Source organism: Electrophorus electricus, chromosome 6 (assembly GCF_041902795.1).
Source record: "Electrophorus electricus isolate QZ-2024a chromosome 6, ASM4190279v1, whole genome shotgun sequence".
Taxonomy (NCBI): domain Eukaryota; kingdom Metazoa; phylum Chordata; class Actinopteri; order Gymnotiformes; family Gymnotidae; genus Electrophorus; species Electrophorus electricus.
Window position 1 is genome coordinate 7,239,813 of NC_137502.1, and position 144,179 is coordinate 7,383,991.

Here is a 144,179-nt window from a genome sequence, read left to right on the forward strand (position 1 = left end):
TTTGTCACATCTCCCCCCTTTTCCACTGTGGTTACCATGACATTTTGTTTGTTTGTTTTTTTTTGTTTTTTTTGGTATAGTTCCTGCTCACTTTATGTATATCCCCAAGATATATATATATATATATATATATATATATAATTTGCAATTTACTTACACTACCTAGCCTCTATGGTTCTCTGTGTCTTGACTTCACAATGTGTCATGTCCTTATGTTGTCTGGTATTGTTTCATGTCTCCCGGCTACCAGACATCGGATTATGATTTCCGCAATTGCATCATGCCTTTCCTTTTTTTAAATCTCTTTGAACAGTACGTTCACTAATATCTATCTCACAAGTAGCATCTTACCTTCTCCACCTCTTGTCAGGACAAGGCAAGTTTTACATGCCATCGTTTTGTTGTTACATTTTGTGTACATTTTGAGTGTGCCCAATTCAAATGAGTTCTGACACGTCTAGGTCAGGAAATGGACCTTAACCAAACAGAGGTAAGAGAAACTTTCGAAATACTTGTCACAAAATGTAGTGTAAGTGACACACACACACACACTATATATATATATATATATATATATATATATATATATATATATATATATATATATATATAGAGGATATATATATATATCCTCTATTTTTTTTACATTTTCTTGTTCAGGACCACGATTGAGAGAAAAAGAACTGAAAGCAGAAAAGGGTGGATGGACTATCATCTTTTGTGTTTGTTTTTGTGCAGCCTATGGAAGAGCACATTCTGTCATTGATGATTGGGTTATCATTGTCAGAGAACTGCTATGGGGAAAACAAGCTGTACCACAAGCCTCTTTCTGTCCTTTTTTATATTTTACATATTTCAAATTTGCAGCATGATCATCTATAGCAATGTCAAACCTTCTAAAAAGTCCAGCAAACAAAAGAGATTAACATTTCATTTGAAGAAAAATGTTTGTTTCAAATCTGTCAAATAGCCTCAGATAGTATTACAGTCATTTAGATCCTGTCCATCCATTGTTTTAAATGTCCATTGGTTTAGATGCATGTTAATGCAGGCTTTGTTTCTTAAGATTTTAAGAAGCATCACAAGCATCTTAAAAACAGGAAGCATTTTTGAGCTTCAAAGGTTTCCCATTATTTATTGTTTCCTAATGTGCATCACCAAACCAGCTTCAGCATTTATATCATGTATAATTCTGTCTGAGAGGCAATTGCTGACCAAGTGTTAAGTGATCTTTGCCTAAGTGAATTACCAACAAAACCCAACTTAAAGGTCCTCAGAGAGAAGCGCAAACAGTTCACAGTTTTCTTTGCAAACACAGTTTGAAACCGAGTACCATTTAATCATTTTTGGTCTGAAAAATCAAATGTCGTGGATTTCATTTTGCTTTGTTATTTATTTTAGATTACTTGATCATTTAGCCAGTGTGCATTTCACAGGCACTGCCACAACAGATATTTACTTGGAATGAACCACTCATATTTTGTAAGTTCTACTATGTACAGTGCTGATTTCCTCTTCTTGCTGACCACAGTTAGGTGGCCCGTGGCTCAGTCAGAATGACTGTCTTGAGATTTGATTGAGACAGATTAGAGCAGACTGAAGAGAATACTCAGTGCACTACCTCAGTGCCATGGGCCAGAAAAGCTTTCCATCCAAGCCCCTCCCTGAAGTGGCAATGTGTAGAATAGTTAGTTTTAAAATGAGATGCAAAAGGCAATGAGTCACAAGGGCATATGTGCAGAGGGGAGAATACAGAGACAATAGACTGCACACTCTGTTAGTGGCCTAATAAAAGGAATGTATCATGCTTTTATTACATGACCTCCATTTCACATGCAGTCTTCTACCATTTCTGCTGCTCTGATCATACAATACTCAGAAATGGACATCTGTCCATGCCCCAAGGCAGCATTACCACTATATCTGTTATTCTCTTTGTAGACAAAAAAAAACAAAAAACGGAAAAGATTTTGTTGACACTAAGTTTGTTTTTAATGCCCTAAGGAAAAAAAGAGACTGGGGAAGAGGGAAGAGTAACCATAACAACAGAAAAATGAATAACAATGCATAAGCTTTCAGAGACCCACTAACAAAGAGAAAATCGCTCTGTTATAAATTTGCAGACAGATGTCATGGCATAATCAAATGGAAATAACTCTCGATGAAGAGATATGGTGTTGTGTGAAAATGCTTTTTTGTATGGATATGTGTGTCCCAGTTCAATCAAGAGTAATTTGATACATTTTGCTTGTTCTCATATTCAGTACATTATTTTACTGTGCTTAAAGCTATTTGCGCTGCAGTATTATTATATAGATATATTTTTTTCTGCAATTAAACCAATTTGAATCTTAAAATGACCAAAAGAACTCCAAACAACGTTTGCCTTTCAAAGAAGGGATTTCTGGACCGGCTATTAGGGACAAGATAAAAATAAAGTGAGGGAAATTGATGACTATTAAATGTATCATTGTCTACTTATACACCTAATCCCACAATATGAGTAAGAGAACTAAGAAATGTCATATCAATTACTCTTATTGGCAACAGAAAATAACATGTCAAACTAATGAACCTTCCATCAGAGCATAATCGCCTGGGAGATTGATTCATTTAGTGTTTGCGGAGTGACCCTGTGTGGTTGGTGCCCAGATAATCGCCCTGCCCTCTCTCGGGGCTGGCGGTAATGTTGCAGACAGATTGATATCATGGGGAATTGCATCACCAGGGATTCATCTCACTATAAGAGAAAGAAAAAGCACGAGAGCCACTGGCTGAATTGGCGCTGACATCACTTCGCAACCTCAAATCATCCTCCGATCTTCCTCCCAGATCCTCGCCCCCACCTGTCCCTAACCATTAATAAATCTGTCCGTGTTTATTTAAAGCCAAACAGCCTTCGTCTCACACTCTCAGTCACACACACACACAGCTCACAGCTGCAACTGACCGCCACGGCGTGTGCGCCCGAGTTACCGCGCGTGTGCGCAAGGGAAAGTGTGCGAGCGAGCAAAGGATAAGGAGACAGAAGGAGGGAGAGGAAAGCGAGCGATCGAGAAACGAGAAAGAGACGCGGAGTGCAAGACAAAGCTATGAAATTCATCGGAGCGGTTTACGTCCTACTTCTCCTCCCTGCTTTATGCTTCAACAGCGGGTAAGCGCAAAATCAAAGCGAAAACGTTCATCTTTACCACCTTTAGTTGTTTTTTTATTTATTTATTTATTTATTTATTTTATATCGGTCACGCAATGGCCAGCGCAACATATTCGTATGTGATAGCAAAAAGCTCTATTAGACTAGGCATAGCTCAGACTGTGTGCTACCGGATTGTAATCCGGTTTGGGGAGAGACAGAAGAGACAGGGAGGAATAGGGGAAAGGCGGGTTATCGGCTCAACTTTTCTCCACGAAAACACGAAAGAGATGTTCTTTTTTCATCCAGCGCTGAGACTGATTGAAATGTAGCTGTGGCGTTTGGCTCGGGTGAAACTGCACCAAGTCGTGGAAGTGAGCAAGTTTTGTCTCAACTGGAGCACTGGCATGTCAGTGTGTTGCAGCGGTTCCTTTCTCTCTCTCTCTCTCTCTCTCTCTCTCTCTCTCTCTCTCTCTCTCTCTCTCTCTCCGTGTGTGTGTGTGTGTGTGTGTGTGCGCGTGCGTGTGTGCGCGCGTGCGTATGTGTACGTGCGCATACAATAATGCAGCACAGACGACTCAGAGGAAAGAGGATAAGGTGTATGGAATAACGAGTCTTGCAAAATAAAGGTATTTTAATGGATTAGTGGTTATTTAAGAGGATAAAATCATGCTTTCTTTTCATCTTTTATACCAGCGTCGTCTTACTTCAAGAGTTTGGCGCGAAGAAAAAGTCAATTATTAGGTAGTTGAAAAGAGTTTATCATTGTCTTCTTTGTTATCTTCAGGAATATTCTAGCCTAATGTACCAGGTCAAAAGAGTGAAATTCTGTTCAGTACATTAGTCCAAGAAGTAGGATATCTATTTTTTTAATGCAAACATTTACACACACGCACACACACACACACACACACACACACACACACACACACAGAGCGAGAGAGAGAATGAGTTTCATATCTTGTTCTTTACTATTCTTAAGATGAAAAAACTTAATTCTAATAATTTACAATGCAAGTAATCTTTGAAGCAATTCAAAATGTAATTAGCAAAGACAGTAACTACAGTAAACAAGAACTAAGGAAGAGTAAATTCCTCTTTCTAACACAGAATAGCTAATAACTGGATCATTTACCTTTATACCTTCATTAAATCTGTCTGTATGGTGGCAGTTATTGTTTTGGTTTACAGTTCATGTAATAATAATGTATACACACTGAAGGTCACCCACTGGGTATGAGATATAAGATTCCTGGGAGTAACTAATTCAAGTTGTAGAGGTAGTCAACATTTCAGTGTCATACACAAGGGGGTCTAAAGAAACATAACGTTTGGGACAGAGGTCCTTCATCAACTCTTCAAACAAAGTTCTTAAAATTTTTACTACCTCTCTCTCTCTCCCACCTCTCTCTCTCTCTCTGCTAGATCCCTATAAATATATTAGTAAAACCTAATTAAGACCATGCCTCTATGGAACATTTTATTCTTAGTATTCTAAGGGGTATGGTGAAGCATGCTGATTACTGAGAATAATGCACTTCCTACCTCAGAACCCCTACCTCACTATGCAGGGGGTGGCTTGAATAAGGCTTAGCGAACATTTGACTGTGCTAGTTAATGCGTGATAGCTAGCTTTGATGGTAATGGGGCACTCCAGTTGAAAAGCAATCAATGACCACATGCAGTCTTAAAGCATGGCATGAAATCTCATTGACCATTTTACAGGTAACTGCTGGCTGAAACCTACTGTTTCTCTGGAAACCTTGTGTACTTCACTGCAATTATGAATATTTTTCTCTATCGATCTCTCTCTCTCTCTCTCTCTCTATATATATATATATCTATATATATATATATATATATATATATATATATATATATATATATATATATATATATATATATATATAGATATATATAGCTATATATATAGATAGATAGATAGAGAGAGAGAGAGAGAGAGAGAGAGAGAGAGAGAGAGAGAGAGAGAGACCGTTACCATCAATTACTTATCAAAGAAATGAGTACAACTAAGTGCCCTTAAAACTAGCCCCTTTATGTATGCTGACCTGCCTAGAGTATAAACTGGCAATTTACAACCAGAAGATTTTGGGTTCAGCTTTGAGACTGACCTTTAGTTGAACATGGATTCAGCTGTCAAGCCTTTACATTTCCACATGCATGCTTGCAGCATCTCTCTCCTGAGATCCAAAACTTCTCTCTGACTACAGCTTTGATTCAGGGAACTCGAGGCAGCCTCCTGCCTTCACATGATCAGAAAAGAACCTGAAGTGAAATAGGTATACAAGTCTTAAAAGTAGAGATTATGAGATGCTGCTGCATAGTAATACATATCAGGTGTATGTTGGAAAAAAATATCAAGATGAATCAAGCATTGGGACATCATACTGCTTAATTTCTCTACATAATACAATATGTTATTGCTAATCCACTATATTCTGGTGATAATAATATTGTATTAGAAATTGACAGACATGGCACTCATTGCTGCAGTGACGGATGCCACTATGGTCAACTGAGCAGGTGTTTTAAGACCTTAGCTATTAATAGTAAATCTTAATATCCTTGACAACGACAGTAATACTTACCTGCTGTGCAACCTCTGCAATGTGATGGGATTCTGTTCTGCCTTTGGATAAATAATGACCTTGGATTGATGCTTTATCGTTGTTATGGCAACTGAATTTATTTAGTTGTTTAGAATGATGATTACTGTCAGTGATACTACTTTTGTAATGTTTCAGTTATCCTGCAGGCATATTTTGAGCTTTATATATAATTTATATTATAATTATAATTTAAATTCTAATTTAAAAACTGGCTATGACTCCTTTGAGGCATTTCGAACACTAAGCCTTTTGAAGATGAATTTAAGTTTATTTTGGATGTTTTTTTTACAATGTATGGAACCCCACTGTAATAGTTTTCTGTACTTTTTTCCACTGAAAGTTTATATAGTTGGACCTTATTCCCCATTTTATTAGTTAGACAAGTAAACAACTCAGACTGGCCAGGTGAAAGTACTGTAGTGATTGAAACAATTGGGCTGAGACAAATTGATTCCATACTTTAAAGGATGCTTGTTTTCTTAGATTTTCAAGCACAACTTTTTGTGCCCATGTCCTGAACCCTGGTTGTGAAGGAGGGGGTTACTGTAGCAGTATATGACTCACAGGCACAGGTATAACAGAGAAATGACTTGTATTTCTCGCCAACTTATTTTTTTTTTTTTAAAGTTAGAACCTTTATGTGCTACACCATTGTACAATGTTTTAAACGAAAAAAAAAGAAAGGAAAGGAAAGGAAGAAATAATTCCTACATCCCATCAGATTTAAATAGTAATTATACAATGACCTTTGGTGAGAGCTTGTTTATGTCTAATGACTGTTTAGTACATTTTTATATGGAGTTAGTTGGAGAATTACTAACTGCATAATTTATTAAACACATCACATATGATACAATATTCAAAAGGGATGCACTAAATTTGCAACAGGATTTGAGACTTGCTGTTGAATTCCATTATATCTTTCAAGGCAGCAGGTCAGGTTTTTGGTTTTCACAGTACTTACAACTCTGTTCATCTGTCATATTTTGCAGTGGAGAGCCAGTGGTATCTACCATGCTCTTTGTTGCACTTGGCCATGAGGTCAGTCTTGCTATCATGAAAAGGAAAGTATTTCTTGAATCAAGTCAGTAAAAATAGCGATGGGATGACAAAACATTTTTTAAACCATTTTGTGTGATGTTTAAATAAATTCAGTACAAAACAAGTTTTATATTTTGATGGGGGAAATCTTACTACTGAACAAGGCTACCAAAAGCTTTTCTCGTATAAGAAGCTTCAACCTAAGGGTCTAAGCCTGGTCTTCTGAAGCTCTTCATGTGACTTCAGTGGGGTCATATCTGCTCATGACATGGGCTGAGTTATAGTACAGCCATTGTTTGTTGATTTTTATGTGCACCATTGTTTTTGTTTGTTTGTTTGTTTGTTTTTGCCAATCTTTAGCTTAATGTATTTTGAACTTAAAGGTAATTCCCGTATTTAACGAAACAGTTTTGTTGCTACCAGACAACCTTAGTGCTGGATGATCACTGAAATACATTATTGGAATATGGATATACCTTATCATTTGTTTTAGCTGTGTGTTTTAAATTAGACTAAGTAAAATAACATAAAAAACAATGTAGAGTCTGATGCCAACAAAAGGTTAGGCCTTTCATGTAGTTTGCAACAGTGAGTGTTCATAACAACAAAAAAGGAAGGCTTTTGGAACACTACTTTGGTAAAGGGGTCAAAGGTAAAGGGGTCCTGTCAATGGTAAAGGGATCTTGCTTTTGAAAGTGAGTAGCATAAAGACTAGCTATTAGCCAATTCTTAATGTAGTCAGTTCCGCCCCGATTGCATAGAAATGCCAAGGGAATTTGTAGTCTGCCTATGCTCATGTTTATGAAGCCTGCTGCCACTACAACACAAGTCATACCACACTGTGGAGTGCACCAGTGTATTTGAAAAGAGAGTCTAATCACTCTGTTCTGTTACATCACCATGCAGATGACTGATTGGCTTGCGCTTTGCTTAGCAATGATAGACAGAGCAAATCTGCCACCCTTCCTTCCCAACAGCTCTGTCAAGGACAGCGTATGACCGTATGTCCCAGCCATACGACTAATCCCTGCACTACTAAAGCCAGGTGTCAGTTCATGATAACACAGATAAATATTATAGAAGCATATTTTTAATACTGCTGTGACAGGTGCAGGAGGTAAATTTTTTTCACCCCATAAATTCAGGCTCAGCTACATCGTACGGGTTAAACCTCTGAAATCTTAAACTGCCCTAAAATGTCTTCCTTGTTATAATCTTTTCTGACCAGCAGCTTCACACATCTTGTTGTGAACAGACCCAGAGTCTGTGAAGCTGGTTATATCTCACCTCTGGATGTGAGGCTGTGCAGAGCTCCACACACAGAGGGGTTGGAGCTGAGCCAGAGTCGGAGGAAGAAGTGGCCAAGCATGGACTCACACACAATGCCTGGCATGGGCATCATCTTCTTTTTATTTGTTTTTCTCCCACTTTGTTTTGGTTTACCATTGCAAGTTTATAATAGTATTTGATCATACATAAGAATTTAGTAGGTTAATTAATGTATTAAAAAGCAAAGTGGGATGCATTTTCCATTAACATCCATCATATTTCAAGCGGTATTTAGTATTTTGATGTATTTAAATTTGCTGGAAATATTTTCTGATAAGTGGAGAAAAAAAAAGAATTAATTGGCCTACATATAAAACAATAAATAAAATAAATAAAAACATACTATATGAAATAGACTATAGCATGTTAAAGTTCAGACTGTCATGTTTAGAAGAAAGCACAAATGCTTTGATTAAAACAATGTAATGATCATAATAGAATACATTCCTAGTTTGATGAGCTTCCTGTAAGAATATGAGTGCAAGAGGTTAGGTTGGACTTAAACTAGGTGGAAGACTGTGATTTCCTCTTCACATGGGCTGTGAGTGTTAATTGAAATTCGAAGGGCACACTGTAATTAGAAAACCGTGGCAACACCTTTGACCACCGCACAGTCACATAGTGAATTAAAAACAAACAAAACCTTGGGTTGTCATGACAAATTTGAAACTAATTAAAGGGTTTGAAGGTCCATGATGACAATAATAGCCTAGGTTCTGCTAATGTAGTGTCATCTTTTGTAAATGTCAATATTTCCACTGGTTCTTTTAATTAATTAAACTTTTAACTCTGCATTCTCATTGGTTATTGCAATTAACATTTGTCAGGCACTCTGAAATGGAGTGCAATTCACACACTCAGCTATCCTCTTTTTTGTCACTTGGCCCACATTGATGATGTTGACATGCGTGCCAGTATGTTGAAATATGAATGAGCACTATGTAGAATCTCCAGTCATATTTATTGCAGGAGCCATAAAGCCAGATCAATATACATTATAGTGTGGGATTGTGTTCTCGTTGCTGCTCTGTATAATAAAGACTCTAATAGGATTTCAAGGAAAATAGAAATAAATAGCCCACAGGGACTGAGAGAGGAGGGACATGGGGATTTGTGGGGGAAGGAGATTCGTCTTCCTGGCTTTGTAAGTTTGGAGCTCTGCATTAAACAAGCTTCTATTGAAAGAGCCAGAGAGCGACCTCAGAGCGGGGACTTTGCCTAAAGTTAATACCATTGAGCAGCAAGCAGTGTGAAGTAGAGAAATCAGGAGGTATGCAGTGTTTATGTTACTTAGACATCAAGCCATGGTGGTTAAATGTGCTTTACGATGCTGCGGTCCTGTCAACCCCTGCAAATAAATTGAACTGGCAAAGAAATTCTTGACACAAAAACCTCTGGAACTCTGTGACTCTCTCCAAAAAAACTGAAATAGGAGCCAATATTCTGGTTGTTGAAATCTGCCACAAAATTATGGGGCTGGGGCTTTGTATATATGGGGCTTATACATCATTATCGAACCTTTTTCTGGCTAATGATGATACTTTGCCTCTGTACTTTTTAGCACCCTGTAAAATTGCCCTACTCTGGATGCTGGACTACTGATTTACCATTCAATCTGAGCTCTAAAGAAAAACCTTTAAGAGTCTTTTATAGCTAGATATTATCTCAGATAATACTCAGATATTTAAAAATTACAGAGGATTTAAGAAAGATACAATGAAAACAACCCCCCCCCCCCAAAAAAAACCCCCAAAAAACAAAAACAAAACATAACTATAACAAAATAATTTATGTTTTTTGAAACCTTTGTGGGACATTTCAGATAATTTCAGAATCTTTTTCACTGACATGAAAAAGAAACCACTTTGTGGCAACACTTGAACTGAAAGCACACAAAATGGTGCACAGGGTGTTGTACTTATACTTGAGTATGGTTTAAAAGGTTGTTTTGTCACTTTTACAGTAACCCTTGATCTGTCTGACATTGGGCTTTTATTGAGGTGAAATGTGAAATGACTCCATCAGTACATACAGCAAAATGCTATGGCTGTATCTGACAGTGTATTACTATATATTGAATCAGATTTAGCAGGTTTTTGACTAAATTCCAACAAAACATTTGATGTTATGATTACAAGGATTTGTAGGAACTTCTTGAACAGCATATACAACTTGCTGTACTGATTCAGTTTTTCAAACTACTCCATAAGAGAACCAAACAAAGTTTTATGCATTTGATTCTTCAGCCAAAGTTGGTATACTCTGCAAGCAGGCTACTCCTGCAGTATCTCACATGTATGGTTTCACATCACTTTGTCCATGTAACAGCTACTTTGTATGACTAAGATAGAAGTTATATTTAAACAAAAGGCCTTATAGGAGTCTAGCTTTTACATTCACAATTGACTTTAATTGATAATGCATATGATATAACCTCAATATTTTGCCAGTCAATGCCATACAGGCCAATTGTAATAACAGTGAAAAAAACACAATAAATAACAGACACTCTTGCCATTCCAAATAGCCGCAAACATTCACAAAATGGCTGCTTACAATGCCATGGCTTTTGGGAGTCACATTTGTTTACAGACTACACGAATGTCACGAGTATGATTGAGTTCGAAGAACTACTGGGTGGTGAATGAAAGAATCATTAGTGAATGAGAATCATGAAAATAGGGAGTCGGAGGGCGGGGCAGAATTTGCGCAGACACACTGCATCTACCTGCTAAATGAGATCAGCACACGTAGCAGAGTTGAGCTGTGATGGGGAAACCAAAAACAGCCGGGGCACGGCTGTGATGGAATTGCAGGTGATGGAAACATTAAGATTCAAATATTAATATACAGCCTTAACAGCATTTGAAGTGCCTCACACACACACACACACACACACACACACACACACACACACACACACACACACATATATATATATATATTGCTTATAGCTTACCAAGTTTGTTTTTGTGCATAGATGAAAATATTTTTTTATTTGTTCATGCTGGAAAATCAGTTCAATCTTCAATCTCAATCTCACTTAAGAGCTGCTCAGAAAAGAGAATAATTCGCCTCACACATCACTAGCGGGTATAGAATATTTCAGAGAAAAAGAAAAGTAACCTTGAATCTCCTTAGAGAGAAAAGTAACTGTCACTCAGATCTGTGTCTCCCTGCAGTCTTTGGAAGCTGACGTTTGGAAGGACAAGGCCATAAGTGAGTGTGTGTGTGAGTGTTTATGTTTGGTGACTTAGGGGGATGAGAGGCTTGCAGCTACGTGCTCTGGTCGTTAGTTATTTTTACTCCAACATCAATCATGTCATCAACCTTGATGGAGACTGAGAGTGCAGAAGAGCCTTTTTTGGTGAATTGAGGATGACACCTAATGACATTCACACTGACAAGAGAGTTGTTTGGAAAGATGCTTCTTGGTTTTCCTCTGAGAAGTGCACTTCCTTTCAAACCTATGCACATACACACATGTGCACGCACACACACACACGCACGCACACACACACATGCACACTAGCACACACACACACACACACACACACACACACACACACACACAGAGTGTCAGATTGACAGTGACTAACAATTACTTCAGATAAAAGGGTTTCACTTCAAAATGTCAGGCAATGTCCAAATATTTTCAAGTATTTGTTTATAATGCATCAGAAGAGGTCTGAAAACCTAAGCTCACACAGACAAATGGCAGAACAACTATTACTCTCAAGATATCTGGTCCTGTTTAGCTGTCTTGTTTTTGTTAAGACGTTTCTTTCGCATGCCTTCCAGGCTTAAATGACAAAGTTACTACTCACATATAGACCAGTAGATATGATCTACTCGTTCATAAATACTTTCCTATTTAGCTACTGATTCAGGCGTGCTGTTCTTATAGTCAGCTCTCCTTACAGTGATCTGAAGTATGCACAAAGCTAACATGGTTAGTGGAATCCTGTACTAACAATAGAGCAATACCTACTATGAAGTTGGTAGAGATGATTATACTTTTGAACCCACCTTTTTCTGCACTGAACTACCACAAAGAGCACTAGTCATCTTGCATCACTTCCTTCCTCTCCCACTCTGAGTGTTGCTGCCAGTTCTGAATGCCTAAATAATAGAGGAGCAGAGAGATGGTGGGAGCAGTACTGAGCAGTGCAGCGGCGTATCTTGGGAGCCACCGTCTTGTCCGCTGACGCTCCAAATCACAGTCGAGTCTCTCCTGGCCCTGGCTGGTCTATGTCTTCCTCTTCTTCTAATGGTCTGTAATTGTTCCCCCATGGAACAGTGGGCAAAGCATGGTGGGGTGCAACTCGCAGGTAATTAGGGAGATTAAAGACCACAGAAAGTGACTGGGTGGGATGGGCCTGGCCAAAGGAAGAGAGCAGAAATCATGCTTGCTGTGACTTGCCACCTGGAGGCAGGGGTAAGGCAAGTCTCCTCAGCTGCTGCATTTCAAATTTAGGTTCAGATTCAAAACTTTCCATTTGGTATGTGGGTAGGGATGGGGCCCCCTGTGCCCTGGAGGAGCACAGGCACATCGCTGGTCAGGATGGGGTCAGCTTTAGCCGCAGGGGGTGTGGATGCCTTGTGTTTCACATCTCTTATCGATAAATGAAGTTCATACACTGGTCAAGGTAGAGCATGCATGTCAAAAGGTGTATTTCAGTCCTGTGACTGTGGCAGTCTTCACTTTTTGTGTACAATTTTACTAGCAATTTCATAAAGTTTCATTGATAAGTTTGATATTATCTTTAACATAATAATGTTAGAATGTCTATTTTAAAATTTGCACATTCAGACTCAGTGTGGTGTTTGGTGAATTGTACACCCAGGTATAAGTTCCATATATATGGCAGGGCTATTTCCATGGTAGAGATAGCTTTCAGGGAATGCAATCTTGTATATCTGCTATGTGTTGAGTGACAAAGACCGAAAAGTGTAGTGACAGGGAAAATTGATTTAGGTGTCATCTATTGTCATGGGCCCCTGCTGTCGTCCCACTAGCTGGCTTGTTTTGGGGCTTATGTTAACCCCTAAATGCCTCAAGCTCAGAGTTTACCTTCTCTTTCATTGTATTTCATTTGAGAAATGTCATATCTGTTCCCTCTTCCACTCGCCTACGTGAATCTGAATCCGTTATCAGAGTACCTGCACACAGCACATGGACTGGGCATGGTATTTTTATCTAATCTTCCTCTCTGAGCATATTCTGAGTCTGCCTCCATCTTCGCTGACAAGAGAGCGGTTTACATTAGCGCTGTATCTTGCTGCCAGTTTGCAGTGTTTTGCCCTTACACATCTTTCTGATAACTCCCCCCTTCCTGGTGAATGTGTGTGCGTGTGTGTGTGTGTGTATTGGCCAAGAGGGAGCATTTTGTGGCCAATGCTTCTTGAACAAAAGTTTATTAAAAAAATATCAACCAATAATACTTCAGTAGTAGATTGTCTTTAGGGCCAATATTTAATTTCTTCAGGCTTTCTCATTTTCCCCTGTTACACCAGATCTGAGGAGTTCCCAGCTCTTTTTTCACCTGCCACTCTAATCTCTGAATTCACTTCAAAGTGGCCTCCTTCGTTTATTCTCTGTAAACAAAAAACACACAGCATAGATGTGCCAAACAGCAGCAAGATCAACTTGCTCTAAATCTGTTGTTCATAACGGAAGCACAGACTTCAATGTGCTGGAAGAGAGCAGCTTCCTGCTCCAGGAGCGAATGTGGTATTTGTGTTGCTGTGCGGAAGCAAGCTCCTCAGGTTGGCCTGGAGCATCATGGGAGGAAGGAGCAGGACAAGCCACTGGCTTCATGCTCGCTGCATCTGTTCCGCAGCTCACACACGCATAATGGGTTTGGAGAGCAAAACAGGTTAGAGTCCTTAGAGTGAACAAGACCTTTGAGGTACTGTTTCTTTGTCTCTCTTTCTCTGTCACTCTTCATTCCTGTCTATCTTAAACTCTCTGTCTCACGTCGCATCTCTGCCTCTCTGCCTGCTTGCTTTGTCTGTTACCTGTGGTACCTGTGTGATGTCCCATACTGTGCTCCTATATACCAATGAGTGGGTTCTATTTATTTATTTATTTATTTATTTATTTATTTGCATTTTGAGATGAGAGGTAGAAGAGGAACATGTCAGGTGTTAATAGAAATGCATTCAGGCATGTCTACTTTTTGTAATGGTCTTATCTTAGGGATTATTTTCACCATGTAGAGTGTGGCCAGAAAACTGCCTGCAAGTAGTAGCAAAATGTAAATATGAAAGTCATCCACACTCCATATACACAAGTGTGTGTCCATGATGGTTATGAGTGTGTGTGTACATGGGTACAAATTATGAGTATATACCTGTGTGTTTTTGTGTTTGTCTCATTCATATTTCTTCCGTAAAGTCATTTATTACAAAGCCATATGTGCCTCTGATTCCTATCCCGCGTATGTGTGTTTATGCATACACGTTTATAACAGTGTGTGCACCAAGGCCAGCAGGGGCTCAGGGTTTCTAAAGGGCACGTCATGGTGCTGTTGTGTTAGTGTGCGTGTATGAGTAAAGTGGCGGGAGGCTGTTGCTGTGCTGAAGTCCACAGCTCCCATTTGCCTGGCCTGTCTCTCTGCCATTGCGCTTGGCTGATCTCACTGGCTGTGACGGCACTGACAGGATGACAGCGGGGTGCACCAGACCGAATGGCAATGTGGGAGAGTGCAGGTTCAGGAGGAACCTGCTGCACACACACACACACACACACACACACACACACACACACACACACACATGTGCGTGCACACACACAAAGATACTCAAACATGTCTGTAGGAGCCCCTTAGCTGCATAGAACCATGCTCCCATTTGCATCTTCATATACTTCCCATCTTCAGAAGTAGGGCTTGTTCTGTCTTTTTGTGTAAGGCACAACAGGAAATAGTAAAGAACTGCAAAGATTTTTTCAGTATTTGTGAAAAAGTTATTATTTGTTATTATATTGTTATTAAAATCATTAGAATTATAATTAGTATTATTATATCTGTTATCACATTCTGTTCCTGGTGGCTTAGCACTAAAAGCTGGCACGTAACCTGTGATGCTGACTATTTTTCAATGGACAAAACCTTGCAAAGTATGTAAATGGGGATATTATTATTATTATTATTATTATTATAATTATTATACATATTTCACATGTTGGGAAAGCTTACCCATGTCCACAACTGTATATCCAAACAGAAGTCAATTTAGAATATATCACACCAGTTGTGGTTGTTACTTGCAGAATGTGGGTGACATTTAATGGTCAGTTTAACTATACCTAGCTAGCATTGTGAATTCCTACCAGTGCTCATCTGCAGGGTATGTGAGGTGTTGCTAAAGCAGTATTGTGCCAAAATAAGCTATAGCATTTTTACAAGTAATTGATAGACAGCCATGTAGATATGGCCCAGACTGTGGCAGTGGCCTTGTTAGGCTGTCAGAAGACTGCCTGGAGGTGTGAAGAGAGAGTGAGAGTGCGTGTTTCAGGTGCGCTCCGCTGTCTGGGCCCCAAGCGCCATGGGACCTAATATCCCAAGCTTGGGCCAATGCATTTCATAGTACGCTTAAGTAGCTGTGACCAATACATGCTTCAGTACCATGAACACACTCCCACTTGCCACATGTATGCGTAAGCATGCATGCACATGTGCAAATACACAAATATACACGTTTACATATTAATGTTCTTTCTGTTTCTTTACATTTCTGTATCTTTTCTGCACCTTTGTATATTGCAGCAGTGAAAATGCACACGTCCTCTTGTTCACCACATGGCTGAACTAGTATGTCACCCACCCTTGTGCGTTTGTGCACATCCTTGTGCTTTACTGGGCTGTGATGTTTGCATCTCATTACAGTTTGTGCCAGTCTGGGCAGAGGGCTATTTGCTGTGCATGTGTGCATGCGCCCAGTCACACATATCGCTTTCCATCTTTTTCTCTTCCTCTCTGTTTCTCCCCCTTCTCTCTCTCGCTCTCTCTCCCTCCTACTCTCACCTTTGCTGTCTTGCGTGCAGTACAGAGGCTTGCTCTACATTGGTTCATTTCAATGTCTAGTCCCCAAGTACAGTCTGTGGCTGCAGCGGGTACCCTGAAGGCCACAGAGGCTGGATAATGCTCCCAAACATGACAGCCATGACCCTGCCTGTATGGTATGGTAAAAGATGGGATCTTTGGCCACATAACATGTTTTTTTTCATACATTCCTGCTTGTCTGCTTAGGGCCACCAAGGTGCAAGCTTTTGTGATATAGTGGCTCATAAAGAGAAAGTTAACCCATCCAAGACACCATAATAAATTTTAGATCCTTATTACGCCATGGATACCTGGAGTGGTGTGTGTAGGATGGTGAGAGTAAAGTGTTAACATCTTAATGAACCATGACAGAAGTGCAATTTACATGCACAGGAGCATAACGCCAGATGTTCGAGTGCTTGTTTCAGCCTTAAGAACCGGAGAGTGAAAAGATGGTTTAAATTTAAATAGAAGACACTTGTTAATTTATTTATCTATGTATCGAGCACACTTATTAAGAGGTGAGCCTAAGCAACCATTCTGTGTTTTGTCTGCAAAGCATATGTGTTCAGTTTTCTCTGTTTATACTTATCCTCATGGATGGAACAACATTCTTTATTTGACTTGCCATTAACCCTTGTTTAAGTTAATGTAATCACTTTAAAACTGGCCTAAAATGAAATCAGTTTGTGAAATGTTTATTGAATGTTGGCACAATTTCAAACTTCAGGAACATCGGAGATTTCAACACATTGTACACATCCAAAACTGAGCACCATTTAAACCATGTAAAAAAAAAAGGTCGGCTTCAAAACAATTTTTAGTTCATTCTAGTTCCACTGCTTAAATGTAGCCATTTGCATTAGGTGGATTTACCCTTCCCCAGCAAGCCCACTGTGCCCACTAGAGAACATAATGATGCCTAGACAGAGCCTGTAGCTGGCTGCTTTGTGTTTTTTCAGTAAGATTATAAAAGGTAAATGGAAATGGGAACCATTTAGTGTATCATACCTATCGTGTACCTATAGTATTTCTGAATAAAACAGTATTCAGTGATGAAACTGAGCACCATATTGACTCATGCTGAAGCTGACCCTGATCATCTGCCCAGACCTCTGGTGCATGCAGGGGCTGAGCAAAGTTGCTATAAATCAGAGGGTGTGTGACAGGCGTAGCCCTAAGAAACTCTACAACAGCTTTAATCTTAACAATTGTTGTTGTTAATCCCTGTTGCAGTTTATAGGCTACCTTCTTTCCTTATAGCCACTGGATATACCACATTGCCAGCATATGTAAGTTCTCTAGGATTGCTGTAGATATTTTCAAAACTAGCAAACTTAATTTCAAACTTTTTAAATAATCACCATGAAAGCAATTACATATAATCTAGTTGCATAGCTAAAGGTGTAATAGGTAATTGCAAGGTAATTCTGCAATTTATGCACATTAAGGGCTTCTTAAGACTTATCCACATGGGATCATTACTGGAGTTAGTTTATTGTCAGTACTTTGTGAATGTATATAACTCAGTAATTGATGTCCTAGGTAAATTTTGCTGAGGACAATTAGGTCACTCTTTTAATTACGCTGACATTCCAGTCCTGAGTGAATACATCCTCTATAACTTCTGATGATATATGATGCTTATACATTCTAAATGATGCACATCATGTTCCCAGAATGAATGTTATGCTACATTAACAGACAGCTGCAACAGCACTAGGATTTTGGAGTCTTTCAAATCCACTAAATTTTACCAAGACAGTAATCTCATCTGAATAGAGCAGCAATGCTGGTAATAATTACCCATGTCTGTAATAATTTCAGAGGACCCCAGTAATTGCAGGCAAATAAGACTTTGCTTTTTAAGGCTAAGTATCAAGGTACTTAACACATCTAAGCCCAAAATAGACCATATTGAAAACACCCTCAAATTATATGATAAAAAGGATCTAAAAATAGCTATTGAGCCTTGTGCCTCAGTTGCCACAAACTGAAATATAAAAAACAAGCTTTAATTTGAACTTAAAAAAAAAAAAAAAACATAATAAAGTCTACATTAAGAAAGAGCTGATTTTGATTTGTTTTTTTATCACCAAATGTTCAAATCAATGTAAACCAATCAAGAGTTTTGTGAATTTCCAGAGAACAAGTTGTGGGAAGAAACCAGCAGTCATGATCAAGACATCACAAATACATCAACAACAATGTGCTGCATGACCTGTTTAGAAAGTGAGTTCACTTAGAGAAGAGGATAAATTGGAGAAAGCTGCTGTCTGTAAAGTTTAAAGCCAGCGAGCTTTTACACTGTTCCAGTTATTCAGTTGCAGCCAGATTAGCTATATGTGAACTTATTTATCCAGAAAACACACTTAGATTTGGATAAACAATGTGCAATCAGCTTTCTTGGCAATACACCTTTTTCATGCCCCAGGCTGACCTCTTCATGCTATGTTTAGTCCCTGTGGATCTGTAGGCTCATGTTGTGTAAAATATTTACTCTGTATTGACCCACAAGATATGTGAAATCCTGTAGCATTGCTTTGTTTGCTCTGTGTGAGCATGAGAAGTTCCAGGATATTTATCTCTAAGCAGCTCTGCACAGTCATTTGAACAGGCAATCATAAAAAAGCAATAGGCTGGTGAAACAAAGGCTGGAGGCCTTGGGAGGCTCTACACCTGTATAAAAAAATGAAATGCAATGACGTTCCTTCATGTAAACTGAATATAGCATGCTTCCCTAGAGCATGCCCAAACTGTCAGTGTCCCTGTTTTAATGGTCTTTTCTAGTTTCTAGCCATAATTAGATTGGTAGTGGTGGTGAGGGTGAAACGCTATACTGAGCTTTTCCCAGTTGAGTTGTATCTTACTTGCATTTTTAGGGACATTGTCTTTTTTTATCAATGAAAATATTTAATGCAAACATTTTTTTCATTGAGTCCAGTATAGTTTGAAAGCTTTCAAAGTAAAGCAGTAATATTAACACTTGTTTGTGATAACTGTATTCTCCAGCTGCAGTGGGAACTTATCATTTGAAGAGATAAATACACCAGGACCTTTGTTAAGAACACCTTGGTGATACGCAGTTAGAGTCTATTGCCCATCTGTTGCCATCATTTCATTATGGTCTGTTTTATGTTTTTGTGTAATGGAACACTCTCAACCTAGCAATTACATATGTGACCAACACCCCAATACCTGACACAGCATATCAGAACAACACCCACTTCTGTGTTGGAAATTGTAATATCCTGTCAGCAATGGTCCTGTGGTCTGATACTAATTAGTGATTATGATGAGGGACAAATTCTCCATGGCAATACTCTGTGATTGTACAATTGTACAATTGCATAATTTATAAGATGGTGTGCCTAAAGTGTGACCAATGAATGTAGGTAAAAGGTAGGTCTGATAAAGGATCTAGTGAATAAAAATTTCACATTATGGGGAGAGATGCTCATTTTTGAACCAAGTATGGTAATTAAACATTTTTAAGTATAAGGTTTAGCCTTTGTTTATATCTACATGCCCCGAGGACTACTGTGGGGATAGGGCAAAAACACTTTCATGTAGTTGACAGCACATTGAGGGATCAGGGGAGGGAAGATCCATCCAATACACCCAGAGAGCAAGAACAAAGATTCTCTATGGACTCCTGTTGAGGGATGGCTCTGGCATTACAAGGGATCAAACCAACCCAATGATAGCCCAATGATAGGGCTAGCAATTAGACTACTGAGCCACTCAGGAGCTCACTTTTTAAAATCTGAGCAAAATTTGAGCAAGAAAGATTATCTCTCTACATTGGTTAGTGTTGAACAAGGACCTTTGCACTCTTGCTACAAATGTGAAAGGTAGCCACAGCCTTGCTGGACTTATTGAATATGTGTGTACAATCAGACAAGCAATCCATCGTAAAAAGTCACTGGTTACAACAAAATCTTCACAGGGGAAAACCTAAGAGCCTCTGCACTTAAAATATGTAAATAAAATAATACTAATAATAATAAAAAAAACAACAACATTTGCATAGAGTAATTAATTTGGTCACAAGTTCTATCATTGAAACGAGGGCAAAAAGTTTGGGGCAGTAACTAGAAAGTTTGTCTAAAGATTTTTTTCCTCATTAGTATTCAAGACATAAATAAAACGCATCAAACAAGCACAGCATGGAGGCTTTGGCAGTGTCTATCATTTCACTGGTACAAGGTTAGAGCTCCATTTTTTTGTAGATCTTCTCTTTGTATATGGAGAGAGATGACACATACCACCCACATAACCAACTCTGGCTTTTAAACCAATGAATGACAAGTGACAAAGCAAGAAGAAAATATTTAATGCTTTCATGTCAGCTCAAGTGGCAAAATCCCAGAGCTGCAGAAGAAGTATTCTAAAAGAAAAGCTAAACTTGCTTGCTACCTAAACATCTCTGCAAATCCTATTTGCTATATACTACTTCCACCTCTGCCTTTGTGAGTTATTTCTGGCATCTCACTCTTCTTAATATGGCTTAACTGGCTTGTCGAGGTAAAACTACATTACATTTTAATTTTTACATTTTTTAAATATACAAAAACATCTAGCAAACACAAACATATTCAATATTGTGTCTGTGATTGTTAATAGCTCCTTGGACACATTTAAAAGAGCAGAATTTTGTGTGTCTTGGGACAAAACAGCTTTCCACTACATTAAAGTTGGCATAATTTCTCCCCATTGCTTGTGACAAGAAACAAAAAATGGATAAAGGAGGTAATTAAAATGAGACAGAAGCAAAGAAATTTAAAAGCTTTCAAAATCAGATTACAATTTGGAATGGCTGACGATAGAGCAAAGAAGAGAAGAATGACTATTTGTGTTGCCACTCCTGCATTATATAAAGGCGTAAGGGATGGCAACATGCCATTATATAATCTCACCATCCCACAAAATGAGATTCTATTGAATCAGACAATCGGGCTTCCTGATTAAAACTGAAAGATACCTCTGTCAGACAGGAATGTAATAAAATTAAATTTAGCATCACATAAAGTGTTATCTCGTGAAGTGCCACTTTTCATTGTTGCAGCTCTGAAAGGATCTTTCAATGATTTGCAGCAGAGAGTTGCAGAAGGGCTTGATGCGAACGTGACTCTGAGCTGGGACAGAAGTTACTGTGGGGGGCACGAGGGTGTTCCCCTAGTACTTTCTGAAAAGGGCAATTCAGTCTAAAGGACTGTTTAAAAGTTATCTTTTAAGTCTAGAGGTCTGAATATAGGGTAATAGGTATAGAAATGTATAGTAATTGTGCACCTAAAAGGTGTTTTTCCTTTGTAAACATGGCCATTTATTTCACATTTGTGACCACTGTCATTGTTTCACCAGCACAGGTACATGTTACAAGTTTGTTCCAAGCCTACCAAAAATTGTACAAATACACAGACACCACACAAACATTTAGCTTTTTTGTCACAGTATCTCATTTCAATTAATCAAATATCATGCCTAACCTTAAATGAGGTAATTTAGAAATTTGTTTTCATTTTGGTTAATTAAATCAAGTTTCATAGCGTTGCAGTGGGTGTCTATATCAAGAAGTAGTTATTTCATTAAGTGACAGAGAACCCGTGTAATGCATAATACAACCTACATCGCCTCCAGTACTTTTGAGGGAAAACATTAGATTTCTAGTATAGAGCCTGCCAACAGTGTGAATCCCATTAACCTAATGGACAGCTTTAATAATAAAGCATTACCTCCTTGTAGACCTGATTACCAATGATTGCACATTTGCAGGGAACTGCCTGTCCAAGGTACCACCATGCACAGCAAAACTCCTTGAACAACTTTATTTTCTCACCACCCATTGTAGGACTGGAGGAGACATTAAGCACATCAGTAAAGATTAAAAGGAAACAACATGTTCCAGAGTCTGGATGGGGTATAAACAGGCAGACATATGTGTTCCTTGGTAGGGACGCAGAAAGGTTGATTCACACCAGTTTCTGGCTCAGCAGGTGGGCGAACTTCACAGGTACTGCCTGCAGAAAGAAGGGCACCACAGCAAACGCCACACCACCAGCGGCCAATGGGAGAGTAATCTGGAAACAGTGGGAGCTGCAGTCAGTTCTGATGTGTGCTGCACTCTGTACAGGTTGCTATCCTCTTAGTGCTACTAGCATAGCTGGCATATGTCTGCTTCCAATAGAGGTCAAATTCATTTATGTTTTCATATCAAAAAATTAAACTGATCTTAATCAAAGAAGTAATGAAAACCTTTGATGTAATTAGTATTATGTCAAATGTCAATGTGCCCTTTCATGAAGATGGTATAATGTGGATGACATATATTTTGTTCTGCCGTTTACAATTCTCTTTCACTCTTGCCTGAATTGTTCTAAAATTTGTGGTTTGTTTGTTGCTCATAATGATTGACAAGGACCAGAGGATGAATTCATGTCCCTTCGAGGCTGCATTTGAGGCAAGTCAACCTGAGCTCCTTTTCTTTTCTTTTCTTTTCTTTTTTCTTTTTGCATCCTGTTGCCAGATTTAATGTGACAGTAGGCTCCCAGGGGCCCATCGATTCAATCAACACTGAAGGGGCTTGAATTACATATTTATATTTTAAGAAAATGCACCCCCTCAGATGCTGTCATGGAAGATGGGCTGATCAAGAAGCCCTGTATCCTCTGGGCAGAAGTTGTCCTATGCATCTCACCTGAGGTTTGGGATTTTTGGTGACAAACACAAAATGTCAGTTCTGCTCAGCTTTCCGTGCTGTTTTTGGCCACAGGCAGAGCTTAGTCTTGGATTCAGTTATGCAGTTGGTGGAGATATGCTCAATGTTTAAAATGTGTTCTGAAAATCCCTCTCGAGGTTTGACACAAAACAGTGACTACATCTTTCAGTACAATTTGGACCATATTTTAAAAACCTGTTGTCTTCTTCAAATGGCCAGTTAAGGGAAGGCAAAGCAAGCTATCATGTCTTTATACTTGTCAAAATAAGATCAGTTCTTTCCCAATATTCTGGTTTTACTATGTGGTCCTTGATGTTTTTCTTTCCTTTTCCTGCAGTACATATTTTTCATCCACCTCTCAGGGAGCAGATTATCCACCTTGATACCTGCCCATCTGTGGGTATCCACAGGTAGCTGTAGGCCTGCCAATGGAAACTCTACCTCAGGTGCCAGCTTTCAGGTGCACTGCTATGAGTTAAGCTGTTTTAAGGTTATTCAAAGCTTGTTTTCAAAGCCTGGCCAGATTTCAGTTTGATTACATGGAGTGATCCAAGGTAGGATGTACTGAAAGATGGGAAAATATGATGAATTTCAGAATTTCAGATGAATTTCAGATTAAAATTCCTATGTCACAGACTTTGGTAAGGTTCTGGTGCAGTCTTAATATAAGACGATCTTTGTCTTTTTTGAGATATTAATGTACAGTGATATGAGTCTGATGAATTTGTGATACTAGATGGCAAAAGGGACAGAAAGCTATTCATCTGATATATAAAGTATTTAGATACAGAACCAGTACTTCTGATTCTCTGCATTTTTACTGGACCTGCACAATGTTATGACCTGTGTCAATGTTGTAAAGGGTTGTGTGCATTTTGTTAAGAGGCCATGATACCATTCGTATGTGTATTGAATGTAGTCAGCAAAACTGTACCCACACATCAGAAACAAGGTGAAGAAACTCTGCCCTTTGTGATACAATTGTCCCAAAGCTATAGTGCTGATGATGCACACTGACCCAGAAAATGGACAGGGTTAGACGGCAGCTTTAGCCTCAGAATCTCCAACAGTCAAGGGACCAATTTTGACAACAATATTTCTGTTGTCCCTTCAGCTTTCCTCTGGGGTTTCTTTAAAGGAATACAGTTCTGCAGCTCAAACAGAAAAAAAAGATGCTATCGCAGATAATATAACAAAGCATCTTCATCTATCTCCTGAAACACTGCACTGCTGACCTCTGCTTTAATGCTGAACCTTACGGCTGGACCTCCAGTAGATTTGTCATGCATGGCATGAAGCAAAGCTACATAGATTTCGTGTGCTGCTGCCTGTGAAAGGCATTTTGGAGGGCTTACTGTGAGAAACAGCAAAAATACATGAGTGCGAATGAATATTTCTGGTTGTATTGTGTGACAGTCAACATGTTGAAAAACTATTTTTCTAATACAGTCTATGTATTACAACAAGAACAAGCAGAATAATAACAATGGCCCAGTATTAAACTGTGGGCTTTGCCTTGATAGCAAGGGATTGTGAGAGCCAATTGAGTCACACTTGATAACAGAAAGGAGAAAGGCACACTTAGGACAGCTAACTACATTTACCCAGCATTTTGCCAGGGTAATTTCTCCATACTGACCTAAATAGTCTTTGCTAGCTCATTCATTCGTTTGTTTGATTAATTTATTCATGCATTTAACATTTTGTGTATGGAAGTTTAAAAAATGGACACGCACACACACACACACACACACACACACACACACATATATATATATATATATATATATATACACACACATACACAGAGGTCCTTCTTCAGCTATGCAAACAAAGTGCTTCTAGCATATATATATATATATATATATATATATATGTGTGTGTGTGTGTGTGTGTGTGTGTGTGTGTGTGTGTGTGTGTGTAATTCCATTATTCTATAATTCCTTAAGTTATTATATCAAATGTCATTTCTATGACACATGGCAATTGATCGCTCAGAAAAGGTAAATAATGTGCATTATGAACCTTGCTTTTATAGGTGGTATAGAATAGCAGCTAGTTCAATGATGAGCATCCAGTACCATTCTCTACAATAAATACTACCTGCAGTGTTACACAGATTGCAGCAATAACTAATGAAGAGCTCACGTAAAGTCTGTCTGCAAAATACCCTTGCTCCTTTACCGGATGACCCTGCAGCTCCATCTCAGACATAAATGTCAGTCAGCAGAGGTGACTCTTAGCCTAGAGCTAGAAACTAGCACAGCTCCTGAGCCCTGATTGACTGCAGAGGAGCCAGAAGAAGGCTGTAAATGACCCATTACAGACAGTGCCCAGACACACTGATACTGGGTCTAAGTGGAGATAATTATGGCTGGAGATGCTTGGCAGAGTTAGAGAAAAGAGGCGATGATCTGACAGGAATGTAGCTTGACTAAATGAGAAGGATGAAATATATGCAATAAGTGAATTTCAGAAAAGCCAAAATGATCTTTGTAAGGATTTGCGCTCTGTAATACTAGCTCAGTGCATTCACAGTTTTTTTTTTTTTACTTTGTTGATGCTAATTGTTCTATGATATAAAGTAAAGATGCTGGTGATGATTTACACAGCATTTTTAAAGGAAAGCTTTAAGAATAGTGTTGCCGAATCTATGGAGAGCTGAAACATACTGTAGTTATGTGGACATATACAACTGCAGCTCCACTTATATTTCAGAGAAAGACATAGCTTGGCATTCATGGATATCTATAAGGACAGCTGCCAAAAGTGTCATCCACTGTGGTGAGGATGAGTGGTAATCCGAATGACAGAGGATGGGCAGGTGGTTTCCTTCTCAGTTATAATGAATTGTGCAGCTGAGATCAAATAAAACACAGCAGAGTACTACCATGCTAACTAAACATTATATATAATTTGCACTGAACTAGTGCTGAGAAAGTTGTTTTTATATGATTCTGTTGTCTTTCCCTCCTTTCTTCTTTAATGTTTATTATTCATTGTTTTCCATCTTTTTCAATGTGTGGAGATATATTAGCTTGCTGTCTGGTATGGATGCTTCAGTCTTCGCTGTATTACAGGCTGGGGCCTGGCAGTTCAAGCCATTGGCCAAATGTTATTCAGTGAATAAGTAAGATCTATTACATCAGCCCTGTGTGATACAAAGTTAAGTCTCTGAAATCACAATCTGCTCCTTACATTAGGATTATTGTAGAATTATGGAAAAAGCAATGTCCATCTATGCCTCTAAAGAATGGACTGAATGAAGTGAAACATTTGGTGGGTGAATTCATTGGTTGCATAAATGTTATTTTTTAATGAGCAGACTTCTGAGGTCACAGAAAGCAAAACTAGGACAGAGCAGTGCAAAACACCGTCGGTCCTTTACCCAGCAGAAAGAAAACTTGAATTTTTGAATTGAACTCTATTCAGAGTCAGTTACAGAGAATTTTTCCCATTGTGTATCATAATTGGTTTTAATTTGTGTATTGTAAATCACAATAATCCATCAGTCAAGAATTGTCATTTTTCAAACAGAACACTATTGTAGAATTACTGTGACATTTAAGTCATACTTTTAAGTCATACTTAAATGTAACTATGAAGTATATCAACAGTGGTAAATTCAGAGTAAGATTCAAATTTTCTGCATATGAATTCATTCTATGCTGATGATTTTGTGTATTACATCACAGATGTAGATATTGTGGAGTTTTACTTTTCATGCTTAAATAAAAGGAATATTTTCAGTGATAATTTCAGATACCACTTTAAAACCAGCACAGAGGCTATATTTTTAGACATTTCATAATATGAACTCATGAATCTTACCTTTTATGTTGAAATGTAGCAAGGCCTATATAAACAGCTACTATATTCTTTGCTTTGAAACAGAACCTATATTGCCTATAGCCATTAATCTAGTTAATTAGAGGCAAGTTGCTTTAGTCTCTAGTTAATTAGAGGTGAGCTGCAAGAGAAGAAAGGTAAAATGCCACAGAAAAGATGCTGTAATAATTTGAGTTTTACATTTGGCTTTATGTGGTAGAGATTTTTTGAGCATATTTATGAGCACTAAATCAATATTATGACATCCTCAGTAATAAAACATCAAAATCCAAAGGGTTGCATCAATAAATATCTCAAGAGCAAATGTATGGTTGAAGAATTCAAAATGGGTGACTCTATATATTCTTTCATTCCATTGGCCTTTGGCTGTATAATATTTATTCTGACCTGTCCTCTGAGTTTTTTTGCCCATCATACAGGTTTATTTGGCCATCTCCTTGCTTTTCTTGATCTTGTGTGGTGGGATGCATACTGTGTCTTAGTCTGTTTGTGTGCAGCTTCCAGCACTGTACTTGCCCTGTTCATGTGTGTTCTCCCAGGGTTTTGCCTCCTTAATTGGGAAGCTGAGTTAATTACTCTCCTGCTTACTGTTGGCAGGGTAACTGCAATCTGTCTGGAGATGGAATAAGGTCTGGTGTGCTGTCTCGAGAACCCATCAAGGGGGAAAAATGAGAGGAAATATACTCGCATTTGCAAATTGTGTAGACTGAAAGAAAGTCGTTTATGCCATTGGTTATGCCTTGGTAAAGTTTTATGCCACCAATGCTGTGCATAAGTGAAGTTGGTTTACTTTTTTTTTCATGATCACACAGTTACAAATGTACATACCAGCATTTTCAAAAGCAGATTTCCAAATGGATAATTTGCTTGTATCGAGACACTGACTGGTGGCCAATAAAACATACTTTGATTTAGTTTTCATTTTTCAGACTAATAAATATAAATCTTGAGTGGGCACTTTAACCTAGGCTTCATGATTAATGTGTTCCTCCAAATTAATGCTTTTTGTTTTCAGCATTTCATTGAATGACTGACCTGTTTTGTCCTAGACTGTTGTAATTTGTCATTTAAACTGAAATAAAACTTTGTAACTAAGGGAAAGTACATTGTTAAAGACGAATAACTCACTAATTAACTAAATTTGGGTTACAACACTTGTCCAGACACCAGTCAGTAAGCACAATTTGAGCCAGAATTGCACCTAATTACTGTAATTATGCAACTTTGTGAATAAATTCTAAAGCACCAAAGGCAGGTGTACTGGGATGAGGTGTACAGGTGAGGCAGGTGTACAGCTGAGGCCCACTGTGAATTTCTGGACCCTTCTTTCACATCATGACGAAACAGTGAGCTAATGGGTTTGATTCAAGACAAATCGGGTAACAAAACTTAATCAGTGGGATTATGAAACCCGTGGCTGCTTCTTAAAGTCGCACTGAAGCTGCAGGGCTGCCTGGTCTTTTATCTGAACTTGGCATTATGTTGCTCATAACAAAAGCTTGTGATTATCAGAACCAATTTAAAACCAACTCAAAGCAAAATTGAATAATGAGCTCTTTTACATTGTTTTACATTGTTACATTGTAGTTTACATTGACATGGTGCTAAATTTTGTTTCAGTCCTATGAATACAAATAGAGTCTTTTCTCTTGGCTCTTTTTTCTGTTAGGCTGAATTTAGGTCCAAGGGGGAGCATGCATCACGATTAGTGCCTCCCAGCTCCCGTGTTTTCCCTGTCTTGTGTATTTTAGTTCCATGCCATAGTTTCTGTCCTCGTTTAGTTCAAGTATTTAAACCCTGCCTTGTGGCCTTGGTCTTGGCTGTTCATTGTTTATTTCATTAGTTGTGTTTATTTGAATTTGTGCATTTATGTGTTTAGTGAATGTTTTTGAAAGCCCGTCTCGGTATACCTGTAAGGTTGTACTCTGTGTATCCTAGCCTGCTTCTTAGCCCTGAGTTTTCCCTAGTCTTTGTCATAGCCTGCTTCCCTTGTTTGCCTTCATATACTTTTGCTTTATGTTTCCTAGTTTTCATTTTTCCTAGCCCTTGTCTTGTTTTACTCATGTATCCATGTACTCTCCGTGTTGGCTCGATGACCCTGGACTACCCTTACGACTACGACTCTGGATTTGCCCTTAATAAATCTCGCTCTTCTCCGCACTTGCGTCCGTTTCTCACCACTCACCCTTACAGCATGGCTCCTCAAATACTTTTTAATAGTAGATTTCAATTATTGAAAAGGATTTAAAATATTTTCTGAAGAATGGTTTCAAACCACAATACAGCAATGGGTGGAAATTCAGTATATTTTTATTTGCTTAAGTTCATTAAATCATCTTGACCAAATGTGTTTCTAGTACACAGAGTGCTGCCTCTGTTGTATATTTATCTCTCTAGTGGCAGCATCAAAATACAGTATACAAATGTATTAGTCTATTTTGTAGTGCTTGTTATAAATATGGGCTTTTTTCCCCATGCAAATTCATTCCTCCAAACCACTGATGTTTTTTCCAAAACATTTTGATTGAGCACAGGTGTTAATAAGTACCACCCTGTGCAGAGGCCACTGTTCAAAGTAATATGCCATCATGGAGGATGCAATCATAGTCTATTGTTGAGGGAGGGATTCAGCACTAAGGGAAGAGCAATAAAGCTTTCAGAGCAATTTCATATGCAGAAATATATTCCATATCATACTTTTGAGAGTGACAGGCAAAGACAGGGAGGGTGATGATTATCATGCTATTGGATCATTCTACATGGTGATACAGAATGACAAATTTGAGACAAAGAGGATGTCTATCAAACCAACCGCAGCTTGGAAAGAAATGTCCTGTATGCCTCTACAAGAGAAGTTTGTCTCTGTCTCCTGTAGAGTATTAAAATGACATTCTGGAATCGTTGGTTCTTATTTTTTACTTGGCAAATACTTTCTTACATTAAATGTATTTGTATATTGTCAGCCCTGGCTAAAAGAAAGTTTGATTTCTTGTTTCAAGATGATTTAATTGTGTGTAATATAATGATCCTCATCTGGGGTGCAGTGGAGTGAATTTGTCTTTGTTGGTTACTGAGCCAGTTTGGAAGGTGAGTTCAGCTGTGTGGTGAGAATGTTCGAATCTGGAACAGAAAGGAAAATATCCTTTAAGACCTCCTCCAGAGAACATTTCTAAAACTTGAACATGTCCATGCGGTATTTTTATATACTAGAAGTCAAATCATGAGTGAAATAACCAACCGATAAGATATATTTTGGCTTTGGAACTGCAGTATACCAGCCAGTGTTTCATATGTCACAAACCTAAAGAACCATCAACTTATCAACTTGCAGGGTGGGGCTTTCAATATAATTTACATAATGTTACGGTCAAATGAGATGTAGCAGATGAGAAGTCAAGTATAGTATTTTGCAAGCTAAGATAAACACTATTTTCAAAATCTTAATCTGAAAAATCTTGAATCTGAAAATTCAAGACAAATGGGTAGTTTATTTTGGAAATATCAGACTGTCCCAGCCAAACTTCCAGAGAAAACTCTGGTTTGCAGTAGCCATTTCCAGAGTATTATTTTGAAATTTTTATTTTAAAAAGGGGGTTTTCTCACACACAAAAAAGAGGATTTTACCACAAAATTCACTTATTTTGAGGGCACAGTGAGTACGAGTTTATACATTTACTGTGTACAACATAGCTGCAGTGTGCTAGATAATGTTAGACAATGTTAGCTTACCAGGTTACATCATGATGCATGTCAATTGCTGACATGACATTCAAAATGGCTTAAGAATTTTGACAAAAGAAGTTGGAGCAAATGTTACTCAAAACAGTTTGTCAGATAGCTAAGCTGCTACATTAGATGATGGCTATATTCATAATATAATTCTGACAGAAAACTATACATGACTTCATGAAGAAAACATGTCATGATACATGTAATCCTCATAAGCTGCTAGTATAGTGTATATAATGCAAAATAAGGTTATCTAATTCAAGTGCATATAGCATGTGGCAAAAGCCACTATCTTACACATGTATAATCACACATGTATAATTATGAATCCCTTGTGGTCAAAAAGTAGCCAAGGTTAGTACATTTTGGAATGACCACCATACACAACACGTAAATACATATTATTATGCAACATGGATATGAGGTTGTTTGCTTTTTTTTTCAGTGGGGAATTCTAAAATTTATTATGTTATTCTTTTAAGAGTCTATGGTGTTCAAATGTTGCTTGTCAGGCCTGGCGATTGGAGCTAAGGTTGTCTAAAATTAGCAACACATTATTAGCTGTTTGTTAAGATAGTCAAGCTGAAGGCTTGTGTTATCTGTTACTGTTATATGTCTAATGTTGTAGTGTGAAATAAAATACATAACCATTCTGATACATCTACTTGTTAGTGAACCTTTACAATTCACTCATCTTCTCAGATGCTTTGCAGTTTGAATAGGTATGGCTGCATTACTCCAATATTACCAGTTGCCATTGTGTAGTGTACAGTAGCTAGCTATACCTAGAACAAACAGTGTTTTTTGCGTTGATCAGCATAATAACAATGCAGAGTTACATCTAAGTTATTCTTTTGCAATTGAGTATTTTTTTCTTGGAAATAACTTCTAAATATTTAATTTTGTTGAACAGAGATTAGTTTTTATGGGTTCAGTCGAGGAGGCTGAGATGGTCTTTAATAGGAGACAATGTATAAAATAAGATTGCTTGTGTCCTAGTATACAGTGCTTGTTATTATTACATATCTTGTAATTCCTTCAAGTTTGCGGTGACATGAGAGCAAAATTAAAATAATTTTAAGTTGAGCCTACAGTCTAAAAATGTACATCCCAAACATATTCTGTTATTCCAACCAAGAACTGAGGTGCAGAATTTGTTCTGTGGTGGTTCGTGGGTAGCACTCTTTTTGCCAGGACTAGTAACCACCACTGTCACAGGCTTATTGACCAGTCACCCTCAGGGGTCTGCCTCAGAAAAATGACCAAAGGAGCACTCTGATAAAACAGTTCTTTTCAGAGAGAATAGCACATCAGCATGAGGAAAAGATCTGTAGATCGATAGTGACAGAAGTTCTCCCAAGGCACTTCATGTTCAATAGAATGTAGGAACATACACAAGGAGAGTGTGACATTTCCACGAGGCACAGCGGAAAACACGACCAGCCCCAGGGGACCAAAGTGGGCTAATGTGCAAAGGAAGGAGAAAACCTAAGTTAACAGGCAGATCAGTGGAACAGATCCTAAAAGATAAACCATATTAGTTCCTTAGTGACTGTTAGTACACAATAGGTATACACATAGGTAAATGCCATAGCTACACAGAACAACAATAATCTGGAGCTTCCTGAAATTAAAAATGTACTCAAAAGAGAAAAGCTTCCAAAAGTGTGGTTAACTTGCTAAACACATTCATGCAGTAGGTGTTAATTGAGTTCAATTTGGTGAGATGAATCTAACAGCACAAATTCATATCTTGAACAGTAAAACTCAGAAGTAAAATGTGAGATTTAAGCAGGAGAATTAATATTTCATCAAAAATGTTCACTTCTATTTAGTTTTTTGTCAGCTCATAGGAAAAATCCACTGTTCCTTCATAACCTACAGGATGGCTAAGGACTTATTGATGGATTTAATATGACTTGTGGAAGTTACAGTGCAAAGGAGCTTCTAACGATGTGCATTTCATGGAACATTAGTCACACAGCTGAACGTTTATCTACCTTACAAGTTTATCAATGTCCTGCAGAGCCATAACTTTAAAATGCACTTTCAAATAATGTCGGCACAGTGGATGTTTAAAAGATATTGGAAATTGATATATGAATCAAATATACTGTTGTACCTGAGTTATGTTTTCCATTTATACATTTATCTCCAAAACTGACAATCACACCAGGCAAGCCATTGTAAAATGTGTTAAATTAAAATTTAATTTTCCATTCTCATCATGAACATGTCATATAGATGTATGATATCTATACATCAGCACTCTATCTTTGCCATCCTGGGTCTTCACATTGCACTGCAATACCACAAATCCTGGATGGCAAATGGCAGCTTATGTCTCATCTGATCTACAGCACAACACTACATTACATGCTACACCACAGAACAACATGCTTAGCTGCACCATCCGGCCATGTGAACCACCATGATTCCCAGCAAAATTGCTTTCAGAATCCAACAGGGAAGCTGAAACCTAGATCCCAGAGGTAAGACACACCTCTGCATCGCTAATCAATATGTTTATGTGGAATATGCCTGTTTTGTTTTTTTTTTCAATTTTTTTTTTTTTTTACAGAAAGTAATTTGTTCTTCTCCTTTGTTTGGTAACCTTGAAAGAAGAACTGTTAGATTAATTGACTACAGTGTTGGTGACTCGTCTTTTTCTCCATAAGAGAATTTGGCGGAACAGGTATTTTCAAATGTTATATTTCAAAAGCCACAGAAATGCAGTAAGCATCTAATCATAAAGAAAATACTTAAGCATCAGTATGTGTTCTTCATACAATATAATTTAGTTTTTTTCTAAAACATTATACTTTCTAAATGTTTAAACTAAACTTAATGTTGTTTGCAACAGCAGTTTATAAGCAACATTGACATGTACCCTATATAGACATGCTTACAAAGTTGGGGTACATAATATTGTTTGGATGAAATTACCACACCCCTGGTTAAAAAACAGTACCAAAAGTGAATTAAAGTGACTTGTTCTTGCTATGAAAAAACAAAGAAATAAACAATGAAATAATTGGTATTCCAATCATTATTTTCTTATCAAACTGTGAGCTGGAAAAATCACTGGGCTGAACCTGGTGGCCATAGAAGTCCATCACCACAGCAAGGTTAATAGCAGATGGCGCTGAGGGATCGATCTTGGTGGATGTCAGGCCACCTGAGATAGCGATCCACTGAGGGATGGATGTAATGATGGGACCTTCAGCAAGCACGCTACTCAGCTGAGGTTGGTGGAGGATGAGCCAGTCTGGAGGAAGAGCCAGCAATTGCTGGGTTTGGTGGAGGACGAGCCAGTCTTACTTGCTGGGTCTGGTGGAGTGCACTTCTAAAGGCTGTTAGTGCAGCATAATCTTGTCATCTATAATTCTGCAAGTCCACATAAACTGTGTGTTGAAATTGTGCACAAGTGCAAATTGTGCAAATATACTGATGTATGTAACCTTAATTCAGTGCATTTAAAAAGGTTCTGCACTAAATAATAGCAACAGGAATGACAGAATGTCTTGTAAAAAGCAGTTCAGGAGAGCTTTAAAAGAATTGGGTTATAAATAAATATGATGATTCAGTAGTCTCCACTACAGCTCAAAGGTTGAGTATAAGTGATGGTTTTGTCATGCCAATAGTATGCTGATGAGAGGAGAGCATGCAAGTCCTTTGTATTCAGGCATGAACAGATCACTTTTTAAATGCATCTCTTCAAGCAGCTAACTGAACCATTTAAAAATGACCACTATAATTACTTTTGTGCTAAGTCACTCTACTGAATTATAATGAATCAGGTTCCATAATGTTGGGGAAAGAAGCACTTGCCAGTAGAAGTGTCGATCTAGTTTGCTGCTAAACAATTAGAATATTACTTAACCAATTGTAGTGTTTAAGTAATTTGCTGTTAATTTGAAGTTAAAATCTTATGAGTGCACTGATGAGAATAGTTCAGTGTTTGGGGTGGGTTGGAAGGAATATTCTCATAGTCTTCTGTGAAGTCTACTTTAGATAGGCCAAGCACGAGTTAATGTATCTGCATTAATTTATTATGTACAAACAGATCCAGCAAAATGTATGTTATTAATTAACTAATAATATTTCTGCATATACACATGCTTAATAAGGAAATAGGCTAATGTTGATGACTACTATATATTTTAAAGGTATCCTAGAGTCAAAATTATCACTGAGCCAATAAAACATTATTCATCTTCGTGTGTAACCTTGACTCTCATCTCCCAGGAGGTATAGGTAGTTACTAGTTCTTCACTGTTGCAGACCAGTGACACACAGATACACACACACACACACACACACACACCCACACACACAAACACACACACACATGCACGTGTGCGTACACACACTCACAAAAACCTGAGAAGTGATTCAGTGTCACTGGAGATTTCTGTAGCGTCTATCCTCAGAGGAGGACACCAGACCCAGATTAAAATAGGCTTTTCAAAGCATGAAGTGCATCATCAATGCGAGTTTAGACACCAGGACGTGACACACGTGCTGTGCAGTGTTTTACATAATGAGCTTAGCTGAGAGCCAGTGACCGGAGGGTGGTGAGGACACAGCGTGATCCCTGTACAGCCATAAGGCCCCATCGTCTGTCACTCAGCGCCCCAAGGACTCAAGTTGCAGGAAGGCATATATTCATACAACAGGCTTCTGCATACAGGAGAGCAGTGCCTCTGTTGTGTCTTCGCATATATTTGGCAGATTTGTTGGGCATGTGAGCAAAGCCTTGTCTCTTCATGCTGAATGGCCTTCATGGAGCTGGCATCTGCCTTGAGCATCTTTCTGTGCCTGCTCACAGCATGATGCAAAAAGAAGAACTCAGGAATCAGCAGCAGTTTTTTTCTTTTTTTCCTTTTGCATTATTTTCTTTCTATTCATTAATTATGGGACATTAAACTCTAAAAATAACCCACAAAAAAGTTTTCAACTTTCAGAAAAAGTCCTCTTTAAGTAGTGCAAAATGTGCTTTTTTGGAGGGTATAGGGGTTGTCATAACAACTGTTTCTGTCAGATTACATTGTGAATTTGCAGTTCCATGTCATTATTTTTTCATCAACATTTTTTTTTTTTGCTTTTAGTTTTTACAGAGAGACTGTGTGTGTGTGTGTGTGTGTGTGTGTGTGTGTGTGTGTGTGTGTGTGTGTGTGTGTGTGTGCGTGTATGTGTCAGATTGAGACTTTGATTTCCACCCTGTGAGGGAGTGCTTGATCCCTGTATTTTCAAAGCAAGGCAGCTAGGCCTTCAGCATGCTACGAACTAAAGGAATCCTACTGAACATAATAGAAGGAGACAAATGCATCACTCTAGCACATAAGTTGGCATGACTTTAAACCAGTCTCTGTCTAATCTAATAAGAGGAGCTAGTTTCAGGTTGCTGATGCAGTCCCCTAGTTCCCAGTCCCTACACAGTGGATGGCTCTGCTAGGAGCTCACAGATGCTTTAGCGCATGAGGTTAAGTCTGTGTGTTCTAAACCCTAGTCACCATTCAGAGCTGGTGATAAGTAGGTCATTTAGCAGAATTCCAGACCATATGAAAAGAAGTGGTACTGTGGGAGGGAACAAAAGCCTGGAATTGTGATAAATACATAGGCTAAAGCCTTTGTCATGTTTTAACTGCTGTAATCTAAGACTGTTGCCACAGTTAGTATAGAGAAAGCCAAAGATAACTGTGGGAAAAGTTTGGCAACAATGAGACTCCTTAAATTAGCTTTCTTTGACAGCTTAATCAGGAATAAACTTTCTTGTGTACACTTTTAAGAATACTATAGTTAATACAAATTGGCATTTCAAAGAAGCTGCCTGTCTTTTTACTCTAGGGAGTTAGGAAAGGCTCCAATTATTGCCCTTGAAAACAATCCCAAGTCCATAGTAAAGAGATTCTAGGAAATTGGTTTCCTCCAGACAAAGCTTTTTTTTTTTTTTTCTCAGCCTGCAGATCTTTTCCACTAAAGTGTTTTTAAATGCAGGATTTAGGTAGACTACAAGGTACACTTTTCAGAAGAATTTCATAAGACGCTAAATAGAATTTGTGGTGATTTTTATATAACATGTATGTGAATATGCCATTTAAGAAAACCAGATTATTTTACACTGTGACATATCAATTTACTTGCTCTAGGTCAGTGGTACGCTAATATTTCAGACTCTGCATAGAATGCACCACCACATTCTTATGACCTTCCTTCAGAATGAGATCTAAAAAAACACTTGGATGTTCAAGTGTTATATTGCTATCCTTTACAGATTATTGTTATTAACAATGCATTTTTGAGTGGCTACAGTGTACTGCCATGGCTGGTGTTGACCATGAAAACCATAACTTACTTTTTTTGCATCTAGAAAAGTTGATTTAAAAAAGTAAATTAGTGTCAAAATTGCAAGGCTCACTTTTATGAATACTGTTTTGAATTTCAGTAATGAAAATTCTTTCCTCAGTTGGAATGCTTTGGATGATTTTTCTCAGTAGCAACTTGATAGGTATCACCCCATTTTTTTAAGGGCAACACAATAATGGACACAGTAACAAAAGCAATTTCATCTACAGGGGCAAGAATGACCATGGTGCTTTGGCAGATACAAAGGTTCCAGCATTATATGTGCCTGATATCCAATCTGACAGTGGAGTCTTCTTATGCCGACACCTCCAGATTATCAGAGGGGATATTCTTATTCCTACATATGAAAAGAGTCCAGGACCTGCTGTGTCAGGCTCTAAGTGGTCATTGATTCTTCCTTTGACAGGTCGTGCCTACACCTTTAATGGGATGTCTAGCACAAGATTAGGGAAACCAATAGCACTTCTTCTGGTCTTGTATTCTTGACACTAGGTGGGCACTTCTACATGTTTCTGTGGACATGCTCTGTGGGCATCAGAATGTTGAAGTTTACTTTTGGGGTTCAGTTTCAGGTCTCAGTTTTAGGTCTTGTCAGGCACACTGTGATGAAACTGACACTGTACTGCCATTTTAACAAGCTCAGTAATAGAAAAAAACTTTTAGGCTTAGAAATGGCATTCTGTTTAGTTGTTTTTTTTTTAATTAGTGTAGTAATATGTTGTCTAATAATGTAGAACAAAATAATGTAGAATTCAGTTGGCGAATTGAATGTCATTATGCCTTGGAATGTTATTCTGATTTACAGATTCTACAAATAACTGCCATCTAGGTTTGACTGGCATATCAGTTGGTTACTATCCTGGTTTAGGGTGGATATTTTTCATACTCCCTTGCTAAAACTAGCATTAAGCAAGAATCTTGGTGATTTGTTGAAGTATGACAAGATATTCTGGTCTGTGGCATTAAGAATCCACAACCTTCAACCTTTAGCACAATAGTTTTAACGAAAAGTGTTTTATTCAAGTATAATGTAATGTATGGAGTCTAAAAGATGGCTGCGTTTAATTCTGTGCTGAAATAATGGTGCAGTGCAGTGGGAGACAGGGAAAGGGACAGGTCATTAGCATCATCACCACATGTGCTAGAAGTTCAACAAATTAAAGCTAACTATAATGGCATAAAGTAAATTCTACTGTTTCATTTTCACTGTTTTTGTGGTGAAATGTAAATCAGGTTGAATGAAGAAACTAAGTTACCTCTATTTCTTACTTACCTCTAATTATCTCTAACCTATATTTCATTAACCTTCATTTTATTGCGGTATAATTTAAATTAAACCATTTTAAATCCAGTGCTGGGGGGCAGAGGAAAAAACCTAGCTTTCGCTTTCTCTCTCTCTCTCTCTCTCTCTCTCTCTCTCTCTCTCTCTCTCTCTCTCTCTCTCTCTCTCTCTCTCACACACACACACACACACACACACACACACACACACACACACACACACAAACGCAGACACACACAAGCACACTCATTGCAGCAGATGGAGCAATCAAACTTCATAGATGCTTTTTAAATCACACCATGATAGGATGGGATGAACATTTGGGATGGTTTCATTTCGCAAGAGATGACAGTGATTGCCAACACTGGTGGCTGTTGCAGTTGGCAGAGCTCTATGACAAGGAGCACAACCCTCACTACCAGCACTCAAGAAGTATGATAGTTCAGAGAGCAGCAACTGTCTGTAGCAGTTTCCTTTTATACAGGCAAAGAGTTGACATTTGAGTGTGCTGGGATTTAGAAATAAGTTTGCTGACAGTTTTGTTGACAATGTGTCTGTTTTGCAAGATGGTGATTAATGATATTTGTATATACAGACTTTGTAAATACAATGCAAAGACTGGTAAATTTACGATTTTATTTGAAATGAGAATGTAAGAATGGCTCAAACAACTTGTTTGGTTGTTTTTACTTGATTGTTTTCCAAATCTCTGAAAACAAAGAATAAGCATGAGCTTTGTGTCACAGTTTGACCCCTACAGTGCAGCTCCAGTGCTCCCCCTCTCCTGATTATTAGCACCTGAACCTCATTTGACATCTTTGTATGTGTTCACGAAGCCTTACACCTTGCCATGAGTTTGTGCCTTACCATCTTTAATTCCTTGTGAATACCCAATTCTTGTTTGTTACTCTATTTCTTAAAACATTTTGTTTTATTGTTCAGCAGTATCTCTGAGTTGTTACAGAAGACTTCATTTTAACCATGGATGCAGCAGAAATTAAAACCTTCTCTAAGCAGTCAACCTGGAGGACGTTTTGTTGCAACACCAACAGCAAATTTAACAGTAGCTGGAATAACTACTCCCACAACACCTTGTAATGACATCACCTCCTCCATGGACATTCTTATAAGCCATCTGACAGCTCTCCATACATCATCTGTTCCCACAGAGGTGCAGATAAGTCTCCCTGTTCTTCTCCATGAGTCAAAGCTGTCCAAACCAGAGAAGTATGATAGTAAACCATCGAACTATGGAGGACTCTTGCTTGGCATCTCTAGAACTTAAGCGTTGCTTTTGTGGTTTCATTTGTCTCTGGCAAAGGGAGAGCTTGGACAACTGCAATATGAGAACAACAGGGAGAGAAAGATTGCATGATCCTATGATCTCTTTATCACACTCTTCTGGTCAATATTGGATCATCCACCAGGGGTAGACAGTCAAGAGGACATTTTCTGTTAAAACAAGAAAACACTTCAATCAAGTATGCTACTGAATTTTGTGCACTTACAGTGCAGCCCGGATTTCTTTGTCAAGGACTATTTAAAATAATTAAGTTATATTTATATAGCACCTTTCAAGAAACCCAAGGTCACTTTACAATTAACGCACACACCTTTTACATCCAGTCACACAATGATGGGAAGTGGCAGCCAATTACACACAGTGTACTCTCAACTGGTATCCTCAGCCCTCTGAGGGACTGAATCGGTTGCAGGGAGTGGAGATAGGATATCACCCAGGACAGAGCTTCATCCACCACTGGGTATGTAGACGCAATCATTCACACACACACTCACACAAGGACAACTTTATTAGACATGCAGACACACAATCATTCACATACACCAGGGCAATTTATATAGGATGCCAGTTGACCTAACCTTCATGTTTTTGGACTGTCTGAGAAAACCAGAAACCCCAGAGGAAACCCACACAGACATGGGGATAACATGTAAACTCCTCCCAGATAGAGACAATCCCAGACCTTACCATTGGCAGGCAAACATGCTAACCACCAAGCCACCATGCTGTGAAGTGCCAGTCTCACCCACATGAGACAATAAATTATTGTCAATTATTGTCATCATTGTTAATAAAGATTACAATCAGGACTGTATCTGATTGTAAGTGGGGACTTGGGTCACTTCCATCCTTCATCCAACACACATCCCAAAGCCAAGAAAGACTGCTTCCATCCTCCACCGAGTGTGACTACCAGTGTGTTTATTCTGGAATGGTAGTGATATCCCTGTCATTGGTTTGATAAATATCCCAGAGTCTCTAGATTCTATTGATCAATGTGTGGCAGGGCACTGCAAATTCCTTTCCAACCAATGGACAGAGCTCATTCCTCAGGAGCATCAGGATCTTTAAGGAGGTTTTCAGCAAACGTGCCACCAGAGAATTACACTCCAGCATCCCAGGGACTGCAACATTGATTTTCTTCCTAGTGCTATACCTCTTCTCTCCTGAGTATATTCCCTGCCAGTAAAGGTTAGGATGGATTCTGGTAAGGTGGGAGTCTGTCAGTTTAGGAAATCCATCGGAGCTCTGTACAGATGCCGCCTCTTAAAAGCTCAACTTTCTGCTTTAGTGTTTACCATTGTCTGAGTCAATACATTATGAAATACAATGCACAAATATGAAAATCAGACATTAACCACTTAGTGAAATAAATATTGTGGTTATTGACCAATAACTTGACAGAACTATATTACATGCCTTGCCTTTCACATCATGCAGTATATGGTAATAATATGGATGCTTGGTATAAGTTTGTCAGTTTAGGAGGTTTATCAAAGCTTCACACAATTGCCTTCTCTTAAAAGCACATGTCTGTGTAACAGAATTATGTTGCTAGCTGAGACTTAGTTTTGGAGCTAAGCTAACTTTGGAGTCACTGGCTTGAGGGATGCTTTCATCAGACAAGCCCCTATCTTTAGTCATTTCTGGCTGCCAGAGATTCTAAAATGTGACAAATGTACTGAGGACATTTTTGAGCATTTGGGTGTCAACATGAGACATTAGAATCTTCCCAAGTCCAGTGGACAGGTGGAGAGACCAAACCAGGAATTATATTATCTCCACATTTACTGTGGAAGATCAGCAGGCTGATTGTAATAGATTTCATCCCCTGGTTGAGTAAACCCAGAACTCTTCTACTCAGTTGTCCTCCACAGTCACCTAATGCATGTTCTCCCTTAAGTACCAGATCTTCTATCAGTTAGCAAGTGGTTTAAGGGCAATGAGTAAGTGTGAGCTTCTGTCCACACACACCTGGAGAAGGCTATTAGGTTGCAGAAGACCCAAGCTGACTGTCACTTCAAGGAGGCTACTGAGTACAGAGCTGAGGAAAGAGTTTGGCTATCAACACCATATATCAACATCCTTCATCCTTCAAAGAAGGTCAGTCTATTCAAGATTATGAAGTGCATCGAACCGATAACCTACAAACTGTAAGTCCCTGCTCAGTTCAGAGTCTCAACCTCATTTCATTTCTCTCTTCTCAGGCCTGTAGGACCAGGTCAGATTCATTAGCTGGTAGACTGGGAGGATTACATATTGTGGAAGAGAGGCTCTACCCCTGCTGGGGATCCTTTGGACTCTCCTTTGATGGAGGATTTCTATTGGAAATGCACTGATTTCCCTGCTCCTCGTGGTCATCCGCTGGATACTAATTTTTCTGACTCCTGTCATGAGTTCACTCCCAGCAGTGTACCTCCAGTACTTTGCCTCTAACTTTGCCTTAGTATGGCCATTGTATGTTATTAAGAGTTTTTGTGGGTTTATTGCAAAGCCTTACACCTTCCTATATGTTTGTGCCTCACCTTTTCATTGCCTTATGAACGTTTGTGACTTGGTTTATAAAACTTTCTGCTATAGTGGTCACCTTTGTCTTAGTTGATGAAATTCACAAATTGCTAGAAATATGCTGGAAAATCAACTAGGCTTATGCTGTCTGTTAAATACATTAATCACTGAGAGCAATGCATATTGTGATTGTTGACCAATAACTTGACAAACTATATTACATGCCTTGCCTTTCACATATACGCAGTATATGGTAATTAAAATCTTAAAAAACAGTATATATAAGTGAACCCATATAGTAACCCATATAGTAAAAGTTTGCACTGAAAAGGTTGCACAGAATAAACAAATTCTTGCAACAATATAATGTTACTTTATACAGTACCATATATATATCATATATATTAATGTAATGTAAATGCACTGAATGCTATGTAATATTGGATCTCCAGAAATACAGATAGAGCTATAAAACAAAGATAGCTCTGATGTGGGTGCTGAATTTGAATTCAGTTTGACGCTACTTTAATTTTTTCATGTATCTATAATTATTTGATAAATTATTTGTATACCCTGTTCTTGTAAATGGAACCTAGGTATTGAGTTTTGGGGTAACATCCAAAAATATTCCCACAGTTTCTTAAAAGGGTGTTCATTTGATACATGGTTTTGTTTTTCTTTTGTAATTTTCATCAGAATCTTGCATTGAATTTGCTATACAGTATGCAGCATAAAACTTTAATCAAGACAGTAAAGTTCCTTCTTCATTGTGTAGTGTTATTTAGCATAAAAGAGGCTGACAAATTCCTTTTCCTTTACTTTAATGGGAAAAAGAAATAGACTGGAGGGATTAGCATTAAAAAAAGATCTGTTGGCTCTGTGTCCCAGTAATGCATGAATTTGGCACCAAGATGACCTGTAATGCACCTCAGTGTTGCTTTACCCTTCCTCACCCAAAAGGGCATACCCAAAAGACCCAAAAAGTCTTTTGTTTGGTGGGGTCTGTCAGATTGCTGTCCTTTCTCATGCATTTTATCAGTGCAGAGTCGAGCTCTAGTCAATACAGGTAATGGAAAGACATTGATTTTTAATGTTGCTCTGTTCTTAAGAATGAAATAAAGACTCTTCTCACCATATTGGGTATCCATTTGACATAATTAAAATGCATAGTTTGAGAAGCAAGAATCAGGTCATGGTGGTCACTGTGGCACCAATTAATTGAAATAAAGACTGTAATTCCATTGTAATATTTCACGTCATTAATACTTCAAGGCTCAAACTATTAAAAGTAGATAATATAATATTTAAAAGAAGAACAGAAATTACTAGCATGTTCTAGTATATGTATTAGCTGTTTCCCTATCACTGATCATTACAGCACATTGAGGGCTTAATAGTCTGAAGACCTTATGCTGCACTGCATGCTCTATTGCACATGTCCTTTCACTAGGGGTAGGTCATTTTCAAAGGTTAGTCAAATTATTATATCAATGACTGATTACTTTGCTCCAATTGCTTGTAATTTGTGAAGATAGATTTTTAGCTCTGTATCTCCCACTGATTCTTAGCAATAAGGCACAGTTTCAAAAAGGATTAGAGTATTTAAAACACATATTTACTCCCACTTCTCAGGTTTAAGGCTCACCGTGATATCCATAATGCGGATTATCTGAGGTTAACTGTGGTTAATTTTTGCAGAAGGGGAAGGGAGAAGCTTTAGTAATCCCATTAATATGGACACTTAGCACTAACTGTACAGTATAAAGTATTTTGTTTTCATGCATTTGGATGCTAGGTTTTGTCATGGTTATTCTACAGTCACTCATATTTTTGGTGATATCTTGCTTCTTGTTTACAGAAGCTTGTACTGCTCCATAGAAACTAATGATGTTGTTGCTTAACCTCAAGAGAAGAAAGGGATATTTGGGTTGTTTGGGGCTGTTTTGGAGTGGATGAGTTATAAGATTTAGATTTGGTTAGAAACACAGCAGCCTTTGATACTATGTTTGGTTAGAGGCAGGCCACTTACTGATAAGCTTATTTGAACTTGATTATTTGAATTTATTGTTGACATTGATAAAGACAACCTCAATGAAGAGATAAAAATCAATGGAGGAGCATTCAATTCAGAATGAAAAATCGGTCAAGGTTCACTGCAGTCTACATCTACATGATTTTCTGAATTTCTGTATATTTATTTATTTAATATCTTCAGTGCAACTTTACCCAAAATGCTACCAAATATATATGCCTTTGTGGGTGCATAGAGACAACAACACAACACAATACTCGCATTGCTATTATACTGGAATGTGTGCATTGCACCATGAAATCTGGTAGTTCATGATGCAGATGTGGTGATGCTGTTTTTCTGCAAATGAAGTTATTGTTATAACTGTCATAACCTAACAAGTGCCTTTTGGGTGAACCCCTGTGTCCTTGCAGACGTGTAGGCGTGATCACACAAGTTACTTCAATTTCCTGATGAAGGCCGGGCTGTAAAGGCAGGACAAAACATGAATCCTAGAGTACCTGTCTAAAGAGGAAGAGCATAATTTATCAGCTGTAGATCAGGATACAAAAGCTAAGTAGCGTGCACTGTACTGGCCAAATTTACCAGACGGCATTCAGAGGGAGATGAAAAGTATTCTGTGTATTAGGCTGAAAACCAATTTCTTTCAGATATTGCCACTGCAGTCATATTTTAATCTTGGCAGATCTGGCTAGCTACTCCTGGCTGTATAAATAAACAATCATCTTATCAAATGATGTCTCAGTTGGATGACCCATGTCACATGTCTGCATTGAGCTCAGGCCAAAGTACATGCATAGCAGAAGGACGATCAGGCCCTCCATCATATTCGCAGCCTTTAATTTTAGATTCACCACAGTGGAAATATTTACTTCTATCACACTAAAAATATTTACTTTAATTACACTGGAACTATTTACTTAAAACCAATATTATTTAAATATTATTATAATAATATGCAAAATTATGAAATCAGAAACTGCAAGATATGAGAGCAATTGCACTTTATTATAATTATGATATTTCACTGAAGAGTATTACAGTTACATCAGTTACACTGGACATTGTCTTGTTGGACAGAAATCATATTCATTTAGCAAAGAGATATGAGGGATTTTTCTTGGCAAATCCATTTTGAAATTTAATTTTAGAAGACATTGTATTTAATTTGAGAAGGCATTGTATTCTATAATGAGTAATGCTAATGCTGCTCATTTATTTTTCTTGTGTTCCAAACATTGTAGACAGAAGGGCCTGTCAAGGACTGCCTGTAAGAACGCTTCATTCTGTGCCCTGAACACATGGTCATAGCAGTACTGCAGAATTTTCCCAGCATTTTACTGATCTCAGAAACCACACACAAATGACCATTACACTGAGGATATAAAAATACCACGGCTGAAGCTTGTGCTAAAAAGTTCCATTAACATATATTATTTCTTTACTGTGCAAAATCTTTTTCTTTTGGCAAGAAGATGTATGCTCTCTTCTAACAAGCCCATTCTGAACATTTTGAATGGCGGCATTTTACATGAAAATTACCATGCCAACACAGGCTCTTAAATGTGGGCACAATAGCTGAATCAAATTTGTGCTTACAGAATGTCATTATTCTGCATCAGCTCCATGATGTTTTACGCAAACAGAATGCTTTTTCTGAGCTTCAGAAATAGTTAAACTTTTGACATGGTATAAAGTAAAACATGCTTTGTTGTACTGTGCACTAGCTGTATCATGAGTCATCCACAGTACACCAAACGGGAGGTACAAAGACGAAAAATATGTTCTAAATAGAGATATGTACCAAATGTCATTTGTTAAGAGGAAAGTTGATGTTTACATAGATTAATGTCCATGGTATTATTAATTTGGGTTTCTAATTGTAGGTTGCACTGTTATTTGTTTTCAGTACCTTTAGGAGAGTCATTCACTCATCACACTCACTATATAGGCAATGACTAGATGATTGTGGGCTGCTAAATCTTTGCTGGAGCCCCAGTCATGAGGAAGTATGGGATAGCAGGGCTTGGCCACATGCTGAGAGCTGCAGGCAATATAAAGCCTCTCTCAGAGGCTCTTTAAGGTTTATTTTGCAAACGTAGGGAATTATTGGACTTTTCATTAAGAACACTGCACATCATTCTCCCTTTGCCCTTTTTCCCAGTCAGCCAAATGACATCTGTAAGGTCTTTTTAGTGAAGGCACATGGTTTAAAACAATTAGAAGATGGAAACTCAGCCAGACATGAGGGATGAATTGGCAGAGACTTCACAGTCCTCACAGTCTGCTGCAGGAGGCAGGATGCAAAAGTGTTTCCCTGTATTGGACAAATTCCTTTATCCCTCTATTGCTCTCACTATTCCTCTCTAGATCTACAATAAAAATCATATTATAAAAGGCAGTCTGCATGTTATGACTTCAATATTCAAACGGAACCACATGTGATTTGCATGAAGTCATGAAAAGCCTTTTAGGAAAACATGGGGAATGTGTGATGAGCTCAATCAGCATTCTTTTCTATTGTAGCTTTTAAGGGAATTTAAGATTGCTGTGGAACTTATTTGGTCTCACCTCTCATCTAATCAATCACTCTTAACAAAAGCCTTATTTTAATCATACATAATAACTAATAACTATGGGTTATTTTTGATATCTTATATGATAACTTTGCACATTCACCTTGGACAAATAGGTTCTGACAGGGTCTTATGAAATGTCACTGGTGCGCTTGTGTTGGCCAAAGCCTGGTCCATCGTGAGCTCTTCTTATACCTCAGTCTTGTCCTTCTGTGTTGAGCTGTTGCACTATATGTACATTGAGCTTGTAAAATTCAGGGCTTTCTGCTCTTTTGGTTTAGGAAGGACCAGTTTCATGCAATTTATAATGATCTATGCTGTATATATGAGTTTGTGCAGGGTAGGGGTGCAGATTTTCTTTTTGGTTGTTTCATTGCTTTTAACAATTACAACATTACCAAGCAGGGGGCATTATCAATTTAACTTGTCTCTCAGAATCTGGTTAGTATTGTTCATCACTAACATCTCATTACAGGCGATATAGTGCATTAATAGCCTTCAGACAATGCATGACTCTAATCAAAAGTACGATCCTTGGCAACAACAGAGGACACATGGTGGAATGTGATCATAAGCCTGTTTGTCTGACAGACGTGTTCTCATTAGAACACTTTCCAGGGATCCACCCCTGCCCTAGCTGAGGGCCTGTCAGAGCAGCTATATCACTGGAGGCCACAGCACAATTATAAACGGGTGACAGTAATGACCAATTTATGCCTTATCCCATGGAATATAGATTCTATGGTCTATTGATAGCACAGTGATAGAGTTGTTTATATGTTGGCTAGTTTACAGTCTTCTCATTGCTCAGCCCTAGATGAGGTTGACTGCATCAGGTAATGAATAAGTTTAGTGAACAGGGTGTCTCTCCCTTTCTGAATACTGCCTTGATGGGTTCCACTGATGTCATGCAGGGACTGGAGGCATACAGTATGATTTACATATCCCCAGGTGCTACCTTTCTGTCATTGATGTACTCTATGTGCTGTACTGTCACACCGGATGTGCTTCCTGACACAAAATTGCAGTGGATGGCAGGGAAGACTGAACTGGAAATTAATCTGTGGCTGTAGATTCTTTGACGGAATCTTTCTTAACTTATTTAAAATTCATATTCAGGACAATGACAAAAGAAAAGCACTGAGGTCTAGATTGGTTTTATATTATGTGAGGTTCAGGATATTTATTTCTTTTTTGGTTTTTTTTCTACAGTGAACAGAGCATTCATGTTTCAACAGAATTTGTTGGTCACCTTTGTGTGAGTTAACAAAAATAAGGATTTTTTTTTTTCATGCATCAATATAAAATTAACAGTTTCACAGATGTTAACAACAACTCTTAAAGATAATTCTTTTCAACAAGAGATCCTCATGGAGTTTACTATAGATATTGTCACTTATAGCACTACAGCACGAAGGTATCTTCAAAACTTTGGAATGTTTTGATAACATTGATTTTTGTGCCCTTCATGGTGCAAGTGTGGGACAGCTAGTACAATGAAATGAGGCTTCCATGTAAATGAGGGGGCACTAAAGGCAATGTGATGGTCATTTTTAAAGAATTCTTGGTGATAAGCACGTCTAAGCTCAGCAGGACCTCTAAATCAAAGATTTGATCATTTGATGACTCCATTAGCAGGCACACAACAAAAAAAAATTTCGAAAAAATTACTGCAGGCATGGAGTTATTACAGTCATGATGCCATATGGCAGTAGATGCTTATGATTACTAACAGTTTCAGAACTGGCATCCTTTATGATATAACTTAACAACATGTTATGTACGCTACATGCGAAGAGACATAACTCTAGCTCCACCCTTACCTGACAAGGATAAGGAACGTGTAAATCTTGCTGTGCATAAATCTCAAGCTATTTTCATGGTATGAGACAACATGATTGGTTAAGATGGCATTAATTAATCTCTACATCAAATATATCTTATTTTCACCCTTTTGCAAATGAGGTTGGGTATGAGAAAGGTGCTATATAAATTAAAGTTATTATTATTATTATAATAATATATAATGTCCTTGCAACATGTAGTGGCAAATAGATGACAAAGGTAGAACTTTAAAGGTGTAATAAAACATAAATCATGGAGCAGCTGTCAATGCTAGAGAGCATGATTTATTATTTATGTATCAGTTATGTAAACCTCAGCAAACAGATGACTCAGAGCTCATACTGCATTTCATGCTCTATAACATTTTCAGTTATGTCAGATCACATAAGGCACAGATGTGATATTTTTCGTGATTTGCTATTATGAATAGAACAGCTGTAGACAAGTATGAAACTATCAATTTGAATGGCTGGTACTAATTAATCACCACCGCAGCCTTTTATTTACTTTCTAGTTTACCGAAGGATGCACCTGCATTTATATGAACAAAAATTGCAAGTGCCTTTTGATACATCATTATGCCCTTGCGACATATAGCTGCAATTGTGTAGGTTGTTAATTGTCAGTTAAGTTGTCAACTATATGACAAAGGTAGAGCAACTTGAGTTCTGCCAAAAAAGGAGATAAAACCTTGAAAGTAAACAACTGATGGGTCTTTGTGTATACATTCCAGTCATAGCCTTGAATATTCATTCACATACATTCAAGCAGAGTATGACTCTTCCAAGAGCACAACTCATTCTGTGTCTCCATGGCTGCAGCATCTCTAGGCAGAGCAGCTGTAGCCTGGCATTACAAATTGATTTGCTGAGGAAACTGCAGACTTAAAAGAAGTAATATTTGTCTCCTTTCTCTTCCTCTAGTTCTGAAGTGCTGGAAAAGAAGCTGAGGGAGGTGTTCACAGAGAGGACGGGAATCTTACGACAGCTCTCAAAAACATCAAAGGAGCTGGACAGCATAAAGGGTAACCTGCAGGTAATTATTTGCAGTTCCTGGTGAAATTCCAAGGAGATGACCAAGCCTGTCCCAACTAGTTGGTTGGGACTATTTCAGACAAATTCACTGACCAACTAACTAATGGCCTCAAATTCAAATTATCATCACAATTATGTTGCAGTCTATAACACAGGGACATGTGAGGGGGCGGGATGCATATGGTCTGTGTATGTTTATAGGGATTTTTCTAGGAATTGGCATCTTAACAGGCAGCACGAGTCAGAAGAAAGGCAGTTAAGGTAATCAGGGGCAAGTCCATAATTGCAGAGCAGAACACAGACACAGACAAAAACCGGGCAAAACAACAAGAGCACAAAGAAATCACAGCAGTGAAAGAAACCATGGCTTAGTAAGGCAAGTAACATTTGCAGGTCCCCACAAGACACAAAGGGAAACAGGGTTATACACAGACACTGATTATGGAGTTAACAAGCCACAGATGTGGCCGATAATGAGCAGGCAGTCTCTGGAGGAGCCACCATTGTTTTTTAACCTTAATTTATGGTTATTTGAGCTGTATTGCCTCAGATGTTCTACATGTCACCTGATGTGCAGGTCTAATTTTGTGCTTGTTTAGTGTTAACCAGGAGGCCAAATGCCAGTGACCTTTTAATTGCAACACTGAGATGGATGCTCTTTGTAGTTCACAAATGCTTTACAACTGAGGGACTCAGTTTTCCTCATTACTCACTCATCGACCTTTTCTGTGACTATGATTCACGATTCAGCAAGAAATGTCATTGTGAATGTAAATCATAACTTACAAGTAGAATATTTTTGAAGATTCTTTTAAAGAACAAAGCTCCCTTATCAAACATGTAAGGATTATAAAAAGAATAAAATAAAAATAGCCTGTCAAATAACATTTTTGTGGGCATCGTCTGAATGAGTTGTGGGTGCGGCACTACAGTCTGCATGGTAATGTCTTATCAAGACACCTGATAGCGAGAGTACAGCTCTGCTATTCACTGAGTACCATTGCCTCTGAGGACTGTAGCTGTCACAGTGGGGTGTGATACTGCTTTTCCCTGGGACCCTTGCCAAACAGCCATATCCCAAAAGTCTTGAGCGGAGGTCCTACCCTAGCAGTGGATTTTTCTGTAAAACCACAATCAACAGTAACCTTTTTATATTGATCAATTATGTATATGTGACCTTTGTTGAGCAGCTCTCCCCTCTGTCATGTTTATTTTTATAACGAGATCTCCCTCTAGTTCAGCGCATCATCATTAAACTTGGCCTAATGAAGCTCGTAGTCTTGGCGGGGAGTGTTGAGGGCCATGCTGTGGCGGTTCCTGCTTTTGGACTCCTGCCAGCTTGCCCTGCACAGAGGCCGCCATGTCAATCCCAATCCAGCTCAGCAGCTGCACAGAGGGGTAGAGTTCTGACAAAGTGCTGCAGCTCTTTCTCCACACAGCATGGTCAGCTCACTGAGGCTGAGGCTGATAGATAGGGCTAGCGATGGCAAGAGGTCAACATGGTGTTTGTCTGCTAAATGAGTCCCCCTTTTTCTCCTGTTTCTCCTGTGTGTTTTGAAGGGAATTTTGCAAGGTTCAAACTTTAATAATTTGTGCAATTTTTAAATTGTCTAAGCAGTGTCTAAGCAGTGAAATTTATTATGGGCAGTTGGAATTTATATGTACTTTATTTTATAGCAGTAGATATTTCAGCTCAGAAAAGTAAATGCCTCTTAAAATTATGTCTTATTTTATGTTTTGCACGGAACTAATTAGGAGAGTAATTTAATTAGGACATAGGTGATGATATTAAGAATATTACCAGCAATCTGACAAATTTGCTCAAGGATTCAAGGATGCTTAAGAATTTTTTGCACATTGTGAGCCTTTTTTTCCATCATTCACTTTCAGTAAATCTCAATATTGAATTTATCACTGGTTTCAGCATTTGACTGAAAGGCAATGGATCACTTCCTTTTTTGGTAGATGACGAGTGAGTGACTTATGTTTATGTCCTACCCCAGATGCAGCATTGTTCTACAGTTCAGTCGTAATGGTCAGCTTTTGAAATGAGAGTCAGTCTTTGAAATCAAATCTGAATGTGTCACCTGTGCCTGTCTACTGAGGCCACAGAATGAAAACCACACCAGCAAATTTCCAGAACTCTGAGGCATTACTTAAATCCCCTTTCTTCTCCTTTCCAGTCACTGAAGAATGATGACTCTGTGCCCAAAAAGGACGTGCAGAGGATTCTGGAACTCAGCCACAAACAGAGGTATACTGAATTTCATCACTTTGCTCATAGCTCGCCTCATCAGGGTTACCCTTACACTGCATGTCAGGGATAAGTAAATGTTTAAGGCATAAAGAAGCGCGAGATTTGTGCACCTGTATGATAATCACCCGACGATTTATGTTATTCAGATTGCCACCACTATTTTCTTAAACCATTAGGATGTAATTGTGAAATCTTGCCTCAGCAGTAGTGTAAAAGTATTTTTTATTTATTTAAGTATTTTGTAGTTATTTAATTAAATTTTGGAGCATTAAAGCTTTGTAATCACAGACATGGAAAATGGCTGTCTGTGCACATATGGCAGGTTTGTCTGAATGGGTCGAGCCGTGGGAGAACTTGAGAACACATCCATTGTACCAAATAGCTTATTCTCACATATGCACAGCTGTAATTAGGAAGTGTTAGCTGCTGTTTGCATACAGCCAGGCTGAGGAGTGCAACGTTATTTTTCTGACTGACTGTGTGGGCTTGATGCACTTGCTCTGCTTTTAGACTGTAACTATGGCATCGTTTCTCAGTTTGAAAATCTAGTCTTCTTGTATTCATCACATCAAATTGTCCACTAGCTGTGCTAAAGAACTTGGCCGTGGAAGAGGTTCGCCTTCTAGCATCATGGCAACAGAGTAGATCCATTAGGGGTCAGCCATGTAAGCTGCTGCAAGATAGTCAGTGACAGAATTCAATTTCCCCCAGTGTCAGGTTTGTAATGGTTTCTATTTTTGCTCCCAATCAACAGAGAATAGACAGTAAAAAACAGGGTAGATGTGCAAGTGTCCCTGAGCCTCACCCTCTGTCTGAATTCAACTGGCAGTATAACTGCTTTAGGGGAGAATGAATAAATTATACATTTGATGAAATGTCAGAATTTGGGGAAATGGCAGCAGGTCACCACTGAAAATGTTTTTATGAGCCAACATAGTTTTATGAGCTAACATAGTTTAATTTTGATCTGCAGTTCAGTTTCAGAGCAGCAAATACCCCTAAAACTTTCAAGACAGAAATACCAAGCTTAGCTTCAAGCTTCAGAGGATTACAAATTGAATGACCTCTATTAAGTCTACACTCTAGTCTGCTTTTCTCTGCAACACTCCTCTCTTTTTAAAGTCAGACCTTCATTTTTCTATCAAATCCCAATCATTTCGATTGGCTCACTATATACTAACTTTGTGAAATAAATGTGACAAACATGTCACATAATAACAAACTAATTTATTAGCAGTCTGTTTTTGTTTTTGTGCTTTACCTACCCAAGAACATCATCCAAACATATGACAAGCATATGACATGTAATGGCTTCCACAGTTTTAATGATAAAAGAAGTAAACCTAGTCCAAATCTTTAGGCTGCTCTTATGACAGCTGACTTATTGGACCCAATGTGAAGGGTAGCAGCAAACCCATAATAATAATAATAATAATAATAATAATAATAATAATAATAATAATAATAATAATAATAATAATAATTTGGACCCATTTAGATCCAGAGTTAGCTGATCCTAACCCTAACCACCATACATATGCACTGGTGGAAAAACCTTTGAATTGTTTTTTCAATCAGAATGGATGAGTGTAATTTGGACTGAATTGATGTTCACTGTGCCAAGTCTACAGATTTGCTCATTTTTCCTTCTCAAGAACTATCCATTTTGTCATAAAAGTTTCACCAAGCCCACACAGGCGCAGGGAATTTATTGTCGGATTTTTCACGGTCAGGCTAGACTGTGCCACATTACAATTTTGGGTCAGTTCACATTTCAAGCCCTCTTGAGGCCAGTTACTCTAAGGTCAATAACACGATCAAACACTAGAACATGATTAAAAAACAGTAATAGCATTAAACAGAAGCAGGTGCACAACTAATGCAAGCTGCATACTAATGCTGGTACCACTGGTAGATAACTGTTAGATTTGTTGTTATACCTGTGCAAAACAAAAGTAACCATAAATGTTCTGTCATATGTTTTATATATATATATATATATATATATATATATATATATATATATATAGAGAGAGAGAGAGAGAGAGAGAGAGAGAGAGAGAGAGAGAGAGAGAGAGAGAGGATGATTATTAACTGACTAAGTTCTATATACAAATTAAACTGTTACTTGAATGCGAGTGGTTGCCAAAAAAAGAAAGAAAAAAGTCCCCAGCAAATAAATGTGCATATCTCCAACATGATCATACGTATTACTAAGTTTACCATCAGTAAACTATGACATTATCAATCAGTCTTTTTCAGTGTAATGAAAATAACCTCTATTAGTGTGTTCTTTATTTGATGGAGCAATGACCTTACACTGGCACAAATTACACTGTTCTCTTGCTCTCTTATACTCTCTATCTCTTTTTCTGACTCTCTCTCTTTCTCTCTCTCTCTCTCCCTTTTCAATTCCAGGGAAGAGATGAAGTCACTCCAGTCAGCCCTTCAAAAGAAACTTGACGAAGCTGCTGAAAGAGCTGAGAAGCAGCAAGCCACAGTAAACCTCCCCAGCACGCCCCTGAACACCAGTCAAACCTGATAAGCGCCTTCTGCTGTAGCTATTCATTTCCCAACTGATGATGACAAAACATGCATTATCAATATTAACATCACTACAAGACAGAATGAGAGTAGATTCATTACTTTTATAAAGGCATAGTTAGACTGATATGACTTCTTAGTGAACCAATTTTTTCATGAGCCTTTGTGTCATTACTGCACTGTGCTTCTTCCACATCCCCCCTTCCAAAACTAATTATTGGGAATCAGTGTTGGAGCTCTTATTACACCCAGACATGCCATAGAGCAGTGAGTACAGAGGCTCATCTATTTCTGGGTACCCTCTTTTAGGTGTAGAGTATGTTAATTATCAGGAGGTGCCTTGCTGGCTCTTGAGAAGCTTGCACTCTTATCTGCATGCTGGAACTTTTCTCTCCCCTACACCCCCACCCCCAGCCCCCATGCGCGTGCGCGTGTGCACACGGCTGCAGGGAAGAGAGGCTGCCGTGCCCGTGCACTGAATGAGAATGACTCACTAGGGCAAATTACCATTCACCAAGCTGGGCTATTCTTTGCTAGCTATGAACATTTCGACACCGATTGACACTAATTACAGAGAGCATGCCAACCTTGTGACCATAGTCCTCTTTATAAGTTGGTTTTGCTCTTGAGTGCCCATTCAGAGTATGGCAACATTAACATTTTAAAATGGTGTTAAAACAATTTGAAGAATTTCTTTTTTTTCTTTTTTTTTTGGGGGGGGGGGGGGGGGGTCTTCTGCACATTTTGTATGAGCTACTTCTTAATGGCAGACCCAGCAGAATCACAAGCTTAGCGTGACACTAAGATACAAGGTTGAAATTGGGTTATTTGTTTATTTATTCCTTAATTTTGGCCAAGATGAGCAATAGCTGTTATCACTGAGTGACAGCTAAATTAAAACACAGTTCCAAATCCAGCAGAAACATATGAAATAAACTTCTTCATAGAACTAGTATTAGATCCCAAAAGCTAATATTTAGCTTAGCTTTGTTAGGGATGCATAGTCACTTGTGATGAAGTCTGTGGGGCAGTAATAGCATAAATGCCTTGTGCAGACTTGAAGAGTCAAGGTGAAAATGGAAAAAGAACAAGAAGAGAATGGCACCATACAATACTAGCTAAGGATATAAATAAGAACATGTTTATGCATTGGCTTCAGTATGTCAGTTCATGAACACGCACAAAAGTGGGTAGAAGTGGAAGTAAGACTAGAGAAATGCATACAGTGTAGTGTTCATGATGGCTGTTTAGACACGTTCCCTGCCTAAGATTCCTGCTGGTGCCGGCGGAAGAAACCTGCTGGGGAAGTCAGATGTGTGCTGGCTGAATGTGCAACGAGGAGTGATGGTGTTTGATTGGCGTTGCAGTTCACCCCAGGGCGGTAAACCCTTCTGACTCCCCTCAGGCTGTAGGATGCACACTGTAGATTATTTGGGGTTTCCAGGCAGGGTGTCGTGATTCCAACATAAATTCTCACGCTCATAATGTAGTATGCCTTGTTAAAGTGATCCAATCTAATTTTAATCATGTTATTTGTGTGAATGCCAGGTGGTTACAAAAGTGACCATCACTGATAGCCTCATAGCCTCCATATGTTTACTATTTCCTCTTATTTCCCATTGTTAACCATATGATTTACTTCCAGAAAGTGTAAGACCACAGATTCAGAGACCTCTGCTTTTGCATTTACTCACGGGTATACATGACATACAGTTACACTGGCAAAAAGAAATCCATATTCATGAAAAGCAAACACAGCTAATTTAGAAAACAATGCTTCATGATGACATCATCTGGACAAATCTGCTCAATAATTTTCTATTCTTATCCAGATCATGTTTCTGAAGATGGAGATGGAAAAAAAGACTAAAATCATCAAAGACCTACAGCAGGAGGTACATCAGAAATTATAATAAATGACTGGTGATCTAATCATGCATAGTATGAGCCAGAGCAAAGATAAAAATAGTGACAATGACATCAAAACTATACAATCACAGGATTAATTTATCACCCCAAGGCAGAATTAGGGTCTAGAGCATTTTATATATTTTCAGATACATAATATGTAAAGGATTTAGAAATACAAAATGAAAACACAGATGTACCTTTTAGTGTTTGGCATTTGGCATTCTTTAAGGATAATTTGGGGTTATAAGATTTATTTCCCACTGCCAGCAGTCTTTCATTATGTGCAGTTTGTCTTCCAGGACAATAAAGAAAAATAACTTCAAAAAATTGAGGGCATTAGGCCAATATTAGAAAGATTTAATCCTATCAATCAAGTTTGCATTATCTATGTGTATGAAACATCACCCATCCGGTGTGCAAATTGTGAAGTTGCATCAATTTTTGTGAATAATAGACATAGTGCAAGCCCTTATTTGGTTGGGTGGATCCCAGTGTCATGGTTGCCTGTAGCAAGGCGTCCACATGTCAGTTTTAATGACAGCTGCCATTGGTCGAGCTGGACCTGACCATGGCCCACATCCAGCGAGGGGTGGGGATGCGAGTGCCTGGTCTTGAGTCCAAGCCAATTTCACCTCATTGAGCCACATTGCAGTACTATTCTGCTTCATTAACTCTAATACCTTGTCTGCCTCTGTATCTCTCTGTATTTCTCTCTCTTGCTCTCTCTCTCCTTTTCTCAACTCCCTCATCTTTTCCTGTTTATTTCACCTGCTGTCTCTAACACACAGGCCATCCAGTCCATAAAGCACAACCTCAAATACTAGGACAGCTTAATCTTAAAAGGCCTTCCTGATTAAGCAAAGATTAAATAAAACAAACAAACAAAAAATTATTCCTATTTCATTTCCATTCTTACTTCAATAAACTAAAGCTTTGTGGGCCAAACATGGACTTAGGAAGAAAATTTGTAGCCATTATCAGGGGGTTTGCTGTTAAACTTTATATCATAAATGCCAAGTGTGTGTGTGTGTGTGTGTGTGTGTGTGTGTGTGTGTGTGTGTGTGTGTGTGTGTGTGTGTGTGTGTGTGTATATATATATATATATATATATATATATATATATATATATGAACACACACACACACACACACACACACACACACAGTAAAAGGAAAACAACCCCCCTCCCATCAATGTTTTCTTATTTAACTACAGATGCTATTATGTTCTAGAAGCTGCTGAAACATTGTTCACATACAGGTTTAATTTAAAAGAGTGTGTTCTTTATTTGATGGAGCAATGATCAGTTTCTTTTCTTTGCAGAACAAAAGTTTGAAGAACAAACTTCTATCTGGGAACAAACTCTGTGACATACATGCCGAAGAGGTATGTTATTCAGTATATTGTTCAGTAATAACACACACACACACATACAAACAAATATTCACACAGGTACAGATACAGAGAGAGAGAGAGTGAGAGAGAGAGACATGTAACATTGCTTTTCAGTTGGACAATAATGGCTGTGCAAAACTGGAGCTTCTACAGGTTCAGAGGTTATTTGTTCCTAGCTGTTCTTATTAACCCCTAGGAGCCTTAAGATAGCATTTGAAAAACTACAGCACCCTGGTAGCTGAGTTCTTTTTGTTGTTATTGGAAAAATACCTTAACATAACCTCAATTTCTAACCACAAGCTCAATGGTAGCCCTTACATGCTGCACCAAACATAACGGCCATTGAACTGATGGCAGGGTGCCGGTTCTTTCAGAAACAGCTGCCACCCATGGTCAGGTATTGCTGTACTGGAATGAATGTTTATTTTGTTTCTACTGGTGTGAGTATGTCTACTGGTGAGTTTGCACATGAGTTTGTTTGCCTTATTGAGTGTGTCCTACAGCTCACTGAAGGGGGAATTTTTTGATTCCCTTGCTCTTCAAAGGTCTCTCTTTTGAGTTGGAGCTTTGCAAAGCACGTTCTCACAAAGGACCTTGTCGCTACAGATGCCAAAACCCTGACGATCTAAAAACCAATTTTGCTGTCTGAATAAGCTAACTCATATTTTCTCTTATCTCTGTTTTGCAGTCCAAAAAAATCCAAGCACAGCTGAAAGAGCTGAGGTATGGCAAAAAGGATTTAATTTTCAAGGTAAGTGCCAAATAAAGATAATGCGTCATAATCGTCCCTGAGCAGGACTGGACGTGCTCTTCAGACCACCTTCAAAAGGTGATTTCACTTGGGCTTTGGGCTTAATGTGAGTGGCAGAGCACAAGGCTGCTTTTTTGAGAAGGGGCCATCTTAATGAGGGTGTCTGCACATTGTGTTGTTTACCACATACAAGGCTGCTGATAGATTTTGTTTCGTGTGGTTTGAAATGGCCTTCCCTTGGGATGCGCTTTCTCTCCTGTTAAGGAAACTAAAGAGGAAAGCCCTGGAGACTATTTGTTGAAGTCAAGAAGGCTGTTATTGTACTTCTACAGGACATTCTCTCAAACACTTATTTTCAGTGGACTCAGAATAGTTTTTATTCAGAGCCTTCATGCTAAGGTGTCTTTGAACACAATCTGCTTAGACTATTGTAGCAAATAATGTGCTGTAATGTTGACATCTTATTTACCAGTATACAACAACAATAACAATAACAGCAATGATAATGACAATAGAAAATGACAGAAACATCAACAACTATAAAAGATGAAAATAGGATGCATAATCTCATGCTATAAATATGTACTAAATGAAGGGTTTGGCCTTTTGACGGGAGGTTGTGACTAAAGAGTGATTTAAAGACCACTGACATTTTCTGCCACATAGCTTGACCTTTCCTCTCTTGGTTGCGGTGCTAGGAAGAAAAATGTCAGTAGATATTGCCTTCTTCTTGCATTTTGGCATCATCTAATAAACATAATATTCCCAGGAAAAAAATCATCACTTTTATGTCCTCATTGTCTATATATATATGTATTTTCAAAAAGAGATAATTTTGAACAACTGAAATTTGCATAATTCAAAAAACAAAATCTTTTCTCTAGACATGCTGTATAATTAAATCTTTTAAAGGCTTGGTGTAAAGATATACCATTCCACATTATCCGATGCACTTATGCAATTGAAGCATTCTTTTTTTAAGTTAGGAATAATACTCTTCTGAAAAGCAATATGCAAATTCAGCTGCCTATGCTGTAATGTATTTTTATCTGCGGGGGCTGCAGATCTGTTCCTGCCTCTCTATTTGAATCTGATGTAGGAAGATTACCCCTCTTCCTTTTATATTCATGATTAAAGAAGTTGTTTGGAGAGCTTTTAGGAAGACTCATGACACTTTGCAGAAGACATTGTTTGAGAATGTCCTGAGAGGGAGCAGAAGACTCATCTGCGACTGAAAATAGCAGACTGCTCCCTCAGGGGTTTAAGAGTGACGTGGGTGCTAAAAGCTGCACACTTGTCAAACCTGCTCTCACTTCTCCAACTTTAAAGTTATTGTTGAAGTTTTTTTTACTGAATGAAAGCAAAGCACCATCACTGATAAGCACTTCTCCAAATGTCTTAATAGGTGCATTAAATATTCATTAAAATAACCTAGATGAATTTCCAAATCTTCCTAAAAATATTAACATAATCTGCTGGTAAGTAGTCACACTGATGTCACAACATTTTTAATTGATTTATTGCACAAATACATATTCCAAGTGTAAAGAGTGGTTTCATAGGAAACAGCTCAGCAGATAGAGTGCAGATTTCTCTCTGTGAATATCAGGCGAGCAAGGGTTCAGTCACAGGAAGGTGCTAACTGCAACAAGATGAAGCAGCACATAATTACTGTATTAATCCTGTTTGCTCACAGTAAATCTCATATAACAATAGACTTCCTTAGTGACAACAAGATAATTCCAAAAATGCTGTTGTTTTTACTGCAAATTATAAAATGTAAATATAAACTTAGGGGAAGAAGATTAAGGTCAACTGAAGTTGCTAATTTCCTTCTGCAAGATAATTAATTGCTCGGTAATTTGCACACCCTGGCATTTTTGTTCAACTTTTCCCCCCACTCCATCCATGACCACTGAGGACAGTTCTCCAAAAACGTGATTATTCAATCGATCACATTTGTTCAGTAGGTGCAGGAAGAAATGTATATATCAAAGGCAGATGCTAGTTTCATAACATTTGTTGAAGGTCAAGTGGTTCATGATGTACTGTGTAACAATTGCTCTTTAAAAAGCAATGAGTTTGCACTGCTAATGAGAAATTAGTGCTGTTTCATATTATGCTGTAGTTGTGGTAATATTGTATTTATTGAAATTAAATCAGGCTAATTAAGTTCATTGTAGTTCTACATATCAGTTAGAAGTCATAGCTTGTGTGAGGGAAATGTATGTATTTTTATTTATTTAAATTTTGAGCAGCAAAATTTTATTTTTAAAGCAACACCACTTAGGATATCAATTGAAATATGACCAATGCGCATTCATTTTATTTTTATAAACAAAAGTCATTCCTAAATAAATAGTGGCATTTGTATGCTTTAGAAAAAAAAAATGGCATGAGAGGCTACTGAGAATGACACTAAGAATATTCTGATGTTTGTATTCCCTTGATTTGATATGACTTCTATATTGGTTTTTCTGCAGCCAGCCTCTAAGGCATGAGCAGGTTTTGAAGACTTCCACTTTGCTGGAAAGTCTCCTGGCTGCCTCTTGCCAGGCATTAGTCTTCGAAGTTTTGTGCTTTCAGTCACTCAAACTGCTAAGCCAGAGTGTTTGTCACATTCACACCCCTGAAAATGAAACAGCAGCTCTTTATAGGGAGATCCGTGAGTAGGCTTTAGAAGAGCACTGACTGTATGGATTAGAGTTGTGAAATCTAGTTAAACTGAGTGTTATAATTAGCAGTATATCCATATATAACATTCAAGCAAGTTTTTGTAACAAATCTCCCTTCTTTGCTCACACAGTGTCAACACGGGACAGATTTGATATTATTCTTAATGGGTGTGTGAGACAACTTCAATTGCTGTCTTCCTCTGTGCTCACCATGACAGTAAATTGACTGATATGATCAAAAACTGAGAATATTTCTACTTTTATGAAGAAGATTATCTCAATTAAATGCATTTTAATTGAGGTCTGTCATTTAAAAATGCCCCATTGCTCAAGATTTATGTGCAGTATTTTTATGTATGTATGTATGTATGTATGTATGTATTTATTTATTTGTTTGTTTGTTTGTAATACAGATTTATATTTAGAACTGGTCATTTCAATCTATTTCAGACATGACCTCAAACACATGAGATTTCAGAGAGGAAAGTCTGTTGTGTTTGTTGAGTGTACATTTCCAGCAAACCTTTTTGAATTTATTTATTTGAAATGTCCCCACTAATGGCGGTCTGCGTTCGGCAAGATAAGTCAACTTAAGAAACATGCCAATCAGTACAAATGTGGGGAAAACCCTCAGTAAAATGGTCTGTCTTCTGGCAAGGGTCAGCAGCTCATGGACCTGGAGAACAAGCTGAGAGTTGCCAAAGAGGAGCTGGAGAAAGCAGCACTGGATAAGGTGAGAAAGGAAACTGATAAGATCTCACTCTTTGACAATAGTAGTCCATCTTCCAGGGTCAGCCTGTCCTCAGACATCCACCCACAGGCCTCTTTCAACTGACAACAATATTAAACATAGAGGATGAAAATCTATTATATTTTAAAACTTGGGAATTTTGTTGTTTGGAGATGAGCCCTGAAAAGTGAATGTAGAGCTCTGAAAACTGACTGCGCACAGCAATAGCCCAAGAATTGAGATTTTAGAGCCTGCTCATTTTGAGAAAAGGCTTGTTAGTTCCATTACTTCCCAGTGTTTCTCACCTCTTCTTGCTATCTGAATTTGATTTAGGAGTCACAGCTGAAGGCCCTGAAGGACACCGTCCATATCTGCTTCTCATCTGTCCTACACAGCCAGACACCCAGTCTACATAGACTCCCAGCCACATCCACTCATCTGATGAGATTCTCCCCCTTGGTCAACAACTCACGAGTCACCTTCCAGCAACCGCACATAAAGGTAGAATAATCCCTATATTCTGACTGACACACATCCTTAATGAAAACCAAACAACATCAGCATCTTCTGATGATGCAAATTGTCAAGAATAAAAAGTACTGCAACTAACATGGTCTAAAAATGACATATCTCCATGCAATTATTAAGATCAAGACAGTGACAGTGATAGTGCTATATGGATTTGTTTGCCACATGCAGTCTGAGAAGGCCTGATTGACAAATTTTCCCTGTGCAGGCTGATGCCTCTGTCTTACAGAGAGGATTTGTATGACCCTAAAGACAGTATAGTTCCTTTCATCTGTTTCCCAACAGCATTGACTGGAATGGGACAGGGGTAGTTCAGCACTTAAGATATTGGACTGATAATCAGAAGGTTGCTAGTTCAAGGCCTTTCATTCCTAAGTTACCACTGTTGCCCTCTGAGCAAGGCCCTTAACTCTGAATTGCTCAAGATTTATTTGGTCACAATTGTAAGTTGCTTTGGATAAAAGTGTCTGCAAAATGCATACATTGTAATTCAGGGGACCTTTCAGAACAATATCAGAAAACATATTAGAAGAAACTAGAAATAATAATTTAAAAAAATATTTATGAAAGGGCAATTCATCCCTAATGGATTGTGAAACATACTTGAGATGATTTTCACAAATCCAGTTCTTTTGCCTATCAGTCAACTTTGAGTTGTACTTTACAGTTCATGAACAAACATTTGTGTAAAGATATGAGAAAATAGGTTGTTAATTACAACTCAACAAAGCATATGTGAACCTTGAATAATCTTTATTAATGATGGTAGCACTCAAATTACTTCTAAGCCTTATCATGCTGATAAATTCAGTCGTAAAAGGCACTCAGTAAGCAACTGATAAATGTATTTATATTCATGCAGACTGTAAAAATATTGTTCATTGCATGTTAAATGTCAAGGTGGCCGCATCACACAGGTTTAATGCAACACACACTCAAGGTTGGAACGTACATGCAGTTCTTTGCTTACCACTTTTCTTTAGGTTAAAATTAATATTAGTATTTGGTAATGCTACAGAGCCCTACATTGTCCTGGCAATGGTCAGAATGCAATGAGTCTTAAACACTCACAACCAGCAATCATAAACCTTGGTCTTAACCTGCAGTATTAGTGATGAATTCATTAGTTTGAGGTGTTATGGAACAGAGAGTTTAGAGTTGAGGTTGTTTCATATTTAACAAACCTTGAGAGGAACAATATCTTTTATAGGCTGTTACTATACCATGTAACTATTATCAATATTTTTGGCATCTGTACATCAGGATTGTGAAACACAGGCATAGCAGTATTATGTTTTTATTTCTGTAGTCCATAAACATTTTAAATGTTATTTCTCCTTCTCACAGTTTAAACATTACACTTTCTTAAATCCTATTTATTTGGACTGTATTAAATACATTAACATACATAGCAAATCAAAGTAATCATGCTTCAAAATACCCTGAAGATATTGGTTCCAAACATGCACTAATTAGCTTGTTTCTTGAACCAAGGAAGTGAGCTAATTAGTTAAATCAGGTGTTTGGAACAAATACCTGAGACATGGATAACCCACTAAGCTGCCAGGGAACATCTTGTTAGCATTGTTTGTGCATCCTCCCAAGAGATACAGTGTATTTTAAGACCGAACAAAGCTTGTTTGTGATAAGTCTATATGCAGTTAATTTTTTCAGTCATTTGATGATAAAGGCCCATGTCTTATAAGTCATATCAGGTATGACTCCATTCTCTTTAAACCCATCCTGATAGGAGGATTGAGTATTGAACTACAGATACCAGGTTTCTTTGACACACTTCAAAACATGCATTGAGAAGAATATCTCACCTCTTGTAACAGGGAAGTGATAAGGGCATCACATTGCATTTTATTCAACATGTAGGTCTAAGTGGATTACTGTGCCAGCGTTACTCTCTTGGCTGCCAGTTCAGTCGGTTCAGCCAGTTTGGGCAGGATTTGGGGTGTGTTACCTCATGATTTACCTCCTCTGTCTTTTGGAATGTGTGTCCAGCATTACCAGAGGGCCATCTCTGTGCTTAACATTTAAGAGCCTGAATTTATATGAACATAGTGGGAGGCCAAGATTAGTACGTAAATTGAGACACCATGTTTGGAGAGGAGTGGTGCACAGCTGATGATGATGGATTGCACTGCAATTTATATATATATATATATATATATAATGATATGGAGTTGTGGTTCCCATGATGCCTGCACCATGAGTTTTTGTTTTTGCTCATGTCTCTGTCATGTAATCTCTAACCTTGATGTTCCTCACCTGTCTTGTTTTCCCTTTGTAGTTTATGTAGTTACTCCCTTTTTCCTTCATTAATGTTGATGACATGTTCATGTTTGTTTTATCCAAGATGGTCAAGTCAAACCCTCCTCATCTAGTCCTTTCCAATTCTCTGTTTCCTATTCTGCTCTTTATTTATTTATTTATTTATTTATTTATTTATTTATTTATTTATTTTATTCTCCCTGCCTGCAAAATATTTCTATTTTTCTTCTATGGTGATTACACTGAATATTGTAATAAGTCCCTCTTTAATAAGTCTCATGCAAACTACTTTGGGGTTTGGGTGTTTGAAACTGCAGGAATATTCAATTCAATGCAGAGTTTATTTGTACATAATTGTATACAGCATGTTTTGCCACAAAGCAACTACAGAAATCATATATACAAAGAGTCTGGGTCCAGGCACCTAATGAGCAAGCCAAGGTAACACTGCTAAGGACAAACTCCCTGAGAGCAAGAAGAAGAAACCTTAAGAAGAACCAAGGCTCAGTTAGGGAACCTATATTTCTCTGGTCAGCCCAGGCACATGAATAATGAATAATAGCAATAAATCTGCTTTTCTACCACAATAAAGGCAATCAGAGGGATTTCATGGAGTGAGGCAGAGCTGGAGTGAAGAGTTATCATTAAGTTGGGTGAAAGTGGGGGAAAACCTGTCCCATCAGGCATTACAGCTGCAGTGTTTGCCTATAGCACAAAATTTGTTCTATGTCTTATGCAAGGCAGTTCCAACTGTTCAGTGATTGCCAAATGCCTAAAAGGATGTGCAGACAATGTCACTTGAAACTGTTGCAAGTATTCATACTTCGTATACATTTAAAGTTGATCCAATGCATTTTTGCAGATAAAAGCATTCTTAAATCCTAGGCAGGCCTATATATGTGTATAAGAATAGATTTGTACATCATATAATTTGTTAATCAATATCACAGCATTGGTCTCTGCAATACTGATATCACAGAAGGCCACAATATACAAATGAGCCACTAACACATCACAGCATTTCTAGTGTGCTGTGAAAATCCTGACTGATTTCAAACATTGCAGATGAAGTTACTCTGGGTTTTTGCTCTTGGATCCAAAAAGCACTGATAAAATAATGTAGACCAGTCTTAAATTACATTAAGGAGTCATGGCTATATTTTTAATGTACTACATAGCATATTACAATTGCAATTTGAGCATTTCTTTTCATATAATGTAGTGGTTCATACTAGTGGTTCAAACTGTAGGCCACTGGTTGCCATGCTCAGTTTGTCAACAATCCTTTTTAATTTTCAAAAACCTGTACGCATGCATGCTCACACACACACAGAATAAATAGTAGTGCAGTGTTGGGAATTTCTTTCACAGCTTTCTCTTCCTCTCTCTTTCTCGCCATAAAGTTGCGTTGCATTACATCGTATTTCTTTCTGATCTTTCCTTTAAGGATATTCCAAAAGTTCCCAGAATCACAACAACAACTAAATTGCCTGTAAATGTGGAGGTAATGAGAAGAGATGGTTCAGGAGTCAAGGACTGCCAGATGGTAAAGGTAAATCTTTAGTGCTATTACACTCTAATGGCCCTTTACTGACCCTCTGGCCCAAATGAAGCAGCTAATATGTTCATTGAGTCTCAGTGCATCTCTTAGCATCACAAACCATTAGCAGCACTCGTCTAAATGTCAGTTCATTCCAAAGTCTACTTTGAGCTCCATGAAGCACTCACTCAGCATTTTTTTTTTTAAATCAATACCACATTGATCTGCCTGTACAGTTGCAGGGTGAAATGCATTCAAATAGTGGGTATTAGTGTTGAAAGGTTGAGAGGTGAACTACTTTAAATTTCCCTTGTACTTATTCTTAAAAAAACATGTTCCTAATGACATGTTTCTTCTTTTATATGATCCTGAATTGTCATCAAGTTGACAAATATCATGCATATTTGTCTGACACTGTGGTGTGTGATTCCCTTGTTGGGAGAGTTTGAAACAGAACTGGGAAGATGTTGGGAACCTGTAACAATGTGTCAATGTACAGATAGTAAAAGAAGAGCTGAGAGGGGGACTGGAACCCATAGAAGATTGATCTCACTGACGACTGATGTAGTTATCTACCATTGTGACAGTGTGTATCCTTGTATGTATATGTGTGTGTGTGTGTGTGTGTGTGTGTGTGTGTGTGTGTGTGTGTGTGTGTGTGTGTGTGTGAGTGTAGATGTTTGTGCTTTAAGTGTGTGTGGTGTGTATGTGAACATGTGGGTGTGTGTAAAAGAAAGAGAAAGAGAGAGTAGGGGGTGAATGAGTGAGAACCAGTGAAAGTAACCAGGAAGACTCACATTTATGGTAGACAGACAAAGAATCAAGGCAAGAGACCCAGAGAACGGAGCCAATACTTGTTATAATCCAGAAAAGACTCAGAATGTGGATGCTTCAGGATGTGGATGTATCCCTGTGTGAATGGCCTGTTGTGAAGATTGCCTCTTAATGAAATCACATCCTGGGGAGCACTCCTGCCTGATGTTATTGATGAGTTCCTTGTGGCAGGATTACAGGGTGGAGTCCTGTGATGGCAGAAAAAGGAGAGGAGAGCAGAGAGTAATTTTTATAATTTTTGCATCATCATTGACTTATTATTTTTAAACACTGCTGAATTTTGCTAGTTTGGAACGGAGACAGTGAATTTTGCATCCTATTTTCCATAGAACACAGTGAACTAGACACAGTCAGTGAAGCAGGAGGAATGAGAAGAGCAAAGGTACACAGAGTCCTTGATTTTCTTTTCCTCCTGACTGTTTTACTGCCCAAGATATACCATGCTTTCCTTTCAGCAGCCACAAATTCTCAGTTTATTCACTTGCTTCACTTTCTTCTGAGTTTGTGTGTGTGTGTGTGTGTGTGTGTGTGTGTGTTTGTGTGTGTTTGTGGGTGTGTTTGTATGTGGGTGGATGTAGGTTGGTATATGTGTGTATGTGTGCACACACATGCAAAAAAATGGCACACAGAGGAAGAAGATCTATCATTACAAACTTACGCAAAATATCATAATCTTTAAAACATATTTTGATGAGAATTGCTCTATTCAAATTTCTTAGCATCATTTTAGAACATAGACATAAATGCATATGAAACAATTTGCTCTTTTTAAAAAGCACTGAGTGAGGCAGTCTGTTTGGATTAAATACATAGCCCAGGTAGTGCTCTTGGGGAGAAGGTAAACAGCAAACGCCTCTATTTAGTGTTACTGACTCATTGTGCAGTACAAGAGTTTATTGAAAAAGGAGGCTGCAAGGTTACACACACACACACACACACACACACACACACACACACACACACACACACACACACATACAGAGAGAGATACATCACTACATACACATGCATATATACACGCACACAAAACAAACATAAAAACAAAGACATGTAAACATACCATTATATTTAGCACATACAGAATATGCAGAATCATTAAAATGTATAAATTTGGTAGGTTGCCAATAAAATGAAAATACAGTTTATCTACTGTATGTGCACTATTTGCACCTTCTTGTAATTTTTCTAAAATTCCTTTTAAAGGTAACATAATTTTGTTCTTCAGCTAGGTGCAGATTGTTTCCAGAATCAGACTGTGAGAACATCTACTGAGATAACAAAGATGACAGGTCATACCCAGGTGAGCAATGCCTTGTCCCTCCATATAGTACCCCACCAAGAATTCGACTGGACATAGAGAACCCTCTGAAAATGACACTCAATTTTTAACTATCAGTTATCTATATAAAAACATTCTTATACTATACTAAATCTGTATTAACACCAAATACCATTTTTGCAGTGCTGTGTTGTGTCAAATATGATATGAGGTTTCAATAACTATAGAGCTGGCTTTATCACACACCAATTGCACAGATCGATTTCTGGCCCCTGCAGTGACAAGCCCTTGCCAAACCATGAGACAGAAATGAAATCTAACATGAATAGACAACCGGGGAAATGCTGCTCCCCCTTTGCTTGCATAGTGTGGCATGTGTGTGCTCTTTAGAGCTGGCATTTGAAAGCACTCATATTTTGTGGCCTTTCTTCATTCCTCTATTGCATCACGTGTCGGCCCCTCATCACCCCCTATGTTGCAGCCAAGAGGCCCAGGGAGCAGCGGGCATGGTAGTGTGCAGACATCTGAGGACGGCAAGATGGTGGGAGCCCCCAAAAAGCCACAGTCTGACAGACACAACTGAGAGACTTGGCTGACTGGCTGCATGGTACAGATGAATCCTGAGCAGTTTAAGACCCTCTTTCTCTCAATAACAAAGCACATAAGCACATGCCCACACACATATACACGTACATACAAACACTGCACTTCAGGGGCACTTAGGCACCTAACACACAAACACCCCCCACCCCACATACACACACACAAACCTACACATACACACTATATGTAACACTGCTATTGTAGAAAAGGAACCCCCAACATACAGTTTTGAACTTTTTCAATGACTCCAACAGTATAGTACAGCGGCATGCACTATAGACTTTTAGGTTTTGATTTTAAAAGTTCCAATTGTACTGGTACTGGTCTTTTCTTTTATAATAACTGTTCCTTTCTCTGTTATCTGTTTCGGTTCAACTTCTCTTGAATTTGAGGACACAAGTTTCTTTGATTTGTGATGATTGTAGTTGGGAACACTTTGTGGGCTGGCACCCTAGACCAGGGTCATATTCACAAAGATTCTCAGCAGGAGTGTAGCTTTCAGCTCTGCTTCTCTATGTGCTAAACCAACCATTGGTAAAGGGTGCAGAAAGGCTCACTCTGCACTGTTGCTCCTGTTTCAAATTCCTTTGTGAAATCAGATCCAATATTTCTAGGCTAAAAAGTACAGATGTTAAGTAGGGACTATTCTTGCACAGCTAACATTTAAAATGTAAAGGTTGTCACATGGTGTAGCAAAGGTTAATTTACTCTCAGTATTCCATATTCTAAAGTATTAGTAACTTAAGTTGGCTGGCCAACTTTCACCGTTGAATACTTGGAATTAGGTGCCAGAATTAAAGAGAAAAGCCAGACTCACAATGAGTCGTCTTCCTGAGAATGATGTGCCATGCACTGAGTACTTAATCTACTGCTACATGTGTCAGTTTCTCTACCTTCCTGTGTCCTTTCAATAAACAGTGATTTTCGGTAATTGTGTGAAGAATAAATGGTTATTTGTGGAAAAAAAATCTTGTCAGTGTTTCTATACATCTGTGTGTTTCTGCTTTTTAGCCTACCTTTTCATTCGTTATTGCTTTGGGTGTCTATGGGGAATTCATTATGTAGATGTTTTGGAACAAGGGCAATTATCCAAGATCTCATCAGAGCAAGCAACTTCAGTGGTGAAGTGTCACAATGTGCATAGTTGGTTGTTTTAATGTTTTTGTCAACATTCAACTCCTGTTGTACCAAGTTCTAAGGTCTTCTTTAAAGAAGCAGTGAATTAGCTTTACTGCAGACACCATAATGAGAATGTGGGTAAGAATAATGAGTAGTAGCTGAAGGTTTCACATTTTCCTCCTTGTAGCTTACGGACCTGTCTATATACACACTGGTGTTCTTGGGTAAATGTAGAAATAATGCTAATAAAGAAATGTAGTACAGTCTTCCTTTGTCCACAGTGATGGCAGTCTGCCCAAAGAGGCCCTGCACTGCATAAATGCTCTGGCATGTGAGTGGCAAGCTGGTAATTGCAGGTCTTTTGTACCTAATATCTGCTCTACCTAACCAAAAAAGCAAAGCTAACATAATAGCACAGAGGGACACTGTGTGAGAAAACCTTTATAATAAATGTATTCAAGGAAACTATGCAGTGAAGTACCCATCAGTATCTTTTCTGATGCTCTCCTCTCAGACATCTGCTATAACCTAATAAATCTCTCAGATCACTGCTCATGGAGTAGTTTGGGAAGAGTCAATTTACCTGAAGCCTCTCTGCCTCCCATCATATCCAAAAATAAGTGCTAGACTTCTCTTGAAACTCAGCTTTCTCAAAATCTCATGAATAAAAATGAGGTATGATCCAAAACTTATTAATGTCAGACGCTCTAAAAAAAAAAAAATACAAAAAAAAATTCATTTATGCAGGAAGAGAGGCTGAAGTATAACAAACTTTATAAAGTCAAGTGGTTCTCCTTGCTTGCAAACACATAAAATAAGGAATTAATATTTAAGTAATTACTTAGATCTTTTGTACTGAGGGTGTACAATATTGGTTAACATTGTCAGTGGAGATTAAAAATGAAATGTACACATCACACTCTACACAAATAGGGCAGAAGCTAGTTAAAAAATTAGCAAAGGAACATTAATGACAGAGTTTGACCATGCTGTCCTGCTGTTCCGTTGTTTTTGCATCTATCACAGTTCCTTCATGAAATGGCTAAACATGGGCAGAGGGGACACATTAGAACTTAATCTCACAGTTATGTGCTCGGAAACATTTTTATCCTATTCATGCTATCCACCCCAACATGATGACAAAAGATGAAGCAGCATACTCATGGAAGGAACTGAACAATACATCTATTAAACTATGTGCATGTCAAAGTTTGTACATTGTTTGTAGTTGTTTGGAGTCCAAAACAATGTATGAGAGAGAAAAAATGACTAGAACAGATTTTTGCTTATATTTTCCCACCATAACTTTGAAGCAGAAAGGTGAGAGAAAATCTGTTTTACAGACTAGCTCTGGACATCATCAGAGAGGAGACAGTACTGAAACATCATAGTCAGCTGTTTATTTGAAAGATGTTGTGCCAGCAACATCCACATGCTTTGTTAGTTACACACACATACACATGCACACGTGCATATACATGCACCCTAACACATTCACTCACAGACTAAACAATAAGTGAGGAGACATTTTGGACATTAAGTAGATTGTGCATTTTAATGTGGATTCAGCAGTACAAATAGTCATTTTGGGGCTACTCTGTAGTTTACTTTCACTCATAATGATATTGCAGAATATTCCTGTTTACAATTATTGACCCATTCTAACGACAGGAGCCTGAGACATTATTATTCCCACCCAATGACAGCTTAACATAGTTAGACATGTCTCATCTAAGGCAAAGCATAACCTCTCAGATCATTACACAGATCACCAGGTTATTAAAGAGGTGTACCTCTATAACGTCATCTCTTTTCATATCACCTCTTGTTCACAAACTCAAGAGAGGGGAAAAAGACACACAAACACATGGCTGTAAATGAAATGTTCTCTTAAATGTCCCTCTGCAGCCATGTGACAGTTTTGTTATTCCTCTAATTTTCTGCATTCACATTTTGTTTTAGCACTGTCAAGGTTTGACCAAGCTTGACCAAATCTACCCTCTTTACCCTCTTTCCTCACACAAACATGTGCACCCACACACAAAAATGTGCACACACAAGCTAAACGTGTACCGTGAGCCAGCATTAATGTCACAGAAGAGATAGGGAACACTGAAGTGCTCTAGCAATGAAATATACCATTTTGTCCTGAAAAGTGAATGAAAACTGTTCTGTCTTTAAAATACTGACATTATATTTGCAATATACTTCAAATGTTCTGAAGCCTGACAGTTGTTGTAGATTGCAAACCACTGAAAAAATCAATAAAGATAATATAAGAAAAAGATGAATATTTAGAATTTTTCCACCAGGTTTGGTGCTTACTAGATATATTTTTTTTAGTCTTACACAGCAACAATTCATCAACCTTTTGTAGTGAGCAGAACATTCAGCTTGCTATGGCTTGAGTCAATTTGCTAAGATCCAACACTACTAAAGGTCAACAGCATAATCCATCTTAATAGCACTCAGCACAATCTGAGCCCACCAGCTAATTAAAGACTCAGACTAATTAGCCATCCTGCCCCTCCCTTTACTACCTTCTCATTAACCAGAGTTTCCAGATAAGGCAACTTACCTCTTTATCCTGCTTAGACATGCAGTTTCTTTACCACAATCTGTCTACAGTTAATGATACTAGTTGTTTTTTTTTTTTTTTTTTGATATTGCTCTGTGGTTGTGCATTTTTGAGGAATCACAATCTGCACCATGTCCCTCATAGTAATAAGAGGAGCTGGTCAGTTAATGTGTTGCATCACTGCTATGATTAGATATTGGTTGCTTTTCACACCTTAAACTCCAAGGTGAGTCCAGACCTCATTTCATACTCTTGCTAGCACATATCTTTCATATCACTTTGAGCATTGTTTCTGACTAATTTGCAGTAATTTTAAGTAATATGCTTTAAGATTAATAACTAAATCATAAAAAGAGTTAATTCATGGCAGCTAAGTACTGTCAGTAAATTTCTAAAGTACTGTGATTTTCTACAACTCCCAGCTATGTGGAATATTGAAGTGACCAGGGCTGAAACAGTCAGGTGACTACCCCGTGCATACAGGCATGTTTATAAATCACCAGAGACTTCAGCTCTGACACTTATCCATTAAACATAATTTTTCAGGATCGGATTAAATGCAGTGCTAAGCTTCCCTCCTGGCTGAGGGGTGAGACTATTGACTGCAGGCCATGATCCTATTCCTCACCATTTCCCCTCCTGCTGCATTTCCGACACCATCAGCACTTCTGCCAGTTGCTGAGCATCTTCCCAGAATGTATGACTCTTAATTAATATGATCAACTCACAATGAATTGGAAAAAAACCTCTCTTGACTTGAACTATGTAATAATAAAAACCATGGCAAAGAAACTTAATCCAGGAGGAGATTGTTCAAGCAGTTTTTAGTTGTTATCTTCAGCAAGGCTGATTTAATAAGCACTGTGGGACAGTACCATATTAAAGCTCTCTTTCTCTCTAATGATAAGTTACATGAACTGAAATAGAAAAAAATCCCCCTCCTCTTTTGGATGAAGATAATGTATATTTTGATCTGTTAATTTGGTGAGTGAATAAATATGTTATTGTATGAGATTAAAATGGTTTGCAACAGTGAACCAGAGAAATAAAGGCTCAATCAATTTATTAATTTAGTGAATGATGAGAAATATAAGAAATTCGAGAAAATCCAAAATGCACCTTCTGCCTCACAGGGAATAATTGGCCTTGTTGAAGCTGGATTCTGTAAAAAATAAATGGTAGAAAAATAAATATTTATATGTGTGGTTATAGTTAAACTTTATTCCTGCAAATGAAAATTTAGATCATCACATGGGATATGACAAGACCAGTGTCACGAGCATAGAATGTGCAGGACAAAGAAAGGAAGCAAACATTTTTTGCTTATACTGTATGTAACCTATATATGCATGTGAATGAGAAAATATGCTGGGAGGAGAAATGATGTTTGCATGAAATGAAACTTTATCATTAGAAACTATCCTTCTTGATGGCCTTCTTCTCTATCAGGAGTCACTGGCAGGCCCAGTTTCACAAACACTTCTGTTTACAATACTCCCATCAAAATGTACAGTCGAAACATTTACATGATAAAAGGTGTGTTCATTAGGAACATGGGAGTGAACTCCTTCGAGAAGCATTTAGAGAAACCTCGGGCAAGATATGTTCAAATCTGATGTAAATTATGGTTAAAGCATATACCCTGAAGCGATAGCAGCTTGTGAATGTCAGTACAGTATTACAGTAATGGTTTCTCAGTGATTTACAAGGTGCTGTCTCACTGCTCCACTCATACACTAAATCTGCAATGTTTAAAAAATCTCAAAAATTGTTTGAAAAGTTGGAGTGCTCTTAAAGCTCTTTAATCTCTTGTTAAGAAATTTGGTTCTATAATGTGATTATAGGACCAGAAATGAATCCTAAGGTTCAGGATATATAAAAAATATTAAAAGGAACCAATAATTATTTTATTGTGATGATGAAGAATGCCTGTTAGAGCTAGTTGAAAATACCAGAGGCTTACATTTTGAGGATTTTGATTATCTTATTTACAGCACTTTACGTAGATTTATCAATATACGTCACACAATGTATGCTCCTTGGGACTTCATTATAAGGGTTGATGCAAAGTCCATGTCATTTGGAGAATTACCATGTTCAGTGAGGGAAATGCATTTGAAGCAAACATGACTTCCAGTCTGTATGTTGATACTGCACTGAGACGTAAGATTTGTTTGAATTATATATTTGTGTAACGTGTACATGTATTCAAAAAAAAATAAAAATTGGCTGTTCTGCATTTAGGATGGTCCACTGGGAACCTCCAGTAACACTTTGGTTTTGTTTTGGTCATAAAGTGTGTTTATCGAACATGAAGTAGGATAGCAATTTACATTTTGGTAAAAGTATAATGTGGCATTTTACCTTTGTGTATAAACAAAGAATACTTACTATTGCCTGAAGTAAATATTTTCTTGTTGTTTTATGTTTGGTAAATTATTCTAAGCCCATAAATTTCCTTGATGAGTTTTGTTCAAGACAGTTTCATTATTTTATTTTACAACCTGCAGGTGACTTATTCAACTGGGACTAATATGAGATTGGTGTAAGAATTTGCAGAATTTTCCATTTTGCTTGATTGCTTTTTTCCCTTGTTATTATTGGGGTCTGTATAGCTTCCCATCCTCTCTACCTATGGTTTGAAGCCATAGGAGGCTTTCTGAGAAGGAGACATTGCAACAGATTACATCACTGCTCTCTTATCACAATGCTGTGTTTGAGGTAGATCACTGGCATATTGGTGTGCGTGCAAGCACGTCTTAGTTTATTGATCCTTTTGTTCTCTCTGTCAGTGTTGGTGTTGCTGTGACCCTGCTGAATAAACTGCCAACAGGCCTGAGGCATTGGTGGGTGAGAGAACTCATTAAGGAGGGCATGCGCTCAGTGTGTTTGTGGTGTGTTATGAGTTCATGTTTGCACAGGGCAAGGTGAAGCAATGCCACATACCCAACTCCCCTCAAACATGATCCTCTCAAACACAGCTCATCAAAGGGCAAAGGGCTTGCAGTGCACTCTACCCTAGTGGACATTTCTTCTTGAAGGTCATTAACAGATGTGCTTTAATATAATAAATTTAGTCACATGATAATAATTTGCCAATAATAAAACCTAATGGTGAATTGCTGATGTATGATAAATTCTGTTTATTGTTCAGTAGATATATGAAGAATACAAATTAGCTTGTTTTAGCCAGTTTACTAGATTCATTAATACAGAACAATGTGACTACGAAATATGATAAAGAAAATGTATCTCCGAACTACGACACTGTGATGATGCAGTGTTCCATAAGAACCAAGACAAGGTCATAAAATACAGTGAGGAATGATAAGGTCATCCTTCACTTACCTGTAAATCTGACTTTCTGCACAACATTTGACAACTTGAACTAACTTTAAAAGTCAAACACTTTCACTGAACTTATCTCATCTCCATGGAAACAAGAGCTCGCAGTCTTCACTCGATAAATCCTGTCCTGGCTCCAAGGACCAAAATGGAGTGTTGTCCAGGATAACAGGTTTGTATTTTCAGTCACTGAGTGTTAGTTTGCATGTTTAAAGGATGGAGGAAAGCAAATGTAAATTACATATGCTAAAAATGAAAAGTCTGGGAAAAGTCAGTGTCTGAGGCAATAAGCCATATCTTACTTGATCCAGTTACAGGGCTGTTGAACTTGGATCTTTGTGGATGCAACATCGGGATAAATCTCTGAAATACCAACTGTGGAAAATGCATAAGAAATAATTTACTGATATTTTATCATCCTTCCACAGCACTTCAATAGCTTATAAGAGTGAGGCTGGAGCACATTCCCTATGGAACATCCTGAACATAATCATAGTGCAGATCATATGTTGATATTCCACTTCATCACTGTGGGTCAGAATCCCAAAGATACAGTGGGGTAGCTATGGGATAGGTGCACCCATAGCTATGGGCCCCAAATTATTCACAAACAGATACATACTTCAGAAGGCAGGAGAGACTTAATGGTTTCGATGTTCTATCTATTGAAATGTCAGTGAAAGATCTTTGGATCTATTGTAGATTATTTTGATTTTCGCTGAGAACATGGCTTTACACAATACTTTACATTTAACTCATTAGCAATAGTCTGTAAAGTTGAGAGGGGATGGATTTGCATACCTTAGGTAAACAAGTAAAGCAAGTAAACACACACATAGATAGATAGATAGATAGATAGATAGATAGATAGATAGATAGATAGATAGATAGATAGATAGATAGATAGATAGATAGAATCAAAATGTTAGAGAAGTACACAAGGTTTCCAAAGAAACAGGATGTCTCAGACAGAGGTCCTTTATCAACTGTGCAAGCAAAGTGCTTCAAGCATGAAGGACCTCTGTTCAAAACATCCTGTTTGTCTGTTTGTGAACCTCTTAAACACACACACAATATATATATATATATATATATATATATATATATATATATATATATATATATATATATATATATATATATCTGCAAGTAATACAGGGTGATAAGAATTTATCCTTTTGTGCTAGTTATTTTAGTAGCTGTGTTCATACATTTACATGTAGCACATCTAGAGCAGGTGCAGCAACAATACCACAGCTATTATCTCAGTGGTCATTTGTCTCACTCTTGACAAGCATGTCTTTGATGTTTTTGGCTCGACTGTAAGAGATTAGTGGAGAACAGTAATCAATTATTATTAAGTATAATCTTAGTCATTATATTATTTGTGGGATGAAAGTGAGTGCCAAAGGAATTCTTCTTGTTTTAACAATAGATTGTTTACAGGTCAGTGTGTCCAGTCTCTAAACAGGTTCACCATGAGCAAAAACCTCATCTATGACATCTAAGAAAATTCACAGTTATGACAATATTCTCTATATATTAACTACAGCAGTGCAGGTGAAGCTTTAACACATGTGAACATCATTAATTGGTTGAAAGTGGTTTGCCACCCAGACATCCAGGGGTCTTTTCTTGGTCTGTTTTAATTTCTCAAGGACAGTGGTTCTAAAGGATTTAATGTGCAATGGTTTTATAACATTGCTCAGCTTTTGAAGACAGACAGCTATTGCTCAGGCGTATCAATTTGATAAATCAAAATGACATACTTTTTCCATGCTTTATCTAGTAATTACTTCTTTAATTGTCAAGATAGGCTTTGGTCCTTTGTATGCTTTGTTATATATATATATATATATATATATATATATATATATATATATATATATATATATATATATATATCATATATACAGAGAGAGAGAGAGAGAGCAAGAGAGAGGGAGAGAGGGAGAGAGAGAGAGAGAGCAGAGAGAGAGACAAAGAGTAACTATGCATTTAGGACAGTTAATATGCCATTAAAGGAAAGGTCTTCTAAGTAGGATTTGTGCTAAGATTTTGCATGGTTATCTGATTAATATATACTTTGAATGATGGTTTGATTGCCTCATCTTTCTTACCCATGTAGTAATCACATTCATGTTGTTTGCAAGAAAAGTAACAAAGCACAAATACATGTTTTTATAATTTTGGTCTTTATGAAAATTGCATTTTGAAACACCATGAAAAAACTATGGTGAAACTTTACATATCACAACAGATATCCAAACATTAAAACATGAAAGTTTAAGAAATCTAAGAATATCAGTTGAATGAAATTAGAAAAAAAAAGGTATTGTACAGCTTGAAAATATTGATCACAGCAGCGCACGATGCAGTTCTGCTCATCCCTCTTCTCTCACTCTATGAATATTGGTGCTTGTTATTTTGACATAGTCAATGTGTATCCGAGCCATTGATATGGCTGATGTTCATCCAATGTATATCCAAGCCATTTACCTGATTTCAGTGGAACTTAAAATGGCCTTGCCTTTTGTGGTAACTCGTCCTGTTTCTTCCTCATCTCTGTCTGTTGACCTCTAGGTCATTGGCTGTACACAGAGGAGCTGCCCTACATAAGCATTTGCTTTAACTAGATATTGGATGGACAAGCCTTCCTTATTCTGCTCCCGTGCTCTTACATGCAAATTAGTTCACGGTACCTCATCTTAGATTCTTTTTCATGTTCATTTCATTCAAAGCAGTTGTCAAAGCTGCTGTCGGAATCTAGCACATTATCACAGGAAATGCTATAAGGCATAAAAAAGAAAGAAAGGGTTAAAAAGATGCCTTCTAGTCTTTTGCTACTCTCTGCATGCACTAGCATAATTTTATCATTTCCTCCATTTATGTTTGGCAGGAAAGAGTGTCCTCTTATCTCTGTTTTCCCCTTTAGAAAACAATGTGGTCAAGAGATGAAGTTCAACATGGACCTGGACTGATCATTAGTTTAGTCAGTGTGTCATAATGCAACTGGCATATGTTTATGCTTCCTGTGACATGCTGGTAGTTTGAAGATTAATATATTTTAATAATTGAAAAAGCTGTCATTAATGTTTAGACCATTTGACCATTTTTTATGTTCCAGAAAAGGAAAAATAGCCCTAATCAAGCTATTTGTGCACTGTGTATTCTTGGTTTTGCTGATAAAACAAATGGAAAATAAGAGTGGGCTGAATATGTATCTCTTCTCTGGAATTTTTCTAACACTTTATAGAATAATAATAGCAACAAGGTGAATAAAATTTTAAACTCTAAAGCAGCTAGTAATTACGAGTTCAGTAAAAGGATTACAAACATTGGTGAAGATAGATTGGATGAAACTTTTTTTTTTTTTTTTGCTATTGTTTTGACTTTTATTATTTGGATTTTTCATTATCATTTTATGAAAGCACCTACACTTCACACAACACCTTACTGTTAAGAAGCTGGTTATTATTTCCTGAAAAAAAAATGCTGCCACATAACATTTAAAATTCAGAGCACATTCTCAAATGCATTACCAAGAAAAATACTCCAATAATGAAGACCAACACAGTGCAAACAGACCATGGAAGAAAGTATTCTTTGTCAGAATACGGAATTAAGTGGGAAACCATATGAGATCAGAATTTTCTAGTGTATATTTCCAACAGGCATTTAATCAATATTTTGAGATCATTGTATACTCACTTAAAGCTAATAATAATAATAATAATAATAATAATAAATTATTATTATTATTATTATTATTATTATTATTAATATTATTATTATCTTTAATATGTATTATATTATTAGCTGTAAGTATGTATACACTGATCTCAAAATGCTCGTATGACGTTATTTATCATTGTGTCAGCCTGAGGAATGTGAATTGAAATATTCCCTTAAACTGACCTTAAACTGAATGCATTCGAGTAATTATTCTTTTCTAAAAATTATGCGAATGCATGCAAGGAACATCATGTATCATCATTTGAATGCATCCTGAGTTTCCTAAAAGAAGTGACAGTGTACCAGGCATGAATAATAAATAAACTGAACATAGCCAATAAGGCCACATCTTGGCCACGTGCTGCCAAAATGTATGTTCTTTTTAAAAACTATGGATCCAGCACTCTCCAAACTGATGGTGTTTTGGTAATGCTGAGATCTACCTTATTCGTTGCATAGATGCAAATTTCTCTTTCTATGCAGAAAGCTGTCTTCCTTAAACCCTGTATCCTTCTCATTTGGTGTTTTTTGAGTTTCTCGTTCCAGCATATGTTTTTCACAGAAGAAAATAAGATATTTTATACTTTGATGATGCTTATTTAATGGCATTTAAATGGCATAGGTATGCACTGAGGTGTATAGGAACATTACACTTCAATATGTGGAATATAGGTGGAACTATGTATGTGGAACTGTATTCACATTATATAGATGTGAATATACTGACATTATCCATTTTAATCTCATAATTATGGTTTTACTTCATTCATTCTTTAACCCATCCATCCATCATGAAGCTGTAAAAATTGTCATTTGTCAACACAAGAAAGTCTGTGGGTCTGGAAGCAATTTAAAATGAAACGTTTACTACAATAATAGATTCTTTATCTAGTGCTTACATACTGTGTCAGGTGCAGTCACACTATGTGCTGAGAATAAAGAAGAAAATTATCTCACAAGTTGCATAGTCTAAAGCTTGATAATCATCCACAGGAAAGTATAATACAGAGAGCTCCTCATTAAGACAGACTAGAGTGTCTCAGAGCCTCTCAGAGGAGAAGAGGAGAAATGTAGCTAACACTAAATTCAATAGCACTATGGTACATAAGGATTATAGGTATTGCTGTACAAAGAGGTTGCATGCAATCAACTAGAAGGAAAAAGTGGAGTCTATATTTTTTATATGTGAGCAATTGAATATTTGTTGCTGGAAACAATAGTGGAATATTAAAAATTGATTCCTCAACAGCTCTTTTAAAGGTTAGTTTGTGGGAGAATACTAGGTTGTCACGTCATAATTTATGCATATATATATATATATATATATATATATATATATACACATACATACATACATGTACATACATACATACATACATACATACATATATACATACATACATTATATATATATATATATATATATATATATATATATATATATATATATATATATATATATATATATATATATATATATATATATATATATATATATATATATATATATATATATATATATATATATATAAAACCTGTACGGGGCAAGTTGGGGACAAACCCTTAAATCCCTTCTGAGTATTCTCTGTTAGTGTGAAAGTGGCTTACAGAAACCTTTTTTCTCAGAGCATGACCATGATCTTGTTAGTAAGGGTGGTGACTTACAGCAGACTACAGAGCCTCTCCATGCCAAGAAGACTAAATTAGGTGAACATGGGAATTTCTCTTTTTTAAAGCCAAACCCTCACCACTTGGAGTTTGCTCTTTAGGAGCTCTTCTTCTAATGAGTGTATTAATGGTCCATACTTCAAAAATCGAGCCCAAGAAATATAACTTAACCCCTGTACTTCACATTGTATATGTTCCCTCCAGCAACAAACTACCTTGAGGTTCAACTTTGTTTTGCTCAAATAAATTAAAAAGTATGAAATAAGAAGACAGTTTTTGGTATATTAACTGTTATTTAAAACGAAGAAACTTTATATCTGCTAATTTTACCCCTTGTTTGAAAACTATAATATTTTTATGTCATGTTGTAGTGTACCCTGTTACTAAATGGACACAGTTTGTTGTTTGTTTGTTTTTGTTTTGGGTCTATGTTTTGGTACAGTACCTCAAAAATGAAATAATGGCTATTGATAATGGAGCAATGACCCTGGGGTTGAAGGTTTCTATATATAAAAGGACTATTCCTAAAATACCTAATACTTACTTAAAGGATTTTGAACTAAATTAAAGCTGACATTCTCCACTTTTACCTCTTTAGCCACTGTTTAATTTAAAATTCAAAGTGTCAGAGTACAGAGTAAAAGCAAACAAAAATGTTGTCCACTTTCTACAATTAATATTTAAAGAAGAAAATGAAAGAGCTATGTGTTATGGCATTTTTATCATATTATTTTGAGAAGACATTGATGTAATATATTCTACAGGGCTGTAATTTCAAAGTACTAACACTTTCACAATGCTAAACTCAAATGCTACAAATGCTATGTTTTTTTCTGTTGATGTGTTTAAGATTACATTCTTTCCTTTGGGCATAAGACTTAGGAAATCATCTACAAAATGTAAAGGAATATTAAGCATGTTCTTGTATTACTTTCTATATACGTTTTAAAATGTATGCTATTACTATAGGTCTAAATGTTAAACATTGTTAGCTTTTGACAAGAATTTAGAAACCTGATTGTCCCATAAGCCCTATTATAATGATCCTGAAATATGTTACAGCTACTAGCTCTCTGACTTACTACTCAGTAGTGCCAGACCAATGCAGAAATTCCTATACTTATAGCACTCATCAGATGCGTAACACTCCATGCATCTAGCATTGTGATACAGTCTAATAAAGAAGTCTAATAAACCAGTCTATTAAACATAGCCTATTGCACTGAATTGATTGGTGAGCTTTCACTCCCAGTGTGGGGGACAATTGGTCTTTTCCACAACAGGGATGACCAGCATCATGATAAAAGTGATAGCTCATTGCATGATACCTGAGCAAATTAAGTATGTGTCAAACAGTTCTTTCAACAAATTAACTCAGCGGTGGTTCAATAGTACTAGTGGTTGTGAAAGGACTGAAACCAGTACTCTAGGCAAGTTGCATGTCATGATTCCAGTGTTAAGATTATGTAAGGTCAAAGATGTCAAAAATCATGTAAGTGTATTTCATATCACAGCTGCTACTCTAACACAATGAGCTGGGAAAGTGAAAAATCCATTTTCTCATTTTATACAATAAAAATGTGTATATTGAACATTTAGCCAGATATTTAAATACTGATGGATAGCTACATTTCATTCTAAGCTTTGAGAACTTTTGTATTGTTAAAATGAGTTCACAAGATTAAGAGATGACTTCAATAAGATATTTCCAAATTGGTCTTGATGGTCCACTGATATTCTGACTGACGAGGCTAAATCCCTCTGATGCTAGGGAACACTTATTCCATGCTTATATATAAAAAAAAATAATAATATAATCCCCTCTTGACACACTGAATCAAAACCAAAAAAGGCATATCATGTTTGACACAATCTGTTTTAACAATATGTCCTTCTGATAGTCAACTGTTGTAGCTGAGCCATTGACCTAAGAATAGTCTTGCATTTTCTGACAATGATATACATGTTTTTTTTTTAACTATGTGTGCTAATATAGAACAACTGTCTGATCTTTCACTAATGCTTTTAATGCATAATTTTTATGCATCTTGATTTTGTACAACATCTACTAAGTGGCTTCCCTAAAAATAGTCAGCTGGGTTTTTATTCAACAAATCTTAATAGGCTTTCCAGCAGGTATTGAAAAGACAGAGAGAAAAGAAAAATTGCAAAGACTCATATCAATGGTGCTGTCTCAGAATATATTAATATCTAAGATGTCTTTTAACATGCTCTTTTACAGCTTGCTTGTTCATTGTCTCTCATCCTCTATACTTCTCTGTTTGGTAAAGTTTGATGTTTGGAATCTGTCATTGCCTCTTCTGCATATTTTTAATGAGATCTATCTCCATCAAAACAAGCTGGGAATATTTTTAGATCAACAATAATAGTGTGTTTGGTAGATGGACACTGGAAAAGCAGTGAAAGTAAGGAAAAACATGAAAAAACCACCTGCCCAATTTCATTTAAAAATATACAGTGGATGGGTATAGATATACAGTGGATTTATTTGTTTGTTGTATTTTTTCATACTTTTGTCCTTCAGTTATATATACAGTATCTTCTCATGACACCCTAAGATTCATTACATTAAAATCTTAACCCCTAAACACACAATCATGTAGACTGGCTGGTCTGTCAATAAGTTTCTACATACACATCTGATCAGAGCATACAGAGAAACAAGTAAATATTTTTAGATTTACAAAACATTTTAGGTTCACCATCCACATCAGCAAAGCCATCCATTTTCCTATAGCAGATAAATCTAAAACTATAGTGATTTTTGATTGGTTTAATGTGGATCCCTGTTCATCTCTTGGGTGAATTCTTTTCAGCCCTGAGTTTGACAGGCCATCAGATGGGACTTATATTAAAAGCCTGCTAATTCCCTTAATGTATCTTTCTTTGCACTCATGAGCATCCTGCTCTCACCTCTCAAAGAAGATTAGGTCAAATAATCTAAGAGGGTTAAACTTACAAATGTTATTCACATCTTCAAAGCTTTATTTAATGAATACAACCCAATATGAAGGTCAGCTGCACTGAAAGCTTTTTCATGGACTACTTTAATTTGTGAGTAAAAAAATATCTATATAAAATATAAGTTTCTTCCTTGTTCTGAAGATAAAGTTGGAGCAGATGGTATGGCATACCTTCCATTTTCCAGTGTCTTCTCCGCGTCTTCTCAACATTCTTATTCACCATAACAAGAGATCTCACACAGATTCATGATGGTCACAAATAACTTCCACCACTATGATACATGCCCTGTGCCACATTCCTCTCTGTGAACTGTGATTGCTCTTATCTGAGTTTTAGCTATTCACACCTGTTATCAATTAGGCACTAGGCTTGGAATTTAGGGTAGGACATTGTGAAGTCTTGCCTTAAAGTCCCACATTGCACTACTTTGTTTGACTGTGTTTGTTTTTGAGCTTTCTTTTCTGCCCTTCTGCCTCTGATGTCTCTGTGGGTTGTGTGTTCTGCTTACAACTATGATTTACTATACCTGTATGATTGCACTATACCTGTGTTACTAAATGCCTGATATCAGTCAAATGTGAAGATCTGTAAAGATTAAAATTGACAATATGATATTTATCTTAATGTGTTACAACATGATTAATTCCTTTGGAGATGAATAGCCAACCATCAGGGTTTTGCTTATTTTAGTAAAATATATATGACTTGCTGTTTTATTTCACACATACTTGCACATTTTTATGCTGTGGTTGATTATAATTTCTGACAATTTCCAGACCTAAAAATAGATACAATTCTCTCATCTGTTAATGTAGTAACATATGTTTCTAGAATGTTTATACTTCCTCTCCACTCCCTCACCACTGTTACAGGTTGAGTTTTTCAAGCAAATGCACCATTATATTCTGGTCTTTCAATGTTTGTCTGATCATTCTTCATGATATAATCAATACAACACTGGTTTAATCTCTAATTAAACCAGTTAACAGGAAATGTTTGGACAAACCCTGAAGGCACAGTTAGGTATGATTTGGGAAGTATGTCTACCACTTGTCTTTGCTACTGGAGCTATAAACAGTGGTTATTTCTATGTTACTGATCACTCCAGTTAGCCTTGAGCTGGTGTAGCATTCTTTGACAGCAAAAAAAGGCAACCTTGAGCAAATTATTATTGCCCTCCCCCAAGGAGGACAGAAAGCACATGCATTTCAGTCAATGTAGAATAATGGCAACCATTAAGAGGGACATTAAGTCAAAGTTAGTACAGTCATCTATCAATTTGGTTCCCAGCTTTCTCACTAAATGGCAGGCTATCTGTGCTTCCTGTGGGTTGATTATTTGTCTCCAATTACTGTGGCATCACTATGTGATGACTCATATACTTGAGTACTGCATGTCTGCACCCATAGAGCAGCCAGTGAGTGAAGCTGTAACTCAGTAGTGACAGAGGTAAGGTTTGCACACCAGGCTAAATGATCCATTAAGCCACTGTGGGTGACTAGAATAGCATAGGCAGATAATATTAGCCAAATTCCACTCTCCCTTGTATTTTAAGGGCAAATGGATGCCACTTGGTTATTGGTGAGCAAACCCAGAATCAAGTCAGCAAATCAGGTATAATTCTTTTTTCCCACTTTGGAAAATGCTGTGGAACATCACTTTCATTCACAAATCTCCAACTGAAGGGTTTCATAAAATTAAAAGCAAAATAAATATGCACAGAAAGTACATAAAGAAAGCCTGCATAATACATCAGCTTTATATGGTGGACAGGACTCTAACTTCTAGTACTCAAACTTATCTTTATTTCCTATTCTCCCTGTAAATTATAGGGCCTATTTCAATTTCCCATTTCTTTTTCCCATTAGCAGCTTATATCAGTTTATGGCAACTGTAATCTTAATTTTGGAAATTCCAACATGGTGCCTGCAACCTCGTGACATATTACAGTGTCTTTCTATGTTGTTATTTTTTATTATGTGTTGATTAGTGTATGTTATTTTGTTTTGTGCATCCAATGTTGCAAGCTCTAATCAACTTTACTCTTGAAAATCCTAACTTTTTTTCAAGGAAATACAAAGCTTGCACTGATTGAGCTCTTCATCAATGTCATTGGTAACCATGAGAACAGAGCAGTTTTTATCATGGCAGGAGACTTTAATCAATTTAATTTCAAAAGTATACCACCTGATGTGTGAAGCATCTTAAGAAGTATATTGGTGGACACTTGTGAACTTCTAACTTGGAAACACAAAACATCTCGCTACCACCAAAATATCATCAGCATACTTACAAGAGGAAATTCTTGTTCTACTTTCATTGTGTGGGAGAAAACACCTGCAACACATATAGCCAGGACTGTAAATTTCAAATGGAACAGAATTGGTCACCTCTATTGACACCACTCTGCCATTCCATGACTTCTATGTCTGCTTCAAAGTTCAAAACATGACCTATATAAAACCTTTTCCACTAAAATAATAATAATAATAATAATCAGAGAAATATACAAATTCTTTCCTAAATTTCAACCTACAACACAGATGACTGTAAATAAACTATCCAGAACAACTGGCTACTGTCGTCACAGATATTTTTAGTATCTCACAGTCTCAGTCAGTTATTTCAGGGTTCTTTAAGAGGAACACCATGGTGTCATTCACCTATGTAGGCATGAAGTGTCTGGAAAGATATTATACATTAGCAGCATTATTCCTAACTCCCTGAACCCACTACTCTTTGCTTAACATAGAAGCAAATCTGTGGAAGTCATCCGTTTGACTTTGTGTATAGCTCATAGCTCATGATTTGGGACCATGTAATCCCTTCTGAAGCTGAACAATACATTTTCTGATAAACCACAGGCAGTGAACCTCTTCTATGAAACACATAAGTACTCTACAAGTCTTCTGACTTAGCCAAAAAGTTTCCTTATTATTTACATACAACTGACCTGCAACGCTAACACTCCATTGCTTATCAATTTATGAATTATACAAAAGTGATTTTGTTAATGAACAATGATGAATCTATATAGAAGTGCAGGAGGAAGTTTGAACCAGTTGTCCATTGACAGCAATCTGGGCCTTTTTTTTGTGTGTTTGTGTGTGAAAATCATCTAAGAATATAAATTTTGTGATACAATTAAAATATTTAATTAACTTTAATTATTAACACCAATAACTTTAATTGGGAAAATGTAAAAAAAAAGGGGAAAAATACACCAATGAATAAAGAAATGACCAGTGCAAAAACTGTCACTGATCAAAAAAACAAAAAAACAACAGGGGATGAAAAAATAGGGGGATATTGTAAAACATTTTATGATGAATTCAAATTTTTCTATAATATGTACAAATGTAATTCTAAAATGTACATTCTTTACTATATTTAGCCTCAGGAACATTCAGTTCAGTGTCTAGCAATAGTCTGACACCATAGAAATGACCCACTTTCCTTGGTATTTTTCTCATGCTATACATAATGACATGAGTATACTAGACCAAAAAACTATGGGTGATAGAAAAATTCTGAAAACATAATTGGATTCAGAGTGCAAAAGTAAACAACAATAGTTATATTATTTTTTTTTAGGTAGTATCATTGTCCAGTGTATTCAGTGTTTCTCTTTAGCCACAAAAATCAACCCAAGAGTTGTTTGCTGAAGTGTCCCAACACTGGGGCTGGCCAGCCTAATTTAACTAACTATTGACTGTGTTTATTTTAATTCCTTGTAATCCTCATACCATGCCATAGGGAGCCAGTGATTACACTTAATCATTTTGACCATGTCCATATTTGCCCTTGATTTCAACTGTTTTTTTGCTACTGATGCATGGTGTGAAGAAGTCAATTTGTTTCACATAGTGATTTATGACAGTATGGACCATCATTATTTTTTGACTAATACAAGATGAGAAAATAATCTTCTGCTAGATATGTAATTAAATAATTCCATGTTTCAAATGTTCACAATCAAAGCTATAGTAACATTGTGAAACAATCATGTAACGTTCAGTGACAAATCAAACCATGCAATGTTTAGAATAAATGTGGTCAGCACCCATTTTCTTAAATAGACTGACAGGTTCAGTACCGCACTCAGTGAAAACAGGGCAACAGTGGAATGTCATGTGTAGAATAATGTTTTGTGTGTTTAGAATAAATGTGGCTGCACCCATTTTTGCGAAATGAACCTTATAAAGACCAGTGGGATTAATAAGTTCCATGCTTCAGTCAGTAAAGACAGGGTAACAGCTGAATAGGTCAGCTACTTCAAACTCCTCATACTACAATAATGATATGGTTTTACAACACTTGATGCAACTTCTAAAAATCACAACAGCAAAGAATCATCACTTTTAGTGTTATACCAAATTACAGGGCAGAATGTAATTCAGACGATTGCAATCATGGCACAAAAAAATGACAGGTTCAAAACTATAGACTAGACTTACACCATCCAGTACCATAACAAAGCACAAACCAGTCTATAAGAAAAAAATTTTTTTACAACAGTTTCCTCTGCTTGCATGTGGTAAGAGATTTTGTAGTTTCAAATGTCCATCACAAAATGTAACTGTCTTCCTACAAGCATAAGCATGAACTACTTTAATTAACTCATTCTTTTATTCACTCATTCATTTCCTTTGACTTCATGAGACGTCGGATGGATAAAAACTGTGCCATGTTGCCATCCCCCTGCCGACAGCCACCAACATTCACTGGTGGTGAACACAGGGACTTGATGTCTCTCTTGATGTCTCTCTTGAGTGTAAGCACATGTCATTGTCCCATTTGTCCATGCCTTCCTCAGGTGCTGTGTGCTGTCTATTAGTAACAACACCATCAGGAGTTTATTATATCATTGTTATAATCATATATCATGTTGCACCCTATTTAAGCCTGTTTTGTGTTCATGATCGCTGTCAGTTATTGTATGCTATGTTGGCGCCATTTGTTGTAGGTTGTGCACTTTTATGTCCAGTTCTGATTTTGTTTATTTTCATTAATCGCTTCAGCTGGAGGCTTGTGTTTGCATCCTTCCCTTTTTTTCCTGCAAGTTCTTTACCCATGACACTGTGAACATCTTCCCCCCTTTAAATTTTATATGCCTCATCTGTTTATACTGATCATGATCACTACCCTTGCGATTTATTACTTTGTTTACTTGTTATTGTACTTTGCAGCCCGCTGCACATCATTTGCACTATTTTATACAGTGGAACAGTACTTTTATAATATATTAGCAGCTACTGAAGAGTATATTTATCTACTTCTGGTTAGATACAGTTATTGCCATCTGTTCTGTTGTAAACCTTTTCACATTTTTAAAAATATTTTGTGGCAAGTCTTATTTTTTGTATTCATGTACTGCTGGTCACCAACAGTTATTGCCATTATTCTTGTAACTAGCTGTATGCAAATCCTATTGTTGCTTGTTTTTGCTTGATTTGTTAAACCTTTGTGTGTCATGTATTTGTTGCTTCTGATTAGTGCAAGCATACAAGATGTCTAAAATAGTCAGTACAAGTGGCAGATATGCTTTTGCTTTTACATGGCATATAGTGAAAATAAAAAGGTATTCATTGTCATACTTTATAATTTGTTTTGACTACTTAATCTAGGCCAGATGGAATGCATTTATTTGGTCATATATACATATCACATATCCCAGCTTCTTTGTGATCTTGGGTCAAAGCATAGGGTCAGCCATATGAAGTTATTAATAGGAAAGAATGTCAACCCTATTTGGCTGACTGTTTATCCAGTGAGTCTCCATACAACAACTATAGCACAATGCATTTAGGAGTTTGTGATTATCAGTCTGGCAAACAGTCATTTATATTTTGATAACCATTATTAGTGTTTTGCTGGAATAGTAGATTCAAACCCACAACCCTTTGATCAATAGCCCAAAGTACTAACCACTAGGCTACCTCTGACTCTCAATCAGTCAAATCAAGCCACTATCAGTCAAGCACATCGCAATCATCAAAAATAAGGAAGCAAATTTTACACTTTTATTACAATTGATTATAGTTCCCTGTATGACTAACAACAATAACAACAGCAATAAAAATTCAGCTTTTGTACCATGTGTTCTACCTAGTCATTTTCTCCCCAGTGAAGAAAAGGTCATTTTCCAGCCTTTCATTTTGTATGCTTAGGACTGATGGGATCATTGGCTGTATAAACAGGCAAAGAGGTGGACATTGTACAGTGGTGCAATATTTACAGAAGTGAACTGAAGTTATGACCACTTATTATGAGTTTTTAGTCAAGTAAGTTGGGATGTTTGCTCAATGTGTCATTACATCGATCAGCAAACCCAAACAGCTTGTAGATTCAAAATTGTGGTAATGTGGTTGTAAGGTTGACAAGGCAGGTGAAATGCATTCAGCTGAATAGTATGCATAAGGGGTTACAACTGTTCAGCAGCCGCTGTGGATGGTACATCAAGTGCTTGGGCTGTCTCACTGTCTCCCAATGACTGTTGCTCCTGTCTCTCCCACTGTTCCTCACTTTGAAGCTGCGTGAACTGGTGCTGTAGTGTGTACCGTCTTTGTTCTTGCCACTGTGCCTCTCATTCCAGACACTCCATGCCTGCTGGACTCTCATAAAACTCTGGAACATGCTGCTAAGTTGGGTCACCTTCTGTTGCAGGGTCTGGCGCTGTACCTGCTTTTGTTGTGGTTTCAGCATTTGCTTGGCATATCCTTTCATCTTGGGAGTCCACTTCACTTTCATCAGCTCTGGTCCTGGGTTGCTTGCAAGGCAGCATTTTGTCAACAATAGCTTCCTACTGGACTGGAAGTAACCACTGCCACCATGTTTGGTGATGTGGTCATAAGGTGGCCAATGGAGGAAAAAGGAAACTCAATAGACAATGCCTTCAGCTGAATAAGCTTTACTTTATTATTACAAAAAATCAAAACAAACAAACAAAAACACGTGTAAATCTATGGACTCCTTAGGACAAACATACAAAAATCTTCTGTGTATTAATTCAGTGGCTTCTTTGTCACACTCACTGACAAAGTCTTTTTAAACTTGTGTACATCGGCTATACTGCCATCCTTGCGTCCCCTCCTCTCCTGAGAGAATGACTCAATAATCTAGTCCTAACTTTTAATTATACGCATTCCTGAGCGCACAATTATCCAAGAAGTGAGCATGTTGTACCAGAGAGGAGACAGGTAAGTATACAGCCCTAGTTTAAATTTGTGATGCAGTCTTACTTTACAAGATAGCCAGAAATGTTTTATCAAGAGAGGAATTATGTCACATACACCATTTCACATAGGCTACTTTAATTTCATTTAATTGCTGACAAACTCCATCACTACTGTTGTATGAACAAGAGTTGAGAAAACCTGCCAAAGAAATAACCGGTCATACTGTACAAATGTAACAGCATAATAACTATAATAGATTATAACGCCATTGGAGAATAGAGGCACAATGACAGACATCTAAAAAAACAAACAGGAAGTACCTCAACATGCTTAAAAATTGAACTTAAGAAATGCTTGAACTTAACATAAATGGGTTTTAGGAGGGATGAGAATGAATGAGCAATGAAAACCTATATAGCTAAAAGCAATGTACCTGGTTGTACCTTACCCTCTCTCAGCAGCAGCCATGCTAAAAAGTGTTAACATGAAAGCCATGCTGATATCAGCGCTTTAGCCTGTAGCCTCTGAGACTGTTAGACCTTCACTTCACTGAATAGCCCCATCCACTCAATCCCAAACATACAGGTGGAAATACAGCACAATCAATTTAATCACAGTCTTCAAAAGGCTGCAGTGTACCCATGAGCTAGCCTCTGTCATGAATTAATGACAGCTATCCCTCCCCTTGTTATGTGGGCAACATCGGTGGAATTAGCTATTCTGAGTCAATTTGGGACTAGTTTTGTGAGCCGTGTGAGTCTGACTTTCCTGGGTGTGCATCTTTGTACATGCTGCCTTTACAGACATGCCTCATAACATATTGTGATGGATTTTTCTCACTTGAGTGACCTGCCATCAGATTTGGATTTAATACATTTTTAAGAGTAATGTTTGCATGCCACAAAATTCCTTCAAACTTCTGTTAGATCAAAATGTTATACTATTCATTTTAAGAATTATGTGTGTAATGTCTGGATGGAACTCTGAGGTTAACCAAATAATAAAGTGTTATTTTAAGACAGGTACCCTTTGAAAGGTTTATCATCATAAAATACTGCAAAAACCACATATTCCTCCTCTTGTAAATCTACACTTCTTACAAAACACTAATAATGGTTCTCAAAATATACATGATTGAAAATCACAAACTTCTAGATACATTATGCTATAGTTGGTGAGAGAGTCTCATTAGATAAACAATCAGCAAAATAAAGTTGACACCCTACATTCTCTCCTCTTAATATCTTCATAAGGTTGACCCTGTGCTCACAAAGAAGCTGGGATATGTGAAGCGAAGCATTTCATTGTACTGTACATATGTATATGACAAAATAAAGGCATCCCATCAGGCCTAGTTCATCTTCTACGGGTTGTCAAAGCAAATTATTCCAAGTATGACAATAAATAAGTTTGTTTTTTTCACTACATGCCACATAAAAGTGAAAGTTGTGATTTCTGAAAGTTGTGATTTTGAACATATACTGTGACAATGTGCTTCAGCTTGACAGACCTTTGTAAGCTGCACATCAAACTCATGTCTGATATTCTTCATATGCATTGGGGTTCAAAAAGAGAACAATCTCTATTCATTGCATTTGTTCAAATTCAGCAGAGCATTACCTTTCAGCTCATGTACAGAGGCATGTGCATACAGAATGTAAAAGGGCAGTGTTCCTCTTTTGAGTCATGACCTCTGCGCTGATGAAGGAGAAACAGTTAAATTACTTCTGCAAGAAGCTTTAATACTGATTAAATCTGACATGCCTCTAAACCACAAATTGTTCATTTTGTCAAAGGACCTTCCAATTAGCTTTTGTTAGTAGAAACAGTAGACACTGTATTGAAGTTCTTTATCCCATCTTTCTTTTCTCAGACTTCTCTCCCATCATGTCACTAACTGGTTACTACATGCGAGACTGATAATGGGGCTAGTCAACAGTGACCTCTTCACTTTTAGACTGGAGTGCAAAGAAACATACATTTTCCTGAAGCCTCAGTCTATGAGTTTGGATATGATTGTTTACCCAAGTATGAGATGCAAATCCAAGGACTGAAATGCAATATTTTCCTGTTTCTCCTCAAATAATGGCCAGAATCTTACTAATTTGGAACTAATTGTAAAGATCTCAACATTTATGGAGTGAAAGAGATCAAATTAATTAACAAGCTTTACAGCTTCTATAAGGGGCCATACAACACACTGGACTGCAGTAATGTCAGAAGGACCTCTGTGATCTCATGCAGTACACTCCATTATATGCATAAACAAGGGACTTGAATAGGAACAGGAATTACTAGTATAAACAGAGAGGTCTATCAGATCAACAGGAAATAGTTGTATTTTAAGTTGTTACCCAGTTACCCAATCAACATTTTCCAATTAGTCCACAATATTTGGTGCAAAATTTAACATGGTAGTAACAAGTGATAATTGAAAATACTTTTCTCTAGTCCCATTTTATGGCAGATTAACAGCACAAATATGTATTTACAGTTTACAACATAGTGTGTACTCTCTTCTCGGCTATTACATCCAATGACATCTCATCAAGTATTTACTTGAGAAGTATTGAGTGTTTTAGACTAGCCACTTGCTTGTGTTATGTAGTTTTTTGGTCACCAGTGCACACAGTAAATAGCTTGTAATATATGCAATGTACGTCACTGTTCTAGTATTTGGTTTATCACGGTTTGTAATGAATTCCCTTTGGAACAAACGTGAGGCAGAATGCATGTGCAGGGGGTGGTTTATTAACAAGGGAAACACAATCACAAAGGGCAAAAATGAACAGGGGCAAGGGGAAGATGATGAGGTAGAACAACACATGAACTAGACAACTGAAAAGCATGGGTGACGACAATGCAGTGAGCGGAATTGAACCAGGACAGACTAAATAAAATAACTACTATAATTACTAAATAACCGACAAAGTAGAAGACAAAATACAGGGCTTAAATAACCAAGACAATCAGGTACAGAACAGACTCAGGTGAACATGGGAACAGGGAGAACCAAAACACAGACTAGAATGAAGGAATAGATGAGGGGTAGCGAAAACGAAACTAAGAAGCGGACCCAGGAAGTGCAGGAAAACAGACGACAGGGAAACCATGACAACAGGGACGCCAGGATGGCAGCCACTCCTGACATGGTTACAAATGAATAAGGTCTTGGTAACAAAATGTCTGTACCTTGCATTGCCCTCTGTCAAAGATTCTTGCAAATGAAGGAAATAATAGAAATCTAAGTTGATAGTGTGTCTTATTGTTCTTTATTAAATGCTGAATGATTTTGGACAAATTATTGGCTGCAAATAGATCACCAGTGTTTAATCAGCCCAGTAGAGCAAAATGCACAAAATGCGTTCAGCTAAAAATGCATATAGATATTTAGGCTGTGTTTGGTTTATATAAATAGTTCTGAATTGAATGTGTATTGTGTGCTTCCCATGCAATTTAGAACTGAATTGTTTAATTGCAGCAGTTATACAATTATTTATAGGGCATCTAGTTTAATTAATAATAAATATGGTATGTGGTCACTTGAAAGGATTAGAAAGTTCATTTTTACCTATTTACCACCACAGCCATCTGACCTAGAATAACACTCCACCCTTACTAAAAGGTTGTGCATTACCTGCATCTCAGCAAGTGTTTTGGTTTAAGAAGGACTTAAAGACAGGGCATTTTACACCAGTTGGGCATGACTGAGCATGGCTGAATATGGCAGAGCATTGCTGAGTATGGCTGAGCATGCAGCACTGCATTGCAGGAGAGGATGAATGATTAATTAGAAATGCCATTTCTAATGTCTCCACAGTGTTTTTATACTTATTCACTTGTACAATTGCCAGACCTCATGCTCTCCCAGCAGCTCCTAGCACAGGTTAGACGTCTACTGGGACACTCTTCCGAATAGCAGAGCTGGGGGATTCACCATCACTTTCACAGTATCAGGATTGCCTTAGGGCACAATATTGAAAATGGCATACAATTAAATCTCTTATGGCGCACAGAGAACAAACCTGAGTCTAAAACAGTGTGTGTTAGACTTGGTTTGAAGTGTGATGACTTTCCCTCGCCTCATTCAAGCTCCAGAGTGGTTTAGGTTTCAGCTTTGATTTCACAATGCCTTGTTGACTGTCCTTTAAAAATAGTTGATTGATCATCATTGTTCACAGTTATATGATGTTCTAGCTTTGCGGACAGAATGTTAATACATTTGTTCCTGTCATGAGTTTTATTTTGCTCACCAGCACATGCTATAAAACGTTTGGAAATGTATATGTTAAATGTGCCCTAGAATCTGAACTAAATAATATGGGTTCCACAAACAATTATTTCACTTGAGTACTGAAGACATATTTTAAACAGAATTCCCAAAGTGGTTTGAAAATGAACTACAAATATCAAACTAGTGGAATAGTCATTACTGGACCACTACACAGCACTATGAGCATATACCTCTGTTGGTGAAAAATATGTGCATTTATGTTTAGCTATACCCAGTGCAGCAGATAACTTCTTATCCACTATATCTTGCTGTAACTCTGCAAAGGAACTTTAATTTCTGTCAGCAGTCTTTATTAGGTTCATCATTCAGTAAACTGGATGACCTGGTTTTTCTTCTTTCAAGCAAAAACTCTTTAAAGACAGAATACTGAAAGCACAATGTATGTACAGTATTGAAGCCTAGATTTGCTCAAAGTTCAATGTGCCAGTGAAATATTCCCTCCTAATGAACTTTGCTTGCACATCAATACTTTTTGTCAAACAGGGCTATCACATATACTACATTAGGCTACCAAAGTACAATCATTTAAAAAGTATTAGCTTCATTTTGCACCCAAATGCCTATTAATTTATTTTTTTAAGCATAATATAGTTGTTGAAACAGAATCTTAGCACATTTGAATTCTGGAAGCCTCTTCATTTACCAAATCAACAGACTAATGGTTCATGAAGATCAAAAATAATGACCAGGATGTTAATTGATATTGGAATATTTTGGCATTCCAAAATTGTGAGGGTACTGATAGGAATACTGCATGAATGCTGGAAAAACACATTTACCTATATTTCACTGCATGCATATAAATGAGCATATTTGATTATGATTTTATAATAAAATAGCATTCATAACATAATGATGTAAAATGCTGCTAAATAAAACAAATACATTTTAAATGACACCTTGAACTAAACTTAATCAGTTAAAAGTCTGTGTGGCTATAATAGGTGAATGATTGATCAGAGCAGCCCATAATTGTAGACACAGTTAGCAAGCTAAAAAAGCCTAATTTGGCAATTAAAGAAGTAGAATTAGAATAATTAGAACCACTGTCCTTGAGAAATCACAACAGGCAAAAAAAAAGGCCCCTGGATGTCTGGGTGGCAAAACTAATTAATGACGTTCACATGTGTTAAAACTCCAACTACCCTGCTGTAACTAATGTATAAAAATATTTTTATAACAGTGAATATTCTAAGGAAGGCATAGATGATGTGTTTACTCAAGTTTTACCTGTTCAGAGAATGGAAGCACTGACTTGTAAACAATCTACTGTTAAGACAAGAAGAATTCCTTTGGTGCTCACTTTCATCATACAAATAAAACAGAAGATAATGTTATACTTAAACTCTTTAGAATCCCCCAGAATAACATAGAGACTGCACCCCTTTTTAAGAATCCTCCACTAATTGGCTACATTCGAGACAAAAACATCAAAGACATAATTGTCAAGACTGAGATCAATGACCATATAAATAATAGCTGTGGTACTGTAGCCTGCAACTGTTCTAGATGTGCTACATGTAAATTCCACTAAAATAACTAGCACAAAAGGATCAATTCAGCCTCATGCATTATTGTGGGAGTTGCCAAATGTATTAGGCTTTACATTTGATAAACCAAGACAAGAGAAGGCTTTCTGGTTGTTTTTTGCTGATAAAGGACCTCTGTCCAAACCATCCTGTTTCTCTGGAAACACTGCATACTTTACTACAGTCTCTACATCACTTTCTACAATACACTGGAGTTACTCACCAACTGCATGAAAATGAAAGTGGCAGGTCTTTATCCAAAGGAGGTGTGTTCTCTAAGAAATGGAGCAAAATCAAAACAAAACTACAGAAGGAAATGTACACAAGGAAAAATAGAGTGGGGAACATTTGTAGGCTACTACCACAACAGCCACCAGGGCTTCTATGTCACTAAATATTGTACGGGCATGGAGGGAAGCAGCATGGTAGCAGCATGTCCATTAGGTGTTGTTCTGCTGTGCTGTTGCCTGTAAAAATCATAGCAGGTTCCAACCTGTTTTGTGGAGACTTGGTGTTTTTGCTGTGTTGACGGGGCTCTGAATAAGTGGCCTCAGTTGGTGTCATACGTCAGCAGTTGTGTCATCAAGTCTTTAATTCTGATGGTCCGAAGATGTTCAACAAACCGATCAGCAAGTCTTCCCTTGGTTTCTCCAATATAAATCTGATTACATCAAGTAAAACATGATGCATGAGGAGGAACGGGTAATGACAGTTGATCCAATGGTGCCAGTTATTTTAGTGGCTGTGCTAATAAATTGACTTGTAGCACATCTAGAGCAGATGCAGGATACAGTATCACAAGCATTATTTGAATAATAATTTATCTCACTCTTGACAAGCATGTCTTTGATGTTTTTGTTTCATTTGTAGGAGATTAGGGGAGGATCCTTAAAAGGGATGTGTTCTCTGCATTGTCCTGGAGGATTCTGAATTGTTTAATTATATCAGATACTGTTTTATTTGTAGGATGATATGTCAGCACCAAGAGAATTCTTGTAGTCTTAACAGAAGATTGTTTATAGGTCAGTGCGTGTACACTCTGAACAGGTAAAACACAAACAAAGGCATCATCTATGACTTCCTCAGAAAACCCACAATTTTGAAGATATTCACACATTTCCATGCTGGAGGAAGTCTTCATTCTCACTGCAACTGTGTTTAAGTCTAAGTAGCTGTGAATAAGGGAGGGTGTAACAGTGTTGGCCCAAGTGCCGCAGGGCACGAGGCAGGACGCACAGACTCTCTCGACATTTTAACATAAAATGTAAACATAGGTGGCACTCACATATAACACTTACAGTAAACATGACTACACACTTAACATTTAACAAAGATTACATACACATTAATAGTGACTATACAAACAAACGTTGCCGCTACATAGACATTTACCTCTACATCTACAAAGACATAGATAGCGACCAATGACCAACAGGGAGCACACACTGACAGGGGTTTAAATAGACAGACAAACATGTAACATTAAACCCTGTGCAGGTGTGTGGAATCCCAGGGGGCGTGCTTACAAACAATACATGTGTGAATCCCCCTGCACGTGGTGGGCCGTACCACGTGACTCATGGGAGGAGCAGCATTCCATGACAGAGGGAGTTTTTACAAGCTTGGGGATGTGAATAATTGTACTGCAAATAGGAATGAGAGTCTGTAGGTTTATAATAGATGGTGGTATTTAAAGAATTAGAAAACTTCACTGAAACATCAAAAAAGGCTACCCTCATGCCAGGATGTGCTATACTCCATGTATATTCAAGAGCTGCGTGGAACTTGGGGATTGACGAAATGACGGCAATGACGGATTGACGGAGGTCTTTTAATGTACCAATACCAAAAATGAGATCAATGTATCTCAGAAATTGAAAAGGTACAGATGTAGTCAATTGCTCAAAAATGTTTCTTAACAAATCCAACAAAGGTTTGCATAGGATGGTCCCATTTTAGTACCCATACTAACTCCTCATTTTTGTGAGTAGTACTTGAGTCAAAGGTAAAGCAGTCATCACAAGTTCCAACAGTCTTAAGAATATCTGAGAAGGGAGGATTCTTCTCAGGTCTTGCATCAAGAAAATGTAATAAAGCTCTCAAAAAATTTTCATTAGGGATGACTCTGTACAACCTTTTAATATCCCTTGAAAAAAGCAAGGAGTTGGCAGGTAGCACTTATTCTTTCAGGAATCCAAAGATTTATAGAAAGTGTGAAGTCTTTATCATATGTAGGTAAAGAATGAAATGTGATCTAGAAACTGGGATATTATTTCTGTTGGGCAGGAGCAAGCAGATACAATAGGATGTCCAGAATTGGTTTCCTTATGAATTTTTGGGATAAGATAAAAATGGCTACAGCGAGGATTATCTACAATAAGATTTTGTGTAGAATCAAGGAAATGTCTTGCTGAAATGGCATGATTAATCATGGATTGGATGGTAGTGAATGTGGAGTGATGGCAGAAAAAACAAAGATCAGAAAGTTGCTTGGTTGCTTCCTTCTTGTAAAGGTCTTTTCTCCAAAGACAACAGCTTCACCCTTATCATCTGGCTTAATAACAATTTCACTCCTTTTGTATACATTTTTAAGTGCAGAGTATTCTTTCTTTGGTAGATTAAGTCTTTTAGCAGGTTTTTTAAATTTACATTTACGGCATTTAAATTTACATTTACAGCATTTGGCAGACACTCTTATCCAGAGCTACTTACAAAAGTGCTTTGTCATTTACTCATAGAAAGCATCCTAGCCTACAGTAGGTTACAGTCCAAGATACCATTGAACTAGAATGCTGTTGAAATACAGGGATCAATGCTGATGCCTAGAAGTGCAAAACATATAAACTATAGCAGACAAAAAAAGTGCAATAAATAAAAATGTTCCTATAATGAGTACTATTGTAGAGTTTCAGGTAGTCAGCATAGGAGCAGGATCCATGGTCATTTAAATATCCCACAAGAAGATGGGTTTTCACTCTGCATTTGAAAACTTCAAGGGACTTTGCTCTCCAGACAGCCAGTGGAAGTTCATTTCACCATCTGGGAGCCAGGACGTAGAATAGTCTCGATGGTTGTTTTCCATGAGACTTGAAGCATGGTATTTCATGCCAAGCTGGTCCATTTTTGGCTTTGTAGACAAGCATCAAGATTTTAGAAGCCAATGAAAGGAGTGCAGCAGTGGAGTGGTGTATGAACTTTGAAAGACTGAAGAACAGCCATGCTTCTGTATTCTAGACAAGTTGTAGGGGACTGATGGCTCTTAGAGGAAGACCAGCAAGTAGTCTAGTTTTGAGATTACAAGAGACTGTACATGGGCAGCTTCCTGTGAAAGAAAGGGTCAAATTCCTTGTATGTTACAAACGAGAAATCTGCAAGATCTGGTCAGATTTGAAACATGAGTTGAGAACGACAACTGATTGTCCAAAGTTATGCCCAGGCTATGAGCACCTTCAGATGGTGATACCAGGGAGTTCATGAAGAAAACTCTGAGGTCATGGTATAGAAGCTCGGTTTTACTGGGGTTGAGCTTCAAGTGGTGGGCTGTCCTCCATGATGCAATGTTAGTCAAGCATGCTGAGATATGTCTGGAAACCTGCATGTTGGAGGGTGGGAAAGAAATAATTAATTGGATGTTGTCAGCATAGCAGTGGTAGGAGAAACCATGAGAAGATCTCCAAGAGACCCCTAAGCCCTGGGGTCACTGGGGGAGAGTCCACATGGATTGGACGTGAATCCTCTCCATGTTACCTGATAGGACCATCCTTCCAGATAGGAGTAAAACCTTTTATGTTACTAATTTCTCTTTCACAGGTATTAATATAAAAATCTAGTGCTTCAATTTCCACTGTCGGACGTGTCCAGGAAGACTTGGCTGAGTTATTTTTAGATAAGTCAAGGTTCTGTGATGTTTCCAGCAGAAATGAGGCAAGAGGCAGAATGCAAATACAGGAGGCTCTTTATTGAGCAAGGAAAACAAAAACACAGAAGGCTAGCAAACTGAGACACAGGGAAAACATGGAGGCAAATAAACACATTAGTTAAACCAATAGCAGAACTAGAATGATGATGGAGACAGCGACAATAACTTGGAACATGATCGAACATACCAAAATAACCGACAACATGGGAAACAAAACAGGGCTTAAATAACCAAGACAATTAAGGGCAAACCAGACACAGGTGAACATATGAACAGTGAAAACCAAAACAAGGACTGGGGTGAAGGTACTGACAGGTATCGAAAATTTAGATGAGGGGCGGAGAAAATGAAACCAAGGAATGGGACAACAAGGAAGTAAAGAAAAACAGAGACGTGACAGGGAAGCCATGGAAACAGGGATGCCATGAGATGGGCCATTCATGACAGTTTCCACTGGTTTCATGACACGTGTATAGAGTATCTTGGCCATTTTTATTAAAATAAGCATTTAGACATAAACGATGGAAAAAATCTTTAGTGTCTGTAATGGACTTAAATTCATCAGTGGCTTGTAGGTAAAAAATTATAGACCTTGTGGCAGGAGATTGGCAGGACTGGAGAGCCATAGTGGCATCGAGAACAGAGAGGGCTGCTAGTGACAGAGAAATCTGGCACTGGACCTGGATTCAAAACACAAAACACACAAATGTGGACACAGGACATAACAACTGCAGGTTTCCTATTCAGCAAGTTTTTGTGAATTTGGGGGAGGAAAAAAATTAAAAACTAAAGGGAAAAGACCAAAAAAATATCTCAAAAAGATTTTTATGCTAGGATGAAGTGGAAAAGTCAGAATATCACTAAAGCCAAAATGTGAAACAGAAATGTGACAGAAAAAGTTTGTTTTGTTTTTTTTCCAATAGGCAGACAACGATATATCAAGCCATAAAACAAAGTGAAATTTTTCTTTTGATGCTGCCATTAATCACTGTAGCCTACATCATCTAAAGTTTCTTCGCATAACCACAGTGGATGGAAACACAACTTAATTTGCATTTTTTTCCTGCAGAAGTTTCATAAACGTGCATAACATTTGTAGTGCCTTAAAAATATTTATTAGTTTTCTTTTCTTTTTATTATTTTTTTATTTTTGAAAAAGGTTTTAAAACCAAACTTCACTAATTGCTATAGAGGGTTGGTATATGTAGTATCCAGGCTCATAGCATTCATTCATAGTGAAGGAGATAATTATTTACTTTAGCCTGAGATACACCTCTGTTGGATGACTGCAGATCTTTGACACTGAGCTGCTTAGTGTACAGGAATGTGCTATTGATCTCTTTTGTTGTAATCATGGGGCCACAAAATGCATCTCTGTTGCCACTATGATAAAAGGATCGAGATATAGTAGCGAGAGACTCTTTGTTGATCCATGGCCCTGGTTCAAGCAATTTTACCTCTGACAAGATTGTCAAGGGTTGAATGCTATAGGCCAGTCTCATGGGGTCTATTGTTTATAAGTAGCCTCATGTTTTGTTTCCAGCAGAGCTTACAGAAAACTGAATAAGAAAAGTTGTTCACTACACTTAAGTATGTTTTAAAGAATTATTATTTGAAGCCTCCTGTGGTGTAACTGATGAATATGGACATTGATGTGAGATTATACAATAAAATCTCGATGGCTTGATTGCCTTATTCTGCAGATATTTGCTTTATTGCAATGAGCAACCATGTAAACTGATGTTATCACCCTTAGGTGCATGATTAATAGTGCTCAATTGATTTTGCATTCATTCTCACATTAATTAGCATGTATCGACATAATCTGAGAAGACTTAAATATACCCAGTATGATTTCCCATTTGCAAATTTATGCAAATTCACACAAACCCATGAAAACTCAAAAGTTAACAATAGGGTTCAGGCCCGAATGAATTGCTGTTTTTTCTTATTTGTTCATTTGTAGCAACTGCTTCAAAGTTTAATTTTTTTATGCCAAGAATTCATAGTAAATCAAGCAGTTAGGGTTCCTCCAGGCTTGCTGAGACACTCATTGCTGTTTATCCTTAAAGCATGAAAATGTTTAGCTCAAGGTGTCACTTACCTCAGAGTAGGCACGAGTATCCGCCGCTATCACAGTAGTGGGGTCTTGATATGACAATGCGAGAGACATAAAAATTGAGAACTTAAGGCAACTAAAATGGGTACAAAGCAAAATACACAAATATGGTGAAAAGCATCCTCAAGAAATAATGCTGCAAATTAATTAAGCACTACTAAGCAGTACACTAATACCCCGGTGAGTGGTAGAACATTATTTTCTTTGTGTTTTTGGCTAGTACAGTGCATGTCAGTTCTGCACATGGTTTAAGTGGTCTTTTTATAAGTGATGTAATTTTAAAAGAATGTAAATTCAGAAGTATGTAATTTCATATAATTTGAAAAAATGTGAATTTTTAATGTCCCAATAAGAAGATGGAAGATGTGATATTGAGGTTTCAAATGTGAGTTTCACTGACCCTGCTTCCACATGAGTGAAGAAAGAGTTTTATAGTTATCCATATGTGCTTGCTCCAGGTATGGCCATTGCAGCAGTTATACTTTTTATGTCTGAATGTTTGTTTTTGTGCCGTAGCATCATTTCAGCAGAGCACTATTATTTCAAACAGCATATCATGGAGGGATATTGCAATAGGCAACCATTCTGTTGCCAATACCCTTGTGTAACATTCGAGTACCCAAGCCTGTAGTATCCTTCAGCTTACACTGGCTATAACGGCTGGCATTCCATTAATGTTCAGGTACTCTGAGACACATAGTGCTGTGTAGGACACAAGCTCACAGATTTCCTAAGTGAGCCTTTGAAATGTTGCTTTAAATGTTTTCATCCATCAGGATATGCTCAAACACAGAATAACTTATTTTCAGCCCATACCATTTGAACCAGACCTATGAGTTCTCCCTTTTTAAAAAGAGAATTTTTGAGTGCTTAAAAGATCATCCTGTTGGACATTTAGACATGTTTAAGGCCTCTGAAATGCTTAAGTGTGTTTAGATCTAATGAGATGGTTATATGTGTTCCCAGTGAGATGCTCCAGAAGAGCGCTGCATCTCATTTATTAAAGTTTTACTAATTAGGTTATTGGCAAGCTTTTACTATAGGAAATTATAAATTATGAGAATTAGCCACTTATAAAGGTTAAAAAATATATTTAAGATATTTCAAGGGATAGAGTAATATCTGTTATAACATGCCAGCTGCTGGAATTTTGTCCAGGTTTATGCTGAGGGTTAAGTGAGAGAGAGAATGTGCAAAATGTTTTTAAAGGCGAGAGGGATGTTGATGATCTTAACTTAATGTAACAGTTTCTTGATTTTTTTCTCAATGAATTTTCTCACTTCATTAAGCTGAAACAGCAAAAAAAAAAAAAAAAAAAAAAAAAAACGTACTAAAACGAGGACATATCTATTGTTCATTCATTATTTGAGGTATTAAATGAACATAGGGAACATTTAATATTTTATTTTTTGACATACTTGCAAAGACTGGATAGCATTCATATCTTGCTCACACACTTTTTGTTGTCACCCATCAGTTCAAGCCCCTTAAGAGAATCCTCCTCTCAAGTGTTTATTCATATGATATGATAAGTATCGTCAAAGCATGCCAGCAAAGCAATTACAGTTACAGCAGTGGTTGCTAAGGTTGCTTACAAATTTTCCCAGCCTGTGGAACCTTTTTACCCTCAATATAATTTGAACCACCCTTGGATACAGACTTCTGAGCACTCCTTGCAGAGCTCTTAATGAAGATTCTTTCATATAATGTCAACAATCTTTTTTTTGCCAATTATCTTTAGAAATTGCAATTAAGTAGCACCATACTTTTTGGTGGTGACACACACACGCCCTTATCTTACAACAACAACAACAATAATAATAACTATTTGGTTTATCGTAGCAATAGGCAAGTGAAATTTATTTTAAACCACATTGTTTCAAGTCGTGGATAAAACACATTTAACCCAAACCACATTTCTGCAAATTATATTGCAGTGAAACTACTCAAGACTACATAATCTAAACAGGAGTTTTTCAAAGCATAGACCAAACTTACAACCTGTCCTATTTACTGAATACTTTTCTCAGCAGTCTCAAAGCAAGTATAACCCTAAAAGGATATAATCTCAGCCTTATCCATTTCCAAGGAGAGTTTTTTTTTTACTTCAACAGTCAGTGTTTACAGACAATCCAACTGTGCTCTATTACACTTACAGTGAAGTGTAAAGTAGCATTTACTTTTGCTGACAATATATGATGTTCAGGGCTGTGCCAGGGCTGTGTTTGTGTGCGTGCATCTGCGTGCATGTGTGTGTGTGTGTATGTGTGTGTGTGTGTGTGTGTGTGTGTGTGTATGTGTAAGCAAGAGAGAGACAGATAGACTGACTGACAAAGATACACAGAAAAAGATAGAGCTGTGAGTTTTTAATCTACTACTCAAGCTTTGTGCACAGATAAGTAACATGTTACTTCTTGCTACAAATTTTTGCAGTCTTATAATTATCTTAAGTGAAATGGAACTTGTATTGTCCAGAAATATTCCACATCCAACAGCTTAATAGCACAGGCTTTCTGACAAGTTGTATTGTTAACTCTGGCTGTTGTGCTACCTGCCAAGGGCAACCCATTTACACCGAAAGCAGACAGCTTGAACGATGATGAGGGGACTGGTTTGTTGCTTTGGGACAGTGAAGCGAATTCCATCTCAGAGTGATCGGAGATATTAATAAACTAGTTTGACAGCAGTGGGAGCTCCACTGACCTCCCAAGATCAAGTCAGATTTATGTGTGTGCCAAATGCAAGTATTGGTCACAGTCATAATGGAACAGTACTCATCCAACCTCATCCAAGTCCAGACAACTATTGTTTTGTAACAGAGGACAGTGCCAAAATATATGATTTCTTTTTCTTTTATATAGCTGAATGCTGAAAACAGTGGATGTTAAAAGGTAAATGTTAGTATTTTAATTCTTTTTTACACAACGGTTCATCAAGGCTGTGTATGAAACCTTTTGTGAGGTAAAAGTAAAAGTCCTTGGTTGGCATTTATGTAATAACATGGGCAAAAAAATGTGGAGCCATTTTTGTGTTATGTAAATGACACCAGGGGATTACTTGACAAAGATAGAAAAGCACTGAGTTGGTAAATTGAAATTGAATATGTCTGCTGTGATAGCTTTGCCTAATCTTTCACTCATAGAACTATAGAGACCTTTCTATTTATCATCAAATGAAACTTCCTCTGCATACTCACTGTGTAATTATACTAACCCATTCCAAGCCTGAGGGTGTGATTTTGCCAACACTGACCTTGTATTAGAAGACTGATTACACACAATTTCCCCCAAACCAATTAGACAGACATTATCATGCAAATGGCTATTATTTCTCTTGGTAATCCCCAAACACACTTGTGAAGTAAGTTACATTTGTGGTAATTTCCCCTGAGATCTCTGCAGGCAGGACCACTCAAGACTCAAAATCACACGTAGCACTGGTTTACTTGTTATAGCTGCTCCGTAACGAACAACTAGTGAGGCACATCCATCATGAGTGTTTACTGATGAAGCAACCATGTCCATGAGAGCCCTGACAATCAAGCTTACTGGTGGAGCTTCACACCAGAGCCCCCAGTGCAGCAATCCTAGAAGTAAAGGTTTGCTCAGCGAGCCAACCATTATTTAAAGGAAGAGAATGCTCTTAAATTGTATAAATATTCATTTGTTTATGATGAGTGCCTTTAGAGACAAACAGATTGCAGTGTGGGCACATAAATGTCACAAGGTTTGATGCTCAATCAAAAATCTATTATTATTGTCAGCTTCTATTGTTTCTGCTCCATATCAAAATAATTTTGGTTATCTAATTAAAAATTCAGCATGCTATTATTGTTACAGTCTGAAATATATTTTTAATCATCCCCACACACATACCTGATTTACTTTGCACAAGGTAAGACAGATCAGAGAGAGTGTGATAAGGAAATGAACCATAGATTTTTATTTTGTTTGTATTGTCAATTATTTTCAAACAATTTCAGTATGTCTGAAGCTATAATCGCTTCACATCAGTGTACACTTGCTGTCCTAGAATGCAGTGGCATACACAGTGTGAAGATTCTTTCTTCAATGCTTGAATGTGAAATGATATGAGTGAAGTGTGAGTATGCACTAAAGGTCATGTACAATTAAATATTATGCAATTAACTACTGAATTTTCATATTCTAAGTGCCGGAAATTCCGTATCTCCAATTTTCATGCAGTCCTGGGTGCAGTGAGCAGGTCCATAATTCAAAAGTAAAACTAAAAGTTGCACAAGAAAACTTCAATATGCTTTGTCTGACTGTATTATTTTATTTAAATCCACTGATGCACAGTCAGACACATATGCGTATTTCAGCCAGTATTACCCTTATTAATAAATAAACCTTTTCACTGCTGGCAAAACCATTTAAACCACTGAACACCAGAGTACTGCTTCCATGACCTTACAGCTATTTGTTGAGTGTATGTGTATGAATCTTTGCTCATTAGAATGCCAGCAATGTGGTCAACTTGCCCCTGGGTCATTGTGTAATTATCATAAATAGAGAAACAGCCATAACTAATAGAGTTTATACTGTCTCTTTCACCTTTAATCAGCAAGCCTGAAGAGGTTTTCCTCTCACTCTACAGTTCATGTAAACTTGACACGTAAGTTTCTCTCCTATACTACAAAGTATTTTTCAGTGTACTTTGCTTTATTATAAGTTATATACTTGGCTATAAACAAAAACACTGAAAATTTTACTTGGAGGGGATCTTATTTAATTTTATTTAGAGATTAAAGAGGTAAAACCCTTAATTTGCAAATTACACCATGAATGTCAAACACAATCTGTGTAAACGCAAACCATAACAGATAACATGTATTTAATTAGATGGGGTTGGAATGGCATTTTCCAAATTGCTTTATAGTCATTGTTACCTTAGATGCATTATTTGAATTATTAACTGCATTAATGTAACCATTTAAACAGCAAAAAAAGAGCTTTTTATTCACACTGGTTGCTTAAGATTCCACCTTTTGTAGTCTGAAGTGCAAAGACAAATAGTGTGAAAAGGTCTTTGAAAAAGAACACAGCATCAAGAATGAACAGTAAAAACAATAACAATTAAGAAATCTTGAAACAGTCTTGAAAGCTGTTTTAAATTAACCAGAAGCATGTAGGAAATGGATAACTCACACACGACTCACACGGCTACAGATTCAATGCCTCACATTTTATACAAAACGTTCCCTTATGATTTGCTTGTCTCACTTTGTACCCAAAGAAAATAAGTAAGTAAGTAAATAAGTAAGTAAATAAATAGTTGAACAAAAACAAGGAAACAAAAGCTAACATGTTCATATGGAGCAAAACAACATATCTATCCCACAGTACTGAGTCCTCCAGCCTTTCAGAGTATGTAAAGATTATTATATACCCTTAGATCCTCAATCAGCGAAAAGAGGGTTCATTCCATAATAATCATTTTCACTTCTCCTCTGATTGGAGTTTGTTATCTACCCATTCCCATTTAATTACCTTTCTGTGCCTGGATGCAGATGAGAAATCTAAAGCTGCATAATTACATGAAGAAAGCATTATTCTGCTCTGGGGGTCTGGGCTTGTGCTCCCCTGAGTTCAGTTAGAATTCTGAACCATCAGCTCTCTCATCATTTGCTGATCAGGGCCTGTAGCCACAACATATCTCAAGATAAGAGTTTTGACTTGAATGGAGCTTCCCAAAGGCATCTGGCTTTAGGACCATCTCCACTGCTAGGGAGAAAACACTGACTCTATGTAACATCTTCATGCATCAAAGACTTCATGCCCTAATGTTCTGAAGAAACTCAGCTCTGATCATGTAGATCAAGCAGCAGGCAACATTTCTGCTGGTGCATTGCAAGCACATGTCCCAGATTACAATGTTTGAAAATGAACCTTAAACTATTCAGACAAAAAAAATAAAAATAAAATAAAACCAAAATCACCTGCAGCTGTTGGATAGAGGGTTCCTTATTTAGGAAGCAGGAAAATGGCACTTGCAATTAACATGTATTTCATTTCACAGTAATTATTTAACTAATTTGGAGATTACATTTCCAAATAAATTTGTTATATGACTGTATAAGCTTGTTTATGCCTGAACATTAATACAATGCTCTGAGCAAAGATTTATTGATTGATTATAGAGCACTGCATTTGAACATGTGACATTGCATTTTCTGTTCACTTAGTAATATACACTGAGTTGCTGGTTTATAGACACTGCTCCACACAGCTCTGTAATTTCCCAATGGCATTTTCCAATATTATATATTTGTATAATATGTAAGTGATTATATGTATCAGATAGATAGATTGATAGATTGATGGATTCAGAGAATAGATCATTTTAGAAAAAGCAGGAAGAAAGAAAGAAAGAAAGAAAGAAAGAAAGAAAGAAAGAACAAGAATAAAAAAGGACATGAACAATGATCTATACTTGGGCATACATCCTCGGGAGTGTGCATATTTGCTCATCTAATCCAACATCAGAATTTGTCACTGGGACCCTGGAGAGATGTAATTAGTTGCGCACAGGTGTGCCTTGTTTGTGCTGATGTCCTCTGCTGTTCTTGAGCTGAATGCATATGTAACACCCTGTAATAGTTAATTGTTGCCAATGTCAAAATTGTCTTCATAGTGAAATACCTGTGTACCAGTGTGTCCCAGTGGTTCTTAGTTATTAGGTCAAATGTACAGCAGAAATTGCCTCCTACATCCTATAAGTACCTCAAATTCTTTCATGTTACATTGCATACATCTGAGACTTCAGAATGTATATTATTGTGTGGGTATCACCTTTAAGGGTGATGCATACAGCACTGTCATAAATATCTGAGAGGGGATCATATCCCTGTGGGACCCACTAGAGGCCACAGGTTAATCCTAACAACCTCTTCTTTGCTGAGGTGGACTATAATTGTTCCAGTTCAGCTATAACCTCTTAAACTCCAGCCTTCTTATCCTGCCACTAATCTTAAGGTATATTATTCAGTAGCTATTGTTAATTATACATTAACTACAGTGAAACTAATATGAAAGGTAAGAGAATGAAGAATGTAAGTCTAGAACCACCCATGACATTGTTCCCTTCTCTTAGGATTCAGAAAATGGTTGTATCTGGACATAAAGGGATCAACATATTGCCATGTTGCCTTTCTTTACTCTTTGAGTGCCTCTTTCAAGGATGTATTTTCAGAGCACATTGGCAGGTATTACAACTTCAATCTCTCTGGCCCTTTATTTGGTTAAATTGTGGTAATGGAGCCCTGCTATTTTTTTAGTGTGTGCCTTGTAAATGTGAAAAAATACTTCTTGATTATTTTTGCTTTCCAACGTAGAAACCCTTCAAAGTCATAGTTGCATGGTTTGCTCCAAGTGGTCTCTGAGAAATTTAAAAAAGACTTGAAAGAAATGGGTCAGCAGATTTTAACCTAATGTTGCATGGGTTGTAAATGTTGCATGTGTTGGCTTAAAGCTGACTAATTAGCAATGAATTATTGAGTTATTGTAGCTTTCACTGTATCCCTGAAGTTCCAAAACATGACTTCAAATGCACTGGAAAAAAGTTAAAATCATCGACTTTTCAGCAGAGGTCACTTAGAGAGGACAGATGATTGACACTGATAATGCTACACTGGAAATAAAGGTATAAAAAAGGCTTGGTAACTGCCTGATGGTATGACAACACAATATGGAAAACATGACATTTCTTAGTTTTCTTTCTGCTCTCATGGGCCTACAATCCAAAAATAACTCAACTGCATTAACCATCAAATCTTGTGCTGACTTTCAAATAATCAAATATTCCAATTAAGCACTTATTTCATAAACAAGTTTGTCTGTATTTAATAAGCCTCAAAATAAAACTTACCTAAAGGAGTTATCAAAGGCAGAATGGTACTGGCAAATAACAACTCTTTGGTGATTCCAGTAACAAAAACACAGAATAATGTCACGGTTGGCCGGGCAGTCAGAGGGAGGGACATGCCCACTCCTGCTAGGGATCGCACTAAATACCTGCCTCGTTCCCAATCTCCTGCCTACTAATCACCTTCACCTGTTCCTTGTTCGTTCGCTCTGTTTAAACTCACAGGTCCCGAGAGAGAGCGTTGCACATTAGTAGCCCGTCAGACTACTCACTCCCACCGTGTATATTGCTACAAGGACTATTGGAACTGAGTAGTGTTTTTCGTTAGTAGTGGTATTGTCACATATTGACAATGGAAAATAAAGGTCACTTTGGTGCAACCTTGCCTCTCGCTTCCTCTGAACCACCACCATCACAAATAGAGTCTAGGTATCTATTACAATGTTTAACGTAATAATGTTTAATGTAATATTTCTTTCATGTGGAAGAGGATGTCATCTCTCTTGTATCTGAGGAGTGGGAATTATGCTTTCTAAGCTACCTTTAGTTTTTGTGTAACCAAGACGATTGCTCAATTTATTTTGTCTTAAATTAAATGCTTTAAAAGAAAGAAAGAGTCAAAAAAGTTTATAAGCATTAAACATGATGCAGTGTATATCAAGACCATATTGGAAAATTACTGCAAAACTAATCGATATTAATTGCACAACTTTCACTGACACTGTTACACTCAGAAGCACCACTGAGGGACTATACAAACACCAGCAGTTGTGCCTCAGTTAGATATAAGACAGCAATGATGCAATCTCTGCGACACAGGCACAGTTACACAGTGCATAATACGAGCCCCTCTAATGTCTTACAGCATGTTGGGACAATCATGCCATACATATACTTGATGACATCAGTTTTGAAGGGATGCTTTGAAAAAACATGAATATAAAACAGAATCTGAGATGTAAAGTAAGGAAAGATCCTGCAGACTTAGAGATTGAGGCATGTGGATATCCCTCATGGATCTTTTTTTTTTTTTTTTTTTTGACAAAAACTTTGCCCTATCACTTTCTACCAAGACTAAGACATGCTCTTTATATCCTTAGTATGAAAATAAGGTGAAAGGATTTTTGTGTATAAAGTAAAAGATTTTATGTATAAAATGTATAAGATCAGTTCTGTGTTTTAAGGTCTATGGCAAGAAAGCAATAACACTATTGCTTAAGAGGTGGCTTTATCTATGGAAACCAGCAGTCAAGCAGTCAGTGGGCTCATTAAATATGATGTTATAATTATATATAGGCCACTTCAAAATGAAAAAGCACAATGCCTTTGTTTTTCACCCTGTTGCTGTTTGTACTGCTTCCTCAAATGATACTAAAGTCCAGATGGAACCAAAATAAACTGGACTTCTGAAGTAATAATTAGTAAGCAAAGGTGGAATTCCGTTGTGTCAGACTGATAAACAATAAGGGAATGGTTTTTAATGGAACATTATTCTAAGCTCTCAGAATGGATGAGCTCCTTATCCTGGCAGTACAAGTCCTTTCCACCATCCACCAAATGAAAGGAGGTATTGGTATGATCACTGTCTTAATTGGTGAGATAGACTATATCATCTGGACTATATAGTCAACAATTTTAACTACATCAAAGCCTAAACATTCATGCATATCATACTGATTTCACATGTAGTATTATGGATATGTTAGAGTAGAAAGGCACAGGCAGCTAGAGGATACTTTCCACGCACAATAAGACTGTCAAAATGGACTATGACTATTGTTTGTGTTAAATGGTATGATATCACCACGAGAGCCAGTGACAAAAATAGTAAATAGCATTTCTGCCTCTGTTCATGCACTGTGTTTTGAAGAGGCATGTTTGTAAATTTCAGTGCCTGATTTTGTGCAGGTACAAAAGTCAGGATAAATACCCTCATACAGAGGGTACAGCATACAGCAAAATACAGCAAAAAAGAGTGATGGAGCTTTCCTCACCTGTTGGGCATGTTGCCACAGTAACTGATATTTCTAGGTAGCACTAATTCAAGGTTGTAGCAATGTCTTTACCTACTATTTTCAAAGAATAGTTTGTATTAATAGTTCATCAGTAAATAGATTAATAGATCATCAATAGAAAAATCATTATATGATGGCTGGATGGATGGATGGATGGATAAATGCGTTCAGAAAATTGGTGTCTGGTTTATAATACTAGCATCTTGTCAAAGGATGACACCCCCCCGCCCCCCACAAGTCACGTGGTACGGCCTGCTGCATGCAGGGGGGGGGTTCAACCTATTTGTAGCCATACCCTCAGTGATAGTACACACCTGCATGGGGTTTAATGTCTTGTCTAGTCTGTCTATTTAACCCTCTGCTAGTGTGTGCATCGTGTTGGTCATTGTTTGTTTGCTGATGTATGTAAACGTGTGTGTAGTCATTGTTAAACATTACTATAGCCTGTGTTTAGTTAAATGCGTAAGTCATATCCTTCGTTAATGTTGTGTATGAGTGTGACCGTTGTTCTTCGTGTTTTATGTTAATAAATGTTTCACAAAATCGAGGGAGTCTGTGCGTCCAGCTCCACACCCATCGGCATTTGGGCCAGCGGCAACGTTACACATGTAATGACTGAGATACAGTAGAAAGTATGCATTTAAATCTTGAGCACATCTATGTAGAAAAAAATATTAAAGGCATTTTTTAGATCAACAACATAAGTATTGCCTCTAGAACTCCTATGATTTATGATTGTTATCACTTAGAATAGCTTACTGGGCTATTTGCTCAGCAGAAGACTAATATTTCATTAGGTAATGATATGTTACAGAAATGCATACTTGTATGTGCAATGTCAGCATCAGCTTTTTATGTGCCAGTGAGAATCACCCTTTAAATTGAATGTAGACATTTATGTCAAGATGGTCTACTGCTAAGCACATTATGTATACTGGCAAAATTAAAACTTTCACTCTAGATAGGTTAATATGAACTTCTCTTGAGAAAGTCTAATATTTGCAAGATATAATTAAATATAAAGGCAAAATGCTTGTACTACCCTACAGAAAAATTGGTTTAGTTTCTTTCACTCCACAGTATATTCTATACACAGCACCCTAGTGGGTTTCCATTTCAATGCTGTGGTACAGCTATGTAATCTCATCTAGTACATTTCCATTCTCTTGAGCCAATATATGGCTGAAACTATAGGTCACTCTTATCTTTTAATACGAGTGTATGTCTTTAAAAATGCTAATTAACCAATGAGGTACCATAAAAATGGGTCACACCTGACAGCAATGTTCTGCTAGTAGAAACATGACTTGCACTACCCTGAGGCTCTTGCTGACAGATTCTTACAACTCATTATCTTATATATATTTAATCTCAACCTTGACCTTAACCAGTGACAGGAATATGTGATATAATTCGCTCTATATATGATGGAAAGACGAGCTAAACCCAGTGGGCTACATGACCTCTGCCTGCCCTGTAACACATCTGTGTTTAGAGGGCATCAGATCCCAGCTACAATGATTTTTTCATTCAAGGAAAATTGCTTTAGATCCCTTTCTGTCCTATTCGTTGTAATTCTTCATAAAAAAATATGCATTATGCTTGCTACATAATGTACTCCAACCACAAGTCAAGATATACACAGTTATACAAGTTATACACAGTCTATGTCCTTATACCCACACCTGTGACAGAAAGAGACTGGGGGGATATTCTGTCAGCAGTCTAACACCTATGTTCCTACACTTCAGAGGGCTCTCGGTATGGTCACTCCATCCCCCTCGTTGCTGGGTGGAAATGAAGGAAACAAAGACGACTGCTGTGAAAGTACCTCAGATCTACATCTCTGCTCTCACAAAACTGATTGTCATATTGTGTAACACCTGTGCAGGGAAATGAAGTGGTTCACTTCTTTGTGGAAGCCCCAGTGCAGAAGAAATCGGTATTCATCATGGAGTGGGACCTCAGCAGCCTGAATGGAATGTGCTCTGCATGGTGGTCCTCTTTCAGCCGTCAAAAACTCTCACCCACAAAGTTTCACTGCATTACGCAACACTGCGATGCTTTAGTCATACTTTTTAAAATTCCCAAGCCGGAGTGTATATTTAATTTAATGGGTTTTTTTTGTTTGTTTTTTTGTTTTTGTGTGTGTGTGTGTGTGTGTGTGTGTGTGTGTGTGTGTGTGTGTGTGTGTGTGTGTGTGTGTGTGTGTGTAATGCAGTGCTCAAAATGTTCTAATGTTCACTTGGTTACTATAATGTCAGTAACAGTTAGCCTTGCTAACTCTAATGTTAGCATGTTAGTCTATGACTTACCCCAGAAAATCAGAGTACTGACATAATGAGCTAAATAAATGCTTATTATGCCTTAATATGCTTACATTAGTGAAATCTAAAGTGGTGACAGGCTGGAAATCCATTACGCCATTAGCCACCATTTTTATTAGGCATTATTATGGTTCAAGCGCATACAATCCTGATTGGGTTTAAAGTATAGCATTAAAGCATAGTTTTAGTGTGGAATGAGAGCAATTTATAGTTAAGATCCACATATAAACCATACTGCAAAAAATGATGGCTGAACTTTCTCTTTCAGCCTGCTGAACGGATGGACAGCTGTTGCTTTTGATGTTGCTATTGATTTGTCAAGCCTGCAGTCTTTAACAAGTCTCAGTTTCAAAGGATCCTTCTGTTTAGCTATGTGAGCACTTAATCCCATTGTAGGTTAAGAAGGGTCTCACAGTGCATTCCAATATGGTAAAACACAGCACCCTTCATGATTGGGATATCGAACAGTTAATGAGTTGGAGTGAAAATCACACAACAGGCTTGCTTGGGTTGTGTCACAATCCCTCATCATGATTTCTAACACCATTAAGTAAAATATAAGAGAAGGAAGGCATTTTTATGCAGTCAAATTATTATAATAATTACTTGAGGTTATCAGCCAAAATTTACATTTGACACTGATGAGCAATCAGACAGCTCTTGAAGAAAGACATTCTAGAGAAGGTACAAAATCCACCTGTCTTGGGTTAATTAAAAAGAATGATGATTATGGACAGTAACTGAGATCTGTGAGTGACTGACAGGAGTGACCTAAGTCAAGACCTTATTACTACTCTATCAAGTGTTGGACAGACAGTTGAAGAGAGCATAACACTGCATTAGGAAATCAATAAGGCTGAGCACACTACCTCAAGCCTTTAGTTTGGCATCTATTCTGCTAGTGCTTAGCAGTTCAGTTTATACAAATTTCAAATATATCGTCAAATATAAGGGGCCTGGGTTACTTGTTCAGGGTAGCTCCAAACCTTAAGTTGCAGTCATATAAGTCCTTAACTGCGTCTAGTGAGATAATAAACCTTTGCTCAAGAATAAGAAGAAGAATCTCTAGTACTTTGTAGAATTAATCCACTTTGTTTTCAGTGCTCCAGAACTTCCTGCCAAATCCAATGATGTTTACATCTGGTGACTGGGGAGGCTACAAAAGGCCTTTGCCTGCATTGGGTTGTTCATGAAACCACTTTTGAAACTGTCTAGCAGTGTGTGGTCAGTGCTATCATTTAAGAAAGTGATAATTCCTATATTTTTTCCATAGACACGGCCAAATATTATAGCACCAATAATGAGGCAAGAATATTTGCTGCATAGGGTGTGGTGGTTCTGTAAAATAAACTCCTATTCTTTGGACATTTTACAATGATCCATTGGTTCCATTATGGTTCCAACACCAAGCCTAACACTTGACGTAAGTTTCTATCCATTATTGGTGTCCATATTTAGAATACATTGTCTTGATTTCTGAGATGGTTTCCCTTGACACATTTCATTATTTGGCAGTTTTTGATTAATCCAGAACTCAGCATAATAAATATATTATGATATTCAACAATCAAGAAAACAATTCAACAATCAAGAAAATGTTCAACAATCAAGAAAACAAAAGGAACATTGTAGAAACATTTATTATTTAAATATGAGCTGCCAGAATTAACAGAGAAGACAATTGGCAACTTTGCAGCAACATCTGACAAATGGTTTATAGCCCACTGATGAGTTGTTAATAGTTATTCTGTGGGTTATCATAGTTATCATTATGTTATCTCAGCCACTGGTTGAGATTGTGCTTCTTTAAGCTCTGAACAGAAGGCTGAATAAGCATGACTCAGGCTAAGCGGCAAAGAAAACACTTAGTGTGATTGGAACCATCACAGAGATAGTCATGACATGCTGGCACAAAACACATATTCAATTTAAATTGCTGGCAGAAAATGTTTAGACAGAATCATGTTGCTGTTGTCAATATTCGTTTTGTTTTGTTTTGCCCTGTTTTATCCAGTTTTGTTTTACACCAAATGCCAATCATACCACTTGAACAAAGTTATTCATTTTAGGCACTGGGAAAGTCCTACTGACATCCAAATCATGAATTAAAATTTCAAATATCATCTCCTAAACTCTTAATGGAACTATGACACAAACCCATTCAGTCTGATTATCTATAGCATCTGTATTTATATATATATATATATGATCTTAATCTCACCATATTGATCTGTTATATAGATAAATCATCCCCTATTCACAGGGCAGCAATCCCAGAAGCTCTTTCTAAGGGTTTTCATAATAGATTAGTGGCCCTGCCATGTGTATATGGAGATTTTCAAGGCTCAGCATAAATTATTTTATATAAAGTGAATGGATGTTAATTGTTTTTCAGTTTGTTTAATTTGTTTGCTAATTTCAGAATAATGCCTATAACATTTTTAATATTCATGATGTAATGGTGTTGGCCATACGCGGGGCTACAGCTATCAGAAGTTGTACTGAAGTGAACAGAGCAGGTGAGGGGCATTGATATTGTAACATTGTATCTGGCCCGAGTGCCGATGGGCATGGAGCAGGATGCACAGACTTCTTCCTTTGTGCAAAACATTTATTGACACTAGAGATGTGAAACAGAGGTGGCACTCACATACAACGTTCACGATAAACATAACCATACATTTAACATTCAGTGAAGACATATGTACATTTAACAGAAACTATACAAACGTTACCACTACACAGATCTAATTAAACACACACGTAGCAACAATGACCAACAATAGGAGCTCACACGGACAGGGGTTTAAATAGACGTGAGACATTAACATAATCCTGTACACGTGTGCAATCCTGGCGGGGGGGGGGGGGGCATAGCTACAAGACAAACAATACCCCCACACGTGGCAAGCCATACCACGTAACTTAAGGGGAGGAGCAGTCTGTGACAGATATGGGGAAGGTTGCAACTGTTTGCAAAGAGTGCAAGGAGCTTATTCATAGAGCCCTTAAACTTCAGTGCCTTTCTGTTTTCCAGAATTTGTGTATTTATGTTTGTTTCCACTGATACCTTTACTTCTTAAAAACAAACAAATAAAAAATCACCTATGGTCTTACTTTGTCAGGTCTTCTCTGCTATCAGTATTCACAATATCTTGCTCAGAGGAACAAATAACTAATAGACAAATAAGGTCTTATCTTAAAAGTCTCATATGGTTATCCGATATAAATTTCTGTGTCTGCAGTTTTATGTCTGTCTTAAAACAAACAAGGTGCTGGATTTAGTTTAATGAAAGTATAACACAGCCAAATCAAGCATTTGGTGTGGATATGATCCCTAACTCCTGGTCTAACTCCATAGCCATCATATGAATTGAGTATTGCAAATTGTTGCAAATGTATTGTGAGATTACATGGTGTAACATTTAATAGTTGTGTCAAAAATGTTCACTACCCAGTAATAATATGCAAAACAATTAGTGTGGAATTGTAATCATATGCTGGGTTGTGGGTTGTTGTTTTGACTCATAAAGCATACATCTGTTTTGAGAATTACTGATAAATAGCATTCAACCTACCCTGACACCCCTGTGGAGTTGCCTTTGTAATTGTGATTCAGTTACATATAGTGTTTCTGTTATTTTGTTCACCCACTGAATTTTTCTACTGATAATTTTTTTCATGCCCAAGGGTAATGGATAATATTGGCTGACTTTCTACACATTGTCTTCAAGGTATGATATCACATACTAAATTCTAGAATTTTGATAGTGAGCCCCTCTTAATGGTTGTTTCTGTTTTAATAGTGTTGCATGGCTTAAATGTTCTTTAACACTGAACATGGACACAAACCCCAGTCTACAAGCGCCACAACAATTAGCAAAAGAAACAGTCATATTAAGCTATGCAAAATTTAGTAGGTCTCATAGACATACTCTAATATAACTGAAATTTTATTGAACCAGAAGCCAAAGTTTTTAAAGCATGGTTTATTGCTATAGTGTGAGGCTGTTGAACTTCCAAGGCATTATCTGCCTAATTAGTGTTTAATAACAGAGGTTTGATATATTGAGCCATGACGACCATTGGTCTATTTTAAGTCTCTGCTCATAAGAACAGACTTTAGTTTGGAAAAGTGAAGACTGCTGTCACCAAGGGAGATATGAGTCACAATCTTTAAAATGATAAGACCTCAAGGTCAGGGATTGAGCACATCTGCTGTGGCACAATAATCTTGATTGCTTTCTGCCAGTGATTGTCCAGGAGTACTGGGTATGTTCTTGTTGCCAATACTTAATCCCCTAGTTTTTTTTCTTATAGGACCAGGTCTCTGGCTCCAGATACAGTTATTGATAGTGGAAGGAAATCTATGATTAAGCGTAGTCTATTTTCAGAAATCTAAACTAAGAGCCTCATTTGAGAGTCTTTCCTTAATTTCACTGAGTGTGTGTTTTAAGAGGATTCTCTTAACTTATGAATTCTCTTAACTTAGTGTGGCTGAGAGTTTCCAACTACTGTGTCAAACATCTTATTTCAGGCCTGTAGACAGATCAGCCTGGCACTGTAAAGACATCCGCAACTGTGAAAAAAAAAAAACGCTTCAAAACCTGGGAGGACATGGCTGCAAATTGAAACAGGTGAAAGAAGGTCATCACACAAGCATAATGATCACCGAGCAGAGGAGAAATCAGATAAGGGAGTGAGAGAGAGAAGCTTGCACATCCAAGGGCTTCCGTGCTTGTTCACAGCTGACGCAGCTGGGCCTGCTGTTTCAGTCTCTAACTTTACAGCCACAGCAGACACTATAAATCAACAAAAGACTAACCGATGGGTAAATATCCACTGACAGAGGAGCTGAAAAACTCCTAATAGCATTGTGGTCTTATGGCTGAAACCATGTAAATATAAAAAAATATTTGTTTTATTGGGGAAAAAAAAAAGTAAAATTGTGAAAGCTAGATATCAGAGTGGTTCATTGTGATGAAATGTGAGTTCTGACAGTGGTGCTCCTGAGGATTTCTCTCCATGCAGAAATTAGTTCCAACTCTGGAGAAAAAAATATTTCTAATAACAGGTTTGGGCACCTCTGTGATTTCACATACGATTAAATTTAGGGTAGAGTTATGAGAGCTCTTTAGTGCCAGGTAGAACCATTATTTTACTGAATCTTAATCAGGTGATTTCTTTACTTCACACCAATAACATTTCAAGGCAAAGCAAGAAAACCTCAAGAAGGGTGTGTAGACTAGTTTTTCCTGGTCCTGGAGTACCCATGCACTGCACATCTTGGTGTTTTCCCAGCTTACTACACTCCGCACTCAATTCAGCAGCTAATTAACAAGCCCTCCATGATGGCAAGTGGGTGTGATCAAGCATGGAAAGCACTAAAATACAAAGTGCATGGTTGCTGTATCACTAGGAGTGGGAAACACTGATAAAGACAGATACACAGAACTGGTGTGTAGTTTTTATGTCCAAAATTCATACCAGCTATGCTGTACAGGAAGGCTTTATGTGTTTCATTATGTTTTAGAACAGCTAAGTAGGTTTGTAGCTAGTCTTGCCGATTGCCTTAGGCCTTTGCTTAGCCTACATTTTTTCACTGCATCTTTCTTGCTTGCATCACAGACATTTACTTACTGTGCTCACAGTAGCAAAAGTTCTACTGCATGATGGTGGTCAAATATTGCATTTGTAATATATTACTCCATACTTTATCTTACAGGAAATAGAATAATGTCACATAATGGAATAACTTTAGTGTGTTGTTAAGGCAGTTGCATTCATATGTCTACATAAGTAAACATGTTGATTGAAAAACTATGGCTTACCCATTACTTGTGAGAAAATGCTTTATTAATTACAATCCCTACTGAGCTCTACTGTTTATATACAACATTAGTTCAATGTGAGCACAATTCAAAATAATGCATACCTTCCTTGATAAGGCAATAGTCTTATCAATCCTTTGTTAGGCTAATATTATCTTCATGAATATTGCTCCTTGAATTCTGAAATGTCTTAAGTGTTCAGTTCATGTACACTTACACGTACAATTACTGTGACTTATATTCAAAGGTGGGCTGGCCATCAAATAAAAGAAAACTAAATATGTAATGCCCTATATAAATCCTTGCTACAGAGTTCAGCTGCAGTTTTAAAAGGGCATGCGGCATGATGCCCTGGATGGTGGCTGTCTTGCTGATTCAACACTGATCAATAGCTAATTCACTTACATAATTAGGGAGCCCAGTAATTGTGTCATGTCACAGTGTGATAATTGATCACCACAGCTGTATGTTTTCCCCTGCAGCTCTGAGATGCACTGACATAACATTTTCTCTTAGCCTGCATCTTGCTGAAGAGCTGAGAAGGGCTTCAAGCTGACTTCACACCATGTCAAGAAGCACTGGCACCCTGTGCACTCCTCAGAACGATTGTTTGAACACATTCATGAACTGCAGTGCATGTGGGCTTGATTGAAATAAGTGCCTCTATTTGAGGGAAATAATCATTTAAAACTTGGCAGAGTAATGATTGATTTCCATTTTCTACATTTTTATAAATGTTTTATTTATTTATTTATAAGCATACAAAAAATAGAAATAAATTGGCCAAACACACATATTTGTCTATATTAGTATCCACTGGAATCACATCCTCAAAGGAACTTGGGAAATTGTGGCATTTTAGAATATATCTGTGAATGCAAGTATAACAGAAATGCCTAACCTAAATTCTTGAAGTAGTTAGGCAATTTTTTACTGTTTGAAATCTGCAATTTATTTGTATTTGGAAAAAAAAAAATCTGTCAGTTTGAAAAGTAACTCAAAATATCTTTAGAGTTACTTGATATTGGCTCAACATGGCAGTAAAAAAATGTGAAGGAGATCCCCTTATGAAAAATTAAAAAGACATTTTAAGCAAAAAAAAAAAAAGTCATGCAAAAGATACTGACATCTAGAGTGTAAAATGGATGACACTTATGTAGCTGGTTCTAGGGGGAAAATAAGTCAAAAACCAATGAGATCCTAGCAAGCCTGCATCCAGAGGGGAAAGGAATCCATGTTCAAATTGTTACAATACTAGCTGTAGTATCTCTTCTACTCAACAACATAAACTGAAGCCAACAGAAATTAGCACTTTTCAATTAATATACCAGTAGTGGCTGATGCAACAAATGCAGTGCAGATAAGTAGAGGTTGAAGAGGGACAGATGGCGCAGATGGTTCCATCCTTCTCATTAAAGATGCTGGAATTTATTTCCCAGGTAATTGAGGGTAAAATGAGGAACTGACAGTGAGTAGGCCCACATTTGTCATCCAGGTAGATATAGCAGAGAATATTGCAATATTGGGATACATGTGAATAATTTCAAGCCGGGAAATAGTTTCATTAGAACTCAAGAACATAAGTAAGAGTTTTCTGTCAAGACACAGTCATTGAGGTTCTTGAGGTAACATTCTATTCTGGAGCTGCAAGTAAGCTAATGTTCTGCATTTAAAAAGCTTAATTGTCAACATATTTTAGGTTGGTAAACTCATTTTCTTCTGTCAACAAGATTTAGGGTTTTCTTACAGTCATACATGCAGTTTTTTTTTAATTGTGAAATTGCTGATTTTCAAGAATAAAATCTGAATATAGTCATGTTTCCTATATCTTATAGTCATAATGATCCACCTTAATTTAGAAAAATTACTCTTCCATTGGACCCAAACACTTCCACTTGGAAAATGATGGAATAGAACAGTCTGTGGGTGAAACAGTGAGAGCTTCCACTCAATGTTTTGGCCAATGGACCTGACTGAAATGGCAATTTTACAATACATCAAGATTTGTGATTGGAATGCCTATCACCAACCACAAAGAAGCAAAGAATCCAAGATATATGAAGACAGCACATGGCTGCTGTGTTTAGGGCTTTCCCCAGCTTCCTTAAAAATGCAAATTTGCCCTTTTGAGTCACATAAAATTTTTCTCTTCAAATAGCAGTGAGTGTGGATCCACAACGAACTTTAAACAATCGATTAACCCAGTGCAATTACAACAACATAAAACAAGAAAAAAATGATGATATTAAAAGGACATAGAAGATCAGAAGGTTAGTAATTACTTTTATGGTAATGGGATCAGTCTTATCCCTTGGTTCATCTGCTAGCAGAGCTTTTTATAAATGACTTGTCATACATTAGAAACTTGTTACAAATTAAACAACCCCTGGAGGTTGGTAGGTCATGACAATAGGAATAGGAAACTCTAACCTAGTGCTAAATTGATGTCTACAAGGTATACAAGTGAATGAATCAATTTGCAATCACCATTCTGTGACATAAATTTACATTATATACACTAGACATCAGTGTCGATCAACTTTTGATCTTGGACAGGTAATGGCAGCATTTTCTTTTTATTGGTATTCTCAAGAAACAAATCACTGTAGCTCTGCACTCCCCTTCTGGGTTCAGGTTCTTGTTTGGGAATTTAGCCCTGGATTAATCTGTGGCAAAAGTAGCAATATCTTTGATCATTCCCAGCAAATTTTGAAAGGCATTGTTAATCCTCCTTTGAAAACTGACATCCATCTTTTTCATGTTTCATTCTGAGAAACTGAGCACAGGTTAATAGGTCACCATTTTTCTAACAAAGCAATTATATTACTTTCCTGCTTCACTTTTTTTCTTTATCACTTCCTGTGTAATTGCTCATATTCCTTGAGGAAGAACTGTCCCCATAATATTTAAAAGGTTTGTGTCATTTTGACCATCAATTGATGGCCAACTTTTTCACGTTTTTTCACTCCCTACTAAAGGGTGTGCCTGACACCCTCTGTGAGAAAATGCAAATGTAACAAGTTTGAAAAATGGACCAGAAGTGTGTGTGTGTGTGTGTGCATATATATATATATATATATATATATATATATATATATATATATATATATATATATATATATATATATATATCACACACACACGTTTCTTTTTGATAGCATTGGTTATTTTCTACATGAATTTAAACTAAACTGCTGAAAAATTGTGGAGTTTTATAGAATTATAATTATAAATAATTATAATGAGCAAGAATGGTTCCATGGGTTTCCATATAAATAAAATCATGTGTAAAGGCAGGGTCGGACACAATTGCCCAAGTGAATGTTCTTCAGTTACACAATAAAAACCAGACAGACCAACGAATTAATAAAGAAACAAAACATAGGTGCACAAAACTTCGAAACAGGAAAAACAAGATGGAAACAAGAAATAAACAGAATGAAAGTAAAACCACAAACTTGAGTACATCATGCTGGCTAACAATAGAGAACTTGCAAATGGAGAACAGCAAGGAGTACCAGAACTTAAATACAGAACTCATGAGCACACAAACAAGGCACAGGTGATAATCAATACATGACAGGGATTCAAACAAGGAGGCAGAGCTAATGAGACCAACACTAAACCACTAATCAAAACAGGAGATGTGGAGATGTCACCGGGCAGGAAGGAAACCATGACTTCATGAAAATACTAGTATTGGCAAATATCACCTATACTTATTAGTACTGGCAAATCCAACCCTTCATAGATTTCAGAACTTAGTAAAAAAAAAAAAACAATTACTCAATTATTACTTAATAATGTATGAAATAATTCTAAACCACAACATCATCTTGCTGCCCCACTACAACAGAATGCGCAATATCACAATTGCAACTATTAGTGCGTTCATTGATAACTTACCAGAATTGCCAGTGGCCTCCTTTTACGTCTGGCCCTGTTGATCTTGAGTGTATAATTGCAAGCTTGCAATCAGTACCTTGTATGTCCCCAGATAGTGTTGCATAAATCATGATTAAAAAAAAGGGAAAACTGGTGTTTCAGTGACTATACATATTCAATAAAACAAGTTATGCAAAGCTGGGAGTGTACATGGTGATGAGCACAACTGGAATGGTTTCATACAGAATGGAAGAATAGCCTAGTTGAATATATATGTGCTCTCATTACAGCCAAATCAGTATACTTCTCATCCCTAATAGAGAATAACAAAAACAATCCTAGGTTCCTCTTCTTGACTCCATCTAAATTAACCAGTAACATTAAAGAAAATTGTAGGGAACATTCTAACAGACTATATCAGCCTTGACTTCATGCAATTTTTCAGTGACAAAATAGAAAACATCCGATTACAAAATCAAAGCTTATCCCCAAGCACAGTTATGCATACGAATGAATGCCTCATTAGCTCTGAAGTTAGAGTCTTTTAGCTCAATCTAACTAAATGAGTTAATTACCTTGATCAGTTCAGCCAAAGAATCATCATATATGCTTGACTCAGTACCAATACGAGTACTCCACAGATTATTACTATAGGCCTATATCAAACCTCCCCTTAATTGCAAAAATTCTAGAAATATCCTTGTGGTTTAAATACAACTAATGTATTCAAAACAACTACCATCTAACCTGAACAAATATCATCTTTGAAACTTTTCAATCTGGATTTAGACTGTGATCACAGTACTGATACAGTACTAATTAGAGTTGTCAATAATCTTCTATTGTCAGTTGACAGAGAGTATGAACAAATCTTTGTGCTCCTAGACCTCATTTGGTATTTGATAACAAAGATCACAGGATCCTGATTAACATGCTTGAAAATAATTAAAAGGCTCTCCTTTTTAACTTAAAGAAGTAAAATGCTGGATGGCAAACAACTTTCTTTTACTAATCTGAACAAAACTGAAATCATGTTACTTCAACCTAAGGCAGAGAAAAATAAAAAATCTAATTATTCTCTGAATCTGGATGGTTTCTCAGTTACTCCATCGACAAATGCAACCAAAAAATAAATAAAATAAAAAAATAGGTGTCACCTTTGATTCAGAGCTTTTATCAGATGCACACATATGTATGTAGTCAGTAAACATATGTATGTAGTCAGAACTCTTTTGGCATTTGAAAACAAGGACCACAGGATCTTAATTGACAAGCTTGAAAATATTGTAAGAATTAAAGGACATGCTCTCTCTACAAAAACCTAGGTGTTGCTTTTGATTCAGATTTTTCATTAGAGGCACATATGTACGTAGTGAGCACTGCGATTTTTCACCTGCGCAATATTGCAACACTGTGAAAGATACTATCCATTAAAGATGCAAAGACACTCATCCATTGCTTCATAACCTCTAGGCTGGACTAGTGTAACACTCTTTTAGGTGGCTGTTCTAGTAAATCATTCAAAAAGCTCCAACTGGTCCAGAATGCAGCAGCCAGTCATTAGAACCATAACATTTTATCATATTACTCCTATTTTCTAAGCTCTGCACTTTCTACAAGTTAGATTTAAATTCCAAACTGACTATAAAATACTTTTGATGTATAAATCCCTAAATGGTTCAGCCCCTCTGTATCTTTGTGATGTTTCTGAAACCTATAAGCTTGCGCCTGCTCTTCGTTCACAGGATGCTAGCCTGCTGACAGTTTCTCCAATTATAAAAATCACAGTAGGTGGTTAAGTGTTCTTGCACAAGGCGCACCAACTTTGGAATGCTTTACCTGCATCATTGCGGGATTCAGACACATTCTCAATATTTCAATTAAGCCTGATAGCTAAACTGATCTGTAAATGTTATTTTGTGTATTGCATTTCCATAAGCATTGTTAAGCTTTTACAGATACACTGACTATTTATTGTTCTCACTCTGTAATGTTTACCTTCTTTTCTATGCTTTCTTGGTTTATTCTCTGCCTCTATCATTCATCTGAGCTGCTCTTGCCCTATCATCCCCAACTTTTGTATGTGCTCCCTGCCTCAGTATAGTATTCAGACACACTCTCAATCCTTAAATCTGGACTGAACCTTTTGGCTAATATTCTTTGATATGTACTCTACAAAAAATGCTAGTTTGCCATTTCACTGATATATTGATTTTGTCATCATATACTGCTTTAATTTTCTAATGCTCTATTCTCTACCTTCTTGTGTAATTCTCTGTTCCTCTCCTTTTCTCTGTCCTGTCCCTACTCCTTTTGTTGTGTGATACAGCTGAAGTTCAACTGAGATTGTGTCTCCCTGCTCACTTGTCCCTGGACTATTCTGTACCACCATGACATCTCTTACTTGTGTAGTTCCTGATAAAAGAAAACCTCACCTTCCCTGAGTTGGTACTGCACCAGACCTGGTCCTTGTAGTCTGGCTCACTCTTAATTACCAGCTGCAGATGGGACAACTTCTTATCTGCCAAAGCATTCAGCATCCATTTATGATATTGAACATTTATGATGTTGCACATTTATGAAACAGGTAACCAGATAAATTTTTACATGCTTTAGAAGAGAGTTTTTATAGTACCTGGCATGTTCCTTGAAGCATTGAATGAATGTCTCAAAAGAGACCTCTTAGGTTTTTGGTTATACTGCTGGCACTAAAAACTGCTACACATCTCTTTAACTTATCTTCGATATCAGGCAGTCCTGTTGTCTCCAGGCACTACTGCATTGTCCCAAGAGTTATGTAAGATTTGAGAACTAATAAAACCACTCTCCCTAGATAGGGGCTAAAACTGGTGACACTAATGTTGGGATATATTGTACATTTGGAATTCAATACGTATGAGCAGTTTAGTGCAGATTTATTTAACACTAATAATATTAAGATATGTGTCTGGGAACCTTGGCCGTACTATGAACTTACCTTACTCAATTTTAAAAGTGATTTTGGCAGTTGGACTGAAGAAGCTTATTGATCTAGAAACTAAATTTGGACCTAATTATTTTGCTGTTTGCTCATATTTTGATATGAATTATATAGCTGAGTAAAAACAGACAGTATTCTAAGGATAGTAAAGCTCAAAATCCAAATTGCTATTATAAAGTACAAGCAACCAGGATTAGAATAACAAGCAATCAGTCTCAGCCTTCTGACATCCTGTACTAGATGTGGCAGCTCTACAACAGTAAACCTAATGATTAGGATTAAATCTAACTATGGAAGAAACTTTTGACATACTTTATCTACACGGGTCTGGTGTTGCACTGAGGTTTCTAATAAGGACATTTAATTTAAGGGATGATGAGATTTACATAGTAACACATAGTAACATAACCAGCACAGGTCTTAAGCAAAGTCACTGTCAGAGTCACTGTCTTGGGCTTTAGCAAGATCCTGCAAGTGGCTGATGATGCAAACTACACTTGCCAAATGCTTTCTTATCTCACAACCAACTCAATCATCTGGCCATCTGTCAGAAATCAGAGCATTACTCAGGGAACTGATTCTGAATTGCCATTTTTATTCTTTAGCATTGCGGATCTGTTAATGATAATAACAATGTACAATTAGTAAGAATAGCATAACCATTTAACCTACATTTGCAAGGAATAGTGTCTAGCTGCCGAGAGATATATGTTTAATAAAAATGTAATTTACTGTATATGCTGTTTTGCATTTCCTGATACAGTTAGTGGGTTGCATTAGCTATTGTGAAATGATCTGTGATGAGGAGTGAGAGCTTTGAGGTAATATTAGTGGATGTTTCTACAAGCCAAAAATCAGCTTTTCAATGCATGAAGAACATCATCAGTCTGAGTTTAGACACCAGGACGTGACACACGTGCTGTGCAGTGTTTTACATAACGAGCTTAGCTGAGAGCCAGTGACCGGAGGGTGGTGAGGACACAGAGCAATCCCTGTACAGCCATAAGGCCCCATCGTCTGTCACTCAGCACCCTCACTGACCCTTAGCATCTCTATATGATGTAATGGAAAATGAACACAAGGTTGTTCACACAAAATCTAAAAATGCAAGTGTACAAGGAGTATAGAAAACTAATTCTTGTGGCAATAATGATTCAGGAGTCTTTAGTTTTCAAAATATTTTCTGCTCCCTATTTTGGTCATGGATCAAGTGTCTTTGCTTGTTTGTCCACACAGACATTTGTCATATTGTCTTGCATCTTTTTGTTCAGGCTCTTTGTCATGTTCAGTCTCATCTATTCACCACTGAAGTGATGATAGCTCTAATCCAGGTAGCTAAAAAGTACCATGATCTGCTAGCTAGGCAGCCGACAAACAAGGCATTCAAGGCGGTTTCCCTGAAACAACCCAAACACCCTTACACTTCTAGCCTGGGTTTGGGTAGCCTTACATCCTCGCAATGTCACTGAGAGACTTTCTGCATTGAAACACTCCAGTACCTGCTTTGTGAGACTCACTTATTATTTAGATATTTGTCATTTGACACCTTGTCTCATGTTTTGGTAAGTGAAGTCTGCTACATATAAGATTAATGACAACAGTCATTGCTTTCTTGCACCTATCTGACTACGCCCATGAAAAATGAATATATATATATATATATATATATATATATATATATATATATATATATATATATATATATATATATATATATATATACTCTCCATGCAATCCTCTTCTGTAGTCAATAAAAAATATATTGTACATAGTTAGACTATTTCACTCCACAATTGCTAATGATCGGCTTCTGGGCATTTTAACCAAGTTGGGCTGACAAATTATTTTACAACATCATTAATATTCATTGATGTATTATTGCTGTAGAATGTGAAAGATGAACCCATTTTAAACCCTGAGCCTCCTGAGGGCTGAGAAGGAGAATAGGGACACTACAAATAATTTCATTAATTCACCAAAGAAAATGTAATATAACATGGCAGTTGCAAGGAGGATGCTTGCAAAGGGTGGCTTATTTGGGCGTCTCAAGAAGTTATAATCATTATGTGGTTCCAGGGCAGAGACTCAGTGACAGAACCCTCATCTAGTGCCAACCCTGAACAATCAGGAATGACATTCCTCAGGCTTGGACCATCACTGGACTAGAGCTAATGCCCAGGGCCAGATTTGAGGGGGATCCAGGGCATGCAGGACAGGAACTGGCATTAGAGCTGGTACAGCAGGAGGGGTAGGAAGGAAGGGAGGTTGGCTGATACTGATCCTCCTGGACATCCTGTTTCTCTCACACCAGGCTTGCTGACTGCCAAGGAGTTGCTCTCATCTGCTGCTTGCCCCCGGATCACCTCCCGTCAGTGGTAGGATCCATCATTCCACTGGTGGTTGTCCCAGCTATTGGGAACTGACATTCAACTCCACAGTGACAAAGAGACTAGAGTAAAAACCAAGGCAGTCTTTTTTCAGCAACAAAGCTTAGTACAGAGAAGAGCTCTGGACCTTTCAGCACTATTAGTTTCTGGATTCCTCTTCTGAGATGTAGCTCACTCAGAAGCTCACTCCATGAATTAGGATATGATAATGGCTGCTTTAGAATCTTCAGGCACAGGTATGCCTTGTAGATACACAAGGTCAAATAAGTACTAAAGGAGAAGCCCTCACTTGAGGCAAAAATAGGCTGTGTTAAAGCTAGCAGAAGGAGGTTGAGGGTCAGGAGCAGGTAGCGCTGGATCACTGAGCAGCTTACAGGTGGCGTGCACAAACCCAAGCACAGCTGAGAATGTAAACTTCTGAAACTCCCTACTAGCCTCACCTACAGCAGATCTGTGCTGTGCAGGCTCATGATGTGGTTATTTGCTCTTTCATCTTTGAGCAAGCATTGCCATTTTCAAAGGTATTTGCACCATCTCAAAAAAATAAACCTTCCATAATGGGTGGTAGCTGTAGGCATTAAGATACATGTGTGAAGTGGCTTTAGTTTTTTGGGGGGGGATGGTCATTAAGGGAAGGACAGTCAAAAATCATCAGTAGTGCTGGTCAAAGCTCACTTTGCAAAACACAGTGGGAGAAGAGGAGAGTATATGGTATGTGAGTGTTAATGAGGAATTGAACATAAATGCATTTAATAACAGTGGTGTGGGTTTGAGCTGTGAGCAGTATAGCTGGAAAACATCGGTTCTGAGCATAAGAGCCAAGGTGGTCTGAGATATGGCAGATGTCACACTCACACACATAATGCCCTTAGATGTTTTAGCATATTAAAACAAGGGCTTGAGCCTATAAAACATTTCCAATGAAAATGGAAAAAAAAATTATCCATGGAAAAAATACCAGCACTAATCAAATTACACTATAAGTTGTCTCCATGGTAATAGTGCAATTACATTGGTCTCAACACTGTAGTTGTACAGTTGTACAGAGAATTTGGTGTGTTTCCACTGACATGCACATGGACTGAAGACAGAAAACATTCAGTTTGTTGCTATTTCATAGTATTACCTATTAATGTTTTAGGCAACACTGAATAAGATGTGCACTCATATTCGCAGATGTTGCTCCATCTACAGCATTGCCTACAACACAGATGAGGAGAAAAGCCATTCATAATGGTCTGTGTGTGTGTGTGTGTGTGTGGGTGTTTGTGCAGTCTGAAAGAGAATGACATGATCGGACACAATGAGAGGTCATTGCAGTGTGGCTGGTGCAGGAAATTTCCTTTTCCTGACAGCATGTCATTACTCCCTGTAGTGGAGACTATAACATATGTACTTACCATTATAGTCAACATCACCACCATCACAACCATCATCTGTTGCACTCTCTTTTCCCCTGTATCTTTTATTTTCTCTCTCTATCTCTCTCTACATTTCAAAATGACAACAAAATCAAGGATGTTATCTGAGCTTTCCCTAGTTAAGGTGTAGGGAGGAGAAGTATCTGTCTGTGTGTACAGAGGTATCTCTACTTTTGAGTGAGGTGGGTGCTCGCACATATAAATATGCAGTTTACATGGAACTTGTTTTTAATTTTCAAAAATAAAAGGATTCTAGATTTATGGCTAATGGTTACTGTTAGCTTAACAGTAACATAATAGACTCAGTCAGTTTCAGGTTAAAGTTTGGGTTATGTTTATATTAAGGATTAAGTTAGGGAGATTTAATTAAGAAATTGTTTAGTTTAGCCAAGCTAAAACTCACAGGTTATCTTTATGAGGTGTGTGTGTGTGTTCAGGCAGTTGCAGCACTCAGTATGAACTCAGAAGACCATTATTATAGCTTTAATGTTTCTCTCAAGAATTCTCATCCACCATAAAATTCAAATTTAACTTGGTGAATGATTATTGCATATATAATCATGAAAAGGAACACAACATCTCAAAATAATCAGTTTTTAATAACAAACACCTTTGCGTTAATGCACTCTAGTTTTCCTTTGGGGAATACTGCATAATTGCAAAACATGAATGATTGGTGAACCATCCCACAAGCAACCAGTTAAGCTGCTGCAAACAGTAGATGCATGGTGCTACTGAAATGTGTGTATTGAGGATATTTTTGTGATGGGGCAAAGTGTAGAATATCACATGTTTTTTTAAGAATACATCTACAGCAGTGCCCACCTAAATCTGACCTTGCAAAGGTGTTTGAAAACGCTGAGTGAACAACTTGACATATTTTTAAAAAGACATAAAAAACTGGTCTGGCAACTATGCCTTGAGCTTCCTGCCACTTACTAAAGAAACTCACTGAAGCATTACATAGCAAGATATTGAAGAATGATATCCAGTTTCATGGGAAACAGAAGCATGACATAACACTAAATCACATTTTGCCTCTTTCTGTGTTGTAATAGAGTAAGCGTTAGTCTATGGAACTTGGACCAATATATTTGAACAGGCTACAGATCTCTAAGAAAACACTAGTTATTCCCATTCCCATTCATAACAGGAACAAATGGTCCTTGTAAATTCACTTTCTTCCCTTGATTTCACAGAAATACATGCTGAATGATAATTCTTCCTTAAAAAGACTTATGGAGGAATTTCCTATTTAATGATACAAAATATGATTATTACATAAACAGTATAGTTGTCCTAATGTTGCCAGCGACATTCATAGACATTCATCCTCCCTCAGCTTATTATACTTGAAATGAGGAAATAAGGTTATCACTTAATAATAACCAAATAATACTATGCAACCACTTAATAATAACATAATAACAATTATTAAGGTTAATATGCAAATACTACAGAGAGTAAGACATAGATATTATGATAGTTAAATGGATAACTGACACAACAAGGAGTAAGGGGAAAAGGTAACATAAAATCTATAGAGAGAGAGAGTTCTATAAGAGTTCAACAGTAATGAGACTAGTTGGATTTTACCCATGATTAAGCACAACTCTGAAATGTTGTGTATCAAAATCTCCTACAGTGAGGCAAGGCATGGTTAATTGATCCAGGTTGAGGACCCTGTTACAGTTACTGAGGGGACTATGGATTCATAATTCAAACAGTCAAGTGGTCAGTTGTGATCTGTTTAATAAAAAGAATAAATGATAATAAGAAGAATTAAGTAGAATAAATGTTACAATGCTTGAGAGACAACAGTTCTATTCAGAAAGGTCAGAATCTGATAGCCCTTCAGAAATTTGGAGTTTTTGCACATCTAGGTATTCTAGAATGTGAATTTATACTTAAATTCCAAGAGGGTTTTTTATGGCCTTTGTGTTTACCAGGCTAGGTCTGAATGGCCATAAAGTTGGGACGTGTCCTTGCAGAAGCCATAAACCTTTCTTACCAAGAGGTTTTGAAAGCCTTGGTTGGAATTCAAACCTGGTGAAATCTGGAAGGGTTGTGGTCCTGATAACCGACATCCTCCAGGATGGGTGTTATGGGTAATCTTGGGGGTGACAATGTGGTCAAGAGGGAGAGAAAGCTGCCGTTCTCAACTACATAATCATAAATATTATTTAGTTTCCTTCTTTTACTCATATTCCCTTTAATTTACCATTACTCTTTTAAGTTTTCCTGTCCTCAACAGAATCTGATTGTTCTTAGTTTGAACTAATTAACTAATACCAGAACTTAAAATATTCACAAACAAAAAAATATTCAAAAAATCGGGTAACACTTACCTTTACACAACCCCTGTTGTAAGGTTTACCATTATTACAGTGTAACATATTGAGTAGCATGTAAAAATGCAGTGATACTTGGTATTAACTTTATTTGGTAATGTGTTGTTTTCTACTGTGTAAGTAAAGAGACAAAGTGGATTACTAAACTTTGTTACTCAGTACATTGCATTTTAATTAACGGTAATAAAGTGTTATCAAAATTTAGGGGGTTTTGGTCATATTTGACATTATTTTGAAACGTATTTTTAGATAAAGCATTTGGTCAGCGATTCTCATTCATTCGTTTGTCTTATACAATTTACAGATCACGCTGTAGCAGTGGTATCTTCCTCAGCAATTTCCTTAGGTAAAGACCTTAAGTGTTCATTGACCAAGTGCTCTCTTAATTTTCTCTTGTAGTGAAAATCTCTGTGTATTTGATATATTAGAGGTCTCTAAGCTACACAAAGGAGTGAACCTTCTTCAACAGTGCTAAAGCATTTTTCATTTAAAAGTCAGTTTAATAGAAGTTCCAGTGCTGTTCCAGTGTCCATCATTACTAGAAATAGGAATGACAGGAAGAATAAACCAACATGATTAATCCCTCATGCTTTCTGGAGTATGTCTGTCGATTATCATTCCCCAAACAGAGTTCCTTTACTACCTATAAATCTCTTTTTTGTTTCTCTTACATGTTTTTAATTTGACAACACAGTTTCTAGTACAGTATCACAAAGGAAAAACATTCAAAGTTGCTATTGAAACATTGCTGCTGGCCCGAGTGCTGCAGGGCATGGGGCAGGACACACAAACTCCCTTGACAATGTGAAACAATTAATGACATTAAACATGTACAACAACAGTGGTACTCACACATAACACTGACGGAAAACATAACTGTACACTTAACGTTAAACATACATTAATATATGATTACACAAAGCAACATTACGGTGATACTAATCAGGATTGACACAGACGTAGCGACAATGACCAACAAAGGGAGCACACACGGACAGGGGTTTAGTAGACACAAGACATTAACATTATACCCTGTGCACTTGTGTGCAATCCCGAGGGGGCTTGGTTACAACATAAACACAGTACATGTGGATACCCCTGCACGTGACGGGCCGTACCATGTGACTTATGGGGGAGGAGCAGTCCATGACAGCCATTTCATGTAGCTTTGCAACTTTCACAATGTTCTCGTGATATTGTTCTCCTGGAAGAGATGGTTAGTGCTAGGACATTTACCTTGGTTAGTATGTTTACCAAGAATACTAAAATTCCCCAAAACAAGATCTCCTTATTTTCATTATTCAGAGGTTATTGGAGGAGTAAATACCTATCATTAAAGTTACGCAAAATGACTTGGATATGAGGAAGGCTAAATAAGGTTTAGTATGGAACTTTAGGCATAGGTCCCAAAGAGAAAAAGAACCAGAAGTAATTTAATATCACACAATTCAACAGCAAGTCAGTGCTTTAAGACCCAGTTAAACTCAGGGCTCAAATGAACTCACCTTTCCAAGGCAGGCCAAACATTTGCTTATCCTTCATCATGAACAATCATAAAGCATTTCTTTTGTCTGATTCTGCTTACCTTCAAAATTAAATCCTCTTTTTACCAAACTCCCAAGTCTTTCCTTTAGGCTTGGATTTTTGGACTGCAAAATGAAGATAAGAAAATGTGTGTTAGCTTATTCAAATAGGGAAATTGGTTTGAGATCATTGTGGTGGGTTTTCTGAGCCATAGCAGCAGACTTTTTTGGGTGCATGCTGGGCAAAGCTCCAAAAGAAAGTAGGGCCTTCTGGATATAAACAAATATAAAAATGTTGTTTTTCTCTCTTTTTCTTTTTCCAGTCAACCGCAGCCCCACACAATGATACATGAATCTTGACACTGCCAACACATGGACGCAAGCATGCACACACACACCGCCACATGAGTTGAACATGGGCTGAGTTCAACATGGTCAATTCACATTTTTCTCTAAACACAGCTATGGGTGTAGCATATAAGCACTATTGAGTGCTCTATTTTCAGTCAGGACTTTACTCTCCCCATGGAGTTAAGGAACTGCTGCTACTAACAAATAACCCCTGAACAGCCCTTCGTTTCTGAAATACAGTTCCATGTCAAGCACCTCTCAAGGCTACATAATTGTCCTGTGGGTGTGAGTTCAGGCGGAGGACTAAAATACCTTGTGATTAATGGATGACCTGCAAAACAATACATTCTCTTGTGAACTTGCAGTTCCATTCTTAGCTTCTGTTTGTTTTTTGTTAGGTGTATAAATAATGAAAGGATTTTAATCAAGGTTTTAACACCGTGTGGCTTCTGAGATTAGTATTTAGCATGTTGAAATGTATTGCAGATGAAATTCTATGTCATCTCTCAAGTATTATTTAATAGGGGATTCTGTTCTGATCAATACAAGGTTTAGTTGAGAAATATTAATCTTAGGGATTTCATTTAATGTATGATGATGTAAGGTTAAATTGACGATGTCTAAAACTGAACTAGCTTAAAGCAAAAAGTGCATCACTACTATTGGTAGACTATGTGTACATGTATTCTGTTTCTGTTTTAGCCTGCATTGTTATGGTCTTACTAGAATTATAGACATCATTATTTGATGATTATGTGGAAGGAACAGTTAATTCAAATTTGAAAGTTGAAAAATAGTTGCATTCAATCATTCATTTGTGAAACATTAAGTAGGCAGTGTATGTAAACAGTAAGCCAAGTCAAGATGATATATATTCAATAAGTCAGAGAACAGTTCATACAGCAAATTGATCAAAAGTTTAAATGTGCTAATCACTTTAAAATTAGTCATTTCACTGCAGCATTTTCACTTTAGCGTCACAATCAGACTTCAAAGTAATTTTTAAAGTTATGTTTTCCTGTTTTAGCATACATGTCCAGCTGAAGAGCTTTGCATCTATTCTAGTTTCTTCTTGATTTACCTAGCCTCTAACATCAGATGCCATCATCTGTTATGAAGTGTACCATTTCTGTAGCTCATAGGAACACTCTGATTGGTCCAATTAGGAAATGGGCAGAAAAAAGCTCACTAATACTCTAATTTAAGAACTAGTAGTCTCATTTTCACATAGGAGATCAAGTTGAATTAAGTTCAAGTTTGGTTTATTCATCACATACATAGTCATACACAGTATAACTCGAGTGCTCTGTCCAAACTGAGGAAAAGAAAACAGGGGTGCATAGCGAAATATAGATATTCTCTATATGTGAAATATATATATGCAAGATAAATATATATATTCTATGTATGTACAAAATATATTAACAATGTATGTACAATATATGTATATTATGAATTATATTATAATCCTTTATTAGCGAGTTAACTTGAAATTATTACATAGGTTTGCAATTTACTAGGTATGAGGTTAACATAAAAATGTTTATTTGTAAAATGTTCATGGACATAAATTAGATCTCGTCATATCACAAGGCTTGTCATTTGAAAAAACTGAACTGGCTTTTTGGACTATAAGTCAGTTGTTTTTGATTCGATGTTAGTCAGCAAAACTAACCTTTGTGGATCTCCAAGTCACCTTTCTCAAATCTTTGGACCTAATACAGTTGATCAGTTTGTATCAGCCTATGTCAAATCCTAGCTTATCAATATTGTTACTACATTTTCTTCAGCAGATGCAGAAGTGTTAGAATTGCTTCATATCTTCATATTGATTGAATGGTGACACTAAAGCTCTTAGAAAAGATTGCAGAAGGAAACATTTAAAAAGATAAACTTTAAATATCAAAAAATCATGAGAACCTGCCTGCTTAAGCTTCAATAAGCTGTTACACTTGCTAGGGAAGAATATTTTTCAGCGTGTATATCAAAAACTGGCCAGAGACCAAAGGTCTAAGGTTTAATATAATTCTGTGCTTAGTTCTTACTTCTAATTGCCTCAAGGAATCCCTAAAACAATGATGCATGATGCTTGAATCCCAAAATTATGTAAATAATTTGACATTTTTTACAGTTAAGATTGCAAATATTAGATACTGTATCACACCTTTTTTTAATTAACCTTTGAAAGGTACACAAAAAGGGATAGGCAACCGAACAGCTAGAGAAAAGTAATTTCCTATTACCACAATTTTGCCATTGGCATATGGCATAGAATTTGTTTCACATTCTTGTGCATGTTGCTACTACTCAGTTGTAAATAACAGTCTAAAGAACGCTGACAAAACATAAACCCATTTAACACAAATATAAACCTGACCCTGCCAGTAAATAACTTGCTAGCTAGCTAATCCTAGCAGACTAAACTAACCCTAGCAGACCAGCTAAACTATCAAACTTGAAAGAAAATGTAGCCTATGCTGTAATTAGTGACACACTCTGAATGTAGCTAGCTATGTTAGCTAACTAGATATTAAGACAGAAATGTAACACTAGTCGTGCTAAATGGGATTTACAGCAGTGTTCTTTAAGGCTGCATTCTGTATAATCTAGAAACTGTAAATATGCAAGAATGCAGAGCATGCTTATGTCAGTTCATTCTGTATCAGCCTACCCAATATAGCAATATAACAGTGGTAATCGCAAATATAATTTTTTTTTTGTTAGCTACTCTGTTACCACTGGTCTCATAGGAGTCCATCCATTCTGTGTGACATCCAGAAACACATCAATTGTGTTGTGCCTGGATTTGCAGCGTTTCTGAAGTTTCCTGTGTTTTTTTAAAAATCTGCACCACATTTAGGAAATGTAGTGTGTTTTCATTTAGATGAATTTGCTTTGTATAATTGCAGCAGTTTTTTTTTCATTTGCAGTGCGATGGTTCTTCATGGCCATTGTAGTGGGTAATGGGAGGGAGAAATGTATTTATTGCAACTTATGAAGAATGGTAGTAAACAACATAGAAACAATACTCAGAGTAAAGGAACAAAGGAAAATAAACAAAAACAGCATGGAAGGTGGAGACAATGAGGCCAACAGAAACTACGAACACTACAGATAACAACAACCAAGGAAACGGGTTAGTAGGTAATGAGACTAAACACAGTAAAACCTGATAAAGAATACACAAGCATGGAGGTATCACAAAAGAGGAGCAACAACAATGAACAGCATGCACAAGGCATTAATCAAGGGAATTAAGGTGAAGGACAAAGGTGAAGGAAAAAACAAAAAACAAAGGTGGAAGCAAACACAGAGAAACACCCTGTTAAGCACCATGGGAACCATGACAGATCCCACCACTTTAACGCATGGCCCCAATGCACAACAACAACAAAAAAAAAAATCAGGAAGCAAAACTAGATACAGGCAGCAACAGGAGGGCCAAAGTAAGGACCAGGGCAAGAAATGGGAGGAGAACCAGAGCAGGAGATATACTTGGGAGGAAAAACAAGGAATAAGACACCACACTGGGCTGGAGACAGGACAGAATGTTGAGGAACAGGTGGAGCAGGGAAAGGAAGAGCATGCTGGACCTGAGACCATTCAGGTCAGCAAAAGAACAGTTGCACTGGGGATTGGATTACCAGGTGGACTGGGGATTAGGCAACAGAGGGAACAAGGGACTGGGAGCTGTGGACATGGACACAGGGTAAGTTATGGTCACAGGGACATGGACTGACACATTCATGGACAAGGGGACAGATACAGAGGCAAACAATAGGACAGGGAGGGTTTTTGGTGATTGACAGAGGATGGACATAGTATGATTTTCATCCCAGGGACAGAGGAAGGAACACATACAGGGGGAAACAAACTGGGAGCCCAACTGGGACAGGGGCAGCAACACAGGGAATTGGGCTCATGGCCAAAAAGGTCTCAGAGGAATGGGTTGTGGGATCATCCCAACAAGTAACTGAATGGGTGGCTGGGCTGATGAGCAGGGAGCAAGGTGGTGAACAGATGGGGCAGCAGACTGAGGAGCAAAGGGGTCAGCTGGCAGAGGACCCAGACTAAAGCTAGTCATGAAGACATAGGGGAGGCTGGTCAGGGAAATGGACACAGAGCCTTTCAGGGAGCCTGGGCCAGCCCGGAAAGCAGAGAAAGAGTCATGTACTGACTAAAGGTAGGGTTGCTGTGATGTTTTCAGGGGTAGGTGGGCTTGATGAGAAGTGCACAGAAAGAGGGTGGGTCTACTTTAATGTCCTAAAGGGCATGCAGACCTGGAGTTGACCATTGAGCTGAAACCAGGCTAGAACAGGCTGTTTTGATTGCAGCCTGGGGCACTGTATCGGCAGTACCATGGCTGGCGTGGGAGGCAGAACAGCAGACAGATCCAGATCAGGAGCTGAACCTGGATAGGGAAAGAAAACAGGAATGGGAGCAGAAGCCAGGATGACATCAGGGGTAAAGGAAAGCTCTGGAATCAAAGGTGATGTCACATGTGACCATGCAGGGAGCAGAGGATGCACCCTTTAGAGTGCAGGGCACAAAGGTGCCCCATTGACTGGACACAAGAGGCAGTCTGACATCTACCATACTAGAGACAAAAGGTGAGAAGGTGTCCTCCATAGCACAGGGTGCTGGAGGCAGATGCTCAAACAGACATCCCAATGCACACTCAAAATTAGGAATGAACTGTGGGACCAGAACTGAAGCAGGCTTTACCTGACACCCAGTTTTATAGCACCAGTGACACTTAGGGCTGAGTGGAGCAGTAACCTCCTCTATAGTCCTGTGATCAGAAGGGGCCAAAGAGACATCCACAGGAGCTGGGCTGATCAGCAATGTGCGTACCGTAATGCCACAAGGCACAGGCTGCAAGGGAGATGTGGCCAAGACTATAAGCAGTGGGAATGGAAATATAAGAGAATTACCTGCAGGCTGAGCAGAGGCATCAGGCAAGGTAGCACTCCTGGCAACAAAAATCGCAGAAATGCTGGCTCGAAAGAGGTGGCTGAAACCCTTTAAATTTCTTTATTTCCTCTGTCCTATGCTCCAAAATTAAATCCACCCAATGCACAGCTTTGCACATAGTTTCAAGTTTGGTTTATTTGTCACATACATAAACCAAACTTGAAACTATGTGCAAAGCTGTGCATTGGGTGGATTTAATTTAATTTAATTTAACATAGGGAGTGTTCTCAGCATCTTTACTATGTCAAAGAGAGTGGGACAGGTTATATTCCATAAATAAAGAGGGCCTTGCAAAAGAAACCCTTCATAGGACTCTTCAACATTGTACTCACGTGTGGCCATCACTTAGGGCAAATAAATAGATTCACCAGCTGAGATAAATTCCACAAGTGGAGTCAGTCCACTTGCTGCTGTTACAAACCCCAGGAACAACCCTCAGCCCCGCACAGCCACGCTCAATTGCACATACCCCCGATCTGACTCACCAGAATTCTAGCACACACCTGATTTCCATTCCCCTCATTACCAATCCCCTTCCCTGTGTACATGTCGTGAAGTATTGCTTTACCTATGTTGGGTACCAAGTGTTTCCTTATCCTGTGTGTTTTCCTGGTTATTGACTCCTACCTGCTTTCTAGACCTCGTCTCCTGCCCGACCCTTGCACACCTCCCAGACGCTACCCAGTGTTTCGACGTCGGACCGACCCGACCACGCTTACCTCTCTGATTCCATGAATTAGTTTGTTTGCTAAACTCACAGCTCTAGCTATTGGATCCTCTTCTGTGTGTGTGCATACATTATAGCTGCATCCTTGTTCAGTTGATCATCATGTAACAATGTTGAATCAGAGGCAGGATGCATGTGCAATGGACTTGGTTTATTGGACAGAGAACAGTAGTAAACAGCACAAAAGTTCATAGAAACAATAACCAGAGTAAAGGAACAAAGGAAAATAAAAACAGCAGGTAAGGTGGAGAAAATTAGGCTAACAGCAACTACTGAGAAATAACGAAGACTAAGATGAAACAACCAGGTAAGGAGAGTAATCGTAAGAAACACATTAAGGAACACATGTAGTGTAAAGGTATCATGAAAGAGGAATAACCAACATACACAAAGCTTATATGCACAAGGGAATTCATCGATAAAAAATACATGGCTAGAAACAGATACACTAAACAGAAATGAGGAACAGCTCATCAAAAGCAGGGAAAAAAATTGATACAAGATGGTGGAAACAAACCAATGCAAAAGCAGATGCACTTTCCGATAAATACCATGGAAATTGCAATGCCAGAGGGGGAACTATGACAGAGGCTCAAATCAAGAGGAAGATGATTTAATAGTTTCTCAGTTTACGTGTAATTTAGTAGCTAGCAATGATCCTAGTTTCCTAACTCATGATCATAGTTTCTAAAAATTATATGTCAACCAAACTTCAAATCCTGAAATTTCATAATCATTCATTAAAAAAATAGGGTGACCTAAAAAGCCAGTCACTAATGATTTAGAAAAAAAACTTTCTCATTCAACCAGGCATGTGCTGTAGAACTGAACAGCATTCAGTGAGAGGCTATACATTTTCTTCTCTGAGGTACAAAGTGTATTCTCAGATTACCCATATTACTTATATTACTAAGGCTGGCAGTTTGCCTGTACCTACACCCAACCATGGCCATTTTCTAAATTTTAAGTATGCAAACAAAGATGTCACTTTAATTCTTACTTTTTACTAGATCAAAAGCCATCTGAAGTTTAATGTTACAGAATTCCTTTTTTTCAAATTACCTTCTGGTGATCAGTTGCAAATGTTTTAGAAGAGGCTACTGATGAATTCATTTTAACATTTTTTTTTGCAACCATTCTATAGCCCAGTTAGCAGTGACTGTGGTGATTAGGGAGACACAGAGGAGTAAATACTTTGTGGCCAGCAAAGCAACATTTCACATAAATGCAAGAATTTACAGTGACCTCTACTGTGACACCTGAGCTTTGGTAGCTGACAATGCTTTTTGGGGTTTTTTGACTGTGTGACACTGTTTGCATGTGCACTATGGCACTACCGATGATTGTGAGAACAGCTAAAAACATCATGGGGATCTCTCTAAACACTATCATTATGACCTGCCAGAAGCACTGCATCTGCTAAGCCACCTGCATTGTGGACAATCCCTCCCACCCCTCCCACAGTCTCCATCCTCCTGCTCTCCCATGGAATATGCCATAGCATTCACTCCACCAGCAGCAGACTCTACAAAAGCTTCTTTCTGGAGGCAGTCAAACTACTTAATACACTGCTGGATTAATCAAGAGTCTTTCCAACACTATCAGCACCATAGAGACTCATTCACCCTAAGTGAACATGCACCTTTGTTTGCACACCAATGCACACCTGTACTTCGAACCAGATAATTATCTTGTCGAGTGCAAGGTCCTTAGACATAATGCTTAGTATGCTGACACAGAAACATACTCCCCCAGTCTGCTGCCACTACTCAGCATGTTCACCCCTGCGAATCAATTCTGATTTTGTATGGATTTCACAGTTTACAAATAACACATAACCAAGCCACTAAAAGGCAAAGTGCCTTGTCTTATGTTCTGTGTATTTATTATATTGTACTGTATTTATTGTAATCCTGCTTTTTCTGCATTTATGTCTGTGTTATGTGGTGCATTCAATGTATTCCTGCCTACACCGCTGCTCTGAATGACAGCAAAACCTCATTTGATTTGACTGACTTGACTTTTCCAGAATATTCTAATTATCTATGCATTTAGGCCCAAACCACTGAGGACTATCCATCATTTATTTCATTTAATGGGTCTGATTCTAATATGCAGTATTACTTGAATAACTACAACTTCAGATGGTTCCATTCCATCTCCTACATCTATATTCTATTTTATTTGTTAATTTTCCATGTCAAATAAATCAGGGTACAAGATATGTTACAGTCTTATGTAAAAAACTCCTAAGTTATTGCTGAATGGTCACAGGGCTCTGAAAATCGGGTGGATATTCTG

General features: G+C 37.4%; 1 protein-coding gene across 1 annotated transcript; it reads left to right on the forward strand.

The window, feature by feature from the left end:
• The first annotated feature begins 268 nt into the window (after window positions 1-268).
• On the forward strand, window positions 269-68,998 carry luzp2 (leucine zipper protein 2). Its single transcript, XM_026999580.3, has 14 exons — window positions 269-376; window positions 462-490; window positions 661-3,154; window positions 49,316-49,427; window positions 51,610-51,680; window positions 54,102-54,183; window positions 56,060-56,122; window positions 57,462-57,524; window positions 58,222-58,284; window positions 61,618-61,692; window positions 62,023-62,190; window positions 65,945-66,049; window positions 68,097-68,171; window positions 68,632-68,998. Exons 3-14 carry the CDS (start codon window positions 3,093-3,095, stop codon window positions 68,731-68,733), a joined length of 1,041 nt encoding a protein of 346 aa, XP_026855381.2. The 5' UTR covers window positions 269-376; window positions 462-490; window positions 661-3,092; the 3' UTR covers window positions 68,734-68,998.
• Window positions 68,999-144,179: the final 75,181 nt, after the last annotated feature.

Bases quoted from the DNA above. Each gene is read 5' to 3' on its own strand.
- luzp2 (XM_026999580.3), top strand. From the start codon at position 3,093: ATGAAATTCATCGGAGCGGTTTACGTCCTACTTCTCCTCCCTGCTTTA. The intron at 58,285-61,617 runs GTAAGTGCCAAA...TCTTCTGGCAAG, and splicing joins AAAAGGATTTAATTTTCAAG to GGTCAGCAGCTCATGGACCT. The intron at 61,693-62,022 runs GTGAGAAAGGAA...AATTTGATTTAG, and splicing joins AGAAAGCAGCACTGGATAAG to GAGTCACAGCTGAAGGCCCT.